This window comes from Drosophila rhopaloa, unplaced genomic scaffold, assembly GCF_018152115.1.
Source record: "Drosophila rhopaloa isolate 14029-0021.01 unplaced genomic scaffold, ASM1815211v1 contig_3, whole genome shotgun sequence".
Lineage (NCBI taxonomy): Eukaryota > Metazoa > Arthropoda > Insecta > Diptera > Drosophilidae > Drosophila > Drosophila rhopaloa.
The window spans coordinates 24,238,341-24,358,367 of NW_025335123.1; the positions used below are offsets into that span (position 1 = coordinate 24,238,341).

The 120,027-nt window shown below is 38.3% G+C and overlaps 10 protein-coding genes across 12 annotated transcripts; 1 reads left to right on the forward strand and 9 right to left on the reverse strand.

Moving 5' to 3' along the window:
* Positions 1–16,080: 16,080 nt before the first annotated feature.
* Positions 16,081–17,017, reverse strand: LOC108046893 (achaete-scute complex protein T5). The gene has a single exon (XM_017126848.1). It carries the CDS (start codon positions 16,953–16,955, stop codon positions 16,311–16,313), a length of 645 nt encoding a protein of 214 aa, XP_016982337.1. The 5' UTR covers positions 16,956–17,017; the 3' UTR covers positions 16,081–16,310.
* Positions 17,018–31,556: 14,539 nt separating this feature from the next.
* Positions 31,557–37,067, reverse strand: LOC108046861 (protein yellow). The gene is made up of 2 exons (XM_017126783.2): positions 36,670–37,067; positions 31,557–33,098 (listed from the first exon to the last, which is right to left on the reverse strand). The coding sequence occupies exons 1-2, from the start codon at positions 36,908–36,910 to the stop codon at positions 31,714–31,716; spliced, it is 1,626 nt and encodes a 541-aa protein (XP_016982272.1). The 5' UTR covers positions 36,911–37,067; the 3' UTR covers positions 31,557–31,713.
* A 4,065-nt stretch (positions 37,068–41,132) lies between these two features.
* LOC108046925 lies at positions 41,133–41,354 on the reverse strand. Its single transcript, XM_017126893.1, has one exon. The coding sequence runs from the start codon at positions 41,352–41,354 to the stop codon at positions 41,133–41,135; it is 222 nt and encodes a 73-aa protein (XP_016982382.1).
* Positions 41,355–44,293: 2,939 nt separating this feature from the next.
* On the reverse strand, positions 44,294–44,847 carry LOC108046915. Its single transcript, XM_017126885.1, has one exon. The coding sequence runs from the start codon at positions 44,844–44,846 to the stop codon at positions 44,463–44,465; it is 384 nt and encodes a 127-aa protein (XP_016982374.1). The 5' UTR covers position 44,847; the 3' UTR covers positions 44,294–44,462.
* A 454-nt stretch (positions 44,848–45,301) lies between these two features.
* On the reverse strand, positions 45,302–57,476 carry LOC108047023 (serine-rich adhesin for platelets). Its single transcript, XM_017127052.1, has 6 exons — positions 57,387–57,476; positions 56,581–56,750; positions 50,829–52,384; positions 50,233–50,391; positions 48,826–49,545; positions 45,302–46,130 (listed from the first exon to the last, which is right to left on the reverse strand). Exons 2-6 carry the CDS (start codon positions 56,592–56,594, stop codon positions 45,895–45,897), a joined length of 2,685 nt encoding a protein of 894 aa, XP_016982541.1. The 5' UTR covers positions 56,595–56,750; positions 57,387–57,476; the 3' UTR covers positions 45,302–45,894.
* Positions 57,477–69,686: 12,210 nt separating this feature from the next.
* LOC108047011 lies at positions 69,687–76,372 on the reverse strand. The gene is made up of 3 exons (XM_017127034.2): positions 76,270–76,372; positions 71,480–71,813; positions 69,687–71,422 (listed from the first exon to the last, which is right to left on the reverse strand). The coding sequence occupies exons 2-3, from the start codon at positions 71,807–71,809 to the stop codon at positions 70,808–70,810; spliced, it is 945 nt and encodes a 314-aa protein (XP_016982523.1). The 5' UTR covers positions 71,810–71,813; positions 76,270–76,372; the 3' UTR covers positions 69,687–70,807.
* LOC108047009 lies at positions 72,714–94,627 on the forward strand. Of its 3 annotated transcripts, none has more exons than XM_017127033.2 (3): positions 72,714–72,816; positions 74,146–74,384; positions 93,301–94,627. In XM_017127033.2, exons 2-3 carry the CDS (start codon positions 74,174–74,176, stop codon positions 94,218–94,220), a joined length of 1,131 nt encoding a protein of 376 aa, XP_016982522.1. In that variant the 5' UTR covers positions 72,714–72,816; positions 74,146–74,173; the 3' UTR covers positions 94,221–94,627. The 3 variants fall into 3 exon arrangements, with proteins under 3 accessions (XP_016982522.1, XP_016982521.1, XP_016982520.1); XM_017127032.2 differs by having other exon boundaries at positions 72,715–72,787; XM_017127031.2 differs by lacking the exon at positions 72,714–72,816 and adding an exon at positions 72,843–73,003.
* A 122-nt stretch (positions 94,628–94,749) lies between these two features.
* On the reverse strand, positions 94,750–96,120 carry LOC108046857 (odorant receptor 1a). The gene is made up of 3 exons (XM_017126779.1): positions 95,615–96,120; positions 94,871–95,474; positions 94,750–94,818 (listed from the first exon to the last, which is right to left on the reverse strand). The coding sequence occupies exons 1-3, from the start codon at positions 96,118–96,120 to the stop codon at positions 94,750–94,752; spliced, it is 1,179 nt and encodes a 392-aa protein (XP_016982268.1).
* Positions 96,121–112,544: 16,424 nt separating this feature from the next.
* LOC108046905 (synaptobrevin-like) lies at positions 112,545–113,005 on the reverse strand. The gene has a single exon (XM_017126871.2). It carries the CDS (start codon positions 112,991–112,993, stop codon positions 112,622–112,624), a length of 372 nt encoding a protein of 123 aa, XP_016982360.1. The 5' UTR covers positions 112,994–113,005; the 3' UTR covers positions 112,545–112,621.
* Positions 113,006–114,242: 1,237 nt separating this feature from the next.
* Positions 114,243–115,764, reverse strand: LOC108046890. Its single transcript, XM_017126844.1, has 2 exons — positions 115,539–115,764; positions 114,243–115,066 (listed from the first exon to the last, which is right to left on the reverse strand). Exon 2 carries the CDS (start codon positions 114,932–114,934, stop codon positions 114,341–114,343), a length of 594 nt encoding a protein of 197 aa, XP_016982333.1. The 5' UTR covers positions 114,935–115,066; positions 115,539–115,764; the 3' UTR covers positions 114,243–114,340.
* Between the last annotated feature and the right edge of the window lie 4,263 nt (positions 115,765–120,027).

Below are 120,027 nucleotides of genomic sequence, written 5' to 3' on the forward strand. Positions count from 1 at the left end.
CGGGAAACGGAATTGAAATCAAGGAGCAAATGCCAGTTGACAACAAACGCCCTCGACATGTGCAACTATTTTGCAGCTTGCAGCGATTAGGAATCTGAATCTGAATCTGAATCCCCGAACAGAAGCAGATCGATCGATTCAACAGGAAAGGAAAAGGGGTTATTTTCTAGATTGCGATGGTTGCCATGTGCAACAATGTCGAGGCACAAGGTGATAAAAGATAGATACGAGTTTGAAGGTGGGAGAGATACAAGTATGAAGGAAGCACAATCAGAAATACCCTTTCAGTGCTCATTTAAAGAAATATAGTAATATTAACATCCATGCTTATATAAATGTTTGAAGTTTGCAACACAATGAAGTGTCCAAAACCTGCACTTCTACTCTCATAACTTTTCCTACAGACACCCGATTTCAAAGTGGCATACTTCAAAATGATCGTGGTTTGATTCCCTAAAAATCTGCGTTTTCAGTTAATTTTTTTTTTTTGGGTCGATTATTCGTCATTTTTAATGATGTTACCCCTTTCCAAATTTTCGTAAAAGGGCTTTGTTGAAAAGTGTCCAAAATCTGCACTTCGAGGCCCATAACTTTTCTTACAGACATCCAATTTCTAAATGGCATACTTCAAAATGATCGTGGTTTGATTCCCTAAAAATCTGTGTTTTCAGTTTAATTTTTATTTTTTGGGTTGAATATTCGTCATTTTCATGATATTACCCCTTTCCAAATTTTCAAAAATTGGGTTTGCAGAAAAGTGTCCAAAAACTGCACATCTAAGCCCATAACTTTTCTTACAGACATCCAATTTCAAAGTGGCATACCTCAAAATGATCGTGGTTTGATTCTCTAAAAATCTGTGTTTTTAGTTTTTTTTTTTTTTTTTTGGGTCGATTATTCGTCATTTTTAATGATGTTACCCCTTTCCAAATTTTCAAAATGGGTTTGCAGAAAAGGGTCAAAAAACTACACTTCTACTCTCATAACTTTTCCTACAGACATCCGATTTCTAAATGGCATACTTCAAAATGATCGTGGTTTGATTCCCTAAAAATCTGTGTTTTCAGTGTAATTTTTTTTTTGGGTTGAAAATTCGTCATTTTTTTATAAATGGCATACTTTAAAATGATCCTGTTTTGATTCCCCAAAAATATTGGCTTATATTTTTGGGTCGACAGTTCTATGAATTTCGTAAAATGGCTTTGCTAAAAAAGATAATTTCTAAGCTCATAACTTTGGTTACAGACATCCGATTTGAAAGTGGAATACCTTAAAATTATTGCAATTGAGTTATTTAAAACGCTGTATATATATTCTATTTATTTTGTAAAATAATGTTTTGTATTTGTATGTTTTTGTTCTTATTTAACCTCTTTCTCCCAAAGCGTAAATAAACCCTCTAGTTCGGGTAGTGAACACCTCGCAGTTTGCCAACAGTAGACGAAGCTTCGCAAACTCAGCCCGCATTTATGGAACGTACGATGTCTGGACGCATTTGTCATAATTGGCCAGGGGATTCGAGGAGGTGAAACGAAGGCGGTTTTATGGGTATTGCGGTGGTCCCTCGGTGGTCTGATCCAGTGTGATCTGCTGGGATCTCTGGGATTTGCATTACGCGCTGGCCGCAAATGATGCAAATTTCCTTAGAGATTGCCGCTAAGATTAGGCAAGAGATCCTGGCGGCTTAGCCGCAACTAAATGCGGCTTAAACAATGTTCTTAGGCGTGAGACTTTCATTACGATCTGTTTCAGGTTCTCGGTCCTCTGGTTCCCTGTTCTCCATCCATTTCCATTTCGTAAATGTTTGTTGTCGGCGAAATTTCAAACCCACTTCCCGGGAAAAACGGAGGCTGAGGGAATAGGAAAATGAAATAAAATAAAAACACAATGATCGTTGGGTTTTCCAGCGGCATTTCCATGGCAGGTCAGGTCCTTTTTTCTCCGGCTGCCAGGATATGTGCGTGTCTGCGGATTTGTTTGCATGCAAAACAGTTTGCTGACGACGTGTGTGTATGAAACCCGAAACCCTCTGACCACAAAAGTCAGTTCAAAAATTCAGATCTGATGCCCAGAGTAACACACATATATGTGCATGTATATGCCCTGGAATTATTCCCAAAGGAATAAGAGGTCCAAAAGGCCGCGGGACATTCTGGGCTGGCTGCCAAAATAATTAAGTCGTTTGCCTCGACAATTAAATAATTCTGCAAATCGCTCCAAACGTTTCAGAACTTTCTGTGGCTCCCTGTTTTGTATTTTCCTGTCTCGCAAAGTGCCTGCGAAATTTGTTTAATTGCGTTTTGGCTGCGAGCGACAGTTTAACATACGAGATGCTCAAGATGTGGCTCAGCGTGAGAAAAATGCATAATTTTTGTAATGTGATTTCGTTTTGGGTGCCGGCCAACCCATCGCACATTCATCATGGATCACGCAAGACAGTGGGCTAAAATATATATATTGAAATATATATTATCTCGACTGAGTTACCAAGACAAAAAAGCAGGTCAGAAAAACTAGATTAAAATGGTAGAAAACGTACAAATATTAATAAATATAAATATGGTCTTATTGCAACAGTAAACTAAAGATATAATTATTATTTAAAATATTTAAATAATAATATTTATTTAAGCATAGTAAATCCAAGCAAAAATACTTAATATTATTTAAGGATTAGTTAATATTTGTATGGAATAAAAGTAAAACAATAATCCCTAGGCTTTGATTTGAGACCACTGTGACGTGTGGCGCTGGCTTTCACTGGCGTTGGCAGTCGGCGACTACTGTGCCACGCCCCCCCACATTTTCGGCACAAAGGCGGTGGGATAATTACACTTTTGTTTTACATTTTGTCGGGCTGGCGAATTCCAGGAGCTGTCCACATCAAAATCTTCCAGTTGCCAGCTGGTCAACTGTTTTCGCCAGCCTCGGGCGTGAGTCGCAATCCCCGATCCTCATGTTTGTCATGAGGCTTTGTGTCCTTTGTGTCCTGGCACCCATTGTCCTTCTCTTCTCTTCTCTTCTCTTCTCGGACCACTGACCACTCGAAAGCCATTCGAATCTGATTTGTGGGCGGACGAGTCGTGGAAATCGCCTTTGACCTCCGACCTCCGACCTCTTTCTTCGCCGGTTTTGTCAAAGGCAATTAGGATTCTTTGGCCCGAAGGCGTGTGCAAAGCGGTTTAGGGCCGAGAAATCGTGGTACTCCCCTGATCTAGTTAGCGAATGCAATTGAACCAAATTGGGTTACCCGGTGGTTTGTCAACATGCCCGGGACTTTTGACTTTGTCACCGTGTGCTGATCCATATCCGATTTTGTGGCTTAGTTCACATGTCTCGTGTCGTTCCTCAAAGTCGCTCACTCTTTCGGATTTAGGGAGACGACCTAGAACATTCATGAATTTCTTTTGCATTCAACAAAGGGAAACCTAATAAAACAGGCTGAAAAAGAAGAAAAAAATGGTCTCGACTTTGAGTCGTCTGCATCAAATCAATCAAATTGATGCGCTTCGATCGGGGAATATTTAAACTAACAAAGTTGGAACCTACGATCGATGGTCCGCTTCTCAGATTCCTATGACCATTAAAATATGAGGAGTATATTGGATTCGGGAAGAAATGTGGGATGTTATTTTATAAATTCCTAACTTTTACTTACTTATTTTTTTTATATTACCTACAAAAGAATGAAAGGCAATGTTAAGAACAATAAATAATAAATATAAGTTTATAATCTTATATTATACAATATTAATTTATTGTACGGATACTAACGTATGTTTTTTGTTACCAATTTAATATTTAAGTACGCCACTTGACTGAAATGTCTATCTATTTTTATACACCGCCTTTAAAGTTAAATAAAGACAATGGGTATCGTTAAGTCCAAGTCCCAAACTATTTGGAAAATAAACATTGAGTGGAGAACCTGAACTCCATTCAATGATTTTTTTTCTGGTTTAGCATAAAAGCAATCATAATCCGCACACACTGAGCGCTGACAAAAAGTTGTCAATTAAGTTCATCAAAAGCGCATGGCAAAGACCCAATCTCAATCCCGAAAACCCGATCCTCGGGGTTTATATACATATGTTAATGCAACCTGCATGTAGTCAAATGGAGCAGCCACTGGAACCTCCGCTGTCCACAGGTCTTCCGTCTTCAGTCTTCTGGGTCTCCAGTCTTTTGCACTGGGAGAAAATCTAGAGGTCACTTAACGTAGGTCAATAGACATATATTAAAAGAATGTATACTGAAGTAGAAGGTGATTTATATATTATTTGCCCTATTAATTATTATTATAAATATTATTACATTTTAATATTAAAATGATATGATATATTCTCAAAATAATCTATAGTCACTTATCGTAGGTCAATAGACATTTAGTTACTATATATCAAAAGAATATACTGAAATACAAGGTAATTTATATATTATTTTCCCTAATAATTATTATTATAAATATTATTGCATTTTAATGATATGATATATTCCGGAAATAATCTATATTGACTTTTCTTTCTGTGTGGTTATCTTATGGATGGTGGATATGTCGTCACCACCCAGGCAGCGAACGCATTTATTATGATTGCATTTTGGCCAAAAATGTTTTTCTGCCCCGACTTCTGCTGTTGTTATTGGCATCCCGCTGCTTAGTTAAATGAGACATCAGTTTGGCTTAGTCCTCCGGATTCTGGACCCCATCATCCAGCAAACTGGATTAACTTGGCTACCGGTTGCTATGGGTACTCCTTCTCATGCGATATGGGATATGCGATATGCCATATACGATATGGTGCATATATATATTCCCCTGGCTCATTTGGGTGGGCGCACTTGCTCTTGTTATTGTTGATAATGATGATGTTAAAGCCGCTGTTCTCTGCCTGTTGTTGTTTTTGCATGTAATACTCGAAAGGGGGAAATTCGCTTTCGCAATAAGGAAAATAAAGAAGCCAGAAAGGGAACGACTTCGTGGCTCCCACAACTCGCAAGACTGTGAGAAAAAAAAAAAAGCGAAGGAGCAGTTTTAATGTCTTCATTACGCGCTGCCCAACGAAAAAGTCAGCAATATGGGAGAATCCAGGGACCCAGACGACTTCTGCTACATATTGTTTATTTATGAATGTCATTCAATTTATTATATCATTGTATATTTGAGCCGAGTTGCGTTGAGAGGGAAATGAACGCACAGATCTGGAAGCCCCTGTTCAGTCTTCAGTCCTCAATCCTTAGTATCCAGTCTTCAGACTCCAGTCTCCTGTCTCCAGTCTCCAGTCTTCGGGCTCCAGAAGAAAGGGCGCTGACCAGCTATCGAGCCCCATCATCATCGTTCTCCTCCGCACTAACGGGCTTTGTGGCAGAGCCTCATCGTCTTGTCCTCGGAGCTGGACTCTTCTGGACATCGGTTATCGTTCTGCCACAGCCATTTGCATCACTGACCAGCCAAATCGGATCGGTGGTGCTCTAAGTCTTACAGGGTATAGTTGCATCTATATCCTATACAACTATACATGTACAAAGTCAGAAAAAGAAGCTTAATAGTATTCTTCTGCAATAGAAAGTCTTTATAAGCTCACACCATGTATGGTAGCATTATGACATGATCATCTTCAAGTATTGATTTCTTAAAACATTTCATAAACTAAATACTAGGAAGTGTTTAATACCATAGATGGGCTTGTATGATTTTGTATAGTATTTTATTTAGCTACCAAATAATAACTATTATAACGATTGTCAAATCCGTCTGATGTCTATAGGGCATTCCATGAGTCGGCTATTCCCCCCAAAACCAGCGCATTCTGCGATTTAAACTCGTTTCTCTTCTGGTTAGTTGCTCGTTTAGCGCAATGTTCTGATCGCTGCCGCTGCCCGATTATTGTATATCATCATGCCGGCGATTCCTCGATTCCTCGATTCGTTCCGTTCCGTTTGGATGCGATGCGATGGGATGCGATGTGGTTCCTCGATCCGCGACAAGTTGTCAATGTTTATAAGTCTGGGTGGATGGCCTCCTCCCTCGCGACAGTCGTGTCGCTGTATTGCATAAGATAATTGGTGATTTTCATATCGATTTATGCATCCGCTGCTGCGACTGCGACTGCGACTGGTCTGCTCTCTTGGCCATTTGGTCTTTTGGTCATTTAGCCATTCAGCCAGTTAAACATTCTACCATTTGGCCATTAGAGAGCGTTTAACGCTCAGCGGGAGCCAACCAAAACAATAATTAAATCATAAATTTTCATGCTTAGATTCTGAGGGCAGTGTGGTTCACGCCCCCAAAAAACTCGGACTAAGCTAAATCAACGTCAACACTTGGAAATTTATTGCTCTATTTGGTGAAAGTTCGCCCAATCGAATCATAATAATAAAAATAGTCACACGCCCCTAAAAAAAACTATCACCAATGAAGAGATCACTGGGAAAAACTGGTGAAACTATTTTATGGCTGTTTAGATAATGTATTTGTTTTTGAACAATTGCTAAGATGGATTGGGAAAGCTATTTATTTATTATTTATTATTTAAAGCTATTTATTATTTAATTAAATTATACATTTTTGAACAGAATTTAATCAATAGAAATATTGTTCAATATATGAATAGCAATATATGAAAAGCAATATATTAAACAACGTTTCTATTGAGCAAATTCTTTTATGAATAGCAATATATTGAACAATATTTCTATTGATTAAATTCTGTTCAAAAATCTATAATTTTATTTATTACTTATAGGTTTCTCTTAGGTTCTTATTTTTCTAAGTGCAGCCACCAGATTCAAACCTTAGATAGTCCTTAATTCGAGTCCTAGTTCGTAGTTTTGGGCTGCAGCGGGTCAAACGTTTTGTAAACAATTTCGAAACAAAAACGCCCGCTGCGATCACGTTTTACTTTCTCTGGCGATCGCAAAAGGGTGGACTTTCGACTTCGACTTGGACTACGACCGCGGATCGATCGGATGGGTAAAATATATAAAATGTATAAAAGGAGCTGAGGACGGCGTTCTCGGAAGGCCGGGATGATGGCTTGTTAATGGCATTTTATGGTGCCTCATAATCAGCGCAATTATGTTGCATTTTCAAATTCCGAGAGCTAACAAGTGCCGCGAGTTCTGCGGCCGTTTTTCCTTTGTAGCCAGCCGACCGATGGCGTCGGCTGGGTTTTCAGTTGGCCAGTTTTCCCGTTTTCCAGTTTGCCAGCTATTCGGTTTCAGCATTTCGGCTTTCGGTGGCATGTCCTTGTTATCCTGGCCAGCAACCGCAAATGTGCTAACGAATCCTGCCGCCGACGCAACTCGCACACTCGCCCAATTAACGCGAAAACCAAAAACTGGAAATTGTCGGGGGAGAGGTGTTAAACGGTCTCGCACCTCCGCTGACTTGGCAAAAAATTAAGGTTCTCAAACCCTCGATCAAGCCACATTATATGTGGCTTAGTGTAGATACATTTTGATACCCTTCACAGGAATATATTGTTGAACCAAAAATTGGTTGACCCTTGTATTTATATTATTCTACGTATTAAAAGCCTTTTGGAATTTATTAAAAAAACACAGAACTCCAAGAAAGATTGGTGAATATATAGCAAATCTCACAAATTCAAACTTTCAACTCATCCTAAAATTCCCAAACAGTTCTAAAATAACTTACAAAATATGAAATAAGAATTTATGTAAATACAATTAAAATCCAAAACTATTGTAAATATGAAAACTTTGTAAATAACTTTATATTAGATCCGTAAACCTATTTAAGCCCCGAGCTGAAGGTTTAATACTAATTGTTAGCTTTAGATAAATGAATAAATAAAATAAATAAATATTTTTTTCTATGGCTATTATTTGATTTATTTCTCTACGGTCCCTTTGGAGTATTTAAAGGGTAACGAAGGTGACTTTCCTGTTTTATTTCCTGCCCCTTGGTGGAAAGCACTTTCAGCAGAAATCTCGATTTCTGGGTGGTGAACGTGTCCAGTTGCTTGTTGGCTGCCCCAAAAGCGGCGGCTTACAAGATCGCCAGAGTGATCGACACTAATCCGCCGCAGAATCCGCTTACTGACAGTCCGCGTCATGGTGGCAAGTCGATCCGATCGCACTAAGAAGCTGTTGAGTGGTCGGGTGACAAGTGAGCGGATTGCAAAGGCTTGCTAAATTAATGCAATCGATGCTGGAGAAAGTGGGGGGAAATCACAGAGGAAGATTAAAATTGATTATATACCTAAATAAATATGCCTGTGAATATTTTAAAATACCTTATAGTTATTACTTGACTAAAGGCTGTCAATATCAACATTTTAGTTATTAATTTCTATTGTAGAAGTAATTCAAAAGCAATTTTAATATTTGTTATGCTAAAATATACATTGAAGAATCTTAAGCTATTAAAATTAAATCATTAAAAATAGTTTCCAGGAACTCTAATTTCGACATCAAATGAATAGGTGGAGATTACTTTCCATACCTTCAATATAATTTTTAAACAATAAGGGGACAATATCAATGTTTCATTTGTTAAGGACCCAATTTCACCTTCGAAGGATTATTATTCGGGCATTTAATTGTTATCACTTGTTGCGCAAGTCAACTTTTGTGCTCTTGATAAAGTCATTATTCACGATTATCCAATTGACTGGCTCTAAATGATCCTTTGCGCAGTTATCCTGCGGCTTTTCGATCCACTCCTTTGTTCGATTGCGGCATTTCCATTCATTTCCCATTTCTTATTGTCGTGTAAACCGCTTTCGAATCGCGCGCCGCATTGATCCCATTAGTACGCCCCATTGAGCACCTTTTTGTGGCGGTTCAGGTGCAGCAGGTCCTTTGATCCTGGGCCGCAGAAGCGTGAAAGAGGATGCTTGTTAGGCCATGATTACCGCGGGCCTCTAAGGACCCATTGTCCTTGAACTGCACGCCCCACCAAATGTAGTTTAAGGTGTACTCTAATCGAATCAAATCGAATCGCATCGAATCGATTCCCACGACTCATTTTGTTGACACAATCTTTTGCGCTCCGCTGGCCAAATATTTGCATAAGCCTTTGCGGAAACCGGAAATCGATTCCCCAGCTAGCGGTTTTCACAGCTAAACAAACACGAAGGCTGGAGGGAAAAAGTGATGTTGCAGATCAACCCACATCAAAAAAAAAATAAATATAAATCCTGGCAACAGATTTCCAATCGATTCACTGACTCAAAATTGATTTCTACGCCCACCGAACGATCCCAATTTTTGATTCCGATCCCAGCTCATCAGCATAACAATCAACCTATCGAAACCCTTTTGGCACTTCCCCGCCCTTTTTTTTCCCATACCTTTCGGAATTTGCCTGTTCTCGACCTATAATTCCATTTCCATTTTTCACACCACTCTGCGCAGATCCACCTGTTTGGAAAAGAAGTGGGGGCAGAAACAGAAACAAACGGGAGGCTAGGCCATTAAAGTGGACTTTTTCGTAGAAACGCATCGAATGTGTTCGATTTGCTTAATTGAATTTTCGTATACCAGGTGGAGGAGTAGAGGAGTGGATGAGTGGAGGAATCAGGGAGTCGAAGGGATCAGCAGCAGAATCAGAGGAGGATGCTGCCGTTTTAATAGATTCACACGCACGTCGGATCTCGGGATTTCGGATTTCGGATGTCGAGATCGGGGAAGTTGGGGGAAGTCTCGACTGTTTACAGAACGGTGCACATTCCACTAGGGTGGAAGTGGCAGGAACTGAAAAAATATATATCCACAGATTAGCGGAATATCTGCTAAAATGTTGGTTTTAAAATAATTTGCCAAAGGGAGGAATATTGTCAACCATTTGATTTTAAAAAAATAGTGAAATTAGATATATGGATTTATGTTAATGCTTTCCCTGCGTTTAAAGTATATAAGCATTCAAACTTGTTTAATTAAAGGTCACACAAAAGTGGTTTTACCAAAGATACAACCTCGATTGTTGGGTTTTAACCGGAGTTACCTAGAACTTAGCTGTTTTTGGTACTTGGCGCTTATAGATTCGGTACCTTCCTTTGAAGCCCTCGCACTCTTGTTTCACCGCCGATAATTTGCAGTTGTTCAGGGGAAGTTTGGATGGTATTATTCGGCAGCTACTATCCATAATGGGCATTCAATTGAGGGGCTACCCACCGACTTCCTGCGAAGGCGCTGTCCGAGTTGAAAGTGCCGAAGGCTGTGGCTTCTGCTCTTGCCGCGTGTCGCCCGGAAAATCTTTGGTCACCAGGTCACCAGTCACCGGGTCAATTAGAAACACACAGATCCTTAGGGCGCAACCTCTGAAGAGGCTTACAAACGCCTTACAAATCGGACAGAGAGCCTTATGTAATTTGCGTTCACTACTTTTCATTACCATTGTTGGCATGCACAATGGGCAATGGGATTCCGCTTCCTGGCATTATCCTCGAGCCACGTGCAAAAAAGGATGTGTGTTTGTTTTGTCTGTCGTGCCAATCGGTTTCTCGGACATTCGACGCACGCTGCGTCCAGGACAATTGTCCCTCCCAAAATCATATGCATAACTGTCACCCAGAGTCCGTCTTTGGCCACTGAGACAAACTGTCTCTGTTCGCCACAGCTGGAGGCAAAATGCAACCAAACTGGCTTATGCAATGCGGCACCAGCTTCAACGGAAGGAGAGCTTCAAAGTGGCCGCTGTATTTGTGACCTTCGAGGAGGAGTTTTCAGTTCAGTTTTCAGTTTTCAGTTGCCAGCCCAGTAATGCAAGTCGTCTGTCACGGGCGCGGTCATAACATTTCATTGCCATAATTTCTTATGCAAATATCCTGTGGCAGCGTTGCGAATTTATTAATTACTCGCCAAATGCCTGCCACAAGTTCGGATTCCTGTGCTGCAAAAAATCTCTGGAAGTTTAACGAATTTACTTACCTAAAGAACAAAACAGCATTTTTTAATATTTTAATAAAAATAAAAAAAATATTTAAAGCAATGTATATTACATTTATTGGATATGCTCAAACAAACATATATTTAAACAAAATGGGGAATATCTTTAAAGACAAGAAAAATTTATATTATATTAATTTATATTAAATAGCAACCTAATTTTGTGCTCAACTTCTAGTAGATACAATTCCAAATAGTTTCCATCTCAGCTCCGTAAGTAAACACATTTTCTGAGAGTGTATTTGGCTACCAGTTATTTTGGGGCGCCGCTGAACATAGTGGTATCTCCCGAAAATCTCCTCTTCACATCCAAAAATATATCTCGCGTCTGTCTGTGTGTATAATTAAAATGTTCAAAAAAGCGACAGTGTTCATTTTTTCATCATAAATTTCAAAAAGATTGCCATTTTGGCGCTGGACGCGCGCGTCTCCCATTTGAAGTAAACCGCGGCGGCAATGACAACGAAGTCTGAGGATCGGGGATCTCGATGTGGACTGGACCACATTTAATTGGCATCGGCTGCAACCCGTTTTTGCTGTTTTGCAGTTTATATATCCTTTTTTATTTTTATTTTTTGCTTTTTTGCTTTTTCCCCGCTGCTGCTGGCCGTGCTTTTTTGTTTTTCGAGTAATTTTCAAATCAAACCAAGGTCTCTTATCTCCACCTTCGAGTCGCTGCCTTTTGGCATGCGCGTGCGCAGCGGCAATTTGATGAAATACATATGAAATCAAAAGTAAATTTCGACAGGCGCGATCACATGCTAAATACAGTTGTGGCTGAAATAATAGGAGCTCTTATGCCATTTAAGCATGATTTTAGAAACACATCTATAAGCTATGGTCTCTGCCATATGTTTATGCAATAGACTCTAAGCTGATTACTATTGCAGAATTTTATTTCTGATATATACAATTTCTAAATTTTATTTACATTTTTAAAAATAAATAATCATAAAACAATTATAGTAATTATAGTTTCGAAACAATTAATATAATGAACAATAGAAAGAAGTTTTTACTTCTATTTATGCCTACAAATGCAAAAAGAAAAATCAACCAAAATGTTTAGTGCTATTTTTTTGACGCAATGGTTTATCTGTATATCTGGTGAAAAAAAGGAAGAGAGAGTGCATGGCTACTAATTAGCCCAGTCACGCAGTGAATGCGATTCGAACCCGAATGCATTTAAATATATAAGACTCATATTTTCAGCGGCGTAATGCCACGCGACTTCGTCTAGTCTTAAGAAACCCGGAATGCCCCGCCAGCAGTGGAATATGTTCTCAGCTCTTTTCTGATCCAATTAAATGTCGTAAATTTTATTATAAAAGCGGGTTTCGATGGTCTGCACAGCCTACGGACTTGAAAAAGCCATAGAATCCTTCTAGGAAAGAAACAAAAAAAATTAAATCGAATTGAAATCAGCTTTTGAAGCCTTGATATGGTTGGTAAACAAATAAGACAATCCAATCATTTAATTAAATAGGGAGGAGTTGTTTAATACTATACATTTTTTCTTTAGTACTACTCCGTTTTTGTTTTTATGCATTTTTGCTTACATTATTTCAATGAAAGTAAATAAAAGATTTAAGGAGCAATTTTATATGTGTTAATGCTTATTTGTCGACCAAAACGCATAGTTCATTTCAAGACTATTAAGAATATCCCTTTGTTTAAAAACAAAACACATTTGTAGATACCTTATGCAAAAGTTTCCCCAGCCACAAATGTCCCCAATTTATTTGTTTTGTTTGCTCTCCGGCAATTAAAGAAAGGTGCTCTATAATTAAAGACGGAAAGAACGCTTTTGATGATTGCCGGACGCCGCACTTAAGGTAATTAATTTAAATAATTTCGCAAAGTGAAAGCCCCGCGGTTGAATTGAGACATTTTGGGCTGGTAATTAAGGAAAGATAATGCCAGAAAGGAAGAGTCATGACTCTATTTTTTAATGAATTTGAAACTGTATTTAATGTTTTAAAAAGCCTTTTTAATAATAACGAGTGTGTAGCGTTCATTTTCTTACCCAAAATCCTAATCCCTTTTGATAGTTTTATTGGAACCATTTGTGCTCTCGTTTTTAATGATTTTTAATAGCCGGCAAATGATACTGCACCCTTAGAATAATCCTGTTGAATCGGTGCCCATTATGAATTACGTACTTTGAGGGACCAGAACGCACAATTTTCATTTCAGCTGCATTGTCAAGTATAATCAGCTTAACTAATGAAAACTTCAGAACTCAATTTTGATCCTTAAACGCAGACGCACGCAACAGGAGATCCTTTTGGGAAATATCTAGTTTGGTGGGCGTTTTAAATTGCCGGGGCCGGGAAATTGAACATTTTCCAGTTGGTCAGGGATGTTGGGTAACCCGGGAAACTGTAACAATGACAAGTGCACCTTTGTGTGTGGAAAATGGAGGAGCGGTTCGGTTTTCCATTGTCTCACTTGCCGCGTTGCACTTGTATTTCGCAAGAAGTTACATAACATCACAATTACGTGGACAATTGTACACGCGAGCTATTGTCGGCGTTCTGTTTTTTATCTTTGGGGCCAACTAAAGATACATATGTATCTATCGGTGCGAATATCTCTAATTACAGTGCGGTGACATCGCTGGCACTCTTTTGAAGGATGATGGGCGAGCTTCTCCCCCTTTTTTTCGCTGCGGAGAAATCCTGGAAAGATGTCAGGGCCGAACATAAATTACATTATTCTTTGTCAACATTTGTGAGTCAAAAAGTCGCGTCCATGTTAAACAAATAACTCACTTGTTGCTCCCTGGAAGTTATTTACGAGACATCAGTCAGCATCAGACGGTGTCTGGAACCGTGGTTGTGTTGTAATCAGAGCATCCTTAATAAATCATAAATTTATTCGCCCGGCGTTGCATGTAAAATGCGCCCTGTACCGAGCATAAAATACAAGGCGAAACGCTGTAGTCCAGTGTCTCGACTATGCGATATCCTTTACTCAGCAAACCAATTTTAAAATAAATATAAGTATCAGCTGGGGATAGCTGATAACTTCTAAAAAAAATCGATTGCACTGCTTAGAAATAATGTTAGCATGCTAAGTCGAAAATCTATAAATAATAATTTTACTGCCACCATATATACTTACTTTCTTGAAAATAATGGTTGTTTTTGATAATACAAAAACATTTATCTAACACAAGAATGTGAGTTTAGTTTAAACAATTACTTTAGTTTCTAAGGGACAAACATATATCATATCATATTGAATATGTATATACCAAGGGGGACTTTACTGTTACGTACCTTAGCACACATCCAATATACCCCTATAAACTGCCTGAACAAGGGGTATATTTGTGCGGCCAATACCCCTTTGGGGTTTTCAAGCGGCCACGGGCGATCTGGAGCGATCTGCTACATATTTCTGCATATATTTCTGCGATCGATCCCCTTTTCGGGGCCATGTCAAACGTATTATTAACTTCACACAAAAAGCGTTCGATTTTGCACCGTTTGCTGTCGCCGAGACTTTGTGTCGTATGTCGCCCATTGAGACCGCCAATGGATGAGGGCAACCCCCTTCAACCTTTTTGCTTTTCTTGAAATCACCATCTCTCCCTCGCTGGGAGAATCCTTTTGCTTGGCTGCCTTTTTATTTTTGGTTTAGTGCCAGGGCCAAAGAGTTTCGCATATGCAATGCAAAAACAGGAAAAACGCCGGAAATAATAATTCGATAAATGCGCCATGAAGAGGGCTGTGGGCCCCAAAACCGTTCGATTCTCCGCTCCAAAGTTGCCCCCACAAAAAAACAGTGCCCCAAATTCAATGTGATTCTTTGAAAGATTATTATTGGACAAAGGTTTAGGTCATTGGAAATTAAACCAATTTTTATTTTGTTAATTATAATAGTACTAATAAACATCAATAATCTTAGAGATCATCTGTCATCTAAAAATGGAAATCATGATCAAATCTTCTGAATTTTAAAAAATTTATAAGCTTTATTCGTGTAGTTTTATAATATTCATCATTAAAACTATAAATTCCATTCCAAATTTGTCTAGAGGTACACATCTTTGAGATCCGGTTAAACAATAGCAAGTAATGAATTGATTTTGGTTTATTAAACACCTTATTTTCTCCCTGTGCAGCACCGTTCGAATTGACCGCTCGTATTTTGCACCGCATGGCGAATCGATTGGCATGGAAACTTGGCCGAAACGGGAGATCAGTTGCAAAGCCTCCGTGTCGAGAGTTCCGAAGCCACAAGTCCCGATTGACGGAAGTGCGTATCCCCAGCATACATTGATCTATTAATGAGTTCCATTGCAGGGGAAAAACAGGAAATGCGCGTGGGATGCATAAAATGGAAAAAATAAAACGCATAGGAAAATACCATGGACAAGTTGAATGTCGCTTGGTATTTGGCTTGCTATATGTACATATGTGTATAGTTGTGTGTATTTTATCTGTGGCAAGTTCATCGCGACAGCTTCCGTTGCAGAAGACCCCAGCAGATTCTTTCTGTTTCTTAACTTTGTCGGGGGCGATCTGAACAATTGCCGACCCGTGTTTTGCCTCTTGTTTTGCCTGCATTGCTGGAATAACTCAAAATTAGTTCAACAATCGATCGATCGATCGCTTGGGAATTGTCGGCACTCAGCCTCTGATTAACTTTGCCTGGCCATATGCAAAAATGCGGCAAATAAATTACTTGGCTTCTTTTCACCCTACTCAATCCGACTTTATTTATGCAAAGTTGCTTGTTCGATCCAAAAACAAAAGTCCTGACAAATTGTTAGGATAATTTACTCTCGAGGTATCGATCTGTAAATACTTAACGGTAACAGAAACTGATTGGTTTTTTTCAGGCAGTTAAATAATTTTTTTTAAGGTAAGTACATGAAAAATAATAAAAGAGAAATGAAAAAGAATGCATTAAAAAATCTTAAGCACCAAAAATCATTTCTGGATTATTCTTATATTGTATATTTTGTATGTCAATGTCTGGAATGCAAGTTATTAACAAATAACAACGTTTTGTAAATAACTCTTTGGTATACAAACCATAATGTCCTATCATATTTTTAGTTCCTTCAAACCTAAATTTCCAACCCAATTTGCCCATAAGAAAACTCAATAAATATTTCATTATAATTATCAGTTTAATGTCCTCCATGTTTGTTTTAAAAAAAAGAGATTCTTAAGTGTACATTGTCTTCCATTTACAGGCTAGTCTTATAAACTATATAAAAACTTAAGCACTAATTTGTACAGGCAAAAAAAAAGGTGGTGTTGTGGTAATACTTGTGGCTGAGGTAATACTTGTTGGCCAATCAATGGTTCGTTGTGTTTTGTTGATGGTTGGTGCGACTAGCAATTGCAGGGAATGTCGGGATGTCGGTGTCGAGATCCCTACAGATCGTCCTGCCAGAGGGATATGTAGTCGAGGATGTCCTCATCCTCGGCACCGGAGCTGCAGGAATTGTTGCGGTAGTCTTCATAGCTGTTTTCCAATTTGGTGACGACATTCAGAGATGATGTTGCTGGTGCGATCGTTGATGTCGCTGGTGTGTAATAGGAACTGTTGCTGCTGCTGCTGTTGCTGTTGCAGGAACTCACACTTCCAGTGGGCGACTGCAATTGCAACTGTTGCTGCCAGGCGTAGAAGTGTTGCTGCTGCTGCTGTTGCTGTTGCTGCTGCTGATGATGTTGCTGCTGGAAGTGCTGATGTTGCTGCTGCAACTGTTGCTGCTTCTGCTGGTCGTTTTCATCAATGACTTTCTGCAGACGGCGTATGTACTCTACGGCCATTTTGAGGGTACTGACTTTGCTGAGTTTTTTATTGGCCCCCGGACCGATTCCCCGCCGACCATTGCTCAGATCGGCAATGACGGCCACGGGAATGTGTTGCCGGAGCTGGCTGAAGCCATTGTTGACCTGCTTGACACGGTTGCGTTCCCGGGCATTCCGCCGGATGACGGAGGGCCCGTTCACCGGAGAAGTGGCCTCCTCCTCGTCGTCGTAGAACAAGGACTGATTCTCGCTGCCCAGAGCCATTTTTTTCAGGGATTTCGAGTGTATAACGTTGGGATTTAGTGACTGGGATGGTCTCTACTTGAGCACTGGCTCCGTTCTGATGCCCTTCCCCGTTCCGTTCGGGCTATTTATAGGGGTTCCAGGGCCTAGGGACCGGGATCTCACCTGCGTTATTATCATCTACCTGCCCCCCACCCCGAGAAAAAGGTGCAACAGCATCATCATCACTCAAGGATCGTCTCTTGAGCGCAGTCTCTTCCCCTGATTTGTATAGAGAGTGCAGGAGGCAGCAAAATCTCTCTCTCTCTCTCCGCAAATTGCAGCTGCCCTCGGCCCGAGTGTTCCCTCTTTCGAGTGGGAAGAGTTTCTTCCGAGTGGTTTTTGCCCACTTTCAGCTGCCTGTCGCCTGCAAACCAAAACGCAAAACCCGGCTCTGTCGCGTGCCGGCTGCCAACCGGTTTAAAAAGCAGGAAAAAGGCCCAGACCCCAGATCCCATATCCCAGACCCCAGACTTAAGACCCCAGTAACAACCCCTCTGCGGAAAAGGAGCTCCAGCTCCTAATGAAAGTGGCCAGCCAGCTTTAATGACTCCAATAGTTCAGTCACAATAAATCAATGGGTCTAAACATATCAAATACTAAACTGTTATATAGACTTAGTTCATCCTATGATCACTATGATCAGTAATGTGTATTTCATGGTCTTATTTATTGACTAAAGCAAGGGGGAAAGTAATACAAATAATTCAAATTAATATATTTAATTTACAAATAATACAAATTAATATATTTAATTTACAAATAATACAAATTAATATATATTTAATATTTAAATTAAAATAAAGTACCAATGCGCTTAATTAAAGCAAGATGCTAAAAATATAAGCTTAGATACACAAAAATTAGGCAGTTTCATCATTGAAAACCCAGCTCTTTAGTAAATGCTTCAGATAAAAACCTGCAAAATGCTTTGTCCTTAGCGATGACCTTCTGATCTCTTGAGGCATTTGACAATCATTGCAAATTAGACCTTGTGCCGCTGGAATCCAAAGTTTTATGACCTTCCAAGGCCGTCGTCGACTCGTCAACACCTCAAACGGTGACCCATCCGATCTTGTGGATCATGCCAAGAAACCTGATCGGCCAGAGGCACTTTTCTATTAACACTCCTAATGCCCCGGGGTCCTTTATGCCCATCGTAGCAGTTGGATTTCCACTGGGCCGAAAGTCGAAAGCATTTCGAAAGCATTTAGGAGAGGCTGTTCATCCAGTGTTTCCCAAAACCATTGTCCACCGATCGCCGCTGGAGGATTCTGGTTGCACGCTAGGAAACCGTGCCGAAATGGATTTGAATTGCCATTTCTGGCACTAACCCACGCTGGGCCTCGTTTAACACTTCGTTTTGCTGCAACCGCGGGGGATTGCAGGGCATTGCATATGCCAGGACATCCGACGACACAGGTCCCAGGGCATCCCCGATTCTTGAACAGATGTCCTAGAGTCGAAAGAATCGATCGTATCCGGTCGTCATGCAAAATCCATGTTGATGCAATAGAAATTCGCTGTGGCTCTTTGAAAGAAAGGGAAAATTCTGTGGCTCTTTGAAGATAACTTTTGTATTTTTAAGCTAAAATATTTAATAAGCAGAATAATTATTCATCAACAAAAAAGAAACACAAAATATTTCAAGGGATTTAAGAAACAAAAACTTACGTTTAATTTAAATGCTTCAAATCTTTACAATTTCCACAAATATTTAATAAATTTAAACTTAATTTAAAGTAAAACCTTTATATTGAAGATGTAAAAGAGAACTTAAATCTTCGGTTTGTGCTGCCATGTTTTTCATGCCCCTTATTATATACAGTTCGGCCTGCAGCCTCATGCAGATATATTTTGTGCGAGGATCGAAGTTCGGCGATCGGCGATCGGCAGCAGGAGGCGCTATCATTATCTGACACAAAAATTTAATATAAATTATGTTGACATGTTGGCTTAAATATGTACGTACGTCGTGGCTTTTGGGTTTTGCCTTTTGGCTTTTTGGCTTGCTGCTTTGCTTACGATCATAATTGAACTCGAACCGAATCGCCGCGGATCGTCTGCGTTTTCAGTGTTGGGGCCGACTAACTAGTTCAATAATTGCTAGTAAGACACAGCGACAGCAAAACGAAAAAACCTGGGGATGGCATTTCCAGCGAATGAAGATGAAGTCGTCATTAATATCGACTCGGCCTGTCAATAACTTGACATCGCATCATTTTTTCCACACTTCGTACAAGCGGCTCCCTTTTCGCCACAGTGAAGCCTCGATTAAAGGACAGCTTCCGTAGCATTTTGCGATGCAAGGTCAGTTTATTAAAATTACTCTACCATTTTCATTTTCGGTGCCAGAAAACGCTGGCTCACGCTCACTTGAAGTTTAATTTTTAGTACAGAGTGGTGGCGATTTAAAGATATATTTTAAAAAGCGATCGGATATAAGTCTGTATAAAATATCATATTAAGTTTCCTGATCTATCAGTTTCGGCTTTATTTATAAAATATCTTACGCGGTTAGTGCAGCTAATTAACTTTTACTTTGTGAATAAAATTAAAAGAATATAAATATCAGAGCTTATTTAAACCTCAACAAAATGTGTGTTTTTAATATATTATTTGGGTTACAATTAATGCAAAAAGGAAACGATTTAAAATATTTGTTATCTTCTTAAAGAAAAAAACAAAGGATTGAAACGCTTCTGTCTCAATCTGGAGCCTAGATATCATGGCATCTTATTCCTTTTGCTGATCGAATCAAAAGTCAACTGTCAACTGTTCATGGCTATCAAATTGCCGCCTGATCACCGCTCCATCGAGGATGAAAGGACGAAAGCCGCTCTCAATTTCGATGCCCCTACTCCCACTCTATAGATATATATATATATATATGTTTGATTTATGGGAGCAATGCGAATATGTCAGCGAATCGGTGCGACATCTAAGGTAAGCGTTTTGACGCCGCCAATTCTATTTGGCCAATGCCGTATATCGCCAACTGGCAACAATATTTATGGCCAGGAGCAAAAGGCTGGCTGCCTGGCACCTCCAGAAATCCAGCGAAGAAGAATGGCGATTTTTGATTAATTGTAATGCGAGAACTTTGATTAATTGCGGGCAGCAAGCGGCCCCAACATAATAATTTGTTTTGCCATTGCATTAAATCAGGCAAAAGGGCGGAGGAAATCTGGGGTATTTCGCTTTTCAGGCATCATCACGGCGTGAGATTGTAAGGCCAACACCTCGACAGCCTTTGCTGCCGTATTTATGAGTTGGTCCGAAATTTATGAATGGTTCACGGCTTTTGGCCTCGACCATCAAGCGGCTCTTTTCGCTGCGAAACACTCGTAAAAATAATCAAAGCTAGCAGATTCAGGGTCTCAACTCTTGAAAATTACTTCTTTACTAGCAACATAAACTGGATCATGCTAAATTTTGATATTAATAAAATATATATATATATTAATGTAAGGCTAAATAAATTGGCTTTTATTTCCAAAATTGTTTTATTAATATATATTTTAGTTGTTCTTATTCCTTTATTCTTTTTTTTCCCATTAAATTACACTTTGAACTATTCTCATTTCTTTTATACTTAAAAAAATCTCATTATATAGTAATTTTTTCACGTGTTTTCGGTCTTCTTCTTCATCTTTCATCTGCTGGCAATTGCAATTATGCAAAAAGTTGTCAAATACGGGCGGCATGGGGCGTGGCACAGCATGACTATCAACAAAATACAATCAACAACAACAAGAGTAACCGAAAAAAATGATCGAACAAAAATTGTACCAGTTTCTGTATTTTCCGGCAGAGCTCTCAGCAATTTACATGTCTCATGGAATCAAGAGCACTCCGCATTCTCCGTACCGCCCAACAAAACCAATCAACGCGTCTGTCAAAGCCGAAAAAAAAATACAAATAAAAATAAAAATACAAAAATATAGAGGAGGCAACTTGGAAGCGGTTGCTTATCGGTAGCCGCGCTGAAATCAGCTTCTGGCACTCACGATCAGCAGAAAACCCGCAAGTCGACAGTGGACAGTGGACAGTGAAGCCCCCCTACAATCGAAAGCCCCCCGCGGGAGTACAGGTGACCAAGTGCACCTTTAACCGGAGATCGACCCTTTAGCGATCCGTGCTCGTTGCTCCTGTCACAATTACAACAGCAAGTGCAGCGGACTAATGACAACCACGGTGGCAGTTGCCCCGCACAGTGGGCAAATTGTCAAAGATGCAAAAGAATTTCAAACACATATAAGAAATTTTTGGAGTTTAACTTTCTCAAGCATCTTTCATTTCTTAAATAACAAATTTTAAAAATTGCTTAAACGTAGATGTTTTTAAGTAATATTTAAAAGTTTTACAAATATATATAGGTTGTGGTACACATTTGTATATAATTTGCATTTACAAATAAAAATATTTTTGACTTTTCAATTAGTTTTTCTTGTTTTTTTTAACCAGTACCTAAAGCTTTAAATAAATAAATAATAAAATACATTTTCGTACAAATATATTGGTTCTATGAATTTAAAATAGCTAGTTTTTCGCACATCTCTCAACCACTGTGCAAATTGACAGGGAAACCTGATATTGCACACACGCGCTTCGTGGCCCGAGCCTTAAGTTGAGGTCTTGAGGTCTGGAAATGGGATTGGTACTGAATACTGCGTATTTGGGCACTGGTTACTGGACACTGGATACTGGATTTACTGGGCATTGGGAGCCTTTCGTCGAGACTCGCGACTCGAGACTCGAGACCCGAGACTCTTTTTACCTTTTGGCGTGCGCGTGCAGTGCAATTAACTTTTGTAGTAAGTCAGCCGAGGCAACACTTGACATTGACTTGGCTGGAAAAAAATGATAAAGAGGAGGGGATCGGGATGGGGATGGGGATCGGGATCCAAAAGCGTGGACTTGGGGCGACAATTTCACCTGTTGCCGCTGACACAGTAACTTATATTATTTGCATGCGTCGAACAGGTTTATATGCATGAAAAACAAGAGATGGAAATGGCGGTGACTGCCACGTGCAAATAACAAAAAAAAACCCAGTGAATGGTCTAGTCTTAGGTTTTAGTTTTTTGGGCGTGGACAATTAGGGTCAGAGTTCAGGGGTCACACGCTGTGAAGAAGACATGGGATTAGTGAAAAAATATTTGTAGGAGTGAATTCGGTGGGCGTTAACCCAAGTCTGCCAATTTAATTCGGGTCACTTGCGACCCGACCCAATTACAAATGTTTTCCCAATCGCTAGGTTATTTATTTCCCTTCAGCACATCATTAGTTAATTTTTATAGGCTAGAATTAATATGGGTTTTCATTGAAAAAAGATCACCCTTGTTTTGCAAATAGTTACAATTTATATTATGATATTAAGCATTTGGGAAAATGCCACATATATCAAAATTTATATGTTTTTTCAAATAAGCCTTTCTATTGAATTGGAATATTTAAAGATCCACCTTTTCCGTCTATTTTTCCACCTGAGTTTCTACGGGCTATTAATTTTCCAGAGGCCCAGTCACTTCAGCACATCATTAGAGTGCAGATATTGTTTAATTTTTGGTGTTTTTTTCTTGTTTTTTCCTGGCTCAGTTATTTTACTTTTCAGTTTTTGCTTGAATGGGCCGATTGCGTGCGCCTCGTGTGCTGCAGGTCTTAACTGATTCTCATTGATTAATTGCCATCATTAGCATACGGCAACGACGGCATGATTGATATGGATATGGCCAAGTACGCGTATACATAGCATATTTATATACATATGTGCTATATATGGCTGGACCACCGGCGAAGTTTCACCTCGACGAAGTGGAATGTGGAGCTCTTAATGCCGCTCAGCACCTTAAAAGGCAAGTGGCTCTGAGTTTTCGGCATAGAGAGATCCAATGGGCGCTAATTGTTAACAAATTGTTGGCCAAAAGGGAAAAAGAAGGGCGAAAAACACGCAAGGTTCCTCCAGTATCGGCGTATATATCTCCCCTTTTAGATTTGTTTTTTTTTTTGTTTGGCCGGCACACGCAATCCTCGCGTAACTGAGAAAATCCATTACAAGTCTTACAGGGTCACGCAGCCCAATTCCTGAACCCTTTCCGATTTTATAGGGGCATACAGTAGCCCACAGAAAGTCGGTGGGGAGCGGCATTGTCAAGTTTATTAGACCATTCCGCAGGATGGATGGAATAATAATAATGATGAGGCACATTCTTGGGCCCATTTCAGGAGCCTGGGAACCGTAATTGAATATTAAATGCAAATTTTAAACTAATTTGAATCACCTAAAGGTCCAGAAACCGCTAACAACATTTTGATTGATCTTATTTTAATACAGGTGTTCTGATACACACTCTGTGTTCTTGTTAACCTTTTTGTCTTTAATGTTACTAACTTGATTCGTTTTCTTTGAGCCCCACAAGAGTGTAAATTTAAGTAGAAACTAAACACAGTGGATGGAGTTTGGTAAATATATTTTCATTTATTCATTACTTAAACTTTAATTTAGAAATCATAAAATAAGCGAACTTATCGAAGTAGTTTATATCTTAAATGGGAAAATGTATACAGATCCGTTTAGCAAAGATAAAGTCATCAGCTTAGCCATCAAGCTAACCACTAATTCCTCTAAATCTGAAATGCAACTTTTTCCCATAGGTTTTCCCCTGAGATCGTGAAAGGTCCTGAATTCTGTGATGGAGAGACTCCATTTCTCGGGGATCTCATTCACACGTTCTCATGTTTCCTGTCCCCACTCGGGCATCCATTTAATGGATGGATCCTCCACCTGCTCCTCCTCCATTGCCGTCCTCATTTCATATGTGATCGATTGAATAGACGGGGCCGCCCCATAATCTAGAGCCATCGCGATGATCGTGGCTCGTCATCATTATGCGGCCCATGGAGCTGCCATAACTTTCCATCAACAGTTTCAATTTCAATATGCGCCCCTTGTAGTGCAGTTCCCCTGGAAGACCCCCGACATATCCTCGCATGTCCCCTGGCCACTGTCAACGATCGGGTAAAAGTAGCTAACTACCAGTTTTTCATTTTATTTATGCTTCTTTTTGATTTATTTACCCTGCCAGGGAGTCTGTGAAGCTATCATGAACGAAGAAATTCAAGGAATGCGTATGTTATATATTAAATGATGTGAATCATAATATAGTTTAAGTACGTTTATTTTTATGTAATAATAATACTTGACTAATTATATTAATATAAAAAAAAAAATAGTATACATTACCTAAAATATATATTGTACATAAGAATATTATTAGGGACACTGAAACGAACTCACCCATTTTAATTCCAATTGAAAATATTATTTTTGTTCCCTTCAAAATGATGACTTATTTCAAATATCACAGATCCTTTTTTAAACTGTTTTAAGTGATTATGATTTATGTAATAATGTAAACTGTTTTTCAAATGCAAAACATTAAAGCATTCCCTGTAAGTTATTTTGTTTAAAGGGTGTAGAAAATTCCTTTGACTTATTTTAATTTTTTGCCGTTTGTATTTTTGCTGCTGGGGTTTCGAGGAGGATGAGCTGGGGACTTTTGGACACACCGCCTGGGGCAACAATTTCATTTTCACTCCCGAGGCACCAGCTCATGATGATTATGACGACGAGGATGATGATGATGAGGTTGCGGCGACCGCAGGCAAAAGTGTGCCCCAATTTAATTGAAAGCGGTTTTCGATCGGCCTTGGACACTCATTTTTTTCACCTTTTTTTTATTTTGCAGTTTCATATTGAGGTGTTGCCTTTTAGCTTTAGCTTTATTGATTGAATTGACGAAATGGGAATTTGTCAATTCTCACCTGGCCATGTGAATAAATATTTGTGGTCGGGTGTGTGTGTGTGCGAGTGTGTGTGGAGTCCCCGGTTTTCCACATCTTTGCGGTCGACTTTCAGTTTTAGGTCTTTCGTTTGCGAGGCAAGGTCAGAAAGTCTTTAAGATAAGAAGCTGAATAAATACCCTCAAACCCAAGACAACTCAATCGAAATCCTTGCGGCTAAAGTGTTATCCTGCCTACAAGAATAACCTTTTAATTAAACCATGACGATAAGGGCTCCGAAAAAGAAACGTTTGACGCTCTCTTCACGCGTGTTTGTCATATCGGAAATGAAGAACCGGACTTATCGCCACGGTCCTCCGTGAATGAACTCTCTCACATTTTTAGGAAGGAAAAAAAGGGAAATAAAGGGGATTCGAAGGGAGAAGGGGTATCGCCACATGAATGAAACTCGTTTGACATTTGGCAAACGATTAGATTGGACTGCAAGTGCATTAGTTTTTATCCAGCTGCACAAGTTGTCTGCCTGCTTTTTTACCTGCAGATACAATTGTATCTTTTTATTTTTGTGCGGCTACACGCTACACGCTTGCTATCCTTATCGCAGTTTTCCAGAGTTTCTGGTTCTGAACTGGGTTCTTCTTTTACGATCGTACCACCAACAAAGTCTTTTTGGCCAGCCATTTCGCGGTTGCTCCGTCTGATGTCATAAACTGCGACCATTAAAATAAAACTTCAATTGCAGAGGAATCAACATCGCATCCCAAGGGGCCAGCCGATCGCGAATTGAGCGATTAACTTGCACTTTCCCTGCTCCCAATCGAGTTCTCTCTCCCTATTATGCTCAATTAGTGAATTAACTTTTGGAAAGAATTGGGATAAAAACCAAACACATTGCCGTAAAGGAATTTATTAATGCTTGCGCTATTTAAAAAATATTATTTGTCGCAAAACAATATTGAAAAAATTCCAAAACAATCAATGGTATTTAGTTAATAAAGCGAACTTTTTAAGATATATACAAATTGTTAACGACATCAGAACTACGATTTTACTTTAATAAAAATTGGACGCATGTATCATAGTTGGCAAAAGAATGTAATGATGTAATCCCTTTGTTTGGAGGCAGAAATATGACCAAAAACCTGCACTTTTGAGCCAATAACTTTTCTAACAGACATCCGATTTAAAAGTGGCATACTTTAAAATGATCGTGGTTTGATTCCCCAAAAATCTGTGTTTTTAGTTAAATATTTTTTTTTTGGGTCGATTATTCGTCATTTTCATGATGTTACCCCTTTCCAAATTTTCAAAAAATGGGTTTGCTGAAAAGGGTCTAAAAACTGCACTTCTACTCTCATAACTTTTCCTACAGACATCCGATTTCTAAATGGCATACTTTGAAATGATCGTGGTTTGATTCCCTAAAAATCTGCGTTTTTACTTTTTTTTTTTTTTGGGTCCATTATTTGTCATTTTTAATGATGTTACCCCTTTCCAAATTTTCAAAAAATGGGTTTGCTGAAAAGGGTCCAAAAACTGCACTTCTACTCTCATAACTTTTCTTACAGACACCCGATTTCAAAGTGCCATACTTCAAAATGATCGTGGTTTGATTCCCTAAAAATCTGTGTTTTTAGTTTAATTTTTTTTTTTTTTGGTCGATTATTCGTCATTTTTATGATGTTACCCCTTTCCAAATTTTCAAAAAATGGGTTTGCTGAAAAGGGTCTAAAAACTGCACATCTAAGCCTATAACTTTTCTTACAGACACCCGATTTCAATGTGGCATACTTCAAAATGATCGTGCTTTGATTCCCTAAAAATCTGTGTTTTCAGTTTATTTTTTTTTTTTTGGGTCGATTATTCGTCATTTTTATGATGTTACCCCTTTCCAAATTTTCAAAAAAATGGGTTTGCTGAAAAGGGTCCAAAAACTGCACTTCTAAGCCCATAACTTCTCTTACAGACACCAGATTTCAAAGTGGAATACTTCAAAATGATCGTGGTTTGATTCCCTAAAAATCTGTGTTTTCAGTTTATTTTTTTTTTTTTTTGGGTCGATTATTCGTCATTTTTATGATGTAACCCCTTTCCAAATTTTCAAAAAATGGGTTTGCTGAAAAGGGTCCAAAAACTGCACTTCTACTCTCATAACTTTTCTTACAGACACCCGATTTCAAAGTGGCATACTTCAAAATGATCGTGGTTTGATTCCCTAAAAATCTGTGTTTTTAGTTAAATTTTTTTTTTTTGGGTCGAATATTCGTCGTTTTTATGATGTTACCCCTTTCCAAATTTTAAAAAATGGGTTTGCTGAAAAGGGTCCAAAAACTGCACTTCTACTCTCATAACTTTTCTTACAGACACCCGATTTCAAAGTGCCATACTTCAAAATGATCGTGGTTTGATTCCCTAAAAATCTGTGTTTTTAGTTTAATTTTTTTTTTTTTGGTCGATTATTCGTCATTTTTATGATGTTACCCCTTTCCAAATTTTCAAAAAATGGGTTTGCTGAAAAGGGTCTAAAAACTGCACTTCTAAGCCCATAACTTTTCTTACAGACACCCGATTTCAAAGTGCCATACTTCAAAATGATCGTGGTTTGATTCCCTAAAAATCTGTGTTTTTAGTTAAATTTTTTTTTTTTGGGTCGAATATTCGTCGTTTTTATGATGTTACCCCTTTCCAAATTTTAAAAAATGGGTTTGCTGAAAATGGTCCAAAAACTGCACTTCTACTCTCATAACTTTTCTTACAGACACCCGATTTCAAAGTGGCATACTTCAAAATGATCGTGGTTTGATTCCCTAAAAATCTGTGTTTTTAGTTAAATTTTTTTTTTTGGGTCGAATATTCGTCGTTTTTATGATGTTACCCCTTTCCAAATTTTCAAAAAATGGGTTTGCTGAAAAGGGTCCAAAAACTGCACTTCTAAGCCTATAACTTTTCTTACAGACACCCGATTTCAATGTGGCATACTTCAAAATGATCGTGGTTTGATTCCCTAAAAATCTGTGTTTTTAGTTATTTTTTTTTTTTGGGTCGAATATTCGTCGTTTTTATGATGTTACCCCTTTCCAAATTTTCAAAAAATGGGTTTGCTGAAAAGCGTCTAAAAACTGCACTTCTAAGCCTATAACTTTTCTTACAGACACCCGATTTCAATGTGGCATACTTCAAAATGATCGTGGTTTGATTCCCTAAAAATCTGTGTTTTTAGTTTTTTTTTTTTTGGGTCGAATATTCGTCGTTTTTATGATGTTACCCCTTTCCAAATTTTCAAAAAATGGGTTTGCTGAAAAGGGTCCAAAAACTGCACTTCTAAGCCCATAACTTTTCTTACAGACACCAGATTTTAAAGTGCCATACTTCAAAATGATCGTGGTTTGATTCCCTAAAAGTCTGTGTTTTTAGTTTATTTTTTTTTTTTTGGGTCGATTATTTGTCATTTTTATGATGTTACCCCTTTCCAAATTTTCAAAAAATGGGTTTGCTGAAAAGGGTCCAAAAACTGCACTTCTACTCTCATAACTTTTCTTACAGATACCCGATTTCAAAGTGGCATACTTCAAAATGATCGTGGTTTGATTCCCTAAAAATCTGTGTTTTCAGTTTATTTTTTTTTTTTTGGGTCGATTATTCGTCATTTTTATGATGTTACCCCTTTCCAAATTTTCAAAAAATGGGTTTGCTGAAAAGGGTCCAAAAACTGCACTTCTACTCTCATAACTTTTCTTACAGACACCCGATTTCAAAGTGGCATACTTCAAAATGATCGTGGTTTGATTCCCTAAAAATCTGTGTTTTCAGTTTAATTTTTTTTTTTTGGGTCGATTATTCGTCATTTTTATGATGTTACCCCTTTCCAAATTTTCAAAAAATGGGTTTGCTGAAAAGGGTCCAAAAACTGCACTTCTACTCTCATAACTTTTCTTACAGACACCCGATTTCAAAGTGGCATACTTCAAAATGATCGGGGTTTGATTCCCTAAAAATCTGTGTTTTCAGTTTATTTTTTTTTTTTTTTGGGTCGATTATTCGTCATTTTTATGATGTTACCCCTTTCCAAATTTTCAAAAAATGAGTTTGCTGAAAAGGGTCTAAAAACTGCACATCTAAGCCTATAACTTTTCTTACAGACACCCGATTTCAATGTGGCATACTTCAAAATGATCGTGGTTTGATTCCCTAAAAATCTGTGTTTTCAGTTTATTTTTTTTTTTTTGCGTCGAATATTCGTCGTTTTTATGATGTTACCCCTTTCCAAATTTTAAAAAATGGGTTTGCTGAAAATGGTCCAAAAACTGCACTTCTACTCTCATAACTTTTCTTACAGACACCCGATTTCAAAGTGGCATACTTCAAAATGATCGTGGTTTGATTCCCTAAAAATCTGTGTTTTTAGTTAAATTTTTTTTTTTGGGTCGAATATTCGTCGTTTTTATGATGTTACCCCTTTCCAAATTTTCAAAAAAATGGGTTTGCTGAAAAGGGTCCAAAAACTGCACTTCTACTCTCATAACTTTTCTTACAGACACCCGATTTCAAAGTGGCATACTTCAAAATGATCGCGGTTTGATTCCCTAAAAAACTGTGTTTTTAGTTTAATTTTTTTTTTTTGGTCGATTATTCGTCATTTTCATGATGTTACCCCTTTCCAAATTTTCAAAAAATGGCTTTGCAGAAAGTGTCCCAAATCTGCCAAAGTTTTCTTTATTTCTTGTTTAATAATAACTTAAAAAGTAATAAGAAACATGAAAAAAAGGAATTTAAAAATTCATTGGTAAAGTATGTTTTTATAAATCCTTTGTGGCGCCGCTTTTGTTTTAACACCAGCTATTTCGATCCGCTCTTTTAAGCATTTTTTATGTGGCTCCCAACTGAGCTCGCATTTCACGCCTTCCTGCGACCTTCTGCAATCAATTAAGTCTTTGATTAATAAGCATAAAACTTTTGATTTGCTACGCTTTTAATTGAATTCAGTGGGGTGTTTTTTGGTTGGGGAAGTTCACTGTTAAATACCCTGTTTATTATTTGATTTTAATTCGCTTTTCACTGTAGCAAAACGAAAGACTTAGGCGACGAACTTTATTTTTAAACAGAGCCATGACTAAAAAGCTTGAGATGACTTTGTTGGGCCTGTCCTTCCTTTTTTTTTTAGCACAGCGGTGGTTCAGTTTAAACTAGAAACGAGATGGCGCCTTCAATTAAGATCAAAAACTCAGCCAGTCGCTGATGAAGCTGCAAAACGGCGGCCGATGATTATTTTTTCTTTTTGGCCAGCGTAATTATGAAACCGCAGGATATTCAAATTGAAAATGCAAATCCCAAAATCCCCAACCGAAAACTCATGCGAAACGGAAGCCACAAATGGCAGCGTGAAATTAAAGGGCGTCTAACGTGAAATTAGCATCTCGTTTGGTTCAGCGGATTTATGGCATTTGAATAAGTCAAATTATAGGGCCCCACCGACTTTTATCTCAATATTTGTTTTAGCCGAAAACGAAGGAGGGAAATTTCTATAATTTGCATGGACTGCTGCTGCGGTTTGGCTTTATTTTTTGGCTATGTAAATCATGCGGCCTTAACCGCAAATTAGCCACACGTACGATACTCTCGCTTCTCGTTTCTCGTTAAGCCGACTGCCTTAATGTCGACCAATAAATATCAGACAGTCTGGCGTGTTAATAGAGCAAGTGTTGTTTTGCTCACTTTTGGCGTTAAGTGTTTCACACAGGAGGCTTTTTCCTCGTATGTGCATCCATGTCCGTCCGTAATCACTAAGTAAATAAATGTTGCCTGCTCCTTATTCCTCTGTTTGTTTTTCGAAAGTTGGACAAAATGCCACGCCCCCGAAACTGGGGCATAAATCATCGCCTGGATGTGGGGTGATGTGAATAATCGCAGCTGCACGGTAAAAAAAAAACAAATATAATGTTCATGTTCCTCTTCGTTTTGATGTTCGGATATTATCAAAAATAATTGAACTTCACAACTTTTTCACATCTAGCTTTTCTTCCTCAGATCGAAAAAATAAAGTTTGAAAAAATTAATAACAAGCCCTAATAGAGCATCTTTCTCCATTTCAAAGCTTATGTTTCAATACAATTTTCTTTATTTTATATCAAATTGGTATTATTTAACAACAATCCTTGACATATTTAATCTAAATTTCTGATCAAAAATGGTGTGTCAAATTATCAGATTAATCAGCATACCATAAGAATTGTATTTTTCTGCGTGCTTTGATTTCTTCAAGCCGCAAGATCCCGGAGTGTAAAGACACACTTGTAATTATGTGCAAAATCCTTACAGTTTTCAGGGCCTTCAAAAAATGGGTATTTGCATGCAAAGAAAAGATTGGAAACGCGTTCGTCTCACTATTTTGTTCAGCCCCAAAAGTATGCAAGCTTTTATAAGTAAAATAATAGAATCCTGAAAATCATCTGAACAAAATCTTAAATTTTTTTACTGCCTAAAAGTATGCACCAATAAATATTTTTAAGTCAGACGACAAAAGCATTTCGTTAATATTGTTGTTTTGTATTACACAAAAGAAACACCTGAATACCCATAAATAAAATCGAAGTAAAAAAAGAATTATCATTAACAAATAAAATTAAGAAAGTTTTTGAGATCCTGCATACTTACCTTTCACTTTTCATTTCTTCCCATAAGTTCAAAAGAGACACACTACTAATGTTTACACAAACAAATTGTTTTATTTCTTGCTTAAAATACAAAACTAGGTGAAATTCTTGATTTGCCACTGGGGAATACATCGTGTTTTTTTTATATAATAATTTTTTACCGCTGTTGCCCTGTGTTGATGGTTTGTCCTTCATGAGTGTGTTTTTTTTTTGAGTGTCTTTAAATATTCTATCCAACAAGCGAGTGAGTGAGAAGATACCCGTGTACCACTGGTGGGTTAACATTAACCCTGATGCTGGTGGTGCCACCATCCAGATTGGCGGGCATTCACATAGGTCTTGAGGCCATCCTGTGGCCCGGCTTGACCGGGTTGATGGGTGGGAAACAGATGGGGACCGCTGGTCTCGTAATTGATGCCATTGTGCTGGTTGAAAATGTACGCCTTGGGCACCTCAACTCCGGCGGGGCCCACTGTGTTGGTGGAAACACTGATGCTGGAGACCACATTCCCCGGATTGGCGGGCAAATAAGTGCGACTTGGCGGCGGCGGCGAGGAAACCCAGCTCGTCTGTGGTTTTTGCGGCAGAACAGGACGATATTGCTTGGTATACAATGGCGGACCAATGGGCAATGCGGCCTGTTTGGGTATGGACACCGTATTCGGTGGTCCATAGGCATTGTTCCTCAAATCGCACACCGTATTCTCAATTAACGTGGCCAAGGGAGCGGTGTAAATCCGGAAATTGGTATCTGCATAGTCCAGATCGGAGAGCAGGAACACGGGCATCCGATCCGACAGAACCCAGACATTCTTGTTCTCATCAATCTTCACATCGGCCGGGAACACCAAGCCCACATCATCGCGATCCACGATGCCGTGGAATTGCGGAGTGTAGGGCATCGATGAGTGCCAGCAGCCCACTGCATTCTGATCGATCAGATTGAACAGCTCCACACCATCGTCGCTCATCACCCGCGAAGTGGTGTGGGCATTCGGACCACGTTCATCCAGGGCCACGAAGTCGTGGTAGCTATCCTCCGTCCTGGTCTCGTCCCTCAGAATCCTGGTGGAGACGGCAAACTGGCGATGGCTGGCCAACGGACTGAAGTACAGGGTGCGATAGCCATCCGATCGAATCGGCGACAGGGACATTCCGAAGATGCCCTCCTCGCCCCATTGGAAGTTGATCCCGGCCACATTGAAATCGCCCCTCAAGGGATCCGGGAAGAAGTACGAGTGGGCCGAGAATCTCCAGGACTTGTTCAGTTCCCAGGAGTAGGCAATCAAGCCATAGCCCAATTCATCCGCAAAGTAGGCATACGCATCATCGCAGTTCTTGCCAATATCCACCGCAATATTGGCTATAAACGTGTTCGGATTGGTGTCCACACCCGGAAGTTCGTACCTCCGGATCCGCGTGTCCGTGGTCAAGTCGAAGACATTCACGGCATACGGACAGGGATTGGTGGTCGTATTGCCAATGCCCACGGTGCCGGTGTCCAGAACCCACAGACGTCCGCACTCGTCCACTTTGATGCGATACGCGGTGGTGATGCTGTTGGCGCAATCTCCGGCCGTATTCGAACGCCAATCCGGATACGGAATCAGTTCCGGCGAGCCCGTCAAACTGCGATCCATGTTTATGTATGTCAGAGTGGCGGGAATTCCTGCAAAAAAAAGAGAAGATCAGGGATTGTAAAATTTGCAGAAATTCGATTGTATAGCTAATAGACCATCAGTCGATTCAATGTGTATTTACTGTGTAAGGAATTATATTAACTATTAACCCAAACTATCAATGTTAAAAAGCAAATACACAACGGAATATTTGTATATTATTTTCTTGTACTGAAAAAGTTACTTCTTAAATTTCTCGCATGTCCTTTGACTCAATTTATATAATTTTTCTATAATTTATATTTATTATGTGCTGCTGACATAACTAATTTTTATGTTTATTATTTCTGATGTGTTTAAATTGCCCAGTTAGGTCTTTGTTACCATTTCGTTATTATTTCACAATAAAAAAAAAAAAAGTTACTTAAATTTTATTAATCAGCTTGCAAAATCCCCTGTCCGCAAGATAATTAAGTTAAAATGATAATGTATTCAATTATCCATATTTCTTTCCTAAAAACAGCCAATAAAAGTCTTTAAACTCGGCGTCTTGAGAATGTTAAAGAAATCATAAAGGTGTTGGCGGCCATAAATTAAGTGCACAACTTCGTCATAATTTTCGACACACGGAACTGGAAATAAAAAATCATTACGCTGCGCTAACGACACTTTTAATTTCTGGAATTGTACAATTTCTGGAAGTTCTTCGTTTGGTGGGGCTCCACCGCTCAAATAAACTTGAGTCATATGAATTGGCTCATGTTTGTGGCACTGTTGCAGTTGCGTGCAATTTCCGATGTCATTAGCGGGAAAACTGAAGCAACTCGCTCTGACATCATCATCAATATATATGCGATGTATTAGTGATAAATATACAAGATATATATGATATATATGTAGGACTAGCGCCATCGGCAGTGTCTCGAGTGATTTCCGCTCCAGTTGCTTCTCTTCTATATCTCTTGGTTAATTGCACTGCCAACCATTTCTGGTTTCTGCTTTTCCTTTAGCCTTTTATTTATTCAATTAGTGGGCAAGCGACATTGCCACGCCCCCTTGTGGACTATTACCCGCCCCATTCGATCCGCCCATTTATCAGCAATTAAGCGATATAGCTGACAGCGATTTTTCCGCCCCATCAACTCCTTTTATTCGTGTGTTAACAAATTAAGTTGTAGGATTTGGATAGTGAAAAATTGGGTAAAGTTAAGGAAATTTTTTCTTTTAATTTATAAAAAACATTTTTAGCCTAACTTATACATTTTAATAGAATAATGACATACTTCAAATTAACCATATTTATTTATTTCTAATTAACCTTTATTTAAGCCCATATAATCTTTGATATCCTAACATCTCACTTTGGTTTTATTTAGAAAATTTAACAATAAAATAAATAAACATTTTTTAACCTCAAGGAATTTAGCTTAGTTTAAAACATTTAAGCAGCAGATTTAAACGGACAATATGTAAATTAATTTTATTTATTTATTTCATCCACTGAATATTTGGAATCCCAAACATTTTGTTCTTGTTTTTTGTTGGCCTGCAACTTTGTATGCTTGATTTGTAAATCAGATTTCAAGTCTCCGCCCTCTGAAAGTTGCGATCTCATTTGCGATTGAGATAAAGCTGCGTCTTGGATTGGGCCACACATATCGAGTGGCTAATGCGTCCACTCGGTGGCTCAGTGGCTCAAGTGGCTCAGTGGCTCAAGTGGCTAAATGGCCGGTGGTTGGTGGTTCAATAGCTGGTGGCCAAATGGATCTGTATGAAACACGAGCTGTTGAGTCGTTATCCGGCCAATTATTGCTGGCAGTTCTCGGTTTTAGCTTCGGTCTTTCGATCGCATTCTCATTTCAGTTTTAATTTACGATTTCTCAGACTCCATTTCAATTTGTAATCCTGTCGCACAGTTCATTACTTATGTGGGAACACACAATGTACGAGAAAAACTGAATGCAATATCTGTCTGTTTATTTTGTGATCGAAACTGATTTACACAATGCTTCAGCGAGGCTATTATCTAATGGATTCGGATTTGCATTGCCCGCCCAAATAGGACCCATTAATCAATACTCATAAACTGCCACCGCCGATTTACTCTGACTAATTGATTTGCTTCGATGGCCACTGAAGCGTGCCTCAAAATATTCCACTTTGCCACAACTTTCACGTACTTTTGTTTGCTTTAATTCGGTCTTTACTTTTTGCCGATTCGGCCTTCTGGGTTTTTATTTCTTTGAGATAGGCATTCGAAATTATAGACCACAAGGTTGGGTCGGAGTCTCAGGATATACGTTTAAAAAACTCATAACTAATATTTTATTTTGTTATTTAATATTTTACAATATTAAAAAATTGACAAATTCCAAACGAACAGTTAACGTTCTTTTGAAATTTTGTATCTTTTCAAACCCACAGTGCAAATACACTTATTAGTGTCTTTTTTTTTGTGAAATATTAGTTTCGGTCATTTTGCAAACTCTCCAAACAAAAAAAACCTTTGCTAATTTGTGTGTGAAATAGCCTGTAAGCCGCAAAACAATGACTTTATATTTAGACTTTGTGCAACTCTCACTTCGATTCAACTAAAAGCTAATCATTGGTTGAGGGCATAATGCCATAATAAGTTATTGTTGTGATTGGATTTCCATTTCCATTTTTGTGTAGCGACCCTGAAGAAGCCTTCACAATTCGGATGGTCATATAATACCATACCATACTTTATACCTTATAATGCCAATGCCGCGCTATTGGCTTCGATTTTACAACGGTTAATTGTTTAAAGCTTTCAAATGTAAATGCAGCACGCAAGTATCAAACAGCAAACAAAAGACTGCCCAAAATTTTTGTCACTTTTCTGTAATTATTCGTTACAATTCTATTGCAGCCGGAAGTGGAGAATCGCTTTAGTCTTAAGCATATATTTTTTTTAGTTTTTGAAATTATTAAAATATTCAAATCTAAGCCAAAATTTAGCCACTTTGAAAATTCATTATGGTTTGATTTAGCAGTATCTAAACTTTATCCAGATTTAAATATTATCCCTAAAAAAATTCTGCACTTATCAATTACTTTTTAGAAAAGTAGAAATATAAGCATCTCTGCACTGGTTAAGATATCAAAGTAAAATACATTTGTTTATAAAGCCTTTTAAATTTCCCAACTTGCGAACTAATTTGCACTTGTTTTACAACCCAAATTGGTACTTTACTGACCAATATCAATAATATTAAAACTATGCCAAAATTTACCCACTTTGAAAATGAATTAATTAATTCAGCAGTATCTAAACTTTATCCAGATTTAAATTATATATCAAGTTCTTTTTAGAAAAGAAGAAAAAAAGGCATCTCTGCACTGGTTAAGCTATCAAAGTAAGATACATTTGTTTATAAAGCCTTTTAAATCTCCCAACTTGCGTACTAATTTGCACTTGTTTTGCCACCCAAATTGGTCACTAAAACCATGTTCGAACTGTCAACCGTTAGCAATTCCACAAATGCTCGGATTCCACGCCCAATTCGTAAGTGCTAATGATGCCCAAAAGGAGGTGGACTGGCTTGCAATCTGCATGCAATGGGAGATGGCCATAAGGAGATGGGATCCCTAACTCACCATCTCGCCAGCGGGGAACGGTGACGAACAGCCGGTTGCCAAAGTGCTCCACTCCGACGGGAAGACCATTCTGGGGGATGTAGTCGCCACTGGCCAGAGCCTGCTCCTTCAGTCGGGCATTCGGGAAGGCGAAGTCCAGTTGGTTCCAGCTGTACCGCTCCTGCAGCTTGTAGGCCGCCCAGAGGGGAGACGCCCACAAGGTGAGCAGCGTCACCAGGATCAATCCCTTATCCTGCAACATGGCACTGAACACACCAAAACACTTAAGCCAAAATGGGTTGGCAAACAATAAAAAAAAAATAAAATAGAGTCTGGTGTTCTTTGGGTTCTACTCGGGGGTAGAAGTATTGGTAGTAGTCTGGGTCTCGAAGATATTGTTTTAATCCTCTTCTGTGGACCGTGGCGCGCTTACGACTGTTGGCCATAATATGTCGGCCACGTTTTATATGAGTTTTTTTTCTCCGAAGACGAAGACAGGCCAATGGAAACGACAACGACAACGAAAACGAAGGCACCAACTTCGGATTACTCGAGCTTTTCGGTGGTGCTCGGTGGTTTTCAGTGGTTCGGCTATGTGGTACTCCACATGTTTCCCATGGATCGGCTCACTTTGAGCATTTTTGTGCGTGGCTTTTGTCTTCCATGATTGATTTTCACGCATGTTTATAGATTTAAGTATAGCGAACCCCTGAATTCGCTGAATCAACCAACACCTTTCGCTGGGCTTGCCATTTTCATACCCTTTTGAAAGGGAATCGCTAAACTTTCTGCATTAATCGGCATTTAAGATTGATTTATTTGCAACTAAATTAGAAACTAGAAACATAAGAATAATGACTAAATTTACTAAAGAAAACGTAGCATTTTTGGTTAAAACAAAATAATTGTTAAGGCCTAAGAGCATTAAATAAGTTATAAATTAAAAATTTAATAAGTTCCATTAAAAACTGAAAGCCGTCTAATGTGGTATAACAACTTGGTCTTTATTTATTTAAATTGAAATGGTTTTCTATAACGTTAATTGAATTGCACTTACTTATAACATAAGTAAATATATATTTATGAGAATATAAGTATGCCAGATACTAAAAGTTTAATGTAAATTGAATACGAATATATAGGGTATTCAAACAGGTATTTCCTAAACAGCTTTTCATACGAATTACTTGAGCTGGTTTCAATTGAATTGCTTAAGCTTGGGCTTTGATTGGGCAGTATCGATGATTCACAATTCACCGAGGGTCAAACATTTGGTTTTCGCTAATTATGGGCAGGTGATTTTTAGCAAATGAGCATATACATATGTATATCTCCGACTTCGGAGTTACATAAGGAATCCGAAATTGAGGAAGTGCGTTTGGTAAATCCACCAGACACCACCAGTCTGTAGTTTGCAATGTTGTGGTCCCTGTGGACCACCTGGATTTTTAGGGGCGCCCTAAGTGGGTAATGCTCTAATGGCCATCGCCGCAAGCGAATATGCAAAGTCTTTAAAATTCGGACCGAAGGCGTTCGCATAATAACTCGTTTGCTCCAAATGCACCGGGTCAGCAAATAAGAAAAATAGCTACGAAAAAGTAATAATGTGAATCAACTAGCCACACGCATGGTCCAAACTGAAACTAGTACTAAAGTGCTGATGAAGTACTTTGCATAAAACTTCAATCGCACAATCTACACTTGGCGTGCGAAAAAACCTTTCAAATAATCTTAAAAAATTAATGAAATGTTATTTGATGGTAAAAACTTCAGTACTTTATTTGGAGTTATTAAACAATAGTTTAAGAATATTTTTGGGGGATCATCTGCAAGTAATGTCAAAAAGTTAGGCTTTCCATATGCGAAAATATTAAAGAGCAATAAAAAAGGTAACAACAGCTGAAGGAATATTTCCAAAGGAACTTAAACCTTTTAAGAATTAAAAAAAATGTGTTTGTGTATTATTAATTAGCATTGCTGTAGGAACAAGTAATTTAAGGAATATTTTAGTAAGAATCCTCTAAATCCTACATTTTATTTTTGGCAATTCTTTTCACTGCTCTTGCGATGCATAATGTGTAGAATGTTGTTGTTTAGCCAGGCTACTTGGCCGCATTCTTACAATTGGCTCACCCACAGAAAAATAAATAAACATGCGGCAGACGGAAAAATATGCTTCACATATTTGCGGCTAATGCTGCCTGAATTTATTGCGATCGGCTTGACCATAAAAAGGCACGCTTAAAATGACCAGTGCGTTTTTATTAATTAATTGTGTGTGTTGCATAACGAAACCGTGTATCCAATGAAATGGCAATTAATGATGCGATCGGCAGCAGCCGTTGAACCTCTTATTTAAATCGAATTGACTCGTTTTCTCAGCAGTTTGTCGTGTGGGATGCGGTGTTTGTTTTGCCTTTGTTTTGGTTTGTTTTGGGTTACATTTTCAGTTTTTGTAAGTTTTCGCAGTTTTCAACGCTGCAGCGATGATTTATACGCTCTTTTCCCAATAATTGAAACGAGTTTCTTGCACCAGCGTACGAAGCAAAACAACATTAACAAGCAGCGCGCGCTAAGTGGCCAAAAAAAAAAAGTTAAGCGAAACGAAAATAGAAAAAATAAAAATGAAGAAAAATCGGATCTCTTTGGCATAATTGCCAACACTTATGCAACTTTGCTGGCAAACATTAGACGTTATTTACACACAGGATAAGTTTGAGTTGGGCGGAAAATAAAACCAATGCCGAATGACATTGCCCGGCCAGTGTTTCATGTTTTGTTTTCCTTTTTTCCCACTTATGGCAGCCTGCACTTTTCTCCCGCCAGTTTGCCAGTTTGGATTTTCATCTCGCATCGGCAAATGGAAAATGGTAAATGGAAAACCTGTTGCTTAACTGCTCTAACCTTAGCCACACAGCATTTTCCGTTCGGTCTCCGCTCAATGCTGTCCAGCGTTTTCAAGTTCAATGTCCATGGCCCTGACCGCCGGATCCCCTCCTTTTCCATCGGATTTATTTTGTCTTGGCCAAAATCGGACAGGCCGCAGTGATTTCCTGCTCACAGGGAACCATAGCAAATGTCCCGGTTTGACATGCACTGCGCTAAAATCGTTTCCTAAATAACTTAATATTTACAGATCCATTATTGACTGATTATAAATATCGCTATGGCTTTGAGTCTAGTAATATTTTGTAATCTATGAAGTAGTTTGTTTATTTAATCAAATAACACACAAAAAACAATGTTGAACTTTTTCACATATTATTTATTATCAAATCTGTTGTTAAAAACACTGAGGCTCTCTTTCAATTAAAAATAGTCAAGTTTTTCTTAAGTTGTAAACTGAGAACATATATTACTTTAGATTATTCCAAAAAAATGTTGTATAAAGACCACTGCTAAATAATTTATTTGAAATGTACAATATGTGTATTATTTGTATACTAAATGTTTAAACAAAAAACTCATTTGCATTATTTAATGGACAATATAAAAAAATGTTAATGCTTCAACGGGGAATTCTCCTAATCTATCCAAAGGAGGAAAATTAGATCTGTCCTTTTGTAAACTAAAGCTCCGAAAATGACATCTCAAAATGGAATAATTAGATGCCAGTAAAGGCTATGTATGTGCACTGCGTTAAACTGGGCGGATAAATGAACAGAGGTTGCCGTAATTTGATTTCTGTGAAAACTTGCACGAAACATTGCCTCAGGCATAATTTGCCTGCAATTGCGGTGCACTTGTCTCGTGCAATCAGCGGTCGAAAAAGCTTTAGCAGTGTAAATGCTTAGGAAGTGCACTATTCAGCGGTGTGCACTCACAATTTATGAGCTATTTATCTTAAGCCATCGCCGGCGGTTCCGTTTCTTATGGGTCTTTAAGCCACACAATATGGTAATCGGGGGATAATCAATTAATAAACGCCCGATCTCGTCAAGGCAAGCAATTTCATTGGTGACAGTCGGGAAAATATAAGTGTAAGCAAATGAGTTTGGATATATTTTGGATTAACATATCCAGTTGATCCAGTTGGGCAGTCCAAACATGTATAAACCATTATGCGTGACTTTCAATCCTCATAAAGAAGCACTTACTGAATCTAGGTTTACTGGCTTAACTAACATTTGATTTAGAGTGTTGAAAAGGCAAACGGGAATATGGGCCTTAAAAGTAAATACTTCCTGAATTAAGGATAATTGACCATTAAATAAATCAAAATGCTTATTTGAGGATTGTGAAATAGCTAATTTTGATAGCCTAAAAATTCAAATTTAAGTGTTGTTCAGCTAATCAAAAAGCTGAAAAGTATCAGGTGGAAACTTTAATTATATATACTTTCTAATCTCATTAAATAGTTATACTTCCCTAACTCAATACAAACACTTTACTAATTAAACTTTGTTTATTAATCGAATTTTAATATGATAATGTAAAACAATCCATTTTAAATTAAATGCAAACATAGTAACAATTGCGGAAAACTAGAACCACCATGGAGGAGGTGGTCGCACATAGTCTCCCACATTGAGATAATCCTGTTGAACGTCGGCGGGCAAAGTTTCATCCGATTCCGCATTTCCAATTAGAGATTCATCCGACTCCCGATTGACATCCTTATCATCCGAAGACTCAGCATTAATGAAGGAACTCATTATTGTGAGGATCAGCACCAGACCCAGGATAATTTGATGGAACAGCTTCATGCTTGAAATAACTTTCGGTTTAAGAGTAGAGAAAGTTATTCACTTCTGCTTTTTATAGTCTAATTTCCCAAAATCGGAACTAGAACCCAAGTGTTTTGCTGTGTGTTTTCCTGCCGGCATTGTTTGCCTTTTCACATAAAAAAAAACAAAAAACTAGGCTATATTTGCTTTTATATTTTTTTAGCACGAGAAATTGAGGTGGTCAGGGTTGGTTTTTTATCTCCCCATGTTTATCTGCTACTGAAATTGAGATGTGCGTGTTGTGTGTGTTTTTTTTCTTGTTTTGCCGGACTTACGTTTATTGATTTCCTGGTGAAATGCGGTTTTTTTTTGTTGTTACTGTCACTGTCGTTTTTGCTGCCAATTAACTTGGCTAAAGAGTTGCAATGCTGCAATGTTGCAACATTGAAAACGTCACCATCGCCATGTCGTCCACTGTCTAGTTTTGGCACTCGCCTCGCCGCAATTAGTTATCAATTAAAAACTATTTAAATCGCAACAGTTAAGCGACAGTTATTCGGCTTCCTCCTGCTTAATGGTATCATTAGCCAATTCAACACTCTTCTGGGCAGATAACTACGCTGGCACTTTCTCAAATAAAAACTTGACTGGGACTTTTTTGTGTATATTTGAGATATAATAATGTATATTGCTGTTGAAAACAATTAAACATTAAATAATTTGGGAATGCCTATTTCCTAATAATTAAGAAACTCAGTCAATGAGGTTCGCAAACTTTTATTTTATTAAAGTTTCAGGAACATTACTGATAAGGACATTTTCTATTTTTTAATGATATTTATTAAGGAACACAGTTTTCTGCAGCACATACTAACAAGTAGAATAACATCATGTTTGGATAGTTCCAATATTAGAAATTGGAATGTATGTAATTATGTAATTACTAATAACATCCGGAGTGGTCGAACTTGCTCAGGGTTAAACATCGATCCACTATTTACATATACTCCCCGCTGATTTTCCGTTTAATTAGTGTTATAGTTTTTATTTGATATTCTCTTTTTTTGGCAATGTGAAGGACTGAGTGCTGAAATCCAAATTGTGAGCCTCTAATTATGCATAAAAACTGTGCCTTTGCCTTAGCCAATTAAAAATCTAGCATTAGGCAGCAACAGCATATTATAATTATCAACTGAAGCTGAACCGGCCGAAGCCAACTAAATTTTTGTTTGAACAACTGCTGTTAAACGGAGTTCTAAGTGGGGTGATGTTTTTTCTGTGGAATAACCAGCTGGATGGGTAGGTTTTAGCCAAGCTAAACACCGACCTTGCGTTTGGCCACGCTCTGCTTCCTCGCCTTTTGACGACACGCCAGCCAGAAAGTGCACTGCACTGAGAAAAATTCAATAGACAGAACATAGAATAAAGACAGTAAGATTGTAATCATATGTATATATCGGTACAAGAAAAAAAGTTATGTACATCTTAGGGATTCGAACCTGGCCCTTTTTAATTTCAAATTAGCATATACTTAACATATAGCGTATACTTAACATATAGCGTATACTTAACATATAGCGTATACTTAACATATAGCGTATACTTAACATATAGCGTATACTTAACATATAATATATACTTAACATATAGCGTATACTTAACATATAGCGTATACATAACCGTATACTTAACATATAGCGTATACATAACATATAGCGTATACTTAACATATAGCGTATACTTAACATATAGCGTATACTTAACATATAGCGTATACTTAACATATATAGTATTATGTTACAAAATTCATATTCTTTTAGATTGTGGGGCAGTTTTATTTCTTTCTGTGTACTTACTCAGAAGTTGGCCAATATTTCAGATCGGAAATAAGTGTGGCCCACAACAACAAAAACGGTAAGTCAAGAGTTCCGCTTTGGCTTTTCGATTGCCTATTTTGGGGGCGATTACGCATACGCCCCGGTGTCAAGGCTAACTATGATTTGCTCCAAAAATGTATGTAGAGCCGCAATGAATGTATGTACTTCCACTATTGAATTCAATTGAATAGTGAAACGGGAAAGAAGGGTTTGGCTGATATGATCGAAGACGGGAGTATCCTGTAAAATAGTTTGATATTAATCTAGTTCTTTAAGAAACTACAATAAAAAAACCTATAAAAAAAATAACAGTATGTATCTTTACTGTTGAAATAGGTTCTGGTTTAAATAAGAAAGGCTAATAAAAAGTAATGCCCCATAAACTTTTTGTAACAGAGTATCAAAATTACCTGAAATAATTCGCAAATTGGCTACCAAAGTAAGTAAATATCTGCGTGACTGAGTGACCCACCACACCCCATTTTTTGGTTTTTAATTTTTATTTGCCCTCTGCGCACAAGGCTGAAACGGTTTCTACTCCGTTAGCGATACTCGATAGCCGAGCAGCAATGCATCCATCAATCACTCAATCAATGCTAACATTTCACTTTGCGATCAAGTCGACTCAAATCAAAGCAAACAAATTGAGCCACAAAGCACGGGACAAAACAGCCAATCATTTCCCAAGTTCCGATCGGAACCTGTTCGCTGTGGGTTAACTATATGGTGGAATGAATCAATGGGGTTTCCAAATCGTTAATCCAATACCTCCCTACACCCCTTGGGTTTTTCTCTAATTATGTTTGCACGAATCATTTAGGAAGAAGTTCGGCTTAAAAGCTCTTCGTTGGTAAACGTCTTGGATTGGCAACTAAAGCTCAGAAGCAAATGGGTTGTGCATAGGAATTAAAAGGTAAATTTGTTACAGGTAAAATTCATGGATAAAGCTTGATCAATTTGTAAACTTTACTCTTTATAAAAAAGACAGGTTTGTATTAGCTTGTATTAACATAAGTGTTATACAGATTTATATTTAATATACATCTGCATCAGCATAAATAAATGTTAGCTATTTAATAAAAAACTTGGGTATAGCTGGTATAAAAATTGTATTTGTTATGTCAACATCTGTTATAAAAATGTATATTAACTTTGATTTGATAAGATACCGCACTTAAAATATGGTCTATAAACTAATATTTATTTCATCTCAGTATCAGCACTTAATAAACAATAAAAAAACATATTTAATACTATAATTTAGGTCAAGTTATTTCCTGTTAAACCACCAGGGCGCCGGAGTGGGTAGATAGTCGTTCACATCGATGTAATCAGGATTGGGTGCGTTCTGGGCAGATGAAGTGGACGTAGGCCAAGCTCGTTTCTCACTCTTTTCGGGATCTGGCCAGGTCCTCCTTTGATTCCACCTCAATCTCTTGCCATTGGGACGCTGTTTAATTGTATCCACATTCGAGTTTTTAATACTTTCTTGTAGGCGCTGCCGTTCGTGCTCATTTATGGCTTCCAAAATAAGATTTAGCTGTCGATTGCCCTCCTCCAAAAGCTCTTCGGAATCCGGCCTTCCACTCTTAACTCCGGGTGAGAGGATAATCACCAGGATAACCACTGTGAATATAGGCCACCTACTCGACATAGTGCTGCACTCAATCTAAATTGATCTCAGCTATTTCTCCGCATATTTATACTCCACAAGCTAGCTACTTAAACAGATAAGATACATATATGTATATATTGCATCGATTATTCTTGACATCGTTTGGTTCTGTTTGGAGAGCCCCAACACGTTACGTAAGGCTGGGTAAATGTTTGGCCATACGTTACCAGAGATTAGAGTAATAAAACATCTAGACCGCATTTATAGATATCACTTGATCCCAAGATAGTTACGCACTATGTTCTTATAAGAAAAACATTTAATATTCTATTTTAAATGCTTCGAAACGTGCAAGTTTTTATATTATGAAGCTCTCTTTTGGCACATGATAAATCGAATATCACGAATACAGATTGAATATCCCATCAAAATCTCCATACCTCAAATAAGATCAACAATATTTAGCAATTTTCATGTTTTTCCTTTCGTTTTTATTCAATATATAATTAAAAGTCGTTTTTTGTTCATAATTGTATCTCAGAAAAAAAATATAATAATAAATGTATCTGCTATGCACGCGACGATTTCCGGATGCGTGCTCAGAGGAAAAGAGGGGGGCAAGGTCGGGGTATGCATACATATATATATATAGATATATGATATATATACACTTGACATTTTCTTCTTCTTCTTCCATTTTTCTTCTTTTTGTGCTTAGTGGTCTACGAGTGGCTTGGATCTCCTCGTTCTTCGACTCGCTCCGTGTATTCCGTTTGGGTGACTTTTTCTCTTGGCGCAGGGAGGGATCCTACTTACATGGTATATCCGCATTTATCAGTAGTAATTAGTGTAATATGTGTACAAAGCTAACGAGTCCTTGGGAGGAGGAGTTCGAGGAGGAGGAAACTTAAAGGACGTACATATATATCAAACAATTTGTTATCATCGCTTGTTTGGGTCATCATCCTGATCTTAGGAGTATGCAGCAGCGAATCGTGACGAGTATTCTATTCAGGATTCAATGGGGCGGATGGCGATGTGTGGATTGGGCTGGTTGGGATTAAATTGTGTATTGGATTGCGTGGCTTTACAGGATCGTTCCGGGCTTGCGGAGCGGCAGCCGACGACGCTGTCCCAGAAGTCCCAATCCACGGGCCTGCTGCTTGGTGGTTGCCTCCGTCGCCTCCGTGGTCTCCTTCTCCTGCTCCTGCTTCCCGGCTCCCTCTCCGGCGGACTCTTCGCTTCCTCCGGCGGACGCCTCCTCCTTGGCGGGCTGCTCCACGGAGGAGTCCGGCGACGAGTGCTCCTCCTCGGCGGGGGCTTCTGCAAAAGCAAATTGATTGTTTATTTATTCGGAGCTTAAGCTATTTGAGAATAGGAATAGTGGTAAATGTTTGTGATCTGCCCCTTATTTATAATTCCCATAAAATCCCCATTTGACTTATTGTTCTTAAATATCTATAATTTCTATAATCACCCCTTTCCAACTTCTCGAAAAATGGGCTTTGCAGAAAAATAGTCAAAAAACTGCACTTCTAAGCCCATAACTTTTCTTACAGACATCCGATTTCTAAATGGCATACTTTAAAATGATCGTGGTTTGATTCCCTAAAAATCTGCGTTTTTACTTTTTTTTTTTTTTTTGGGTCCATTATTCGTCATTTTTAATGATGTTACCCCTTTCCAAATTTTCAAAAATTGGGTTTGCAGAAAAGTGTCCAAAAACTGCACATCTAAGCCCATAACTTTTCTTACAGACATCCGATTTCTAAATGGCATACTTTAAAATGATCGTGGTTTGATTCCCTAAAAATCTGCGTTTTTTCTTTTTTTTTTTTTTTTGGGTCCATTATTCGTCATTTTTAATGATGTTACCCCTTTCCAAATTTTCAAATATTGGGTTTGCAGAAAAGTGTCCAAAAACTGCACTTCTAAGCCCATAACTTTTCTTACAGACATCCGATTTCTAAATGGCATACTTTAAAATGATCGTGGTTTGATTCCCTAAAAATCTGCGTTTTTTCTTTTTTTTTTTTTTTTTGGGTCCATTATTCGTCATTTTTAATGATGTTACCCCTTTCCAAATTTTCAAAAAATGGGCTTTGCAGAAAAATAGTCAAAAAACTGCACTTCTAAGCCCATAACTTTTCTTACAGACATCCGATTTCTAAATGGCATACTTTAAAATGATCGTGGTTTGATTCCCTAAAAATCTGCGTTTTTACTTTTTTTTTTTTTTTTGGGTCCATTATTCGTCATTTTTAATGATGTTACCCCTTTCCAAATTTTCAAAAAATGGGTTTGCTGAAAAGGGTCCAAAAACTGCACTTCTACTCTCATAACTTTTCGTACAGACATCCGATTTCTAAATGGCATACTTTAAAATGATCGTGGTTTGATTCCCTAAAAATCTGCGTTTTTACTTTTTTTTTTTTTTTGGGTCCATTATCCGTCATTTTTAATGATGTTACCCCTTTCCAAATTTTCAAAAAATGGGTTTGCAGAAAAGTGTCTAAAAACTGCACTTCTAAGCCCATAACTTTTCTTACAGACATCCGATTTCTAAATGGCATACTTTAAAATGATCGTGGTTTGATTCCCTAAAAATCTGCGTTTTTTCTTTTTTTTTTGTTTTTGGGTCCATTATTCGTCATTTTTAATGATGTTACCCCTTTCCAAATTTTCAAATATTGGGTTTGCAGAAAAGTGTCCAAAAACTGCACTTCTAAGCCCATAACTTTTCTTACAGACATCCGATTTCTAAATGGCATACTTTAAAATGATCGTGGTTTGATTCCCTAAAAATCTGCGTTTTTTCTTGTTTTTTTTTTTTTTGGGTCCATTATTCGTCATTTTTAATGATGTTACCCCTTTCCAAATTTTCAAAAAATGGGTTTGCTGAAAAGGGTCCAAAAACTGCACTTCTTAGCCCATAACTTTTCTTACAGACATCCGATTTCTAAATGGCATACTTTAAAATGATCGTGGTTTGATTCCCTAAAAATCTGCGTTTTTACTTTTTTTTTTGGGTCCATTATCCGTCATTTTTAATGATGTTACCCCTTTCCAAATTTTCAAAAATTGGGTTTGCAGAAAAGTGTGCAAAAACTGCACTTCTACTCTCATAACTTTTCCTACAGACATCCGATTTCTAAATGGCATACTTTAAAATGATCGTGGTTTGATTCCCTAAAAATCTGCGTTTTTACTTTTTTTTTTTTTTGGGTCCATTATTCGTCATTTTTAATGATGTTACCCCTTTCCAAATTTTCAAAAAATGGGTTTGCTGAAAAGGGTCCAAAAACTGCACTTCTACTCTCATAACTTTTCTTACAGACACCCGATTTCAAAGTGGCATACTTCAAAATAATCGTGGTTGGATTCCCTAAAAATCTGTGTTTTTAGTTTAATTTTTGTTTTTTGGGTCCATTTTCGTCATTTTCAATGATGTAACCCCTTTCCAAATTTTCAAAAAATGGGTTTGCAGAAAAATAGTTAGAAAACTGCACTTCTACTCTCATAACTTTTCTTACAGACATCCGATTTCTAAATGGCATACTTTAAAATGATCGTGGTTTGATTCCCTAAAAATCTGCGTTTTTACTTTAGTTTTTGGTTTTGGGTCGATTTCCTCTTAAAATGTGTAGTTTTATTCCCTTTCAGTATGCATTTTTGTTAGTTTACCAGTATCAGTATTTTCAGCCCCCAGTAAATATTCAAAAATATGTTCTGCTACATATGCCAGCGAAAATAACTCAATGAGCTGAGTTTCGGAAGGTAAAACATTTCATGATTTAACTGAGGTTAACCTAGCTAAGAATGTTGACTCTCCCTTTGTATTCCAACATCACCATAATGTTATGGTTAATTATCTAAAAAATGTATTATAAACTCTTCTACAAGAATCCATAAATCATCTGTTTTCCTATAAAATCCAACGATTTTCACCATGATTATACCCTAATAAGGTCAGTAATATTCAGAGGATTGCCCGGGCTGAGGTGACCCCGATCCGTACCTGTGGTGGAGGTGGCTCCCAGGTGGAGTCGTCGCTTGGCCAGCAGGGGATTGATCTTCCTGGGCGCGGGGGCGGGGGCTGCGGCCGCCTTGGGCTTGGCCGCATCAGTCTTGTGCGTAAGGGCGTTGAGGCGTGGCCGGGCCTTGAGGCGGTTCAGCCCGGAAACGGGGGCGGCGGGAGCGGGGGCGGCGGCATCGCTCGCCTCGCTGTTCGCCTTCTCACCAGCCTCGCCGCCCGCCGACTCCTCCGCCTTGACGTCATTGTGATGGCTACTGCTATCGGCGGCCGAATCCTCAGCCGCTGGCGACGATTCCTTGGGCACCTCCGTGCTGACTCCCGATCTTCCCAGCTTTCCGCGGGGCAGCAGGCGGTTGCCGCCGGCCCGGTGAAGGTTGAAGCGGGACGGACGCACTGGCTCCGCGGGAGAGGCAGGAGCAGCTGCCGCGGACTTGGCCTCCTCGGAATTGGTGGTGGCACCTCCACTGGCCGCACCCTCGGCAGCCTCGGCACCGCCTTCTGCATTGGCGGGTGCCTTGGTGGTGGTGGTGCGACTGCGTCCACGCAGTCCCAATCCGGGGCGTCCTCGCAAGGTGGTGCGTGCGGTGGTTGACGAGGGGGCGGCTGATTCCGCGGGGGCGTCTCCCTCGGCGGGGGACTCCTCGCTGGGACGCTCAGTGGTGCTCGTGGTGGTGGAGCCGCGCAGGTTGAAACGGTTGCGAGCTAAATGTGGAAAGATGAGTGCCAATATAATATTATTTATATTTATATATACAAATAAATAAACTTTAATTTATAGTTAGATTAACGTAGTCTTAATAGCCTTATACTTTTTATTTACTCAGTAAATATTTACGTTAGTTGTATAACTCATTCACAAATAGGTATTTTTTCGAATTTAAAATGACTGAAGCTTAATCACACAAAATTTCCTGTCTTTATTTTTAACCAACTTAAAGTGACTTAAATTAACCGTGTGCAAAATTTGCAATACTTCAGTTAGTGCTTTCAGTTCACATGGAAATTATAACGACGAACGATTTAAAATTTACTTTCCCTCAAATTTAATTTAAGGCTTAAGCGTTTTGCTCTTGACCCAGTTTATAAAAAGTCATTGGTAAAAGCTGAAGGCTAAATGCTAATGACCGATTACTAAAATGTTTTGTTTAAAATAAACTTGATATAATCAGTTTAGTAAGATTACAATGACTATGACTATTTTTGGTGGTGCAAGCTAGTTAAAAAGAATTAGTGAAAAGATGTTAAATTAACAATGTAAAATCGTTAACATATTAGTCAAAGCTTTATAAATATTTATGAATTTATGAAAACCATGTAGATTTTGAGCAAGATCAGAAATGCTTTTAAAGAAAACTAGTTTGGTAGTTCATTTCTATATCGAATACTCACGTCTGCCTCGTGCGAAACCCGTGCTCACGGGCTTCACTTCCTTGGCGACCACCACCTCCTCCTCGGCGGCAGGAGCTGCAGAGGATGTGACCTCCGGTGCTGCGGTGGTGCGAGCTCCAGGACGAGAACGTCCTCCGATTGAGGGCCGCGAGAAGCGATCTATGGGAGTAAACAAGTATTAATGTCTAAACGATGATCGTAAATGAGTCTGCACTCTGTATGATAAGGCAATCTTTTATTATGATTTTCGGTTATCTTCCTTATTTAATGAAGAAATAGAATTCCTAGGCTTTTTATTGTAAAATCATTAAAGCATTTACTAATGATAGAACGTGGAACTTCGGGTCTTTTTTTATAAAATATATCATATAAAATAAATACTCCTTTAACCATAAATTCCAATAGTCAGAGTAAGTTGACAAAGAGATTTCAGTGATATTTTAATTAAATATATAATATTATATATATGTTACTCTTCTAATCTTTTGACCATAGATTCCAACAATCAGCTTAAAATGACAGAGAGATTCCCATGATGGGAAGTGACCTGTCCTCGAAGTCCCTTTATAATTATAATTTATATAAAGTACACTTACTTCTGCCAGTCTTGGTGGTTTCGGTGGCTGGTGCCTCGGTGGTGCTGGTGGTGGTGCTGCCGCCCTCGGCCCTGTTCAGCTTGAAGCGGTTGCGTCCGGCCAGACCATTCAGTCCCGACCTCCTGCCGCCGAAAAGCGAAGGAGCCGCTGTGGTAGTGGTGGTGGTCGTTGTGGTGGTGGGCGCCTCCGTGGTGGTTGTGGTGGTGGTGGTGGTGGTCGTGGTGGTGGTGCTGCTGGTGGAGGAGACCTCATCGGTGAGCGTGGTCAGACTGCCGGCCTCATCCTCATCCGTGCTGGCGGTGTCCGGTGCGAAAGTGGTGATGCCCTCAGCTCCCTCGGCATCTGCGATGGCGGTGGTCTGCTCGTTGTTGAGGTTCTCGTTGGTCAGAATGGCGTACAGATCGAGGGCGGCCTTTTCCATGGAGGGCGTGGTCTGCTCGGACTCCTCCTGATCGGCCGCTGGCACTTCGGCCTCCTTCTGCTGCTCCTTCTTGGCCTGCTCCTCCTTGGCCTGCTGCTCCTGCTTCTTCCTGGCCGCCTCCTCCTGTTCGATGGCAATCACTGGTTTCAGTTCGTTCTCACCTCCCTTGCGGGTGGCCTTGGTCTGCTTCTCATCCGTGTTGAAGGTGGCACTGTCCACCAACTCCAAGCTGGGTCGCTTCACACTGATCTTCTTGCGCTCGGCGGCCGTTTCCAGGGAATCGAGGGCGGGCGTGGGTGGCACCTCCACGTTCTTGCCACGACTGGGGAACCTGGTGTTCATGGGCAGGCGTTCGGCCTCGATGTCCTCGGAGGCGTCGGAGGATCTGCCCTTGGCCTTGCCACTCTGCAGACTGTTCTCACTGGGCGTGGCCGGCGTGCTCCTCTCGATGTTCGTGTACCTGGTCTTGCCACGCACCTCGGGCTCCGCAGAGGCCTCCACTTTGCTGGGCTCCTCATCCTCCTCGTAGTAGTAGACGTACTCGTACTCGTAGTCCTGGCCATTCGGTCCCTTCTTGATCTCGATGCGGGACTTCTTGTTGTTCTCACTGCCCGCACCTTCCAGGGCGAAGTTCTGATTGACGAACTCCTCGTGCGGATCCACCACGATGTCCTCGTCCAGGTTGTCGATCTTCTTGGCGGCCGTGGGCAGGGTGGTCAGCAGTGGAGCAGGTGCCTCCGTGGTGGTGGAGGCCCTCTTCTGGGCCAATTCCGCTTGAGCGGCCTCCTCGATTTCACGCTTCACCTCGGCCAGCTCCTCCTCTTCGATGGCCCTCTTGGCCTCGATGCTCTTCATCACATCCTCGTTGATCAGGGCACTCAGCACGGGATTCAGCTCGGGACGCTCCTTGGTGGGCAGCAGGTTCATCGAATAGTCGGCGGAGTCCGTGGCCCTAATGCTGATCCTGTGGGAGGTGCGGAAGCCCTCCTCCCGCTCCACTGCGTCGGGATGTTTGTGCGAGGTCTCGAAGGGAATCGTCTCCTCGGTCAACCTAACTTGACTCTCGCTGGCCGAAGTCGAAAGGGGATCCGCTGAGTCTGCCGAGGATTGGGAGGCCAGAAAGGCCAGGAGGAAACTGTTTGGGAAAAATAAGAATATGGAATTAGAATGATTAAAAGTATTGATCGCAAATCAAATTAAATTCTATAGCCGGATCTCCCCAAACAAAGCTTAGAAATACACTCTTTTTCTGCCTTTCCTTTCATCAGCTTAAATATTTATTTAAGTATTTATTCGATGCATTTAACCAAGTTGGTTGTAAAATTTACTCTCATCCAAACGGACATTGGCTTAATTATTTTTGAAACTCAACTAAGACAACTGCCAAGCCATATCATTAATAATTTGATTTGAAATTAATTTGAGAGTAATGAGCTTATTTAACTTGCCAGAGATTTTCTCTTCTGGCTTGACTTTAATAGCTTAAGTGCCGGCTCTGTACTATCAGTGCCCCATCTTAATTATTGACTCTGTACATTCAGCCATGTCTTAACCAATTAATCTTACACTTCAACCCAACTCCTGAATACTGTACTCTTAAGTCAAGGTACTTTAGCTATCCCGAATATCTAAATACCTTTTTTTAATGTTTCTTTTGATTATTAATGAGCTTGCAGTAGCTGCAGTAACCATTTATAAACCAAAACCATAGCAATTTTTTTGTTCGTCGCAATGGGTACTCCCCGAAGTGTTGTTCAAGGTTTGACTTATGATTTCGATGTTTTTAACTATTGTCCAAGCTAAATGTATTGATTTTCACAATACAATTGTTATCTACAAATTAAATAGATGATTTAGCAGTTATTTTCAGAGTTAAGTTCAACACAATTTTTGTTTTCACTTCAGTTTTTAAATATTTATTTATTTTAATATGTTATTTGATATCTTTATGTATTTAGCATGAAAATGTCATAAGGAATGATATATTACATATAGAATATTTTCAAAAAAAATTATTATAATGTTGACGAAAGGGAATATATATGGTATTATGTAGGGTATTAACCAGTTCGTGAGACTCTGCGTGGCCTTTCTTTCTGGCTTGTGATTGGCGCGTGCTCCTAATCAGCCACCACGGCTAGCCGGTTTTTAGTTGGCTTTTCAGCTTTTCAGCCTTTCAGCTCCATCTGGCGATCTTCGATGTGCTGCCTCATCTCTAATCTGGCATGAAAAACCTTTCACAATTTCATTAGCAACACAAAGTCGATTGCGCATGCGATCATGATTTGGCCATCATGTCTAGCCGTTGAATGGAGCGTGCACCACCGGCTATATGGCTGTATGGCTGTATGACTATATGGCTGTATGGCTATGTAGCACTACCGGCACCACCATCACACAATAGTTCATTGGGCTCTGCGAATCCGCATTGCAATGCAATGAAAGCGATGCTCAAGGCGAACCGCAAAACGGTTCCAAAACCACCGGGAAACTAGAGCCAGGAATCGCGAACCGGTTTTCCACACAACCAACAACAAAAAACAAAAGGTGTTAACCCATTTCGATTCCAGACCAGATCAAACCAGATCAGAGGTCCCCAGTAATACGTTTTTAGGTTTCAGGCATTGGCAAAGCAAAAATTATGTTATTCAGTTCTTAGAAAAAAAAATGTTAATTATTGTTTCATTTGAATACTTTATATTGGGACTATAAATCTTCAAAAGCTTTAACCATTTAATTTTTTCCAATATTTTTTTTTCAATAATAAAACTTGAAATACTACAATTTATCCTTGTTATGTGCCACTATTAAATCCATTTTAATTCCATAACAATTGTTAAGCTTTGATATTCAGGGGCCAACTTTTTTTCCTGTGCATGCGAACAGAGCGCTCTTGACGATAACTTTTAACATTTTGAATTATGTGCAAGTCTGGCTAGCTGGCGTTCACTTCTCGAACAAGTTTTCGGGGACTAGCAAACAGCCAGCAACCAACAACCAACAACCAAACAACCAGCAACATGGGCTGGCAACACCTTACTGCAAAGGTAGACAACTTCAACTTATTTTAATTGCAACAGCCCCAAAAACGGGCAGCTCAACAATGGCGAAAAGCCATAAGTCTGTGACTTTAAGAAAAGTTATAATTATGGCCACATCGTGGTGCATACTGGTGGTGCAGTGGTACAGTGGTGCAGTGGTGCAGTGGTGTCTCCTCGGACCAAAGGGTCTCTCGGTGGTTGAGCCATGTCATGCATGAGGTGACAATGCGCACACCGCTCAGCACATTATATATACTATATTCCCATTCACAATTGCAGTAATCGCAGCCAAATAATATCCTACATTTTGTGCTTAGTAGCTTAGACTACCGATTGGAATCTTTTCAATACCAAAATAAAGTTAAAGGAACATTAAACAGACTACATTGCGAATTTGTCTTTTAGGAAACGCTTTAGTCACAAGGTGCAAAACTAAAATACTATTTATTAGTACCAACCACGTGCAAATATATTAGGACTTCTCTGAAGTGACTAATTAAATGTATAAATATGCTTCCACAATGCCAGAGACCATTGCCTTGATATAGTTAAAACAAAAACAAAAAAAACCAAAATTACTAATTAACTTCTTACTCGATTTCAATCATGTTTCTTGTCCGAAACTCACGTAAATTCCCGCCGTTTATTAGCTTCAATTAGTTGTTCAGACATAATCTGTTAATGACTCACAAAATGTGTAAATCGAATTCCAAAGAATCATTTGCACTAATTCATGGCAGGATTGCCTTGACTTGGATTGCAATTAAACACCTTCAACAAAATTCGATCATTTAATGCCAGTTTTTCGAGCATTTAACGGCATTTACTGACTACTTTAAGCGGTTAAATGATGGAAATTAACTAGGTTTAGTGATGACTTTAAGTCTTTAATTGCTACACTCTGAGAAAATTCAATTACTCATCAATAAAAATTGTCTAGTGCTTCTGTTATAGATTTATAAAAGAAAATAATAGGAAATAATATAATATAATATATATAATATAATTGTGCAATATAAATTATTGAAATCTGAAAGAATTAGGCTTAAAAGATGATTCCTAAAATAATATTTATATATTTTTGCAAGCATTTTGGCCATTTTATAATGTTGTGTAATTTAATCAGCATCATGTAAAGTAGTTTAAAGCTTTGCTAAAAAATGTAATTATTGGGGAGTGATTTATTACCCTCCCATGGTTTCTCTGAGTGCACTGTTACCGCTGTTGTTGTTATAACTTTTTAGGTGTATTTAGCCCTCATGTGGGTAACTCCACTCCCAATCTTTACCCCTTGTGGCCCATTGTCTTTCTTTTCTTTGGCGCTGCACTTCATGCAACGTAAAAAACACCGTGGAAAAGGAGTGTTGCTCATTTTTGTTTGCAGCTTTTAGCGGGTGTGGCATGCAATTTGTATTATAATTTGGCAATTCATTTTGGCCAAAAACGGGAGAAGAAATATATCTGCGAGTGCTTTTTAGCTCCAGCTTTGGATTCGGAATTTGGTTTTCGGTTTTTTAAACTTCGGCGGCCATTGACGTTTTTGAGAGGTAGTGAAGCGGTGAAAAGACAGTTGAAAAAAAGAAAAACTACTAAATCGACAGCAACATTTGCAGCCATGAAATGTAAAGTAAGTTTTGCATTGTTAAGTGGATGCGTCTGCGTCTTTGCCGAAAGGTCTGCTCACTTCACCTCTAGCAATTGTGATTTTTCCCCCACATATATAAATGTATATGTTTTTTCTGCATAGTTGACCTTTCCGAAAGAGAGATCGCGGCACCTCGCCGGTTTGACCTTTTGCAAAAAAAAAATACAATGAAAAGCATCATTACCACACCTTCATCATGCATATTAACCCACTGATTGACTAACTGCCAGAGTGATTGAACAAGGTTAACAATCCTCTGGGGGTAACATTCGGAATAGCCACTTGGCGTATACTTGATTTTATTTAAACCATTTAAAACATAATTATACAATATGATACCAAAGATCTTCAAATGTATATTTAATTGCTTAATAAAATATTATTAAAAAAAATAACTTATAAATATTAAACATTTTTAAATTTAGGCCCAATAATACAAGTATTTCTATGAAAAGAGATCGTTCCCAAGGGGAGTTAATAACAAACGTTATGATAATACCATAATAGCAACTAATAAACCCTAAAAACTTTGCGTAATTCGCTAAATCGTTAACTTGACCTTGAGAGGCGGCAATTATTTCCCTTCAGCCCCCTTACTCTAAAAAATGTGTATTATTTTTCTTGATATTTCTTCAATTTACTTACATTTTGAGCAGCATTTTGAGCTGTTTTTGTTTTTGTTGTAGTTGTGGCTCCTAGGTTGCTCTCCTTGTTGCTGTTATTGTTGTTGTCAATGCTGTTATATCAACTTTTTCATTAACTGCTTTTTTACATAAATTTTATTGACACTTTTGAAAGTCAACTGCCTGCTTCAGCTTCAACGAGAAAACAAAAAAAAAAACAAAACAGTAAAAAAATGGGTGTAAAAATAAATAAACAGAGTGTACAAATTGAATGACAGAAATTGATTTTTCCAAAAATCTTTAATTGTTATGCGTTTTGGGTTTTGTGTGTGTTTTTAAACATTGAACACATTAGCTTGTTGTTGTTGTTTAGTTGCTTTTGTTGATGTTGTTCACTTTGGTCATTTTTTCGAGTTGCACTTTCACTTTTCACTTTTATTTTACGTTTTGCACACTATTTTTGGTTGTTTGTGTTGTTTGTTTTTTCAGCAACAGAAAATTGAATCAATTAGGGAAATCAATTTTTGCATTGGATAGTGTGATGTGATGTGTGCGGCTTAGCAGGGCAATACAAAAACTAAAATAAATCTGCGAAAAAGTGTGTAAAAACTTCTTGCAACTATTATTAAAACTTAAAAAAAAACTTGGAAAAAAAATGTATTTTTTACAAATGCACTTTTTGCCGCTTTCCGGCCTTTTTCGGGCTCAAGTTTCGACTGGAGTTTGATTTCTTTAGCCACTTATAGCTCTTATTTTATATGGCCAACCAACACACACACACACGCACACACACACACACCTGCCGGGAGGATATGTTGGCAGTAGTACCATGGACTTTTGCTGAAGACCTCTCTATATGTGTTTATATATATCTTGGGTCTTCGGGGAGCAGTCACTTTCGATTTCGCTGCCAGCTGAACGTGAAATGGCAAAATGATGAACGCTCCAACCATCGAAAACCGTTGCCGTTGCCATTCTGCCGCCGCCGACTGCGGCAGAGCAGCGACCGCGGCAGAGGCTTCCACTTCCACATCGACTTCAACTTCGGCTTTAACATATCACTAACATCGCGGATCGGGGGTCTTGACTGTGCGAACGAGAGGGCGCGAGAGAGAGAGGGCGCGAGAGGAGCGCAGAACGATCGACAGGAGCGGTGTTTTTTTGGGTACGGCCATGTTAACACTAAATCATTCACACCTGCCGCCGATCGTTGTTGCTTTTCAATGGCGTTTGGCCACTAGGAAGTTCAAAACTGCACTAGTTTCGATGGACCGGAGAGGCAGTCCAAAGCAACAACAAAGCAAGTCCACACAGAGAAAAGAAATAACGATTTGCATTCTTCTTTTCTAAAAAATATGCTTAGGAACAGGATCAAAGGAATGGATGGAAAGCAACGACCTGAAAACAAATAAGCGGCCTTAAAAAGAAGTCAATATTTGAAAAGTTAATCATTCCCTCTATACTTTAAAATATCGCGACTGTTTTATAGTATTTCATCTTAAATTGAAAAATTAAGATTAAAAATAATTTGTTTCTTATTCACTAAATGACTATATTTTAAAATTGTGTAGGTTTTTTAACTTTTATTCAAAAATTAAAATTAAAAATTTTGATATTTTTGACAGGAGGAATTGTATTCTTTTAATAATGATTTTATATTTTACAAAAAAAGTGTAGTCTTATAGATATGCTCCATAAAATTGGGATAGTAAAAAGAAGAGGAGAATAACTAAGACGTCAATTTGAAAACCGATACGGTTATGTTTATGATTTTTTCTTTGTGCAGCATCGACATTCACTTGCATTTTTTGGGATGCTCTCTGGCCGCCTCGGTCTCAGTTAACTGCTGCTGATTTCATAAGCCAAAACTGGTTGGCAGCTGGTCTCAAGGCCGTTTGTTCGTTCGTCGTCGTCGTCGTCGTCGTCGTTGATTAACCGCATTACACATACGCCGCGTTGGCCGCAGTGGCCGCTTTTTTAACCGCTTCGCCTGCAATTAGCAGGGCACGCAACATGCTCGTATGCAAGCCAACCATCAGATCATCACCCCGGTTTCCCCAGTTTCCTCAGCCTACCCCGCCCGCCGCAGATATTATCCAATCTGAGGAGCTTATTGATTAACCGTTGCTCATTTGCTTACCGAGTATTTATGCAATTCCAGCAGCGCGATCTCCAACTGGCCAACTGGATGCCCCACAGTCGGGGATATATCGTTAGTTTGGGTACGAAACTGCGAAAGGTGGGGCAAAAAGCCACCTGCGAACCAAAAGCTCGCACAAGTGTCATACTGACACATTTCAATCGCCATCCAGGTTTTGGAGGGTATAACAACTGATTCACAATGCCTCCTTTCAGTTAAGTTATGTTCATCCAGGTGTAATTGCATACAAATTACTAATTAGCTTATCTCACATTTTTAAGAACTTTGGGTGCCGAAATATTCTCGATGACCCATTTTTGTAAGCTGCGAGTTCTTAAGCTTGAGGAAAACAATTTTGAGCATGGTAAATCTTCATTTCAAAGTTTAAAAAAAAATATTTTTTATCTTTGTGTGCGAATATTTAAGAACTGAGAACTGAAATGCTCTTTTTAAAAACAGATGTGGGGTATTTTGTAGTCGAGATGCTTGATAGGCAGTTCCCTTTTTTCCATATATTTCTGCAGTTTTTAGTTGGGCTTCAGTTACGGCTTGAAATTGGTTTGGTAATCCCCACAAAGTGGTTAAAATCAACCTATCTCTCTTTCTCTCTTTTACTATGTCATCTGTCTTTTTTTTGTTTGTTTACTTTGCGAGTGATTGATCAATCGATTTTCTAATTAGCATTGATCGATAAACTGGAACGCAAAAGTTTTTTTTTTTATCAGGTGCTCTTTAGTTTGCTTGCTCCCCTTTTTTTTTTGTTGGTTTTCTTGCAAATTCGATTATATGATAAGTATTTGCAAATACAAAAAGGGGCAAGCAAAAGTGCCTAAAAGCTTCCTTCTTTGCAACGGGAGTGCAGCGAACCGGGAAGTGATCCTGAGTGCCACTCATGCCATACATGTGCATAATTAAGGGATCCTTGGGTACTTTTGGTTTTGTGGCCTTGGTTTTTCCCCCAGCACTTTTTGCAGCAGCTGCCTGGACTGATTGAATTTCAAGAGATCGTCTTTTGGGAATATAAGTATAAGTGACTCAAGCTATGCCGAGGTCACGTTGATCAAGTTACCCGGGCACATTGCTATGGATGCCACGATACGGACATAAAAACCCCAGCTAAAAACTGCATGAAAATGGCTAAAAGATAAAAAACAAAAAAGAAAAAAGAAAACCAAGTTTTGATCGAGGGAAACAGGATGCATTTCGTGGGGAGCGCCTCGAGGTCAGAAGTCGAGTTTTCGATGGCCGTGCGTGGCACCTGGGGCGGTGTCTCAAGGACGGAGTCTCAGGAATAAAAAGATATAATGATTGATAATTATGGCGATTGCAATGGCTATGAGTAATGTCTGGGAATGAGCAATTTGGTAATTGCATAAGACAGAAAAAATGGAACAGAATTCAAAGGGAGAGTCGTCAAAGTTGCCAGCACTTAATTTAAAGGGGAACACGGAAAATTGGACTTTTAAGTAAAAGAATTATGGAAAGAGGCAACTCTTAGTTTATTTAAACATATTATGTAAGAAAAAAAATTTAATAGATTCATGTCTTAAAATTTTATTTAACTTAAATTGGCAACAGTGTTTCTCTGTTGAACCTGAGATTGCCAAGCTCAAAATTAAAAATTTAATTGCGAAAATTGAATGAAAATTAATGTTGTAAGCCCAAGATCACACATTTAAGAGCATTAACCAAAAGCCAAGACCGATGACATCACAAAGCCGCTTTTTCAGCCTCTTGCTTTTGCCAATTCACGGGCCGAAAAATAAAGAAAAAATACCCTACACCCGGTACCATTTCAAAGGAACACAAAACAGGGAGATAAAAACACTTCAGGTACTGACTCTTTTATGTATTGTAAAAAACTCATAAAATTGTAATAAAAACAAAACCAGCGGAGGGGAGAAAAAAGAAAAGAAACAACAACTGTTATCCAACATTTCAAGTGTTCGAGAGAGTATATATATATATATAGGTATATATATCTGCTATGTGTGGCCATATCTGCATACAGATGTACGCAAACAGGAGTGGCCAACTTGGAATGTTAATGCGGGCTGCAGTCGTTGGCGTCGGCGAGATCTCCGATCCCCGATCCACTCCAAAACAAAAAAAAAAATATTTAAAAAAAACACTTGCACGTAGGCCCAGTTGTCGCTTCATCTCTTTCGCACGCCATCTACCCGTCTCTTCCTTGGCTTCAGGTGATGTCTCTTTCTACCGAGGAGAGTTACGTGAACTTTGAAGGGAGCTGAGGGTGATAACTGACCGGCAAACTGAACAAGAGCCAAAAGAATTAACTACTACACATTAAAAAAGTCTTATTAGTTTTTAAAATTGTAAACATGTTTTCACTGCAAAAAAAATAGATATTTTTCTTAATTTATCTAAAGTATTTCCCAGGTAACATTGATTTGTAAAAACCCAAGCATTATAAAAAAGTTTTTTTAGCTATCCAAATGTTTGTTAAAAAACTCTTGTACTTCAGTTCTGAACAAACAAATGTTTCTTGATAATAATATTTTTTCTAGTGATCTTAGATTTTTTCATATTTTGTTACCTTAGATTTTCCTCAGTATATATCTGCTATCTTTTTCTCAGTTTTTCTTATATTTTCAAACTGGGCGCGCATGTTGAGCCGAGTAAAATTTATAACTGTCAATTATTATGCAAGAGTGGTGTGTGTATGGTGTGGCGGGGGCGGGGGCGGGGGGCGTTGAGTGTGCGGGAAGGGCGTGGCAGGGGCAGAAGAAGGAGTGAGGGAGACTCCTCTCGCAGAGCAATCAGGAAATACCAAAGGTTTATGGCTATAAACACCTCCCTCGGCCGCACAAAAGCAACCACTCGTATAATCTGGACACGTAGTACCCCCAAATTCGGTACTCCTCACCTGTAGATCCATGCAATGAATACTTCTTCATCAGACAGAACTTTTTTCACCGCTTCTTTCTTCGTTCTTTTTTTTCTGGATTTTATCATTTTATGTTGCGGGTAATGAAAATATTTTTAATTTTTGTTCCCCCGATTCTTTTTATATTTCTCCAGCTTTTGAGGAGTGTCGCCGGGAGTTCAATGCACGTCAATCGTTGGCCTTTCAAGAGAACGCCTGCGATACGTGAACAAAAACTTTGCAATAACCATGCCGATCATAAAGATGTTCATCATGATCATCATGATGGTTTCCATGTAGGCTGCAATTAAATGATTCACTTGGACAATATTTTTTCGTCGAGAACCTTTAATTGTTTTAAGTTTCTGTGACCTTCCCGCAATTTCCGGCTTGAGTATAGATACATATATGGATTTTATATATTATGTGCCGAATAGTTTTTCACGTGCATAATAATGTATAATGAAGCGTGAATCTGAAGAGCAAATTCATCGCGATCATTTGTCTTTTTGGTGGGCAGAAATCAGTGGGTGGATGGCATTTCCTTATTTGCCGTGATATGGAAATCAAGTTGAACATTTAACAAGCCATTAAAGTTCAACGATTTGTCAAGCTGCTTTTGATGGTTGTTTTACTCTTGACTGCACTATGATATTATCATTGAACTTAAAGTTTATTTTCAGGAAGAGATTTGAGTTGAATAACAAAATCCTTCTTGATTATTAGAATTGTATTCGAATAAATTATTTAAGATTTTAAGAAGTACAATGTTAAATTATAAATTGCATAAAAATGCATCAACTTATAGAGGTACGCCTTTTTCACTGCCAATCATTTTACTCATTTACTCAATGTTGAATCTTCAACATTTGTCCGTCTAATTTGCACACGAATTATAAGCTATTAAACCGTGTCAATCCGTCAATCAGCCCGCCCATCCAATCCATCTATCAATCACAACGCCGTTGAAATTATGCGGCAAAGAGCGAAAAATTCCAAATCACATATTGTTGATTAAATTATGATCGAGTTGCAGTTGTAAAGTTGAAATTTTTATTTTATTTTGTTGTAATCATTTTGTGACCCACTTCGAAGTGCTTTTGGTCTCGCTTTTTTGGGTGTTGTTGCTGCTCCGAGGCTTTTATTTTATTACGAAAATTTGTTTAATTTTAAACTGTTTAGCTTGAAATTGAGTCACGACGGCGACGCAAAAGCGGAGATCAAAGTGGAGATGGAGATCGAAGTGGAAACGCTGCCCGAAAGTTACATAAATTGGCATTAAAACGATTTAATAATCGAATGGCAAGGGGGCGTGGCACCAGGGGGAGGTCAGCGAGAGGGACAGCGGACTAAAACTCAACTCAAGAAACTCAAACCAAAACTCAAGCCTCGAAAAAAACCTGAAGCAACCGAGACGAACCACCATTTGGCATTTGCATACAAGTGTGTGTACAGCAGGCACAGCCGGGGGCAAAATACTAGGGGTAATGTTAAGGGTTTCCGCCACAAATTTGCATAAAAGTAAAGGTCACGGTTATCTTCTTGGGGCTAGCAAACATTTCACAGTAATTCAGTGACTAACATGCTTTATGGTAACTTTTATTTTTTGTAATTTATATTCTTCTAATAAAATCCAAATGAAGAGCATATTTAGTAAATAGATACAAAATAAAGTTTAATGTTATTTAATGTTTTTTTAATATTTACTTGAGATAAAAAACCTTTAAAAATGTATTAGTTTCTTGGTTAATGTGAAGTCCAGAGGACTTTTCAGAACGGCCTGCCACTATTTCCATAGCCTTGTGTGTTTTTGTCTGATGCGATCAGGTGAACATTAAACAACATGAGCTGCAAGTGACAGTCAGACCCCTTTTTATTTTTTTTTTTTGTTTCAGACCCCGACTGAAAGGTGAACAGCATTTTTTCAGTCCCCCTTTCTCGCTATTTTCCCCTCCTTTTTTCTCTGCATTTTTGTTCACTTTTCTCGATCTGTCTTTTGATGGCATTTAACACTTTGATATTATTGCCACGGCAAACGTCTGTGATCATTGATCATTGGGTCGGCGAGTGAACCACCTCACAACTTCATTAAATATTTTGCATGGCAAACAGCTTGGACTATTTTTTATGATCGAACTTAATGGCCGGCAAAAGCGCTCAAGGTTAAGCCTTAAGCCCAAAGACGACTCCATATGCTAACTAACAAGTTGAACTAGATTCAATCCGGTATCTTGACTTTATTTTCCAGGGAGGACTTAAGATCTAAGAATGTCCGATGAGTAAGCTTCGTTTTCGACTGGCAATCGTGATCTCGATCGTGTTCGTGATCTACTTGTCAACACCTACACACGCCTTGGGATCATTGAGTGCTTGGAGTGGTTCCGGTTTGATTTCAGTTTCGTTTCGCTATGGTTTTTATTTTGCCTGCACAGGGAGAAAAGATTCATAGTTGTGGCCTTTTCTATACATTTTAAAGTTTTCTTTTAAAGAAGCTTCATCTGACACTTTATGACATAACCACGAACTCAAAGCGGAGTTATCAGTATATATGATACTTACTGATCATTTTAAGAGTTTTTTAATATTATTGACACTCGATCAGATCATTTCTCGCCGTGTAGGCTAAAGTGATCAACGATCGGCGGATCCAGTTATGCATTTGGCATGCGGGGCACACTGATAGCTAATTATGCGACCGCACTCTGACGTAAGGCCCCGAAATGAAGGGCACTATAGCCGATAATGCCCGAAAGTCGGAGAGAGTGATCGATTCGGTCCGAATTGGATGGGATCGCACCGCGTAGGGAATGAAAGTGACATCTAATTGCGATGAAAGCGGTGACAACGATTAGGGATATGGCCCATTATATTAACACAGTGCCGCATAACAAGTGAAAAGATAACTGCGATTAACGATCACCGATTAACGATTCACAATTAACGATGCCCGCGATCACTTAGATTTCCCAACAAACGTTTAAGGCCTTGCGATGCGTTCATTTCCCCGAAGAAATCGGAATCGATTAAAAATACCAGTGACCAGGCCCAAAAGTCAAGACCACTCTCATCCTCAATCAGCCAACCTGACTTTTGTTTATCTTTTGCAAACAATTGGCCACTGTCACTTAGTGATTAGAAAACTTGTTGCAAAAATCAACGCAGAAGAGGCGACCACTTTCATTATTTGTCTGTCCAAATGTGTGTTTTCTTTTAAAGATTGGCAAAAGTCAAAGAAATGATCACAGCAATAACAATCGACAAAGCACCTATAGCATATATTTATTGGTGATTATAATCGTGCATTTTGTATATACAATAATAATAAAGCTTTGATAAAATAGAGTGTTTTGCCTTTCAAAATCAGAAATATAAGAAATATTTCTAAACTACATGTCACAACTTTTTATATATTATATATTTTACAACTTCGTAACCAAGCCCAGAAAACATTAGGCAGTCTACAGATATTTATTTAAGGTTTATTTCGTCTTCACTTTATGTAGATTTTATCTGCTGGCTAAAACCAAAAGCTTTTGTTTCCGGTTGCGAAAAAAAAAACCCGAAAGAATGTTTTCGGAAATGTCCCAAGTTTGTCTCACAAAATTCCAGTTAAGAACGAGTTATAATAATTTGATCAAATCGAATTTGCATTAATAGACATAGATCTCGTTAAATTATGTCACACTCTTGACTTGCTTAAATATTTATGAAGCTCTGACGTAGAGTATGTTAACTTATACCACGAATTTTTGACTCTTTTAATAATTATTCCGTGTCAAGGCAGACATATAGAAAAAAAATCATATTGGGATTGTGGTTTTTTCACTATTTTCAACTCTGACGGAAGCAATTGCTGGGCAAAAGTTGTATCACCTGGATGGGCCACGAAATGAATTTTAAGTTTTACCTTTATGCTATGAATTTTGACAGTCGAACAACCAACAACCAACAACAGCCACTTCACTTTATTTCACCCTTTTCACTTTCCGAACGCGAATCAAATAGTTTAAAAACTGCAAAAAAAAATTCAAAATAAATTTAAAAAGTGAAAATTTGATTTTTGCTGATTTATGTTTTTAGGATTGGAACAGGAAATATCTACACTGGATAGATCCATCCTTCTATCGCCTCTCCATTTTTCCTTCCACCACTTTGAACGCGTCCAATTACCTCCACAGACTTTCCGTTAATGTTTCGAATTTCGAAAAATTCACGGCAGAAAAGCCAAAAACAAAAAACAGGCAAACAACATAAGAAAAACAAGAAAGAAAGGCTCAATTTTAAGAGTCGAAGCCTTGAATACCCTTAAAGTTTATAAATGGTAAACATAATTCCCTATTTTGGGCGGGTCTTAAAAATATTTGTGAATTAAATGTTTTGGTTGGAAGTAATGAACTAAGGTCAAAAGTACTAAATAAATTGAATAAATACTCTCTTTGAAAAGGGTATTACTGGAAAAAAGAAACAAGCTAAGAAAAACGGCTTACCAAAAAGTCAGAAGGCAGTATGCAGTAGACAGAAAATGTGAGTTCAGGAGAATGGGACAAAGCTGCAGCTGGAGAATGGAGACGGAGAATGGAGAATGGGGGAGTCGCTGCACCCGTCTCTTTCTCCGCCAGTATATCGGTCTCTTTCTTATGTGGGTGCAGTGTGGCATGCAATTGCACTCGCCCAAGTCTTGTGACTGGAATTAAACTGGAGAAAGACGAAGAAAAAACAGTCAAAAATTACACAGAAAGAAAAATGTACATTTTATATTTGGTAATCAATTTATAACATTTAGTTTATTATTTAAAAAAAAAAACAAATTATATATTATATGTTACATTATACAAATTTTATTCGCTTTTTAAAAAGATATGAACAGTATAAGTATGGTTGATTCGAGCTGTTTTTTTTCTGTGCAGAATCTGTTGCCCGAGTCGCGACCAGAATCGCTGATGTTGTAATTGTTGCAACTGGCAACTGTCGCATGTGTTGCATGTTGCCGGTTGCTCGTTGCTGCTAGCCAGTTGTTGCCGTTACTTCAGCGGTTTTTATTACCCGATTTCATATGCGGATCTCGTGTTTTTTTCCGCCCGGGCCCTCCTTCCCAATCTCTATTTTTTCTATTTTTATTTTCGAGGGTATGCAGAGATCGGTTTTATTTGGTTTTCTTTCTTTCCAACCAGTTGGCACATGAGTCACGGGACTTGATCGATTGATCGACTGAGCCACGCTTGTCAATGTCTATGGCAATGTTAATGGACTTGTCAACGACAGGAAAAGTGTCCGATGCAGCGAGAAAAGAGGGGAAAAGTGAGGAAAAGAGGGGAAAAGAGAGGAAAAGAGGGGAAAAGAAATGCCTCAGCTGGTTTATTTATTAGTGAATTCAACTTAGTAGCAGTTAAATGTCAACTGGCTGAAAACTTCCTTGAGCATCAATTCTGCACGAATACAAGAGCTTAGTCATGATGAAAAATACCATTTCTGGTTATAAATGAAAACTTTTTGATAGAATTGTCCTTAAATATTAAATTAAGCCAAATTAAGGCGAATTAAAATCATGATATATAGTGCTTTATTTATTACATATTCTTAAACGAGAATTTTGGTAAATTATAAAGAATTAAACTTAGAACCCTGAACCTCACCTGAAAAACGTTCTAAATATAAAAAAATGTTCAATGCTTAGATGCGATTTTTTTAATTTAATTAGCACTGACAAAGTGAAATTTGTATTTTCGTTTTGCAAAGCTAAAATAATTGTTTTTTTGTGCTTTAATCTAAAGATTAAAGAACTTTTACAAATTTGGTTAAATTTTAACATTTGAAACTGCGAAACTTGGTTCTAAAAACTTGATAAATGGTTTGTGTCCCAACTAAGTGTTAGTTCACCCTGTAAATGTACATTAAAAAGAGGGCGCCACAGTGCGTTGCCGGCTTATTTTTGAATTTGAGCCATTTAATTTTTATTTTCTAAGCCCTGGTTTTTTAGTGTTGCCAAACGGACAAATTCGAATTGCAATAATTGGCGCTTTGTTAGATTAGTATTGCTTATATGAAACGTCTGTTTTATTTTATTTGTTCAAACGTTTCCAGATTTTCAAGTTAATCTCGAAAATACATACATTTTCCCATGAGTACATTTTCATTTTTCTTTTCTCAATCAAAATCAAGATACGATCTCGATTGGAATGCTTTCAATATCAGGGCTTTATCGGACGGCCTGGATTTATTAATTTAATTGATCATCTCTCATAAATTTTGCCCCACTTTGCTGTTAATCGATTTTATCTTTCTTTCGCTATAATTAATTTTGCCTCAATTATTATTAATATTGCATTTCTGCTTTAGCTGTTGCGAAAAGGATTTTCGCGAACATGGCTATTATGCCACACACAAACTCAGGATACCAGTTGTATTTCCATTTCCAGTTTCATTTTAAATGTGCGTTCGATTTGCATTCGATGGATTTCCTCCTTTGATTGTGGATTTCTAATTTACAGTATCTTGCCCATTTTTTTGCACAGTAAAAAAATACTACTATAAGTGGTAATCGGTTCTATAAATTCATTTTAATATTTATTTAGTCTCACTTTGCAAACTTTCATTTATTAGACACAACCAAAAAGGTTTGAAAATCTTTTAACAGATTTTCTTATCTAATATTTCCTTTTAATTTTTTTTTTTTAGAAAAATCTTTAATGCCATTTTCTTGGGCCAATGGCAATCGCAATTTTGCTGCACTTTATCTCGCGACAGGGCACTCGTATCCGTAGGGCAGACATGCTACAAATAAGTGGATTCATGTCAACCCATTGGTCCTCGCCCCTGGGAAGACAATTGCGACGGGGCGTAAAAACGTGTCTGCAAAATCATAGCCATAAGAAACACAAGATCTCAGCCAGAAGAGAAAACTATCTTTTAAATGACAGCCCGAAAATGGCACAAAAAAAGAAAACTTTAGGGGCGGGGTGATATGGGGGAAATGCATTTGCTGCGCCTGAAGCAGGAAGTCGATGCTGCAGATCGACTCCGTCTCGAAATCCAGACTTCAGACTCCAAACATCGACATCGGCGACAACTGCGAAGAGTGCGTAATTGCTTTTTAAGCCTGATTTTTGAGGCACGCCCTGGTTGCCCGCCTCCCCCTTTTCCCCCTTTCCCCCCCTTTTCCCCTTTTAAAAAATAAATGCCTTACTATTAGCGTTAAAAGCTGAGCAGCACAACTATAAGATTACGGCGCCTTGGCGGAAGAGACATCGCCATGTCGTCGACCAAGTAAGTATCCCAAAGATACACATTTCGACAGACAACCGGCCTCCTCTATCATATAAAAATAATCTAGAGTGCAGGAACAAAGGGAGTTTTTCCGGAGGAAAAGCCATGCAAGAAAAGCACAAGGAAGGAGAAATCGGATGATGGAATTTTGTAGTGCGCTCAATATATATTAATATAATAGCTCAATGATTTTTTAAATTAAAACCTACCCAAACTAGTCCAAGTTCGATGGCTTTAAGATAACGAATCTAGAGTGTGTAATCAGCGTGAAAACTGAAAAACGAAAAAGCGATTTCGCGGCCTCAGCGATCGGCGAACAGATGATCGGCGCTAAAAGCCATTAGATAAGGCACTATTAGATGGCACATCTGGCCGACGATTAATCAACCAACTCCATCTTCCATCTCGTTGTGGCCATCGATTTGAGCAATGTTCGGACATTATCTTATGCAAAAGTTTCGCAGGCCTGTTAACTTGTCCCTTTTGGCGTGTGTTGTGTTTCCATTGCGTGTTTGTTTTAACGCAAATGTCGAATCTAATAACGCTTGGGGCCCATTACGGGTTTAGGCCAGAAATTGATCGGCGATGGCAGAAAGGTTCGGGGGCGGAGAGTCCAATTAGTTGCAAAGCCCTCATGTATGGCGAAAGATGATTAACATTTCTCCAGGCAAAGATTCGGAATTCCAGCTATTTTTTGATAGCCAACAGAGATATATTGGCCGACTGGATTTACTTGCTGGCCTGCAGCACCCAAAGATGGTGACCCCGATTTCATATTCCGGCTGGCTATAAATTTGGCCCAGATCTACGATCCCTTAAAATGCATTCTTAGAGTGTATGAATTTATAAACATTTTTATTAAAGTACAGTTTTCAATTGACAGTCAATTTTTCTAACAGGAACTCTTACCGTTCCCTAATATATATAACATAAATATCTGTGCAAATCATTAAAATCTTCCAAAAGACCCTTTCTGAAATTTTAAACAAATTTTCCGAAATATTTTTTTGAAATATTAACTGACCAGTTTTACTTGGAATCTGAAGAAGAAGTTTCCAGATTCCATTTCTTGGAGTTTGTAGCGTTTTTTTGCAGTCCTTTTCTTTTTTAGATCAAGTTGATTGGATTTACCATTTTTCAGTGGCACTTGCTCAACACTAACAATCTTCAGTGCCATTATTGGCAAGAAAGTGGGCTCAATAAAGGAAAAAACAATTTTGTTGGTCTGCGCCGGAACAAGATGGATTTTGAATAATGTTCTCTTCTTTTAAGAAGTGGAAGGAGTCAATACTCTCCAATGGCTACCTCTAGGTATTAATTATTGGAGAAAAATGGTTCTAAAGAATTTTTTTTTAAATTGTTTCGGAGTCACTTGTTTAACATTCTCAAGGGGCAACATAGTGGCCTTTCTTTTGACTGCAGTGGAACACGAGGGTTCTTGGATAATGGTTCCCTTTTCAAGGGTTTCCAAAATATTAATTGAAATATTAACTGACCAGTTACTTGGAATCTGAAGAACAAGTTTCCAGCGTTTTTTTGTAGTCCTTTTTTTTAAATCATTTTTCTCTGGCACTTGCTCAAAACTAACAATCTCCAGTGGCATTATTTGCAAGAAAGTGGGCTCAATAAAGGAAAAAACTATTTTTTTGGTCTGCGCCGGAACAAGATGGATTTTTAATAATGTTCTCTACTTTTAAGATGTCAATATTCTCCAAAGGCTACCTCTAGGTATTAATTATTGGAGAAAAGTGGTTCATATTCTCATTCCTTATGGGCAGACAGGTTTTACGTATTTAAGCCCAATGCCGCAAAATGCAATTTGAGATCATTGGAAATAATTATATTCTGAGAGATACTTCTTAAGCTCAAGATCTAGTTGGGCCTTGGGAAATCTGTGTGTACGTCTGAAACGAACATTACTGAAATTTGTAACCTCTTTTTCCGAAATATTTTGACCAGCTACTCTGAATCTGAGGAAGAAAGTTCCTGTTTCGGTTTCTTGGCGTTCTTAGCTTTTTCGTAGCCCTCGTTGGCTTTTCTTTTTTCAGCTTTCAGGGGCAACATAATGGGCTTTCTTTTGACTGCACTGGAGCACGAGGGTTCTTGGATAATGGTTCCCTTTTCCAGGGTTTCCACAGAGTCCATGCTCTGTATGGATGCACTCGAATCCGATTTCTGTTCATCTTCCTGGCTAGGTGGTTCCAATTCTGTGGTGGATGTACTCGGATCAGATTTCTGTTCATCTTCCTCGCTAGATGTTTCACATTCAATGGATATGTCACTATTTGAAATATCCAAATGTTCCATATTCCTATTCCTCATGGGGAGATAATCACAAGAATCACTATTCATTAATAATCCCGAAGATTCATTATTAAACATTTGCAGATGGTTCATATTTCTCCTCTTAGTGGATATATGTTCCACAGATCCAAAACTTGGGACGATAACATCTTTCTCGGTAATCGAGAAATTTCCTCTGAATCTAACTACTTCTTCTTCGAAAAGCGCTTCCTTAAGCGAGTAGACCACAGATCTGCTGACCAATTCATTGTCATCTATTTCTTTTTTTGCCTGGAATCGATAAGTAATTAAAATATCAATAAAATATATAAAGAAAGTATAACCTACCTGAAAGTAGCCGACTAAGTCCTGAAGGGGAACTGGTTTTCCAAAATCAGACAGCGCCTCACAGACCTCATTAACCGTAATATTTAAAGCATTCTCGATAGCTATATTGGAGATCGAGCTACTTTCTCTTTCTAGTGCAGTGTCCGAGATACTTTCCCCCTGCACTGAAGTGTCCGAGGGATTTTTTTCCTCCAGTGAAGTGTCCGAGGGATTTTTTTCCTCCAGTGAAGTGTCCGAGGGATTTTTTTCCTCCAGTGAAGTGTCCGAGGGATTTTTTTCCTCCAGTGAAGTATCCGAGGAAGCATTGCCTGAGCCGGAAGTGTCCGACATTTTTCTAAAACATTAATAAAAGTCTGGTTTTTATATGAGCTATAGTAGGAACGAGATTTACCGGGACAAAAATAACAGATTACGATTTTCAATGTTTTTGTTTAGTTTACATAGATCATATAAAGATATTGTCTAAGAGGAGGCAATTTAATCTTAGGATGTCTAATACATATTGAACTTACATTATATGGCTTCATTTCCAAAATTTCCAGTGTCTAGCAAAAAGTGGTCACAAACTTATAAATCCTATATATTGATCAAACTGTTCCCATTTCGATCTAGACTATTCAAATTGCTTGAAAAAAGGTCACTTATATCCTTCTTGAAAACCTCTTTCTACAGTTCCTATCTACTTACTCAGATGCATGTCTTAAAACTCATTTCTACTGTCCCTCACTATTTCCGTACAACCTTACTTTGTCTTGCTGTCTCGTTTTTTCTCAGGTCCTAGACAAGTGCCGATATCAACTTAATTAAATAACTGTAACCGTCCCATTGCCATCTCATTCCCACTCCTGCATCCCTCTTAGTTCCTGAAGCTCATTCACCTGTTCAGCTCCTTTAAAGCGACTAACTTCCTACCGCTTCACGTGCTGACCCCTTCGAGGCGGCGCAGTAGCAGCGCAGTTGCAGCGCAGCTGCTGGGAAGCGGTAGCCGCGAGCGGCAGCCAAAACAGTTGTACAACATTTACCGGTTTTGTGGGGCACGCAGCCAAACAATAAGCTCAACAGCTGATCGAAAGCGATCTCCTCTGGGGTTCCATTCATATTTGTGGAAACCAGCTCTCTCGCTCTCTCGCTCTCCGCACCGCTAGCTAGCTCTCTCTCTCTCTCTCTTCTGTCCGCTTGTAATGCCGTGGCTTAAAAGTTTACGACGGCGCAGGCGCGCCGCTCAGACCGTTCATGGCGTTCGCTGCGACCGCTTGGCACACGTCGCGTTTTTAACCGCCAGCGCGACTTAAACCGCTAACCGCCCAAGTGCGTTTTTCGACCCCGCCTTAACCCCTGTAAGCCCACCGAATTTGCGTGTGCTTGTTTTTGTTTAGGAAGTGTGGTGTTAAATTAAATAGAACAGATGAACACACAAGTCCTGTGAGCTGTGATTCTTCGGCAGCGTTTTCAATTTCCTTCACAATTTACTTCATTTTTTTAGCTTTTTTGTTTAAGTGCTCATTTCCGCATTTAGAAAAAAAGGTGCTTGAAATAATTACTACTCGAAACTCTAACAAAATGCAAATTAATTACAAATAATCGAATGAAATAATTTTGTTATTTGGATTTGTGTGTGTGTTTTTGTATTGTGGTTCCGCGCTAATAGTTTCCTGCATAACAACAACAACAACAACAGCAGCAGCAGCTACAGCGACTACAATAATAATAATGAAAACTACAACTTTTGGCCAAACTGGCCAAATAAAATTGTTGCGAAAGTGTTTTTTTTTTTTCGTATTTGTGTTTTGCGTTGCATGTGGCAGCAAAGGCAGCTGCTGCAAGTCAAGTTAACTTGTTGCCGTTGCTGAGCTACCTAACAAAATAAATTTTATTTTTATGACTTTTATGCGAAGCCGATAAGATGACAGGCATAACAACAATAACACTAAGCAGCAGCGGCTGCCACAAAAACAATATTGGCCAAAACTGCAACACAATAGCCTCAAGTTGGGAATTTTATGCTCAGAAGCGAATGGATGCTGGATTGCTCTTCCCACTTAACTTTATTTAAAGGATTTTTGAGTTTATTTTAAGATATAATACTCCGCTATGGATTGTGATACCAAATTGTCCTTTCCTTTTTCTTTCTCAGTATCTATCGAAATTATTTAAAATGCATGGTCTAAAGCTTTATTTTAAATACTTAAGTATTTTTATTTAAACTAGTTTTCTTCAATTCGAAATATTTTTAAATTCATTTCTAATAAACATATTTTTTAGCTCTAAGATCCTTAGCTGTTATTAAATTTAAATATTTTTGAATATTAACCAATTCAAATGCCTCACCATATTTATTAGAGTATTTTCTATAAGCAAGTTGGAGTGCGTGACCCCAGCTAAAAAAGTCCGTCTCAGTGTGAGTGTCTTTGTATCTTTGTATCTGTGTATCTCGTATCTTTGGCCAGACTTGCTCTTGGACAAAAAAAAAAAAAAACAACTTTTGAGCCTGATCCCAGTTAAATCCACTTGAATGCCCGAAAGTGAAATTTCACTTGGCAGTTGTCGTCGCTGCGGTTGCTGTTTTGCAGCTGCCTTTTCAATTTAATCGAACCCTTGTTATGGCGGCGGTATTAGTGCCCAACAAAAAGTGATTATTATTTATTAAAATTTTACCAAAACGACAGAAGAGACCCAAATAGACCAAATATAAAGATGGCAAGGAGCAAAGTAAGCAGCAAAGTCTGCAGGAGCAGCAGATTAAAATCATCATCATCATCAGAAAAGTCTGCAGATACAATAAACCAAATCAGCAGAGGATCAATACTAAAGCACTTGGTTATTTGCGGCTGCCTGGTAATAATATCCATGGCCTCTGTAACCATGGCCAAACCACCGGATCAGGAAGCCATCCATCACAAAAATGGTAAGTTCAAAATTGTGTATCTGTGACTTAATTAGCTAGCTGTGAAAGTGAAACTGAAGCTGAAACTAAAACTTTTCGCTGCCGCGAGAATTATGGGGCTTAAAGTCATCAACCGGCGGCCAATGGCCAAAGACTCTCGACTTGGGATCAAGTTGAGCAGTTGAGCAGCTGCTGATGGCTTTGATTTGTGGCAGCAGCGCTTTCACTTTGCCAGCTTTTGTTTTGCTTTTTGTAGAAACGGAGCTGCAGCACGGGGGATTACACGAATTTAGCTAAATTGAGAATATATCTCTACCTCTGTCAATGGCCAACCATTAATTTTTCAGGTCTTTAAAATCTGATAGTATGTAAAGCTATATCATGTTTCAATTTTCGAAGGTTAATTCCATCAGCGGATTGGAAAATCACACACGTGCCATTTCGCTAAAAGCGATTACAAAAGTTGTCATTGATTTCGGTTTCAGGTTAATTAAAAGGCGAAAAACTCAGCTCTAGTTGCTAATTTGTCGGTAGTTGAGTTGGCCACATAGTAAAAGGGCGAAAAGAAACAAATTAACCCACAGAAACGAAGAAGTAAAACAACAAATAGAAACTGGGAGTAAAGGGGAGTGTGGGGATATACCACCAAATAAGAAAACAAAGCCAAATACATTTTCCCAGAAATCTCGCGCTCTTACGACATCTTTAGCAATTACTGGAAGAGTTGTATCTCTGCAGACTGTAGATTGAAAATCGGGGAAAGGTGGAAAGGGGGAAGGGGAAAAGGGGACAAGAGACCCACAGACCGCATTTTCCACTTGCTTCCGTATGCTGGGCTAATTTTCCTTTGTTGTATGGCAAGACAACTCCATCTGGCCGTCGTTTCATCTGCCTTTTTTCCAACCACTTTTCCCCCCCCAAGTCTCTTTCGTCTGTGTGTCATTATGTCATTGCAGCAGTACCATTTACCATTTACCAATTACCAGGCACCTTTTCTCTCCACTCGTAACTGAAGACATTTCCCCTGTGACATTTTCATGTCCAAAAAGACAATGCACAACAATGATAATAGAAGGGTCATGAAAACGTGGAGCTTGAAAACAAATTCCAAATATTTTGATACATATTGAGAAATATACTTAAAATAAAATAAAATATTATGATAGCCAAAAAAAAATGATTGGTATTCGTTTGTATCAACTAAATATATATAATCCCATAAAAACTACATTTTAACGAATATTAAATATGACTGGTTAGCAACTAATTTAAATGCTAATAACAACCAATTACTATCTTACTACTTGCCTAGTATTTATGGAAATGCAAGATACTTGGTATAAGGTATTTAACCTGTAGCTCAAATGTTACCTAAAATACTTGAAACAATCTTTTGTGGCTGCAGATGCGTCTCAATATTTAGCAACTCATTGAGCCAAAGTCAAAAACCACAGATTGCATCACGACCGCAGCTACCTTGTGACAATTTCCCAGGCCATGGGTGTATGTATATGGCTTGTCAAAGAGATATATAAGCGGTCGGATCTGAACAATCGGCGCACTGATGATGACGTCCCCAATTTGGGCCACAGCTCGAGACTCTCAACCATATAATAATCACATCGAATCCGAGAAAACGAGGCGGTAAAATGCAACCGGAGCAAACAATTGCCATTCATTTGCACAATGAATGAAATTTAATGAGCGGGGCTCGCATAATACAAATAATAAGTACGCGAAAATATAAGTGAAAAGACCCCTCGAAAAAAAAAATCAGCTGCAAACCGAAGCTAAGATACCCTTGATTTAAATGTCCGATTTTTATGTAAATCAAAATATCACCGGGTAGCTACCAATTTACTGAGTTTGTGGTAAAATGTATTTTCTCGCTTAAATTTCCACTTACCTTTTTATCCTGTTATTCAAGACAGAAAAAAAAATGTTGAAAAATAAATTCACTTTTTTACTATTCGACTCGTTTTGGTTCGGATATAATGTGTTACTGGTATGAAAAGCCGATATGTTATGAGACTACCTAGAACGTTGCCTTGTCCTTGTTAAAGTTTGTTTGAACGTAAATTTCTAAGCCTACTTTGTTTACATTTTTTTAACTTCAGGCAAAAATAGATAGTTATTAATAAATTAATAACCCTTGACAAAAAATTAAAAATAAAGATATCTTGGCCATAACGTAATAACAAGCGGTAGAAAAGAGCCGACAAACAAAAAGTTAACACTATATCCATAAAATTGATGTGGCATGCAACTTTATATTGAAGTACGAGTATGCGTACACAGAAAAAAAACTTCATTGATGATAGATTACATACTTTACTGTTTTAATATTAAATAATAAATTGTTAACTTAAAAAAATGTCACTCAATTAGTGGGATAATATTATGGAATATTTATAAAGTACAAGGTTAATCTTCTAATATAAATTTTCCTCTCATGATGAGTGCACAAAACTCGATTTATTATTTGTACAATTTACGAGCATCGATCGCCGAGGGAAACAGAAGTTTAAAGATCTTCATTTACCTTTTTTTCTTCATTTTCTGGAGCTACTGAAATATGCTACAAGTTGCGTTTTTCGCTTCTTGTTTTTTTATTTTCAACCGGGCCGTGGGCGTTTCTGTGGGCGTTTGTGGCTGTTGTTGCGGTTGACAGAAGATCGGAGGGGAAATCAGGGGGTTTCATATGGCTCAATGTGATCAGTGCAAATTTGAAAATTGATTGGGTTTTCAATTGAAAAAATGAAGCAAGCGATTTTGTGGGAAATTTATTTGGTAAAAAATACATAAAAAATTGTAACTCAATTACTGTATAAAAAAAGAAGATCTATAACACCTTTCCAAATTTTCAAAGAATGGGTTTGCAGAAAAGTGTCAAAAAATTGCACTTCTAAGCCCATAACTTTTCTTACAGACACCCGATTTCAAAGTGGCATACTTCAAAATGATCGTGGTTTGATTCCCTAAAAATCTGTGTTTTTAGTTAAATTTTTTTTTTTTTGGTCGATTATTCGTCATTTTCATGATGTTACCCCTTTCCAAATTTTCAAAAAATGGGTTTGCTGAAAAGGGTCCAAAAACTGCATTTCTAAGCCCATAACTTTTCTTACAGACATCCGATTTCAAAGTGGCGTACTTCAAAATGGTCGTGGTTTGATTCCCTAAAAATCTGTGTTTTTAGTTAAATTTTTTTTTTGGGTCGAATATTCGTCATTTTCATGATGTTACCCCTTTCCAAATTTTCAAAAAATGGGCTTCCAAAAAAGAGTCCAAAAACTGCACTTCTAAGCCCATAACTTTTCTTACAGACACCCGATTTCAAAGTGGCATACTTCAAAATAATCGTGGTTGGATTCCCTAAAAATCTGTGTTTTTAGTTAAATTTTTTTTTTTTGGGTCGATTATTCCTCATTTTTATGATTACCCCTTTCCAAATTTTCAAAAAATGGGTTTGCTGAAAAGGGTCCAAAAACTGCACTTCTACTCTCATAACTTTTCTTACAGACATCCGATTTCAAAGTGGCGTACTTCAAAATGATCGTGGTTTGATTTCCTAAAACTCTGTGTTTTTAGTTAAATTTTTTTTTTTTGGTCGATTATTCGTCATTTTCATGATGTTACCCCTTTCCAAATTTTCAAAAAATGGGTTTGCAGAAAAGGGTCCAAAAACTGCACTTCTACTCTCATAACTTTTCTTACAGACACCCGATTTCAAAGTGGCATACTTCAAAATGATCGTGGTTTGATTCCCTAAAAATCTGTGTTTTTAGTTTAATTTTTTTTTTTGGGTCGATTATTCGTCATTTTTATGATGTTACCCCTTTCCAAATTTTCAAAAAAAGGGTTTGCTCAAAAGGGTCCAAAAACTGCACTTCTAAGCCCATAACTTTTCTTACAGACACCCGATTTCAAAGTGGCGTACTTAAAAATGATCGTGGTTTGATTCCCTAAAAATCTGTGTTTTTAGTTTAATTTTTTTTTTTGGGTCGATTATTCGTCATTTTCATGATGTTACCCCCTTTCCAAATTTTCAAAAAATGGGTTTGCTGAAAAGGGTCCAAAAACTGCACTTCTGCTCTCATAACTTTTCTTACAAACAAAATGATCGTGGTTGAATTCTCGAACAATCTGTGTTTAAATCTTGGTTAATTTTTTGGTCGATTTTTCCTACATTTCTATGGTTAAATTGTCTAAAAATCTGTGTTTACGTATTGATTTAAAATGTTTACAACGCTGTTACAAAATCTGTGTGGCTTTAATACCCTTAAAACTATGGTTTGGCTAAGGTAGCTGCCTTTCTCGTTTTATTTGTAAAAATTAGGCCACAAAAAAAAAAGCTAATCATTTGGACCTGATTTCAGTACTGTCCAATTTTTTTTTCAATTATTAAGAAAGTAGTTTCTGACCTCCATGTTAATGAGTATTGTTAGTTCTTAATTAAGAATTTCAATCTGCTTTTTTTTTCTTCGGGTTATTTTATTAATTATGACCTTTTGGATATTGTATGTGCAATTGTGTTACTTTTAGAGCATTCTATGTATAGCAAATATTGAAGGGGATTCCCCACGTAGCTTGCGGTTTTCTTGATCGATTTTTGCTTACATTTTAGGGGTTCAATTTTGGGATTTACCATTTACCATGAAGGCGTTTCTTTGCCAGCAATTAACATGTTGAACTTTTCCAAAAGAGCCGCTTGCAAAGTACATACAAAAAAAACTCATGTGAAATCAACAATTTAATTTACCTATAAAATGTTTAAGTACATGAACATGAATTTTTTTTGGCCTATTGAATTGTATTCTATTTCTTTTTTTCTGTAAGCAACAATTTTTACGATTTTAATTATGTTACGATTAACTTGCAAAATATTAGGCAATACATGAAAAAAATTAAATTTGTGATGTTACGATTAACTTGCCAAAAACTATAAAATACGTTAAGCAAATAGGTTTGGTACGATTTGATTTGCTCAATAATTTTTTTGGACTAAAAAATAATACAACAAAATACAAGATAATTTCGGAAAATAGAAAAGTAAACATTTTTCCATGTATATTTTTTTGTGTGTAAGTACATAAAAATTGGAACAAAGCGCCAATTCGTTTAGCTTTAGTTTCCATGCCGTTGGTTGTCTTTGTTATGGGCGCGCTTTGTGTTCAGAGGCTGTTAAATTTAAATGGTGAGTCTTAACCTTTAAATTCGGCAAACTGTTTGAATGGGAACCGCTCGACCGAGTGTAATTATACATATTTTCGGGGCACTGTGTTTGCGTTTCGTTATTGGGCAATGCTAGAAATCGCAATCGAAATTGAAATCGAATCTTGGGCAAAAAAGAAATGCCGCACCACATCAATCAATTGGGAAAACAAATGACATCGCCAAACGGTAGCGACAACTTGAAAAAATGCGAATCGAGCAATGTGAACCGATCGTAGATCATCGGGTTATGCAAATCGGGCAATCGATAACACACTCGATGATTCAATTTAGCGGGCTTACATAACAGCCCAAGATTTAATGAGAGGTGGGTGCATAATTAGCCCGGCTCATTAATATTTTTGCTCTACATTGGGCGAAAGTGGCGGCTCAAATTAATCAAAATCAACACAGCGATCCGCAAAAACTGCGGCGCATTTGAAATCGCGATTGCCTTTGTTAAGCATTTTTTTTTTGAGTCGATTTTATATGCAACATTAAATAAATTGATGAAAATGTGCGACATGCTGAGTAGGAGGTTTATACATTAGTACTTTGAATAAATACACTTGGATTTGGGGTACTTACAAGATTATTATTTATCAGCTTTTGTTTATAGCTTTCGAAATAATATAATCGTAATTATAATTTATCCAATACTAACGATCCATAATTGATTTATCAATGGTTAAAGTGGGATATTTTCTTTATGTTAATAAAAAATATAACAAAAACCTTTAAAATATATACCCCTTCATTTTGAGTTCTAGATATATTTAAAACAAATTTTGGGCCTTCAAGAGTATCTCTATTTCGCATTACTTACTTTCTATTTCAAACACTTCCTCTGGGCTGATTAATGTGTTTCGCTTTTTGTCCTAACATTTCGACTACGATTTTGCAGTTACAAACGCTAAACTTGAGTTTACTTTATTTGTGCCTTTGTGTTTCGGCGATATTTGGCGCAATTTGTTGAACAAAACGGTGTGGCAATCGACTAATTCAAACTTAATGATGTCTTCTTTGGCTTTCGCAGGGAAAATAACATCGAATACACGAATATAACGTAATTGCTCGGTGCGTTGGCCCATTGGACATTATTTTGAACGTCGTTTTGAGCGTTTTGAGCATTTTGAGCATTTTTGGCCATTTTCGACACGCACCGCCGGCCATTGCAATCAATCAAATCACGGCTAAGTTCCATTTCCCGAAAGCTAGACCCAAAAAAAAAAAATAGTAAACAGTAGAGACAACAAACAAAATAAACGCAGCTTTTGGAGAGGTGAATGCAAATTGCGCTGTGAGCATAATGATCGGTTTGTGGGGAGTGTTGTAATAATCGCCTCCCCCCATTCCAAAAACCTCGACAGAAAATCAATCAGCCATCAGTTTCGCAGCTGCCGAAAAGTTTGTCCGTCGGGGATCGTATTTTTGAGGATTGAGGATGAGCCAACCTTTTTGGGTAAACAACCATCATCGGGGTTTTGTTTGCACTGCCAGCTGTCAGCCATCAAATTGGATGGTGTGTTTTTTCGGATCTGGGAGTTCAGGATTTCGAATCTCCACTCGAGAGACGCCGAGTGTTGTTTTAATGTTTCCCCCACTTTCGACGTGGTGGCATCGAGTGCGCTTCACTCTGATTACAATGTTTCAAAAGAGCCCAAAATACATCATTATTAGGGGGGGCTTATCAGTGGGGCTAGATTATTTAGTAATCAAAATTGACCGCGGTGATTTCTTTAATAGCTGGTTAAAAATCGAAGATCATACGATCATTATTTTTTAGTTTTTTTCTCCCTATTGGTACATTTTATTGCTTTGCTAAATGCAATTCATCTTTTAAACAGTCATTTATTACCCGGCACTGCAATTAATGAAGCTTATTTATTAGTATTTTAAAGTAATGCTTGAGTTTTAAATCGTTGTACAATCAAAGTGTATAAAATTATTATTTTGACTTTTAGCACTTTTATTGTAAATTATTCAGTATTTTAGAAGCTTCAACGACTTTTCTTTTTCAAAGTTCCTTCCGCACTCATCTTACCAATGTTTTTCCCACCATAGTTTTCAATCTCGAAAAAACACCATGCAGTCAAATTAAGATCTTTTGGCTGACACTTTCGAGCCAAAATGGCTCGCAGCGTTTTCGTGTCTTTTAGCCGAGTTGTAAGTTGCTCGACCATTAGATTAATTGCATAACAAATTACCACTAAATGCCACAGAGCGACAAACGGCGAAGCGGAAAAGGTATTTCCGATCAATCAGTTATATGGCAGCTATAGGATATAGTCGGCCGATCCCGGCCGTTCTGACATATATACTGCGTGCAAAGGAAAGAAGGGTGTGTGCAAAGTTTGAACTCGATAGCTTTAAAACTGAGAGACTAGTTTGCGTAGAAACAGACAGACGGACAGACGGACAGACGGACAGACAGACGGACAGACGGACAGACGGACAGACGGACATGGCTATATCAACTCAGGAGGTGATCCTGATCAAGAATATATATACTTTATAGGGTCGGAGATGTCTCCTTCACTGCGTTGCACACTTTTGACCAAAATTATAATACCCTCTGCAAGGGTATAAAAAGGTTATGTTATGTTATTCTACCCTTCTTAATATGTTGTTTGTTAGACATTTATGAATATGTTTGAAACCCAAAGATCTAATATCAGTCAACTATCTATTTACTGATCATCAGTATTTGATTTGTAATATAAGACTTTAGAATCTATTAAGCAAACATTTTTTCTCTGCGGTTTCACCGTTTTGGGGACGTCCCCTAACCTTCACCTTGTTGGCCAAAATGACAAAAACAAAGCGAGTTGCGCGAAAACGCTTACTGCACATTGGAAACTGTCCACTGTCCAGTGTCCACTGTGCGCTTGACCAGTTGTCAGTTGGTGCGATGTACGTGCCATGGTCTCTGGTTCCAGGCCAAAATACTGCCACAGTGCCAGTTTTGGGCTTTCGGCCTGGAAACGTGTTTACCGCTCGGCTCAGAGTTGTGCTGACTCAGTGTGTTCCCAATGTTTACTGCTCAATGCCCAAATGCTCGCTGTCCGCCGGGTCGAATGAGATATATCATGGATATATCACGCATACGCCAAGTGTGCAATTGCAACCTGATGAACCATTCAGCCGCACAAAGCGGCGAATAAAAAACGATATGCGAACGATTCGGTAATGGGCTCTTGCCCATATACCAATTCATTTCGTTTCATACTATTTCATTTGATTTGATTTCATTTCATTACATTTCACTTGCCTCGCTGACCGTCAAAAATTGCCAAGAAAATATCGGTTTCTGAGGGCGCGTGCGCCCTTGTCTGTAAATATTTTGAAAGGGTCTTCTGGCGGAGCCAATCAAAAATTGGCAGAAATCACATCGAATCCGAAATCGTTAATCATTTCGGGATTTTGCACAGCTTGATTGCTTCGGGTTTATTGTGATGTGTTTTTGATTCGGTTTTGATTCCTTTTTGCCTTTCTAGTTGGCCGTAATTAGCCAGTGGCTATTGTTTTGCCCGCTGAATTTCTTTGAACACAGTTCATACAGCACGTGCGGGTTTTTTTGTGGTTTTTAATCCAAAGCAGATTTCATTAGTAACTGAAAAATTGTTAAATGTAGAAACTTTATACTGAGACAACGACTAATTTGTATATTTAAGCTTCCACTGCTCATTATATTTAACTAAAGGTTATAAATACAGTTTTCTTTTTGCAATAATTAAACCAACATCTATAGCAAGGTTAATCAACTCGAAGTTAAGCACTTGATTGACTGGCCCATGCAATCGTAGGGATATCGATATGGTTGCCAAGTAGAATCTCTGGCCAAACCACCGCACCCACCAGATTTCTCAGACTTGCACTTCGATGTTGATGTTGAAGTCGAAGTCGGAATGACGGCACCCACTCAAAGGCGCAACTCGCAACATTGCACAAGCGTCGAGAAGTACATGAATGGGTTTTTGAGCTTGCAGTACAATACAAGAATAAATATGTCTATGTGCAAATAAATACAATGGCTGGGCACTCATGAGATACGATGCCCAGCGAAGCGCTCAGCCACTGCACAATGATCAGTGAGGCATGCCGAGTCAGTCAGTCAGTCAGTCAGTCAGTCAGTCAGTCAGTCAGTCAGTCAGTCAGTCAGTCAGTCAGTCAGTTAGTTAGTCAATCATTCAGTCAGCCAGTCAGCCAGTAGAACAAAGTATAGAAAATGCGAAAAACCTCAGAAACAAAACGCAACTAACTAGCCCGTCCTTGGCCAGTCAGCATTATATATAATTATATCTACAAATTCTTTATTCTTCACTCACTGTGATCATGAGGCTCCGATAGGGAAGAATGTTAGCGGGTGTACCAGACAAAGACTTTAATAAGAGCTAACGATGGGAAAAGTGTTCTGGCGAGAATGATTGCCATGCCGTAATTTATTGCAAACAAAGCACGAATGTACAGAAGGAAAAATGCGATATGACATGACGACCATATAGGACTGGATACCAAATTGCATTCATAACATAATATAGTTTTTAGGCCAAATAAAAACCCCTATCTTATTTACTCATCAAAAAGTTATAAAAAAAAGGAAGATACACATATTTTCTTCTGTGTATGAGCACTCGCATTCGAGGTATTATTGCCAAAGAGCTGTGATCTAACATAATTTACAAATAAGGTAATTGTCTGCTATGATTTTGCTACGTGTGTGGAAGACCCTGAGGGTCACACACATATTTATGTCATGCAACAGTTAGCGGAGTCATAAATAATATTTAAAAGAGCCATTTAAATGCTATTATTGCGGCTGTGCGACTATGAGTGCGACTACACAACACAAAACCACTGCAACTGCGCTTGGCCAAGCAACCACTGAACCACCGAACCACCGAACCACCAAACCACCGCCAACTCGCTGAGTGAGTGACTAACTGGCAGTTTCATTAGATTAATAATGGTAACAAATACACATAATGGAGATCAAGTGCTCGGCAAGCGTTTTGCTGACACACAGTATACTCTGCAATCAGATCGAGGGACTTGTCTCTTGGGGATTGTAACTATGGCAGAGAATGAATATGACTTCCTGGTCAAACTATATATATATTCCCGATATACTTTTTATTACCAACTCGTTTGGGAGTTTATTTCTTTCTCCAAGCTTAGATCCTAATATATTCCATTAAGTTCTATTCGTATAGCCAAGATGGCATAGTAAGTCAACCACCGATTTTAACATAGATTGTTCTTCAGTTAGCTATTAATTTAAGAAACCCAATGATGATTGAACAATTAGCTCTCTGACTTTATTTGTTTATTGGTCGCACCCCATAAAAACAATACTCCTATGGCATTAAGCTCTCTTTTGAGACAAACAATTGGGACTTATCAGATCGAGTAGAGCAGCTAATGTGCCGTGGGCTTCTCTTCAGCTGCTACGTTTCGATGGCATTTGTGATGTTCGTGAAAAGGCACAACAAATCATTTCTATTTCCAGATGGCAGGCTGGCCAAGAATTCACGAGCCAAATGTTTGACATTTAAGCATTTAAACGTGGATATGGCTGGCATTGTTGTTCTCGGCTTGGTTTTGACATTGAAGCTCATCGAGGAGCCAAATCGGCGGAGATCGTTCGACAGCTCTGCTCCGCTAATAATTTATGGCATTTCCACAGCGACCTAAGGTCAGGCATTAAGTAATTGTTGTTTATTGGAAAATGTCATGTTCAATAAGTCGATCGGATGGGATCGGGCGGCCAATGTCAGGTGGGGAATTGCTGGTCTCTTTTTGAAGGGGGGATGAAGGTAGAACAGGTGCCACTGCCACTTCCCATTTCCATGCCCCACTCCCAGCCGGAGGCATTACAACACTTAACGCATTGTAAGCCATTAACCCAGACCATATAGCCCTGATGTTAGCCGGAAATAAGGCCCCCAGGTGGGGGAAAAAGAAACGGGCCCTAATTACAAGCGAAACTCGGTCTGGCGTAAAACTGCAGCTTAATGAATCACTTCAATGACAATGCCGGGGTCAAAATAAAACTTAATGATAAAGCACACTTAGTCGAGAGGTTAATGAGAACGCGGAGACTGGAACTAAAAGACTTTTAAGAGGGCAAAAACTAAGTCAAGAATGGTTTACTGGAACCAAATTAAACTAGGTCTTACCTTGGGCTTGAACATGTAGAATATAATTACAACTACAATCCAATTATGACTTACAGCATGAAATTAATTGAAAACAAACACTGGAGATGCTAAGCTCAGAAATTGGAAATGTGGTTTTCCTTTTTGTTTTCATTTCTAGGAAGATAATCAGTAACGAAGGTTACCCAACTTCTGATTAAAGTACAATACTGTAATTAATTCAGTATGATTTTCAAGAGTTTGTTGACTTAAACGGAACCTAATTGAAATATAACTATTAGTAAATGTAAAACCAATATATAAAGTACTTTTGCACAAAGCAAATAGTCAAATGTAACTATAAAATAAATATGCGAAAGCTTGCCAACTTTTATCTTAGCCTTGGCAGAAATGTGAGGAAAAGATCTGCATATATAGTAAATCTTTACATCTCATGATACATTTCCCGGATGAAAGGAAAATCGTGTTGTGACTAAACTTTGATTTATCACAATGTATTAGACCGAAGGGGAGGAGAAAACACGAAGCCAAGGCAACTCAATTAAAGTTCAGGCGGAGCACGGTGAAGTTGTCATAAATAAAAGCGGTAGCCGGAGACATTTTGAGGCGGGGGGACGACACTTTATGGATGCTATTTATAAGACAAGCACTCGGCAGACCCATAAATCAATAGCCATGCACACGGTTGAGTGGAAGATTTATACGAAGCGATGGAGCGGGAATGTACCTACTCGTACACAGCGATAAAACTTTCAATTAAGCGATATTTGGTCTAGCATATAGCGATTGATATGTGGAAAATTTCATAAAAATTAATTTCAAGACGATCAATTTGATATTGCCAATAATATTTAAAAAGTAAAAATTTCATATTAATATTAGATTTGTGCCGGAGATTTTTTAACCTTCTTAGTTTAGTTTTTGAGCAGTATAAAGTGCCTATCTTTTAAGCATAAGTAAATCAGAAATGTACAGAAAATCGGTTTGCTTATGCATAGCTCACAGCTTATGGCGATCGTGTTGGCATTCCGGGCACGAAACTGTAACTCAAGCTCAAAAAACTGAAGCTGAAATTGAAATTGAAACTGAAACTGAACCGAAACTGAAACCGAAACCGAGAGCGAAACAAAATTGACTTGGCTCATGGCTAAAAGATGGCTAATTGCCGAGCGACGTGTGGTGTGTGTAGAAATTAACTCCAATGCTAAAGTTAGAGCACGTTATTCAAATCGGAGCAAACTCATTTATCAAGCGCCGCAATTATGGCTCTTCTCTGCTATAATTGTTTTGCTTTGCGAAGCTTAAACTGAAATGGAAATGAAGTGCATGCGAAATCGAAATCGGAATCGAAACAAAGGCATTATAAATGATTGGCGAAGACTTTAATTCTATGTCATTTGTTTTCAAGCGAATTGAATTGAAAATTGCCATCTGCATGCGGAATGAGCGGTTTGCTGTGTGCCCGGCATAATTGAACCACTCCCACCCAATCGCCACCCCCAGCAGTTTGTCCTTGTGGCGCGTTCGTGTCTTAAGTCTTTTGTTTCGTTTTGGTTACCATAACTTTTTTTTTGTGTTTTCGGTTGCCTGACATTTGGAGCTGCAGAATTCTTCTGCCTTTGTTGGTCAAGTTAAATGTCATCAGCTTGCTTTGAACTTTAAAGTTCAAGTGTGCAGCAGGCCCGACAATTATTATTAATATTCCTCTCCAGATGGGTTGGGTTTTTGGTCCACATGCCCGCAGCTCCCTTAATGACTGACCAATGCGGAAGTTATTCATCTATAATTGGGATCGGGGAAGAGCTATTCCATTTGTTTAGTTTGCCATGGCCAAACAAATGAATTGGTCTACTTGCACTGAAAAAGACTTACTTGTAGCGAACATACATATGGTACATATCGAAAATTATATTATAATAATTATTAATAAAATCAATTTGTCCTGTTTGAGGACTGATCTCTTCAATTCATACCTCAACTTTACTAACTTTCTTTTCGCGGAACAACATTTCTTCTTGTTTTATCTTTGAAGGCTTCCTTTTACATTCTTTTCAACGAATACAATATACCCTTTTACTCCACCAGCAACGGGTATTATAATAAAACGTTTGTGGCAACCTCGACCGACGGATTTTCTCAGTCAGCAAAAGGCGATGAGAAAAATGCAAATTTAATTATGCCCCAACAACAGCAAACATCGTAAATGGCAGTCAAGTGTACATGTTTGTTTGTTTTGTTTGGTGTTTGTTGTTTGTCGTCTAGCGTTGTTTCTCTGCGTTGTTGTAAAGTTTTCATTAATTTTGCCGTTTGCTTGGTGTTTGGCTTTCGGTGTCACTGCGAGAGGCACTGCCCAGCTGTCCCAGACCATGGCATAGAAACCATTTATTCTAACATAATGATCGCGCACCCACTCCATCTCCATCTCCATCCCCATACTTATCCATTCAGACCCCCGATCTCCGGGTGCAAATTTATAGCATCGCGCATACGCCGTGTGTTGTTAGTCGTGTTAGCATCTTTTGCGCGCAATTACTACACAGGAAAATAAATTGGAATTATAATTGTTCTTATTGTTTTTGAACCGATAATCAATCAATCCAAATCATTATTTTCGAGAATATTTATTTGTATAATATTAAAGCTAAATTATTTAAATAATGTAAATAATATTTAATTATAATTTACTAATACTACTATTACAAAAAGTTAACCTTTTTGACCAGAGACAAATACTACCTCAAAACGATATGAATAATGTAAAAAAAATTGAATTCCTATTGTTATTCCTATATTTTTTAACGTGTATTGACAATTAATGGGCAGCATGTGCTGGCCAAGTGGTTAGTCTTGAAATGCGATTCTCGCCGACTCGTCCGAGTGGACTTATCTCACCCAAGTTCTACGATTTTCCCCTCCCCCAATCACCAATCGCCAATGTGCAATCCGCATCCCAATAACAACTGACATTGACCGCCTGCATCGCCGGCCGGCTAAGTTTGAAAACTTAGAGACCTCAACTTGAAGCTGAGTCATCATCATTATGGCATTGCCGTCAGGACCGAAGCTGGCCAGATTCTTTTCGGCCAAGCGAAGTGCAATCGAATTGCAAATGAAGACAAATGAAGTGGCTGGCTGGCCCCAAGGTTACTTCGCCTCAATGCGGAAAAACATGACAAGAAGGTGGGGAGCTACAAAAAAAAAAAAAAAGAAATAAAATGGCAAATAGAAATAGAGACACAGACAAAACTGTCATTAAAATGTAACATAAAAAGCAGCTAATTGCAAACATTTAGTTATGTATGCAAGCTGCTGAAACGACATCATAAATAATCGACACGACAACTGTCATTGTGAAAATTCAACACCCTCAACTTGCAAATTGCCAGCGGAATATCAAAGGTTGCTGAAATACTTACTTGGAAAATATAATTGTTATTGGCAATTTTAAGCAGTGTAAATGTGGTTGCACATCATAGTTCTGTATAAAAGAAAACTTGAATGTATAAGGGGAGTGTTTTCCATAAAATGACTGTTAATTCAATTTCTAAAACAAAAAATGTATGCTTGAAAATGGAAAGTTTGCTTGACGATATGATCAATTTGGGAAAGCGACATTGACACCCAAGGGTCAAATTTGATCCCCGGACTAAAACCAATCTCCACGAAACCCCTTAATTATAATCGCAACTCCGAAAGCAATTCCATCCAACCTGTTGTGAAAGTGGCGAATGGGTCTCGCAGTTTTTGATTTGGAAATTTATGAGGTGCAGAGGAAAAGCTGAAGAGGTGGACACGAAACACAACCCACGACCCGATCTGTGTTTACACGCATGCGCCGCTGTAAGTGCCAACAAAGTGCCGGAAAATTTCATACGGCCGCTGATGAGTTGCCACAGGAGATGGGGACTTGGAAAACCCGGGGGGTGGGGGGGGTTGGCTATGAGGCAGACTGCAAAATGGGGAGTGCCCCAGAGCCTCGAAAATGGGGAAAATGGGATAAGGATTGAAATTAATATCATAGGTGGAGTGCCGTGAGTGATCGAGGGGCTTGCGAATAACTTAAGTGAGATTTGTTCAATATCTGCGGGATGCTTGTTGGAGGAAACACGTTGAAAGTATTGTGAAACCGAGAAAAAGGAATTTATAGCGGCTGATTGATTAAGTTTATTGTTTTGTGCAACTCAAAATATTTACGAGAGTACATACATTTTCAGATCTTCTTTGTGGTTTTATTATCATAAATGATTCATTATAAATACTAGCTTTACTTCTTCCCCCCAAAACTGTTGTCACCTCTTGTTTAAGAATTTTTCTTGAGTAATGAGCAAGAATGTGTATGCATGTTTTCAAAATATTTTGTATAGGCCAGCACCTCAAACACTATTGTAAAAACATTGTTTGGGCTTGTTTCCCACAGCACCATCAACTTTTTGTCGCCTTGATTAAAGAGTCGCCTCTTGGGATCGCCACTCATCATTTTTTCGCTGCACTTACAGCGATCGTTTGTCGTGCGGCAGCTATTTTATTTATTTATTTTTTTTCGGTGGGGCGCGATAAGTGGGCCTACCCAAAAGATGGTGGCGATGATGATAATGATTGTGATGGACGCATTGAGGCGGCCATTTAACGCCCACTTAGACACGCTTCCCATTGCTCCATTACTCATTGCAACACACACAGCTACAGATACAGATACAATAACAATGTGTTAATTATACGGCTGACGCCCACGTCGCAATCAGATACAATCGTACATATAATCAGACACAATGTGAAAAAGTGAAAAATTGAAGAAGAGCCGTGGAGAAAAACTCGCAACGCCGATGACGATGACGATCGCAATGTGCAATTTTGTTGTGAGTGACTAAACAGACATGCTCATGTCATGGTGATCGCACACAGATATGGTTATAAATATATACATAAAAGATATATACATGAAGAGATGTTCACTTGAACACACACCCAGGGATTTTGGCTGTGGGCACGACGCGCTCAATTTAACGCATACGCCCCATTGTACCATCTACATGGACATCTACCTAAACATTTACATCGGCATCGTTATCGTCATCAGGGTCATCATGTTACGAGTACTTCCACACGTATATATATACATATTTACCCACCATATATATATATATATATATATAAACCATCTGAGTCGTCTCTTATTTCGCTAGTTTACTCCACTTTTCCTTTGGCTGATTTTATTGCGCTTTGTCTTTTCGGCACTTTCATAATTTGCCAACTCAAAAGAAAGAAAACAGTGAGCAAGACAACATTACTTGGATAATAAATAAAAGAGTTGCCACAGGCCTTACTTTGCAACTCGTGGGTTTCATTTAAAAAAGAATCATCGAGTTAAGTCACTTAAAGAATTTAAAATCGTTGGAAATTTGTCTTAAATTACAAACAAATTGCTGTTTATATACATAAATGTGCCTGAGTAATGTCACCTTCAATTGAACAACTTAATTTAGATTCAAAGAAACTTACGTACTTGCTGACTTTAAACGTAAACATATTTGTACTTCAAAAAGTTGACTCATTAAACTTGCTCCCATTTTAATCACTTACGTATGTGCACTTAGTTTTTGATATTATTCAAGAAAATTTTTAATGAAAATTTAGGAAATCTAAGTCGTGTTTAGAGGACAGCATTCTGGAGCATAGAAATTAATAACAATAATCGGTTCCTTTGTTTTGAGTATATAAAGCTATTAAATTTTCAATAAGCTACAGAAAAAAATTGTCTTATTTTCTTTTGATATCAAATTCGATACCATTTCTTTTTTGATTCACTGTGACTTAAAATCGATAATTGATGAACTATGGATAGACACTCAAAATCGTCGATTGTTAATTTGAGTGGTTCGACTATTTTGTATCAATTGTAAATTGAGGTTTGAAAAACGCTTATGAATATAGAAATATTAACTTGGTTCAACATTTATGTGATCTTCTGTATTCTATTTATGCTCAGAAAAAAAATACCATCATATTGATATTCAACCTAAATACGGTTTTATTTTCGTTGGCTTTTCCCAAATTTGTTGTGGGTGTCTTGTGTACGTGATCGATTATCCAGCAGCAAATCGGGGCAATTTCGTAAATTAGCCGAATCGTGCTACCAAATAACCGCCTCAAATAAATAATAAAGTAATCTATACTTACCAAACGACTTATCGGCGTGTGTTTGACCCATTTCTGGCAGCAAGTCACTATCAAAAGCTAAAAATCAACCAGACTTTTTGCTTTGAGCCAAGAGTCGACGAAACCCAATTACACTTTACAAACTCATTATGTTCGGCATTTGCCAGTCGAAAAACGAAGAAAAAAAAATACCGCGGGTGTTTGGGCAAACAAAAATAGCATGCAGTGAAAACTGTGATACATTTTCAAAAAAGTCAAAAAAAGAAACTACTCACAATCAGCAAAACCAATTGTGTTGAAACGAAAATCGCACACGAGTATGAAAAGTATGTTGGCTGATGAGAGCGGAGTCTTAAATAAAAAGTAAATAATAGTAAGTAATAGCAAAGGCTTAAGTTTTCCTTTTTTCTTGCTATGATTTTTTTTCGAAAAATTAATGTTAACGATATTTATTTTCTGAGGATACAGCTTGATTGAAATGATTTATAACGAACTGAACGAGGTATGACATTCCAACTTTTGACCACTATTTCTCAGGGTTTTGATTAAAAATCCGGAAAATGGAGCTGATTTTGGCAAAAATATTTTATCTATGGGATTTTATTTAGATCGGGAGCTGCAGTGGCCAAGAACATAAGCCAAAGCACACAAATGTATGCCAGCTGCCCGGCTCACATTATTATCGACTTTTATTGATACGCCAGTTGACAGCCCAGCCAGACCCCGAAAAAATAAAAATAAAATTAAAATAACTAGAAACAGACTCCAAAAGCCGAAACTCTGACAACAACCAGAGTATAATTGAGTTGGCATACGACTTCGCATCGTGTTAACTGAAATCTGGCCCAAAAGTCCAGTGGCCACGAAATTAAGTGTCTGAAAGATGCAGAGATTGAAGGCGTCAGAATTTAGGCCAATGCAAAAGTATTTATCGCATATTAAAAGTATTAGCCTAATTTTTAATTACAAAAAATAATAATATGAAATTACCTAATGGTTATTAATTTAGCTTGCAAAATAAAACGTGTATCTCGAATTAACATTTGTAACATCCATAATTGTGTGGCTTGCGAAACTATTGTAAAACAAAATAGGTTTCTCCTTTAAATGCAGTTTCTCTGCTGTGAAATACTCTTGGTTATATATGTCTTTTTGCTACTTGTTATTGAAGGGTTTCCTGTGCCACATTTGCCAGAGGAAATGTCATCTTCTGGCGCATTTCCTGCTCCATCGAGCGATCTTTAAAACTCGAGACGCATGTACGGCAACACATTTCACCACTCGATGTCTGAGCATCGCACAAGGGCTCCTCACAAAAAACTTGAAACGCCGAAGCTCTTAAGACTTTCGAGTGGATTTCTTTGACTGATTTCTGATTTCTGATTTCTCCCCTTCATTTGCATATTTTTCAGCCGAATTCCCCGAGGAGGACAGCGACATGCTGATGGAGCCGAATGACTTTTCGCCAATCACAGTACTGCGATCGCATGAGCAGCACTTCCACATGCCGCCGACCACGCAGCTCCAGCCGCAGACGCAGTCCAGAATCCAGCCCAGAGCTCAGCCCAGGCAGTTCCAGTCGGCAGCGCAGCAGAATCCCGACGAGGAGGACCAGTTCCGACCCATTGCCAATCCGAACACCAAGATAGTGGGCGATTCGCACACGCAGGCAGCGCAGAACTTCTATCCGCCGTTCTACCACGAGGCGCCACCTTTGGGGCATTCGAGGCCCTACTTCGGACATGGTCCTCCGGTGTCGGAGAGCACTCCCCTGTCCCTGCCCCTGCCCCTCCTGGCACCCCAACAACAGCAGCCACAGCTGGCCACCCAGCAGCGCAACTTCGATGCCAGTATTTTGGGGAGTGGAGATTTCGGGGTGCTGAGAGGGGGAACCTTCTATCCGGAGGAGGAAATGCCCTACCATCCCGAGGACAACAGCGATTACATATACGGAGATGCCAACAACGGACATGGTCGTCCTTCAGAGGGCTTTGTGCAGAAGTACACCTATCCGGAGGAGCAGTTTGCCAATTTCCGGGACTTCGCGGACATCAATACACCCGCCGACTCGGCATTTTCCCAATTCGTGGTGGTCTATGCGGCCAAGAATGCCACTGCACCGCACTCACATCCGCATCCCAAGAACATATTCGAGCAGCTGGAGCTGCTGGACAGGGAGAAGGAGCTGGAGAGGGCCAAGTCCCAGCCCAAGACCTCGTCCAAGAACAAGTCGAAATTGTCGAAGACAAAGCTGCAGAAGAAGTACCGAAAGAAGGCGGGCCCCAAAATAGAGGATCCCTCGGAAATAGAGCCTTTGTTGGCACTCAGTTAAGCGTCTTTAAAAAGAGGAAAAAAATACAAAAAAATACCTAAAAACAAACACCCATCACCACTTTCGTTTTCCCTTGTTAGTTTTATTTATTTTATTTCGAGATGAATGCAAGCCACCACAAAAAAAAAGATCCACCCCAATGTCCTAAAGTTCATTTCCACAAAACACCTATATTGCAAAAATCTATACCATACTATATATTAAATATCAGTGTTTTTTTGGTCTGTCTGCTTTTTGTCTCGCATCGTTTGTTAATTTTTAAACTTAGCCCGTAGTCTACTATATCTTTATATATATATATATATATGTGTCTTTATGTCTTATACGCGTATCTAATGTAATTATTTTTTGTCTAATTGAGCATAATTTTATTATGTGTGTGTACATAAAACGAGAAATGTTAAATGTAATTTAAAATCTAAATAAAAACGAAATAAAAACAAGATTGCGCTTTTTTATTGGTTTAATGTTTACCTTTATTTTGCCATAAAGGTTTCTGTTTTTTTTATACAAGTAAGTATAAATGTTTTTAAGGCGTCTCGTATTTTGCATACAGGGCATTCAGTAAAGTTGTAAAGGAGCCCGCTGTGCGAAATATCTAGAAATGCAACAATATTATACACAAATTCTTTAAATAATAATAAACTTACCCAAACGAGAAGAGGTCTTCCCAGTTCGAAAAAATATGCCCCCAGAACAGTTTCGCGTTGAGCTCGTTGAAGTGGAAAAATGAAAAGTCTTCGATGTTGTGGGGAAAGTCTCTGCCAGGGGATTACTTCGTAGAGCTGGCTGGAAAATCTCTCGGCCTCCAAACGCACTTGTTCCGCTCCGAAAAGGTAAATGCACAACTGCGTAGTGACCACCATCGAAAAGAAGCCAAGAAAGGCAAAATTCTGGTTGGTATGCGGCATTATGAACTGGCAGATCACGGAGCAATAGAGCACACAGATTACCAGAACCTCTACGAAAGCGATCTCCATAAAGCTGGCATTAAAGTGTTGCACCAATCTTAGAAGACGAGCATGTTCGGAAAAAAGGGAACTTAGGCCCAAATCAGAACGCGAGGAATCGGAGTTCATTTGGATACACTGCAATTGCTGACCAAGACGACGGTACTGGGAACTCAAGCCCAGGGCACACCATCCATATAAGGTATCCACTCCGGTGGTGGAGCAGCAGAAGAAGCTCAGCACAAAAATCATCAGGCAACAGTCCATGGCATAAATATGCGGTTGGGTCACGTCGTAGGGAAGTCTGCGATTGAAATATATATGGCTTAAATTTAACTAATAGCACAAGAAGGTAAAAATAATGAACTGAGTTCTGCCAGTGGAATATTTTCCTTTTCCCAAGCTTGAAAATAAGACCTTTTAAGACCTAAATATACAACTTACATCACCCGAAAGGAGCTGGCTGGTGCGAAATCACCAGTGGAAAAGTATTTGGTCATGGTCAAAGCCACTGGCACCAGCAGAAAGGAGACACTCGTTCCTGCACACATCATGAAGTAAATGGCGGCCATCAGTTGGCCCCTGTGATTCTGGGCTCTCCATTCCGAGACTCCTCGATCCCCGAGCTCCGTAAAAGGAGCCTGAATCAGATGAATGAGGGCCACCAGGTCGTGGGATTTGGCCAAGAATATGGCCATCTTCAGCAGCGAGGAGATCATCTGCAAGCCATGCATCAAGGCCTCGGAACAGAGCACGATTTGGTTGCGATGTTGGACCATAAACGCGCACACGGTGCACAGTTCAAAGCCGGTGGCCAGAAACATGATGCCATAAAGAGCCGGGGATTGCAGAACTTTGCCCTTTTTGGGCTGCAAATCCAGTCCCATGCAGGCAAAGGTGAAGCGCTGCGTCCACAGATTCACCAGAAACACCTCGATTAGCTTTGACATTTCGCCTCAAACTGAGGGCTGGGAAATCAAGGATGAAGCGTATTCAAGTTGTGTTTTTTTTGGGGGCTGGCTAAGAAAAACTTTGGACACAACTCTGTCGCTTAATTGGGCTCTTAAATACCATTTAATGTAACGCCCCGCAAAAGCGGCGGAGAAACTTGGCTAAGTGAAACTGGTCGGCCGGCCAGCAAATGATTTAATTATACGCCCGAGGCGAGTGTCCGTCTGAACCACCTAGCACCACCGCCAAACGCACCACTGTGGTGCAAGAATATCATTCTACATCGCGAATGTAAAGGGTAGGTTCTCTTCAAAAGGGTTGACTAATAAAACGCATGTAAGTTAATGTTATTAGGTTATGAAATAAACAACAAATTTATTTAACGTCTATTGAATATTTCTCAACAAGCTTAATATTAATAATTATTGGCTTAACCAGTATAGTAGTAATTTAATTATTTATAGTGTTTAATGAATATTTAAATGTATGTAAAAGTTGTACATTTTTTGGATTGACTAAAGTAATACTTTGCCACGTACGGCAGATCACTTCCTTCAAGAATTAATTGCATATTTTAAATCATAATCTTTTAAATCTTATAACTTAATATAGGTTTTTTTTTTATTTGTTACCTTTGATAAGCCAACATATATAAGCTAGATATTTTCTAGATATTCCCTCATTTTCTTTAACATTACCATTTAAGATAGACATTTATCTTTCCAATTTAATACCTCGTTTTCCATGCCACTAGAAAACTATCTGAATTTCTATATTTTGTATACCTCTTTTCAACTTTGTGGCCCACTGTGCTCCTTTCGTCACGGTTAACGGTAACGCTTTGCTGCTGGTCTTACCAACTTTTTGTAGATATACAGTATGCGAGTCGTATATTTCTTTCTACGACCGCCGCAGTCATGGTCATTGTCCGCTAGCGGTTCTTGTTGCTGTGGGCCGACTTAACTGATTCAACTGATTTTTCTGCTGGTTTTGCATTGCGTTTGTTTATCTATTCCCGACTTTGGCGTATGTTTTGACATTTGGAGGCTGGTGCTTAATTTACTGCCTCACCTTAGTGCGCCCAGTCATTTTTATTTACCCACTTACATACGCGATATATGTATGAATGCCAATGGCGAAGAGACAGAGAGTTCTGTTTTGCAGTGCGTAATGGTCGTACGTACATCTGGTCTGAGTATTTTTAATTAACTGAGAAAACTAATTAGAAACATTCTCTGGCTCGCCCCCGGACTGACAGAAATTCAATTAAGCGGCAATTGCCGCCCCTTGCAGATCGTGGGAAAAATATATATATCTACATATATCTGAACAAAGAATATATCGAACAAAGAATTCATTTGATAGCTAAAATAGCAACGTAGTGACAAATGCAACTTAATCAGCACAAACATAAATGCCACACTTTATCATTGGCCTTAAATTATTTGCAAATTGCCATCTTCATCGCAGAGCCCACGCTGCGTATGGTTGATGTGCGGCATTCGAGCGATTTTTCAATTATTGAGGTTTGGCCAGCAATTCATATAAGTCTGATTGGACTTGCAAATGCCTTAATTAATTAATATGCATAGTAAACCGCAATTATGGCTGTGGGAAAGGTGTGCAAATGATGAATGGCAAACTGATGAACTGCACTCGGCAAAATATTAAAACTTTAAATGTTCCAATTGAAATATTTTTTAAAAGAGAAATTCAAGAATAAGAATATGAGTATATTGTCATTAATGGCGTTAAAGTAGTCGATTTTAATGTTAGTCATATTTTGTTTCTTAGTGTGGGGCTTTTTTCAACAAGTGGCAGGGCAAACAAATGTTACATAGTGAAGAATGGAAAACTGGCACTCCTCTATCAACTCTTTTTTGAGGCCATTTGTCAGCGTGCCCTGCCAACATAAGCAACTGAAATAAGAAACCAAAAATCTGAAAATTCCTTGAGCCCCACAAAACAAAACAGAAAACCAAAGACAAAACATGGAGAAACGCTATAGTAAAGTGTCTCGACCAAAGGATACCCCTTACTCAGCTAACGGATTTCAACATATACCGACAGACAAACTAGATCGACATGGCTATTGATCCTGATTAAGAATATATATGCTTTATAGAATGGGAAACGAGTCCTTCCACTTTTTATTTTACTCCACGAGAAACGGGTATGAAAATAGAACAATTCACAGATACAAAACAGCCAGTTGAACACCCACATGACCCAATGTTTTTGTGTTGCCAATAAACGCGGGCCATGGAATTGCTTACAAGCCACGGATTTCGGGGTCTACAAATCTGGCGACAAGCGAAAAATCACCAGAAATCACCTCCAAAAAAAGAAATAAAAGCAAAAAAAAAAGGTTTACACACTTGGCATCCGTTTGTGGCCTTATTTTCGTGGCGGCATTTTCGGGCTATTTGCGTTTCGTGCCGCTGAAAACTTTATTAATATCCAAATCGTGAGCTTAATTGAAATTTATTGTTAATGAAAACAAAATTATGGCCAGTACACCGAACTATGGCCACTTGACACGAAAGAACAACGCCAGAGATTCCGAAATGAGTTCGAATCGAATTCGCCCACCAAAGTCACGAGTTTTAGAGCCGAAAGAAGGGTGCCTATTTTTAATTTGGCATTTAAGCGCTCATTAAGTTGACACAATGCGACAGCTGAGTGACAGAATAGGTGGATAATACGGTGGGCGGATATATAGAGTGTGGCTAGCAGAACTGGCCAATCTATAAGGTGTCTGCAAGAAATCACAGGAAATCTCAGTGTTAGGAATTGGTCATTTAAATGCTGGTAGCTTTGTATATTACCTTCTCTGAAATTTTTAATTTAAAAAAAGTTTCTGATAATAAAATAATAATTATAAGTGATAAGATATTATACGAGTTTAGAGTTAAAAGTAAATGTACAGGTAACAATCGATTGTTTGCCTCTTACATTTAATTAGAGTACCTCGTTGTCTATTTATAAATATTTTCTGCCTTAATCGTGTCGCCTCGAGTTCTTTTCGAGCCCTTTTTTTGTTGGGCAAATATTTACAATCGAACTTCTACGAATCCATCAACGACTCAAATTTTTCTTGCCGCCGGCGGCTTCTGTTTGCCTAACCATTTTGAAGTCTGTGGCTTTTTAGCTTTTCAGCCTTTTAGCCTTTCACAGTTGGCAACTAATGCAAATAAATTGTGAGCAGTCACCTGTCAAGCGGGCTCATCAAGTCCCTCGGTTTTTCTGCCTTTTTCTGCCTTTTTCTGCCTTTTTATGCCTTTTTATGCCACCAAAGTGGCAGAAAAACCTAGAGGAGACTGCCGTTTTGCGCCGAGGAAGCGATTGTTGCGTGTCCCTCAAATGAAATAATGTTTTGGCGGATGTAACCTGTGCAGCCATTGCATAAATGCACTGAAAAAATATTTTGTGAATATGTCAAAAGCCTGAAAAAAAGCACCAAGTAATCCCTAAAGTTGAGAGAATGCTTTCAATACTTTCTCAACTTCAAAATAGTTGCTCTCTTGTCATTTTTCTAAAATGATAATTTGTTTAAGCAAAAATAAAGTACTATCTCCTTTTAAGGACTGTTTTTTTGTTTTTCCAAGTGCTTTCAAGCTACCGTTCATTGTTTGCCGTTCTCATTTGGATTTTGCACGGCTTCCTCTCTCCGGCAAACTGTCAATGTTAATGCTGGAAACTTGAAAAATTTCAACAACCAACGCGACTTGGTTGTGTTTATCGTTTTGTAATGATTTTAATGCCAAGCATAAACAATTATTTTCAATTGCAACACATTCTTTTGTTGTTCGTCGGTCGCCGTTTGCTATCGTTTGTTTTCGGATTTCGGATTTCGGTTTTCTGTTTTGTCTTCTGTGTTTTTTATTTTGTGTTGTGCGCAATTGGAATTGTAGATTTAAGATGTCGCAGATGTTCGGATGACTCGCTGGCTGCAGAAGTTTTTCCCATCTGACAGCTCGATGAGTCAGTCACTCAGGCGCGCAGTCAGTCAGTCAATCAGTCAATCAGTCAATCGGATACCCGATCGATTGCCAAGTCAGTCGGCAGCACGTGTCGATAAAAAAAAGTGCGTTTGCCAGCTGCACAAAGGCGATCTTTGCCATCAAATTAACTATAATAAAACGTACTTATAAGTTTCAATTAAATACATTTTAGCTTAATATTAAGAGCTTATTTTAGAAAATTATATTTGGAAAAATGTTAGCAAGAAAAATCGTCAATAATTATAATCATTTTTGTATTACTTTCATATTTTTTTTTTAACTGACATTTCGTGATTTATATTGCTTATTTATATAGATAAATATAATGTATTTTCTGTGCTCCTTATTTACTTATTCGCATAAATAAGGCTTCCTTTGTAAAGATGCATTACGCAAAACTCTTCTCCAGTTCTTCGGAGTGCAACAAAGGCATAGTGTTAATGGTCATTGTTCAAACAAGCGATCATAATGATTACTCATGTCAATTATTATATAAGACAGATGTCGGCATGCAGCGAAAGCCTCAAAGAGGCAACAAAAAAAAAAGAGGAAAAAAAAACAACGAAACAGAGGCAACCGAACTGCAATTGATTTTGTTGTATAATTTCTACAGCTTTATCTTGTCGGCAGCTGCATGAAATTTATTGAAGATGCGCTGTGCTTTATTGTCATCGCTTTTCGACGGGGGAATTGCTGCTGTAATTTAGCGACACAGTGGGAATTGCGCAAAACAAAAGACTTAAGGCACAAACTTTGGATTTATTTCTTCTAGGGCTTGCGTCATAAAACTTGTCGTTTCTGATCTAAGCTACTTGTGAGCTCAAAAATAGCTGGGAAAATTAATTATATATTTATTTTTTTTAATATCTGTCCTTGCAAAAAATACGATTTCTGGTTTTTCCTTTGGTGCTTATTAATTTTCCCAAATCTTTAGAATTTTAACTAAATTTTGTTTTACCATACCGATTCTTTTTATACTTTCTACTATGACTTTTGTTGGGTAATCTAATTGGGTTATCCAATTGAGCAGCACCATAAGGGTTGTGTTCATGTCGGCGAAAGCAAGAAAACTGCCAATTTGGCCAGCAGAAGTTGTTGGATGCTGGATTGGAGAGAGAGCGAAAGTGAAATTGTGTTGGCCGTTGTCGGCATGCAAACTGAAAAATACTTGCCGAATGCTGACAATTTTCAAGCCCCCGTGTTTCTTTCTGCTTCCTTTTTCCCCGCAGTGCACGATTTGCTGCGGAGCAGGAAACATTTTGCAGCTCTTGGAGTCGCGAATCTCATGGCAACCGGCCATGAAAGAGGAAATCAATGTTGCAGCAACGGCCGAGAGCCGAAAACCAAAAACCGAAAAACCAAAAGCGGTCGGCACCAAAAAAAGAAAAGTCACACGCTTTTGCTGGAAAGCGAAACCAATTTCACTTGCCGGCCAAGTCAAATGCATTTTCCAGTTCGCAGTTTTGTAGTTTCGTAGTTATGAGTGCGACCGCAATAGAAATACAGGCAGCAACTGCAGCAAGAGCAGCAGAGACAACATAATCATGGCAATTGACAAGATGTGTCAACCTGGATACTGCACTGAAAGAAAATATTGAAAAGAAAGGCATTTTAAATTAAAAATGAATTTGCTCAAATCTGTTTATTCATTGATTCATTATTATCGTTATTTGATTTGATTTGATTTGATTTGATTTGATTTGATTTGATCATACAAAAATAGTTCTATAGATCATTCATTTATGGCCAAGATCCCGAAAAAACAACTATATTTTTCGGTTTTTTTAAGAAAACCCTTGGAAATAATGGCCAGATCTTGGAATGTCATACCTCGTTGAATTCGTTACAAAATTTCCAATCGAATGGTATTCTCAGCTCAAAAATTTTATTTTTGGCCATATTTGGAAAAAAATCAAGTGTTACCCCTTATCAAAAATGCGAAAATCGGTCAAAAAATGAAATTTACTAAAACCTCATGGAATCGATTGTGTAGGTTGTCAGCTGCACAAAACAGTCATTCTTTTCGCTGTGCGTCTTATTTTGGCAAAGCTACAACAACAAACCCCTTAACAAATGTGTTTTAAATATGTGTTTTTGGTTTTTAAAACTCTGCACATTGGTCAATTTAAGTCAATTTGTATTAATAAGTAGTTGAAGTACCAACAATTAAATCTGCCACTTAAAAGCCCTAAAATACAATCCCAATTAAAACAAAATTATATTTTATATATATACAAATAATCCTTTTTATTTAAAATCATCCATATAATAAGTAATAGTAATGGTTTAACATGTGTTTATATCTTAAATACTTAAGATAATCGTATGCTAGCTATGTACTAAAACAAGAAATACTCTTTTCTATTAGAAACTAGCTTAATTTACTATTAGGTATGTATTTTAGTTTTAGTAATAAGGTAAAGGAGATATGAAATTTATTTGTAGTTAAATGTAAATGAGCGCCTTCGTTGGTGAGATGTAAAACAAGAAGACGACGGCTGGTAAGTCCTTGATAATCCTGAAGACGACACTGCAACCCGGCGCAATTATCCATGGGGACTTCCTCGCCAGTGCTGATCCTGATCTTCCAGCCGCATTCCTGGGTTGTTGTTTATAATTTAGACATATTGATTATTAAATTATATATTTTAAATAAAGATTTTTATGACAACTAATTATGCACAACTTTTACTGTGGGTGGGGACTACTAATTGATAGATCTTTCATCTTTTATTTATTCCATTTATGTTTCAGTTGCAAATTGAAAATGTGAATTTGCGATATAACAAAAATGTGGCCATTAAATAATGCGTACACTCAATAAGAATTCCACAGGCCGAATTACATAAATAATTTGGCTTTGAATTTAAGCAACAATAAAAATATTTTGAGTTTCGTTGGTGGCCATATTTATTTTGGGCCATATTGGGAAAAAACTCAAGTGTTACCCCAGTTTTTTAATCAAATCCCTTGGAAATAATGGTCAGATCTTGGAATGTCATACCTCGTTGAATTCGTTACAAAATTTTCAATCGATTGGTATACTCAGCTCAAAAATTTTATTTTGGGCCATATTTGGAAAAAAATCAAGTGTTACCCCTTATCAAAAATGCGAAAATCGGTCAAAAAATGAAATTTACTAAAACCTTCTGGAATCGATTGTGTAGGTTGTCAGCTACCCAGAACAGTCATTCTTTTCGCTGTGCGTCTTATTTTGGCAAAGCTACAACAAAAAAACACTTAAAAAATGTGTTTTAAATACATGTTTTTGATGGCCAAAATCCAAAAAAAAACAGCTCGATTTTTCAGTTTTTTAATCAAAACCCTTGGAAATAATGGTCAGATCTTCGAACGGCATACCTCGTTGAATTCGTTATAAAATTTCCAATCGAATGGTATTCTCGGCTCAAAAATTTTATTTTGGGCCATATTTGGGAAAAAATCAAGTGTTACCCCTTATCAAAAATGCGAAAATCGGTCAAAAAATGAAATTTACTAAAACCTCCTGGAATCGATTGTGTAGGTTGTCAGCTACACAAAACAGCCATTATTTTGGCTGTGCGGCTTATTTTGGCAAAATTACAACAAAAAACGCTTCAAAAATGTGTCTTAAATAAATTTTTTTGATGTCCAAAATCCGGAAAAATGGAACTCGATTTTTCAGTTTTTAAATCAAAACCCTTAGAAATAATGGCCAGATCTTGGAATGTCATACCTCGTTGAATTCGTTACAAAATTTCCAATCGATTGGTATACTCAGCTCAAAAATTTTATTTTTGGCCATATTTGGAAAAAAATCAAGTGTTACCCCTTATCAAAAATGCGAAAATCGGTCAAAAAATTAAATTTACTAAAACCTCCTGGAATCGATTGTGTAGGTTGTCAGCAACACAAAAGAGTCATTCTTTTCACTGTGGGTCTTATTTTGGCAAAGCTACAACAAAAAACCCTTAAAAAAATGTGTTTTAAATTCATGTTTTTGATGGCCAAAATCCAGAAAACACAGCTCGTTTTTTCAGTTTTTTAATCAAAACCCTTGGAAATAATGGTCAAATTTTGGAACGGCATACCTCGTTGAATTCGTTACAAAATTTCCAATCGAATGGTATACTCAGATCAAAAATTTTATTTTGGGCCAGTTTTCGCAAAAAATCAAGTGTTACCCCTTACCAAAAATGCGAAAATCGGTCAAAAAATGAAATTTACCAGATCTGCGGCTTATTTTGGCAAAATTACAACAAAAAACCTTTAAAAAATGTCATAAATATATGTTTTTGATAGCCAAAATCCAAAAAAAAAACACCTCCTTTTTTTTAGTTTTTTAATCTTAGCTGCACAAAACAGTCACATTTATTGGTACTATTTTGTAGTTTTGCTAAGTGCAAGCGAGAAAAGAAGAGAAGAAACAAGTGAAATGCGCAACACGAAAAGGAAAGCGAGGAGCGAGAGTGGCAATTGCATTCGACTCAAAGCGATGCAATTCGCTTCGATTGCATTGCGTCAAACGAGTTTCCTGTTGGCCAAAAGCGCGTTAAGTGCCCCCGTCTTCCAAGTTGACGTGGCTGCTGTTGCTGGTTAGCAATTTTTCACAATTTGCAATTATTGAATTTCTTCGATGACATCAGCGAACGAGAAACGATAACGACGACAACACGTTGTCTTGGTTGGATGTTGGATGTTGCTGCTGTGCTTGGTGTTGCTGTTGCTGTTGCTGCTGCTGCTGATGTCGATGGCTTCCTGTCATTTGATTTCATTTCGCTAATGTGCAATTAATTTGAATTTGCATTATGTTGCAGCAGTTGGGTATTGCTGTTGCTGCTGCTAATTAGCTGTTGTTTGTTGCCACACCAGGAGATTGGACAACAAACTTTATTCCACAGCAATTCGCCAACAGAAGAGATGGGTTGCGGTTACTAGCACTTATTACAAAATATACAAAATTATTTGCTGTTATGTATTTTTTCGTTCAATAATGGCTGCCATTGTAAATTATTCTATTCTATAAATTAATATTTGAATTACTTTACCTTATCAAAAGGCACTCATTGTTCGTTCATAAATAGTTCATTCGTCCATGCATTTAAACATTTAAAAATCATTTTAAATTTAAATTAAGTAAATTTAAACTGATACAATGAGAAATAATTAAATTAATTGGATAATGGTTTTGTAAGCAGAAAACTGAGTCTAACCCAAACGCAAGAAGATCAAAAAACACAAAGAAATATTGCATAAATATTCACACAGTCCGGAAGGGGAGGGATCAAGGCAAATATATATAATCATTTCAGTGCCTGACGCAAGATGATGTTGCAAGCCGGCAGCAACATCAGCGGCTAAGCAGCAACATCAGCAACCAGCGACGAGTGTCATTGACTAATGTTGCATGAAGCGCATAAAGCTGACAAAAGGTAACCACAATAACCAAAATCCAATCTATGGAAGCCGAAACTCAAGCACAAAACCGAATCCGAAACAATAGAACCGAAGTTGCAAGTTGCTGCTGCCGTTTTTTTTTTGCCAAACACAGAAAACCGACTTTTGGATGATCAAAGGCCCAGCCCCACACATAAAAAAATGTAATAATACGTTGATTTAAAATGCGTACCCACGAAAGTTTTTTTTTGAAAAAAAATATTAGGCATTAAATAATGATTAAATTGATAACTATTTTGCTTTTAGTATAAAGTCCGTATTTCTACAAAAAATATACATATTTCCACAAACAGTATTATTTTGTTGTTATTTTTTTACGGTGTATTGGCTGTCCCCGCATTGATGGCTTGGCTATAATTTAATGCCGTTCGGCAGACATCTTCGAAATGTGAATAGGTTGAAACAGGGTCACTTAAGGAGGGGTGTTTTGGGACTCGATTTGGGTATCCAGGGGATACAGGGGCTGTTTGGCGGGGAAAGAGTTTTTTGGAAGCTGCAACTAATTTTTTTACCGATTTAATATAAAATGCACCTCACCCACATTTTGCATCGATGGTAGCCTGACATTTGTCGGCAAACGTGAAAGGGCACACAGGCATTTTTCCGAAAATAGAAACATTCGTCGTTGTCTGTCAACCTCCGCCACTTCTCCCCCCAGCTACACAGAGAAAAAAAGTATAGTGAGTGCCCTGGTATATTATCCTATTTATTGATATTCGATTTAACAATTCATTCGAGCACTTTGATATTTATATAAGTTGTATATGTTTAATTAGATATGTTATATGTTATGCATATATTTTGTATGTTATACATATGTTTGTATTATAAATTTCTCTACGTGTCTTAATCGCGCTCCTCAGATCGATTGGGCCTCAAAATGCCGCGCTGCCACTTCGATGCGCCACTCGGCGTGCCAAAATGTTAAATGGGACAAGACAAAGGCAAGACTGGCCAAGGAGTTTGGATGGCTTAAAGGCGTTCGAGAGGAGTAAAAGGGGAAAGGGGGGAACCGGCCGCCTGCCACTTGCCACTTGCCACACCGGCAAAACATTCGCCTAACCAGCCGAGCGTTCTCTCTTTGGCCCGGCCAAATGTCAAGTAAAAATATTGCCAAAGAATCACAGCCGAATAAAAAAAAGATATATTTAAAAAAAAAACCCTCAAAAAACAAAGCTGCATTCCACGGTGGCACAAACATTTGCGAGACAAAATGGGTTATTAGATAGACAGTTGGCCCCACTAAAAAAACACCAAGACCTGGGTAAAAATTTTACAGGGTAGCATGACTTTTGGGGAATATATATAATGGGAAAATTAGTAATATTTGAATATTTTATGAGTCACTCAGCATTGTTAAAGGGTTAAGATACACATTTCCAAGATTTAATTATATTTTTATAATAATATTTTTTATGGTCAACATTTTTTAGTCAAAGGACTATAAAAGATATCCTCAAGTCGACCGCTTGTTAAAATAAGGAAAATCGTGTGGCCTGCCAAATTGTTTGGCACTTTGTTGCAAATGTTTTTTGGTTTGCGCAATTCATGGGCCTCCAAAAATTGACCCTTTATTTGCTGGGTTCACCTTGTTTCTTCTCTTTTTTTGTTGTTGTGGCAAGCAATAATTTTAGGGCTTTGTTTTGCATTTCAAGTTGGGATCGTCTGTTGAATTCTTCAGAACTGATCAATGCCACAAAATCCAAATCGAATGTTGCAAGTCATTGTCGTTTTTGCAACGATTTCGCGTCGAATTAATTTGAATTGAATCGATCATCATAATTCAAAAGAATCGAATCGATCGAATGCGGTTGATCAATCCGATTTGGCATTTGGACACCGATTGACAGCCGCCCCACACAGATTGTACATCTCGGATCTTGGATCTCGGATTTCAGATCTCTAATTTCAGATCTCAAATCGCAGATCAGTGATCGCCGATAGCCGATCGCATAATAAATGTCCTACGACTGTCAAATGCCATCGAAATGTCAGTGCTACTTGGCCAAATGGCATCGCCAGCAGAGTATTGATTTCGATTCTCAATCACGCAGTCAAATTGACAATTTTCGTTATTGGACTTACATGGATCGCACACTAACCTTGACTTTCAAAACAAAATGTCAGCGAGGGGAATGACTTGGGCATGCAAAGCACAAATGAAAATAAAAATACAAATACAAATAAATACAAATAAAGACAATAGTCAGTAAATAAATAGACACACAAAAGAAGCCAGCGAAACAGAAAACCATTCGCAGTCAATCAATCGGACAAGCCGTACAAATTGTACATTTTAAACGGATCAAAACGATTGATCGGCGTGGGCGGGGGGATAATGCTGATCAAGGGGGCGGGGCTGTGCAATTAGAGGGACACCATCGAAGATCTCAAGGCGAGCATTATTAAAAAACACACCTTGCCGAAGTAGAAATCTGGTGACGATCGCACCCGCGATACAAACTGAAAGATACTGAGCCACAATAAATGATTAGGTTTTGTAGAAGGGTAACCCAAAACTGTTGAAAATGGCTTCATTTAAATTTTGCTTATTTGCTGGTAATTTTTTATATATTTTAGTTGATTAAACCTTAGAAATTTAAATTAGTTTAACCAGTTTTCGATCTTAATGATCACAATATCACTACGATTCGTCACCCACTCCAAACACCCAAACAGAAAATTGAAACGCAGGCGAGTAAACAGCTGAAACAAATTACCAACAATTGCCATTTAAATGTGTGTTCCATTACCGTTTAATTGACCCGTTCTGCTAACTTATCTCTCTTTAGAGGGAGTCGAGTGTGATTGATTGATGGATAAGGGGATAAGACGGCCCAAAGAGGCCCACTCCAAGAGCTTGATAATCAATCCCCAGCATCCAGTATTCAGTATCCAGTATCCAGTGTCCAGTATCCATTGTCCATTTATCCATTATCCAGCTGAAAGATACACGCGGAATGAGGGGCTACTCCACTTCTACTTGTAGTTCGGCGCACCCAAAAACCAGCAGTTCTTTTAGAGATCGTTTTCGAGCGATAAGATTAGAGGGCGGCCAATTGAACCGAACTGAACTGAGCTGAACTGAACTGAACTGAGCCAAACACCAACAAAGGCAATGCAAAAACGCCCACGCCAAAAGGCACAGACACAGAAAATTAAGCCCGACTTTTGGCCAAAACGGAGCCAGAAGTTTGAGCCAAAAATTCCTAAACTCAGTTGAGAGACACAGTGGTCGAAAATAAGCTTATTATGCTTAAACAATAGTTCTTATTCACTGAATTCGTTCCGGATTTCATTTTTTTTGTATTGTTTGTAATTGGCAAGTTTGGCCACTTATAAATTAATAATGCCAGGCAATAGTATGTATACTTTTTGATATGCGGATAACATTTGGGAACAATTAACATGTATGATGTTGTTTGGTAGTTAAAAATTGTGTGACATTCATTTTAGTTTTTCCCTTTTTTCGAATATAAGTTCTTTTTGACTGAGCTCCTGTTTTGACAAGATTTTTACTTGTACACCGTACATACGTACATACATTTTGACCAGTAGATTGATGTTTTTACATTGCTGTTTTCCTGGGCCTTTTGCCATTGCTCTATCGATCTCCCGCTGACAGTTTCCTTCCTGCACACACTCTGAGCTGTCCGCACACTTCCCGGAGCCACTGTCTCCTGGGGAATATGTGTTGGCGTCGTCGGTCGATTGGTTTCAATTTGTTTCCCATTTAAACACAGTCATGTGGCATGTGGCCGAAGTCGAAGTCGAAGTCGAAATTTCGACGCAGATCGTATGCTACACACAAATAAGGAAGCAATTTGCTTCTCTCTTTTTTCCAGCCACAGACTTCAAGTGAGGAAACGAAGCGAGACTCAAGTGAACTGGGCAAAAATCAGAGCTCAAACTCGCAAATTCGCAGACAAATTATGCGCAAAGCCGCCAACGCAGCGCCAGTGGAATAATCAAAAAAACAAAAATACAAAAAAATGAAATAAAGGGTAGAAAAACCCCTGAGTTCCATGCCAAAATTGGGCAATCGAGCCAAGAATTTCTGCGTCTGGCGCAATCGTGTGCAAACGTTCATTATTTATTATTATGCATGCCAAGCGACACCTTTTCGCTGATTGATTGACTGACGGATTGACTGAACAATCTCCGCACATATATTCCTCGATCCAGAGGATCTATCTTTGGCTGTCACATGTCAAGGACGAAAATGACGATGATGATGATGGCTGCATAAATTTGCATAACGAGAAATGCGAACAATTGCAAATCATTGGAGCCAAAGCTTTCACAGACACTGAGGAAATATTGTAGTTCCTTTTCTTAAAACAAAAATTACATCCAGATTTATTTGAAGACGTTGTCCGTTTTCAAAAGACAAATGTAAAAATTATTAAAAAAATTATTAAAATTTAAAATTCTGATTTTCAGACTTTTAGAGTATCAAATCTCAGTCTTCATAAAAAATGACAAAAATTTAACCCAAAAATACAAACCAAGATTTTAACACAGATTGTTAGAGAATTAAACCACTATTATTTTGAAGTATGCCACTTTGAAATCGGATGTCTGTAAGAAAAGTTATGAGAGTAGAAGTGCAGTTTTTGGACCCTTTTCAGCAAACCCATTTTTTGAAAATTTGGAAAGGGGTAACATTCAAAAAATTGACAAATATTCGACCCAAAAAAAAAATTAAACGAAAAACACAGATTTTTAGGGAATCAAACCACGATCATTTTGAAGTATGCCATTTAGAAATCTGATGTCTGTAAGAAAAGTTATGAGAGTGGAAGTGCAGTTTTTGGACCCTTTTCTGCAAACCCATTTTTTGCAAATTTGGAAAGAGATAACATCATAAAAATGACGAATAATCGACCCAAAAAAAATTTTTTTAACTAAAAACACAGATTTTTAGGGATTTAAACCACGATTATTTTGAAGTACGCCACTTTGAAATCGGGTGTCTGTAAGAAAAGTTATGGGCTTAGAAGTGCAGTTTTTGGACCCTTTTCAGCAAACCCATTTTTTGAAAATTTGGAAAGGGGTAACATCAGGAAAATTACGAATAATCGACCCAAAAAAAAAATTTTAACTAAAAACACAGATTTTTAGGGAATCAAACCACGATCATTTTGAAGTACGCCACTTTGAAATCGGGTGTCTGTAAGAAAAGTTATGGGCTTAGAAGTGCAGTTTTTGGACCCTTTTCAGCAAACCCATTTTTTGAAAATTTGGAAAGGGGTAACATCAGGAAAATTACGAATAATCGACCCAAAAAAAAAATTTTTAACTAAAAACACAGATTTTTAGGGAATCAAACCATGATCATTTTGAGGTATGCCAATTTGAAATCGGATGTCTGTAAGAAAATTTCTGAGCTTAGAAGTGCAGTGTTTGGACACTTTTTCGAACCCCTTTGCATTATAGAAATACCGAAAAATCGACCCAAAAATACAGACCACAAAATGGAAAAAAAAAACACCGTGACTCATGATCCTGCAAAAGGGGTACTTGTGGTCAAGTATTTTTTAGAGTGCAACTGCAACAACAGCCGCATGTTGCATGTGGTCGTCGACAAAGTTGCTCTTCATATTTCAGCGGCGCAACTCTGTCGCCATCCATTCCTCGTTTTTTTTTTGTGTATCGCCGCTTATCGCGATTTGTAACAAAATGCTGCTGAATAATTTTCGTATTTTTTCTTGTTTTGTTTCATTTATTTTTTTGCAGCAGCATTTGTTTGTTGTTTGCTGCCAGCTTTGTTTGCATTTCAATGTCTTTCTGTGCTTTTTGCGTAAATATTTGCCATTTTATAGCGGGTATCTTTATCGATATGGGAGCCAGCAACGAATTTTAATGTTTAATTAGCCCATTACGACAGGTCATCTCATCCGTTGGTCGTTTGAAGAAACAAAGCCTAATGAACTTCCGTTTCGCCTTGGCCAAGTCTGTAAACTGACTGGGAAAAAAGCCAAAAAGAAAAGCACAATTTGGCAGGGGAAAAAGTGGCACACAAAGCTGAACTTACAGTTCCTCAGCTTCAAATCTGATTATATAAATATTTTTTTGAAAATATAAAAATATGTAAATTTCATAAAAACTACCAATATAAAAAGAATGGATATTGGATTGCCTGACTAAATAGTTTAAATAGTTATACTCATTACTCCTTAAATCTTGTTAAATTCTAAATGAAACGTAAATCAAACTACCTGACTTCCGAAGAGGATTTTGAGAACTTAACGAATATAAGCCAAGTCAAATGAAAATTCTATTCCAAAACAGAACCAGTTCTCCATCTCGGATCTCTGAAAACAGACTGCTCATTGCCTCTAGTTACCCCATAATCAAGTTATTCGTGCGCATGTCAGCCGTATCTCTCCATCTGAATCAAGTGGCAAACGTTTGACATTGTCTGCATCTGATTCGCATTCGTGGATTCCATTTGATTGCCAGAACAGAACAAAGCCACAAAGCTAAAGCCGATCCGAAACCGCATCGGAATAGCAGTAACAAATTTGCATTTAATGTGGTCATAAATGACTGCAATTAACAGGCATTTTCGAGCGGTGCCCACGCACTTAAGATGCCTCTAAAGAAAATAAATATCACAATCAAGTACCGCCTGTCTTCGGTCTTCGGTCGTCGGTCTTTCCGACTCCAATCTTCTGTCTTTAGTCTTCTGTATGTGCAGTGATTGTTGTTTTAATTAACGAGCTCAACTCGAAATCAATTGCTTCCAAAGGCATGCATTACTGCACCGAAAAAAACAGATCATTATTCTTTTAAGTGCCATGAATATTATAAACATTTTTTACAAAATATATGTTAGTCAGGAAACAAGTTAAGGCAGTTGAGATCAGATGCTTAAGTATCAGAAGGACATTTGTTTTCTTGCTACACATCTTTAAACTTTTAACAATAAATTATTCAGAATTTTAAATTGAAAAAATATACAAATACATGTGCACCTCTGATTTGTTAACACCAAATTGATGCTAATTTATTTAATATATTTAATAGATTGGTTCCTTTAGACCTTTCACATCAATCATTTTGGTGGTTCTGCGGTGTAAGCCTTAGATCCCTCATCACTGCCAGTTGGCCAAATGTAAACCAGTAAGATTGTGACCAGTATTACGGCGATTAGGCCCAGAATGATCATCATCTTCGCATTGGCCCACCAGTGTTTGCGCTTCAACCTGCCAGCCTGTCGAACGAATTGGGAGGCGTTCAGTTTCAGTTGGTCAGCTCGTTCCGATAGTTCTGATAGTGTCTGATCGCGTTCCAGGACCTTCTCCACATTCACCCTCATTATCCCGACCACTTCGTCCACTTGGGCCTGGGTGTCCAGAAGCCTCTTCTGAGCATCACCATTGGTTTCCAAGGCGAACTCCCTCATCTCCATATTCACATCCATCATTCCAGTAGCACAAGTTTGTGTAGGCAGTTCAGTTTTTAGAATGACGACAAAACGCTGTAGTCAGAGCCCTCCTTGATCATCAATATTGTTAATATTGTTTGCCAAATGGTAATCATTAATGGTACTTATTGGAATATAAATGCTTTTTCCACCATCAAATTGGCTTTACGATACATACTAAATCTTATCTAGAAATATTCCCCAAAGACGTGCCTTCTTATTTCTTCGAGTGATGCCTTAGCTTTTCTGTTTTTTCCTTCTGTTGCTGATGGGGCTGATCTACTTGAGCACTTCGGCTTGGATTTCATCTGTCTAATCTGGGGTCTCTGCGATCTGCTAGAGACATTGAACACGGCTGCTCCAAATGCTCAATACGGTTGCCAGTTGTGCCAGCTTGTTTATTAGCCCAAAAGCGAGCGAGTTCGCCTGTTCGCTTGGCATTCGCTTTTGGATAATTATTTATTAAGGTTTTACATAACGCAGCCATCTGTCTGTCCCTGTCCCTGTCCCAGAAAAAATACACTACATACACTGACTTTAACTAATTCAAGGTTGTTCTTGCATAGACGACGAAGCGAAGAAATAGATACAGCTGCAGGTACACAAGAAAAAACGAGCAGTGCACATGCCACTTTCAGTTGTGAACTATGTATTGAACTTTTTTAGCAAATAGTTTATAGTATTGCCAACATTTTTTAATCAAGCGATCAGAACACTTGTTAATAATGTGATTTAACTGAATTTATTAAGAGTTTTTAATTCATGTTCACTACAAAATGAAAACAAGCCCATTTGTAGAAGGTGATAATAACAGGTTGAAGTCAACAAGAAATTCATAAAAATTGGTACCCCTTTAGAGTAAAGATTTGTTTTATTTAATAACTAGAGTATTTTCTTTCAGTGCTCAGCCTTAGTCACTGATGCGAATGCAGATACAGATGCTTGTAGAGATCTGGGGAAGAGCTGTTGTTTCGCCAGCTAATGGATAGAGATATAATTTGTGCGAATGTCGAACCCGTCCCTGAACTGTGAACTCTCCGTTTTAAATCAAGATCTTTTAGTCTGCGCTGTCAACTCATTTCGGCTTAACGTCTTTACTTGGTTATTTTTAGCACTAGAAGTTTCTGTAAATTTTAAACAATTTTTGGTCTATTGTATTAAGTAAACGAGTCGTAAAACCAATAGAAATAGACCTTAAATTTCAGTTTTTCTTAAAATAAAAAATTGGATTCCCCAAAAAAACGACCACTTAGTTCCAAGTTATTTACTGAAAAAGATCTGTACCAAATGTTGCATGAAAAAACCGGGTGTCGTATTTGGGATCATGGGTCACCAGGGGTGACCCACTCAAGCGAACCGCATGCACTTGGCCTTTTGGGTGTAGGTTACAGCGCCGTACTCCTCCACAATCTGGTCGATGGCGATCTTGTTGAGATTCTCCAGATAGAGACGCGTCTTTCGGGACTGGATGATATAGCTGATGACGTCGTGCATGTTGTCGAAGAAAAGGAATCCGGCCGTTCCACAGCTGAGGTCCAAGTACCGGAACCTGTTCACATCGCAGGTGCATCCATCGAACAGGAAGTAGATGAAGTCGTTGTTGTTGTGGTACCGGAAGACCACATAGTTGCCCCACGGGGCCATCACGAAGACCCTCTCGGCGCACCGGAATCCGGCCCTCAGCAGCTTGCAGATGCTGTCGTAGCACCCATTCTCCGATCCCACCACCGCCATCGTTTCCGGAATGCGAAGGAGTGCCGGATAATGATTCGGCTGGGCCCGGAGTACATCGTGGGGTCCACTGGATTCCGGACACGCGTCGAGTGGCTGCATCTGCTTCGGCAGTTCCGGGCACGGAGGACATGGTGGTGCCTCGACGGGGGCCACCACTGCCGCGGGCTTCTTGCCCTTCTTTCCCTTTCCCTTGCCCTTCTTGCCCATGGTTAGGAGGGGGTCTCCTCTGGGTCCTCTTGAGCCTGCGGCCTGTCTGGACTATCTGTATCCCGGAACGGACACGCCTCTGTTCCCGCCTTCGAGCACTAGCAGATGGAGCACATATTCTTCCCAAGTCAGCTGCAAAAATAAAACAATCGTATTTATTTTAATTAGTTAAAGAATATTAATACAGAATATTAAACAAGTGTGAGAAATAACTAAATTCGTTACTCTTATTTACAATAATCATATTTATTTTAATTAATTAAAGAATATTAATACAGAATAATAAAACAAGTGTGAGAAATAACTAAATTCGTTACTCTTAATTACAAAAATCATATTTATTTTAATTAATTAAAGAATATTACACCATTTTTACCACTACCAATGAACATTTTAATCTTAGTATGCTGTGGCTTAAAATTAAGTTTTAATTTTAAAAAATATAACAATTCTATGAATTCCTAAGACTCATTTGGCTTACATTTTATGAAGAGAATGACCAAAGATCCAACTAACATGGTACTTAGTGGTAATTCTCTCTCCTAAAGAAGACCTCCACCTAAACCTCAAGTCGACCAATCTCTATTACAAGACTGAAACTCACCTGAAGGACCAATTAATTTAAGCGCGATTTAAATTTAACACACACTCGACACACCGTGGTTTTGTTTCACTATCTTATAGTTGGGCCGAAAGAAAATTTTGAATCTAATCGAGCACGAATCGGTGAAATTTTGTCCAGATTTCTGGTGTAATTTTTTTCCGAGATTTTTTTTGTGTGTTTTTGTGTGTTCACAGACGATTTTACTTCTGATTCTATGCCATCTGGCTGGTGGCAGGTCGACTTACGTACTGACAGTTTCCGCAAAGAAAATTGATGTGAAACAAGAAAGGAAAGCAAACTTCGGGCGGAGCCGAAGTTGATATACCCTTGCAGAATATTCTGTAAATTATATTCTCCAAAATTATTTATATGATGCATTCTTAATACTGATAAAAAATCCCAACTTCCTAAATTTAAAAACACCAAAGTTATGGCATTTCCAATCGTTCAGTTATATGGCAGCTATAAGATATAGTCGGCCGATCCTTATGAAATTTGGTAGGTCAGACTGATTGGCCAAAAATAAAACCCATAGAAAATCCCAACTTCCTAACTTTAAAAACACCAAAGTTATGGCATTTCCGATCGTTCAGTTATATGGCAGCTATATGATATAGTGGCCCGATCCGGCTCGTTCCGACTTATATACTACCTGCAATAGCAAGACAACTTTTGGGAAAGTTTCAAGCAGATAGCTTTAAAACTGAGGGACTAGTTTGCGTAGAAACGGACGGACGGACGGACAGACGGACAGACGGACAGACGGACAGACGGACAGACGGACATGGCTAGATCGACTCTCCTGGTGATGCTGATCAAGAATATATATACTTTATAGGGTCGGAAATGTCTCCTTCACTGCGTTGCAAACTTTTGACTGAAATTATAATACCCTCTGCAAGGGTATAAAAATTTGAAAATCATTGATTCTGTTGGCAGAAAATATAGCAGGCGTAGTTGGAAATGTTGGAGAATTATAAATTAGAAAATACTTATAAATTTGTTTTTTTCTTAAGTTCTTATTTTCCCGTTCTGTTAGTGGAAAATTGTTTGATTTGCAAATTACCATAAGTTTGTTGCCTAGTTGACTGTCAGCTGTCTCCGATTTCAAGTTTTGAAAATTCAATTAGAATTCTGTTAGAAAACGGTGAGTTCCAATCACTGTCCGCCTCCTAAAAAGCCAACTATTAATTTATCTACACTAAGGAAAAGTTACTCAGCCAGTTAAATAATAGACTTAAATAGAAAATTTTCTTAGAGCTCTTCCAATTGTACATATCTATTTAAAAGACTCAAAAGTCTTTATCATAAATTATTGCACCAACAATATTGTAATGGTTTTGTATGAATCTTTTGTATAGAAACCTTGCAGAATTTTTACAAATATTTTTGTTGAGTTATATAACCTATGGAGTCCGGTCATCTATCTCTCTGTTTGCATATCCATCGATCTAGGTGGCTGGACATCAAAACTTGCTGCTGAAGCGCAATTCGGCGAGAGACGAATGCAAATTAAGCAATTGCCCGCGGCCACAACAAGGCAGCTTAATTAAGTTGTGTTTGCCAAGGAGACCCCAGATGCATGAGATATAGTAGCACCATGCTATACTATTTTATACTTTATACAGCCAGCCAGGCGAAGGCAGGCACATATTCTTTGGCAAGCAGGTGGGAAGTGCGATTGCAAAAGGATCCTCGGCCGCAAAAAGTGAATGGCTGTCAAAGCAATTAAAAAATGTGCCCACTGTGCAATCAGACCCTTGACTAAATCCAGGGGAAAGAGGAGTGTAGGGGGGATATGCGGGAAAAGTTCAACATAAATTGTGGAAATATGGAAATAATTAAAACTCAGCGAGAGGGAGCCAAAAATCCAAGAACCTGTTGCAATGTGGCGCAGTGGACAATGCTTCAATGGATGAAGTGCAATTACCCAGAGCCTCAGCTAATGCACAGTGGAACTGTGGCTATTTTAAATGGATTAAGTACATTTTTGGAAATATTCATTTAAGAGGCCATTGGATGTGAATTTAAATTAATCTTAGAAAATTACATTTGCTTGGTAAAACTTTTCCCATCTTACTTTACAGGCTCAAAGTGTTTCTTTAAAAATAATAATAATTTGTTAACTTTAATACTTTTTGTTAAAACTAATACACGAATCCAGAAAGGTATATTGAAATAAACTAAGTATTACCATAAAACTAAAATAGTTTACTTAACCAAGATACAACTACTAAACAAACAAACAAGAGTTATAACCTTAATTGGTAAGTATTTTAAGCTAAAACCAACAAAATAAAACACTAAAGAAACTTTAAAATAGAAAGTGTTTTTTAAGTTTGATGTAAAATGGTAAAGAAAAACGCATCGCCTGACTGGCGCCGATATTTCACCAAGTTTTTGTGTGTTTTCTGGGTAATTTTTCGCCACAGTGCAATTGGCTTGGTCGCATGCAAATCTATTAGGTCCCAAATTCCCCGGAGATCGCTGACTAAGCCACAAATGACTCTCGACAGGCTGAGTTTTGGTCTAGCCAAGTGGTTATGGCTTTTCTCAATGACTGTTTGTTGGCTCTTGGTCTCGTGTTCCTTGTGTTGAGCTGTGTTTTGTGCCTGCCTATTTTTCCACCTTTTTTGTTTGCCCAATTTGCGTCATTAATTTGTTTTGGCGCTCTAATCAAACGAAGCCGGCGAATGGCGTTACATGTTCATGGGAAAATTAATAAAGAAGTAAAAACAAATAATTGTATATGCAAAATATTCAAAAACTATTGGAATGTCAAAATAAAAAACAATTATTTTTGAGCTCTGGAGTACATTAGAAGCAGGATACGCACAAAACCTGAAGCCATTAAAAAGCAGGATAAACTCTTAGTTAAATAAATAAAACAAACGCCGAAAATAATAATGACCATTATAAATGCAATAAGATACAAGTCACATGCTTTGCATAATTCCACGAAATTTATTCCCCAAATGATGCCCATATACAGATAAGCACGTGAGATCATGCTCTGCGAATTATGCCTGGTATTTTCTGTGTATTCGCGAAGTTGTCATGATGATGACACCGCCACTGCAATCGCAACCACACATATCCAGTGGGTTCAGTGGGTTCAGTGATGCCTCTTGGTGCCTTCGGTGGTTCCAAGCGAATCCGAATCCAGTGGGGCACACTTCTTATACGAGTATTGCTTCATCCGAAAGAAACTCTCGGCTAATGGGGCAACTCAACCTGTCTGGCTGGCGAAACGTGAGTCGGCAGGTTTAGGACACCCATTTGGAGGTATCTCCAAATATATATGTATATATGTATATATATACTTGTGGGTGCTCATCTGTGGAATTATATAACCAGTTGCTAAACAAACGAATGATAACTGGAGGTAATTAGTTGTCATTCGATGGGAAAGTATCTAAAAGGCTGGGGACCACTTAAATTCTTAAGCCTCAGAATAATATCTTGTAAAAAACATATATCACTATATGAAAAATATTAAATACATATCTTAAATATCAAAACCATTTATAACAATAAAATAACTCTATCATTTAACTTGAATTATATTATTTGTATTGTCTTTCTTCTTTAATTTATTTTCCGCCCTAATAAAATAATGAATTTAACTCTAATCTGAATATTAATCTAAATCTACTATATATATAGTTTAAAATGCCATATTTTTTAAATTTTTTTGAGTTATTGTTTTCAAATTAAATAATATAAAATTTTCCAAATAAATGAACCTATTGAACTCCCTAAGCTTATCTCAGTATAACATTCCTATTTATTACTTTATTCACCCAAACGACTGTTTAATTATAAATACTTGTATAAATTAAATTGATTTTTATGGACACAGATCAAGGCTTAAAGTTTATTATAGTTTTTAGCTTACAAAGTTGTGGGCTTAAGCAGCGACTTCCACCAAAATAAGCTTTATGTAAAAAAGCAAGCTTTCTTGGCGTCGCATGTGCTGTGCTGAATAAGTTTATGCTGAATGTTTTTGTGAAGGGGAAATGCCGCATAATTTATGTGGGAATATGTGGGTGTTTCCGAGCACCCACTCATAACTTCCCCTCTTTTCTTTTGGAAAAACATGCATCTTATTTCTCAGCTGGCAAATAAAGAAGGTTCCTTTCCCGCAGACAGATGTCCCATCTTTCAGTTCCTAAAAATGGTAATTCCCAAAAACAGAGATAATCGAACCTCCGATTACTGGGCCACAAAAGTGCAACGAACTGAATGTCGACGCCAGCGAGTCTGGGCCAAGTCAAAATAAGAACGAGGACCAAGTCATTGGGTCACGGGCCAAATAAAAAAATAAATAGCCAAAGAGTGGGGCAAAAACTAGAGGAAAAAACTCCCTGGCGCCAACAAAATTTTTATTGCAGCTCTCGAGTGCAGAGCAAATGGTTTTGGGTGGTTTTTCGAAGGTGGTTCTTTTTTTTGGGTGGTGCAGGTGAACCCACTGCAAAAACAAACAATA

Coding starts and splice junctions, on each gene's coding strand:
- LOC108046861 (XM_017126783.2), bottom strand. CDS start 36,910: ATGTTGCAGGATAAGGGATTGATCCTGGTGACGCTGCTCACCTTGTGG. Junction 33,099..36,669: donor CGTTCCCCGCTGGCGAGATG/GTGAGTTAGGGA, acceptor TTTTTTTTGCAG/GAATTCCCGCCACTCTGACA.
- LOC108046915 (XM_017126885.1), bottom strand. CDS start 44,846: ATGTCGAGTAGGTGGCCTATATTCACAGTGGTTATCCTGGTGATTATC.
- LOC108046857 (XM_017126779.1), bottom strand. CDS start 96,120: ATGTCAAAGCTAATCGAGGTGTTTCTGGTGAATCTGTGGACGCAGCGC. Junction 95,475..95,614: donor GCCAGCTCCTTTCGGGTGAT/GTAAGTTGTATA, acceptor TTTCAATCGCAG/ACTTCCCTACGACGTGACCC. Junction 94,819..94,870: donor GAAGACCTCTTCTCGTTTGG/GTAAGTTTATTA, acceptor TTGCATTTCTAG/ATATTTCGCACAGCGGGCTC.
- LOC108047023 (XM_017127052.1), bottom strand. Junction 50,392..50,828: donor AACCACCAAGACTGGCAGAA/GTAAGTGTACTT, acceptor TTACTCCCATAG/ATCGCTTCTCGCGGCCCTCA. Junction 46,131..48,825: donor GGGAGCCACCTCCACCACAG/GTACGGATCGGG, acceptor TTGCTTTTGCAG/AAGCCCCCGCCGAGGAGGAG.
- LOC108046925 (XM_017126893.1), bottom strand. CDS start 41,354: ATGAAGCTGTTCCATCAAATTATCCTGGGTCTGGTGCTGATCCTCACA.
- LOC108046905 (XM_017126871.2), bottom strand. CDS start 112,993: ATGATGGATGTGAATATGGAGATGAGGGAGTTCGCCTTGGAAACCAAT.
- LOC108047011 (XM_017127034.2), bottom strand. CDS start 71,809: ATGTCGGACACTTCCGGCTCAGGCAATGCTTCCTCGGATACTTCACTG. Junction 71,423..71,479: donor ACTTAGTCGGCTACTTTCAG/GTAGGTTATACT, acceptor TATCGATTCCAG/GCAAAAAAAGAAATAGATGA.
- LOC108047009 (XM_017127033.2), top strand. CDS start 74,174: ATGGCAAGGAGCAAAGTAAGCAGCAAAGTCTGCAGGAGCAGCAGATTA. Junction 74,385..93,300: donor AGCCATCCATCACAAAAATG/GTAAGTTCAAAA, acceptor CATATTTTTCAG/CCGAATTCCCCGAGGAGGAC.
- LOC108046893 (XM_017126848.1), bottom strand. CDS start 16,955: ATGGCTCTGGGCAGCGAGAATCAGTCCTTGTTCTACGACGACGAGGAG.
- LOC108046890 (XM_017126844.1), bottom strand. CDS start 114,934: ATGGGCAAGAAGGGCAAGGGAAAGGGAAAGAAGGGCAAGAAGCCCGCG.